Source organism: Oncorhynchus masou, chromosome 14, assembly GCF_036934945.1.
Source record: "Oncorhynchus masou masou isolate Uvic2021 chromosome 14, UVic_Omas_1.1, whole genome shotgun sequence".
Taxonomy (NCBI): Eukaryota; Metazoa; Chordata; class Actinopteri; order Salmoniformes; family Salmonidae; genus Oncorhynchus; species Oncorhynchus masou.
Window position 1 is genome coordinate 12,672,120 of NC_088225.1, and position 121,896 is coordinate 12,794,015.

At 42.2% G+C, this 121,896-nt stretch overlaps 4 protein-coding genes across 17 annotated transcripts in view; 1 reads left to right on the forward strand and 3 right to left on the reverse strand.

Moving 5' to 3' along the window:
* The window catches only part of LOC135554256 (nuclear factor 1 X-type-like), a 184,267-nt gene extending 137,948 nt beyond the window's left edge, over positions 1 to 46,319 (reverse strand). For 2 of the 9 annotated variants that reach the window (XM_064986435.1, XM_064986432.1), the window contains exons 1-2: positions 45,361 to 46,319; positions 38,426 to 38,509 (exon numbers count right to left, since the gene is read on the reverse strand). In XM_064986435.1, the coding sequence (XP_064842507.1) occupies positions 38,426 to 38,509; positions 45,361 to 45,363 (87 nt within the window). In that variant the 5' untranslated portion in view covers positions 45,364 to 46,319. Of the gene's footprint in view, positions 1 to 31,291; positions 31,851 to 32,194; positions 33,238 to 35,300; positions 35,469 to 38,425; positions 38,510 to 45,360 lie in introns of those variants that run through there. The other 7 variants (XM_064986443.1, XM_064986441.1, XM_064986442.1 and 4 more) reach the window with 6 other exon arrangements.
* Positions 46,320 to 71,254: 24,935 nt separating this feature from the next.
* Positions 71,255 to 72,473, forward strand: LOC135553724 (large ribosomal subunit protein mL64-like). The gene is made up of 2 exons (XM_064985671.1): positions 71,255 to 71,664; positions 72,072 to 72,473. Exons 1-2 carry the CDS (start codon positions 71,264 to 71,266, stop codon positions 72,364 to 72,366), a joined length of 696 nt encoding a protein of 231 aa, XP_064841743.1. The 5' UTR covers positions 71,255 to 71,263; the 3' UTR covers positions 72,367 to 72,473.
* Positions 72,474 to 74,379: 1,906 nt separating this feature from the next.
* Positions 74,380 to 96,908, reverse strand: LOC135554257 (tetratricopeptide repeat protein 39A-like). 5 transcript variants are annotated; one of them, XM_064986444.1, is made up of 21 exons: positions 96,818 to 96,908; positions 96,466 to 96,573; positions 96,190 to 96,331; positions 90,111 to 92,501; positions 88,977 to 89,096; positions 88,332 to 88,463; positions 87,246 to 87,304; positions 87,082 to 87,158; positions 86,319 to 86,383; positions 85,936 to 86,035; positions 85,752 to 85,817; positions 85,389 to 85,497; positions 85,162 to 85,229; positions 84,816 to 84,875; positions 84,496 to 84,657; positions 82,634 to 82,725; positions 82,399 to 82,519; positions 82,166 to 82,277; positions 81,834 to 81,948; positions 81,248 to 81,364; positions 74,381 to 78,201 (listed from the first exon to the last, which is right to left on the reverse strand). In XM_064986444.1, the coding sequence occupies exons 4-21, from the start codon at positions 90,143 to 90,145 to the stop codon at positions 78,090 to 78,092; spliced, it is 1,722 nt and encodes a 573-aa protein (XP_064842516.1). In that variant the 5' UTR covers positions 90,146 to 92,501; positions 96,190 to 96,331; positions 96,466 to 96,573; positions 96,818 to 96,908; the 3' UTR covers positions 74,381 to 78,089. The 5 variants fall into 5 exon arrangements, with proteins under 5 accessions (XP_064842519.1, XP_064842516.1, XP_064842518.1 ...); XM_064986446.1 differs by having other exon boundaries at positions 88,977 to 89,081; positions 96,466 to 96,903; XM_064986447.1 differs by lacking the exon at positions 82,166 to 82,277 and having other exon boundaries at positions 74,380 to 78,201; positions 81,834 to 81,901; positions 96,466 to 96,903.
* Positions 96,909 to 102,819: 5,911 nt separating this feature from the next.
* Positions 102,820 to 119,767, reverse strand: LOC135553726 (tetraspanin-1-like). Of its 2 annotated transcripts, none has more exons than XM_064985672.1 (8): positions 119,652 to 119,767; positions 110,653 to 110,728; positions 106,698 to 106,913; positions 104,811 to 104,885; positions 104,363 to 104,470; positions 104,065 to 104,190; positions 103,614 to 103,706; positions 102,820 to 103,413 (listed from the first exon to the last, which is right to left on the reverse strand). In XM_064985672.1, the coding sequence occupies exons 2-8, from the start codon at positions 110,707 to 110,709 to the stop codon at positions 103,354 to 103,356; spliced, it is 735 nt and encodes a 244-aa protein (XP_064841744.1). In that variant the 5' UTR covers positions 110,710 to 110,728; positions 119,652 to 119,767; the 3' UTR covers positions 102,820 to 103,353. The 2 variants fall into 2 exon arrangements, with proteins under 2 accessions (XP_064841744.1, XP_064841745.1); XM_064985673.1 differs by having other exon boundaries at positions 119,691 to 119,766.
* Positions 119,768 to 121,896: the final 2,129 nt, after the last annotated feature.

Consider the following 121,896-nt stretch of genomic DNA (forward strand, 5'->3'; position numbering starts at 1 on the left):
CAACCAGCAGCTGGTCTTGGATTTACCACAGGAACAAAGAGGGGGAAACAAACCCACCCTTTTTCCCACCCTGAGAGAAGATGCATCAATGTATCGCCGAGTGCTTTAAAACCAAAGACACTGCATGTCTATTACGGAGGGTAAAAGAGGAACACCAAATGGTTACTGCTTCGGTACAACTGTGGCTATGGCGCATTCAGCCCAATCTCATCAACACCAATCCAAAATCAGGAGAGTCTGCAGATAAATCATTGAGTTTGATTTCTCAAAAGCCTCCAATGGCTGTGTCGTCCATGTTGGTGACTAATAATGAGTGCCTTGCCTCCATGATGCATCTCTTTCTTCTACAACTGCTGGACAGTTTGCAGAGGCATCTGTAACGGTCTGAATAAGTGGATGTCTTATTGTTCTTTGGGTTGGGTTTGCAGGGTTCGTAATTGCCGTAAAATGGAAGAACGTCTCTATTTCTGGTCCACCATTTGCAACAAAGATGATGTAAAACACATTTGTATTAGTGCACGCTCACTCTGTCCTGCCGATATAATCTAATATCTAGTTAATATGGTGCAGTATCATGCACTATTTCTGCTTAATCTTAGAATGATGAAGAGAGCATCACACCAGCATTTAGTAGTTGGCTTCAAGATGGTCTGGCTCACACCCATCAACATTCACAATGCACAATAAAGGACAATATATCCCTGGGTTTGGGTTCAATTTCTGTTGCTTTCTCTAATACCCATTGTTGCAGGACACGATGAGCATCTAACAAAAGACAGACAAAATTGACATTAAAATAAGAGGAACATCTCAATTGAAGATACACATACTTCATAGGGTGAGTGTGTGTGAGTGTATGCGAGTCTGCGTGCGAGTCTGCGTGCGAGTCTGCGTGCGAGTCTGCGTGCGAGTCTGCGTGCGAGTCTGCGTGCGAGCCTGCGTGCGAGTCTGCGTGGTGCGAGTCTGCGTGGTGCGAGTCTGCGTGGTGCGAGTCTGCGTGCGAGAGAGAGAAAGCGAGAGAGAGAGGGACAGAGAGAGAGTGCTGAGCAAATATACCTGTACACATGCATAAAATACAAAATACAAAGACACACACACACAAAAATAACAGGATATTGATACAGGGAGAACAAAAGATGAGACACTATCTGGAAATCAAGACAATAACGGTTTAGGCCTTCATGAAGGAAAGGAGTGGTTTCCAATACAGGGACCGAAGCAAAGTAGACTACCTGTGTGGTGGTTAACAATTTATAGATGCTACCACTGCGCTTTGCGGTTCAAAGTTCTTGCAAGTGCAATTTTTTTGTTAAAACCATAATCATCTTATGAAGCACTACAGCAGATTCAGTTTAATCATGCAAATATCCCACATTCAAAACTGTGATGTGGTTTTCAAGGTCCAATGAAGCCATTTTTATCTCAATATTATATTAAGTACATTACTGTGATTGTTTCAATTAAAATGGTACAAAAATAACAATAAATTGCTTCTTAGCAAAGAGCAAGGGGAAGGAGGGGAAAACTGAAAACTAGCTGTTATTGGCAGAGAGGTTTGGAAACGTCTTCACACTGGGCACACACTGATTGAATCAACATTGTTGCCATTCCATTTGAATGAAATTATGTTGAACCAACGTGGAATAGATGTTGAATTGACATCTGTGCCTAGTGGGTTTGTTATTGGTCTATTAACTAATTTACCGCCAGGTGATGTCACATTGCAGGCCAGAACTCCATTCCCACCAAAACAGGCTGGAATTTCAGACGGGCTTTTCAAACAGCTCTTACACTTAAAAGGGCAATATCATTATTTTCACAATTTCACAGTATTATTCCACATAGTGTGTAAATATATTTAAAACTGCACTTGTCCTTTAAGGTGTAGAACCTTCATTGTCAGCAGTGCTCTGTTTCAATGATGATCTCCTACCTACCCACACACAACAACAAATACACCCTCAGTAATTAGCTATATTTCTTTACACATATCTTCAGTATCTCCATCTCTTGTTTTGTTATTCAATAATCAATGACGTCAGCCAGCCACTGCTCCCAATGCATTTCTCTCTTTAGTAGCTCAATTTTGAAAACTGCAGCCTACCTCACCGCTCTATAAAAAAATAAGCAAGTCCTATTTTCAGCCTCTTAATAAAGTAGGCAGCGCAAATCTGTGTTGGTGATTTATGGTATATCATCAAAATAAATCAATCACAGCACGTAGGGGGACCACGTAGGTAACTGGGGGGCCCTGACTTGATTGGGTAACTGATGAATAAAACAATTACAAATCAAATGTATAATAAATAAATGTGACCTGTCAAGTGTGTGAGTCAGGGGCTGGGTCCACTCTCAATATTCAAAATACACCAGAGAGCATAATTTAGCCACAGAGGATGAATAGTTTTTAAAAAATAACAGTGGATTAAGTGTTATCACAAGCGTATACAGGTATACAGCGACTAGCCTATGGATTCATTTTCATCATTAGGTGAATCAGTGTGCCACTGGAAATGTTATTTAGTAGCTTACTGTGTCCTATAACACACACACACATATATATATACATATATATATATACACACACATACACACACACTACCATTCAAAAGTTTGGGGTCACTTAGAAATGTCCTTGTTTTTTAAGAAAAGCACATTTTTTTGTCCATTACAATAACATCAAATTGATCAGAAATACAGTGTAGACATTGTTCATGTTGTAAATGGCTATTGTATATGGTTTCTTGGCAATCTCTCGCATGGAATAGCCTTCACTTCTTAGAACAAGAATAGACTGACGAGTTTCAGAAGAAAGTTCTTTGTTTCTGGCCATTTTGAGCCTGTAATCGAAGCCACAAATGCTGATGCTGCAGATACTCAACCAGTCTAAAGAAGGCCAGTAATTATTGCTTCTTTAATCAGCATAACAGGATTCAGCTGTGCTAAAATAATTGCAAAAGGGTTTTCTAATGATCAATTAGCCTTTTAAAATGATAAACTTGGATTAGCTAACACAACGTGCTATTGGAGCACAGGAGGGATGGAGCACAGGAGTGATGGTTGCTGATAATGGGCCTCTGTATGCCTATGTAGATATTCCATTAAAAATCTGCTGTTTCCAGCTACAATAGTCATTTACAACATCTACACTGTATTCTGATCAATTTTATGTTATTTTAATGGACAAAAAATGTGCTTTTCTTTCAAAAACAATAACATTTCTAAGTGACCCCAAACTTTTGAACGGTAGTGTATATATATATATATATATACCCTCCTAATATTGTACAATGTGTTGTTGAAACTACCACAACACAAAAACCACATCACTGGTTAGAGGACAACCTGCAGGACACAGTCAGCTACAGTTTGGAATGTTTATTTTGATTTGGGGGTCCCCAAACATAAAGAGAAATGCAACACTGTTTTATCAATCACTCATTGATTATCACATTGAAATCAATTGTGTGAGAGGGGGGATATGAGGTTGCACACAGCGGTTGGAACCGATTCAGGGACAAGAACCTCAAACCGGAAAATAATTAAAAGTTTTGAGGAACAGAATCAGAACTGTGAACGAAAGTGATATATACTGATACAAAACAGTACCGTTATTGCATGGGAACCGGTTAATAACGTTATTTTATGTTCCGGGCATTTTGCAACAAATTGCATATGCTAAGCACCTGTCACTCAGAAAAGTATTGTGCCTGTCTGCCTGCCGGCTGAAAATCTATGCCAGTGTGTGTGTGTGTGTGTGTGTGTGTGTGTGTGTGTGTGTGTGTGTGTGTGTGTGTGTGTGTGTGTGTGTGTGTGTGTGTGTGTGTGTGTGTGCAGGAACCTCCCCCTCCGAAGAAGCAAAGTCTAGTAGCCTACTGACACTGCAAACGTGACTCAGAAATTAAGGAGAGAGATGTTTAATTAGAGAAGAATGGATTAACCTTTTCAATGCTAGTTAAGGATACTATAGATATCACATTTCATATTGGATTTATTAACTAGAAAAAGGTAAGACATTTTTATTCTGGTGCCGCTCTGCACACACAAGCTTGTTAGTTTGCTAGCGAGCTGTTCCAATGTTAAGCCAACGTTCTGAAGTTCAAAGACATTCAATGTTCCTCCATATAATTATGTGAGCCGAATCCAGATAATCCTCGTCATAACAACAAGATGCCCAATGCTTCAAGTCAAGCCTCCCCATCCACCCACTCTCGTTCTCTCCTCACCCGCAAAATTTCAGTTGCATCTCGCGCCCTACACATCTCGTGTCTGTCCAATGCATGTAAATAGTTTGCCCGCTCCATAGCAATCTGCTCTATCCGCACAGATTGGTGAAGTACTTTAATGTTGAGGTAAACGTTTTTTTTTAAACGACAATTTCAGAGGTTTAAAAAGGGACAGAAAGGAACAATATAAACTATTAACTATTAAGCTTGTATAATGTAGTAACACATACTGTCCACATCATAGAACGTAGCATCATATACAGTTGAAGTCGGAAGTTTACATACACTTTACATACATACACTACACTACATTACATACATACACTAGTTTTTCAACCACTCCACACATTTCTTGTTAACAAACTATAGTTTTGGCAAGTCGGTTAGGGCATCTACTTTGTGCATGACACAAGTCATTTTTCCAACAATTGTTTAAAGACAGATTATTTCACTATATCACAATTCCAGTGGGTAAGAAGTTAACATACACTAAGTTGACTGTGCCTTTAAACAGCTTGGAAAATTCCAGAAAATTATGTCATGGCTTTAGAAGCTTCTGACATAATTTGAGTCAAATAGAGGTGTACCTGTGGATGTATTTCAAGGACTACCTTCAAACTCAGTGCCTCTGTGCTTGACATCATGGGAAAATCAAAAGAAAATCAGCCAAGACCTCCAAAAGTCTGGTTTATCCTTGGGAGCAATTTCCAAACGCCTGAAGGTACCACGTTCATCTGTACAAACAATAGCACCATGGGACTATGCAGCTGTCACACCGCTCAGGAAGGAGACGCGTTCTGTCTCCTAGAGATGAACGTACTTTGGTGCGAAAAGTGCAAATCAATCCAAGAACAACAGCAAAGGATCTTGTGAAGATGCTGGAGGAAACCGGTACAAAAATATCTATATCCTCAGTAAAACGAGTCCTATATCAACATAACCTGAAAGGCCACTCAGCAAGGAAGAAGCCACAGCTCCAAAACTGCGATAAAAAAGCCAGACAACGGTTTGCAACTATAAAGAAAGATTGTACTTTTTGGAGAAATGTCCTCTGGTCTGATGAAACAAAGATAAAACTGTTTGGCCATAATGACCATTGTTATGTTTGGAGGAAAAAGTGGGAGGCTTGCAAGCCAAAGAGCACCATCCCAACCATGAAGCACTGGGGTGGCAGCATCATGTTGTGGGGTTGCTTTGTTGCAGGAGGGACTGGTGCACTTCACAAAATAGACTAGAGCATCCGTAAAGTCTGTGCAGCAGGCTGACCGTTTGACATCCCTAATATAGAGACAGTCAAATTGCAGCACAAGGCTTGCAAGTAGCTAGCATTTCTTTATGAATACAATTCATTCAAATGGTGCCAGAACACTTTACTGTATGTAAAACATTATATTAGCTCTCTGTTGCAAATCATGTTAATAACTTCATCAGATGTTTCAACTGACAAATCAATCCATGCATTGTGAGAGTAAAAACATAAAAACCTATAGACCTTTAACATGAATAAAACACTAATAGTTATGTGGTTCACAGCTATATTTCTTAAACCATTTGAAACCTTAGGGCATAGGCCTATGCCTTCACATTGGCAAAACATGCTAGCCTATATTGGCACCTTGTTACATTCTCCAATGAGCCAAGGTACAGTCTATGGATATCAATAATTGTATTTGTTTTAAAGCTAAATGTGTTCTCATACAGACATGTTCGTTCATTTACATGATTGGCCTACATTTATTTACTCACTCAAATAACGTCTAAATGGCTCCTCTCAGGCTACATGATGAATTGTTTGAGCGAGCCCTGCCATTTTTAGCACTATTTTCAACCAGTGTCTCAAATGGTTACCTTTGTGTCCTCTCATTTCATTTATTTGTCATAATTTTCATTAACATGTCTGGACTGACAGGGAGCAGAAACATGCTGTGCGCACGCTCTCATCCAACGAAGACTTGACCCCACCTAGACCTGCTGCTCGTGACTGTTCCTAAAAGACTGCGGAAAACATCAGGCCTACAGACCAGTGTGAACACTTAACCTGTTTGGGATAGGGGGCAGCATTTTCACGTTTGGATGAAAAGCGCGCCCAGAGTAAACTGCCTGCTACTCAGTCCCAGTTCCTACTATATGCATATTATTAGTAGATTTGGATAGAAAACACTCTGAAGTTTATTAAACTGTTTGAATGATGTCTGTGAGTATAACAGAACTCGTATGGCAGGCTACAGACAACCTGAGAAAAATCCAACCAGGAAGTGGGAAATCTTTATTTAACTAGGCAAGTCAGTTAAGAACAAATTCTTATTTTCAATGACGGCCTAGGAACAGTGGGTTAACTGCCTGTTCACGGGCAGAAGGACAGGTTTGTACCTTGTCAGCTCGGGGGTTTGAACTTGCAACCTTCCAGTTACTAGACCAACGCTCTAACCCCTAGGCTACCCTGCCGCCCCACAGTGTCTATGGGTCAAATTGCACTTCCTAAGGCTTCCACTAGATGTCAACAGTCTTTAGAACCTTGTTTGATGCTTCTACTGTGAAGGAGGGGGGAATGAGAGGGGATTGAGTCAGTGGTCTGTCAGAGTGCCACAAGCTGGTCACGCGTGTTCATGTGAGAGTTAGCTTGAGTTCCATTGCATTTCTGAAGACAAAGGAATTCTCTGGTTGGAACATTATTGAAGATTTATGATAAAAACATCCTAAAGATTGATTCTATAGTTCTTTTGACATGTTTCTACAAACTGTAATATAACTTTTTGGACTTTTCGTCTGAACTAAGTGATCACGCATTGAGCATTTGGATTACTGGGCTAAATGCGAGAACAAAAAGGAGGTATTTGGACATAAAGATGAACTTTATCCAAACAAATCAAACATTTATTGTGGAACTGGGATTCCTGGGAGTGCATTCTGATGAAGATCGTCAAAGGTAAGTGAATATTTATAATGCTATTTCTGACTTCTGTTGACTCCAACATGGCTGATATCTGTATGGCTTGATTTGTTGTCTGAGCGCCGTACTCAGATTATTGCATGGTTTGCTTTATCCGTAAAGTTTTTTTGAAATCTGGCACAGCAGTTGCATTAAGGAGAAGTATATCTCTAATTCTGTGAATAACACTTGTATCTTATATTGAAGTTTATGATGACTATTTCTGTAAATTGATGTGGCTCTCTGCAAAATCACCGGATGTTTTGGAAGCAAAACATTACTGAACGTAACGCGTCAATGTAAACTAAGATTTTTGGATATAAATATGCACTTTATCGAACAAAACATACATGTATTGTGTAACATGAAGTCCTATGAGTGTCATCTGATGAAGATCATCAAAGGTTAGTGATTCATTTTATCTCTATTTCTGCTTTTTGTGACTCCTCTCTTTGGCTGGAAAATGGCTGTGTGTGTTTTTGTGACTTGGCTCTGACCTAACATAATCATATGTTGTGCTTTCGCTGTAAAGCCTTTTTGAAATCGGACACTATGGGTAGATTAACAGGAAGGTTATCTTTAATTTGTTGTATTGCACTTGTTAATGCATGAAAGTTTGAAATATTTTTGAATGTCGAGCGCTGCCTTTTCAGCATAATGTTGTCGAGGGGTTCAGCTAGTGGAACCCCTAGCCAGAAGAATTAACTAACCACACCACGATGCCTTGTGTTACAACAAGCAGACAGGCCATGGTATGATATAGGCCAAATGCCCCTATAGTGATTTCACATATTCACAGTAGACTACATTTCAAAATATGATGATCTAGCCTATTGAAAAACATTTCCAACTCATTCAAAATAGTGAAATTGAGACTTTGGCCAACACAATTAAACATGCTGCCACTGTTTTCTTCCCTCACTTACAATATTAATGCTTAAAGAGTGAAGACATCATCATCGGAGTCTGCCAAGAGGACGATGGAAATGAAGGAGCTGGAAAGACTGGTTGGCACTCCCGCCAGCGAGCCATTTGTGCCACTTTGTCACCGTCAGTAAAATCCAGTTTCAATTAATAATAGCAGAATAAACCCAAGCATCTACAAATAAATGCAGCTAAACATTCAGGCTGGCAGGCTAAAATCTACACATTTTTACAATACAATTCGTTGCATAAATATGTGTAAGCCTTGCCTAGGCTGATTAGAAAGTGATTCATTCACAAAAGGAAAATCTATTGAATGGCAAAACGCATTAGTAAACTATCTTTATCCCTGTAAGTGTTGGGAACAGTGCTTGCAAATACGTCAGTGTGCTTATAGGCCAGTTGAAATGTGTTGATTTGTTAATTCAAGAGAATATTGATTGGGATATGTGCCCTTTCATGGGAGAGCAATTGCCTATATATTTAGGCCTATTCAAAAACATGACATAAAACATGTTAATCAATAGCATAGACACCAAATGTAGCCCATTAACCTACTCAAAAACTGCAGTTCCAAGTTCTATAATATTTTAGCATAGAAGCGAATAGTCTGCACTCACATGGCACGTGTTATAGGCAACTCTACCTGTTGCCCCATACAAGTTAAACATGCAATTTATACATAAATAAAGTGTTTCAATTAAACAAATAAAACAATGTGTATTATATTAACAGAGCAGAAAATGTTCAACGTGACTATATCCATGGAGAAACACATTTGGCCTGGTTAATCTGCCAAGTGCAGATGAACTCTTTTACTGGCATTTTAAAAGGTCTACACAAGTCAATATGGAAAATCAGGAAACATTGAACGCAGGATTGGATCAATTAGACTGCTGTATAAATTAGGGTTAAAAAAAAATCATTTAAAAAAACATATTCCTGGTTTTATTTCAGACAGAATATAGGATTTCTACATGGCTTGGCTGTTTATATTATGTTTTAGTTAGGTCAGGACTATGTGTCAGTTTTTCCAATTTCTTGTCTATTTTCTTCACACACCAGTAGGCCTACTTTGGATAAGTATTCCGAAGTTTAATCCAGAAAGTTGTTTCAAAGTGTGTTGCTTGTACATTTCACTTATTTAGAGGAACGCCAGAACCTGTATGCTACTGGTCACTTTAATAATGTTTACATACTGGTTTACTCATTTTATATGTATATACTGTATTCTCGTCAATGCCACTCCGACATTGCTCATCCTAATATTTATATATTTCGTAATTCCATTATTTTACTTTTCGACTTGTGTGTATTGTGAATTGTTAGATACTACTACACTGTTGGAGCTAGGAACACAAGCATTTCGCTACACTTGCAATACATCTGCTAAATATGTCTATGTGATCAATACCATTTCATTTGATTTTGATACGGAAATTCATAAGTATAAATGCTTAGGAAATGTATAGCCCTATGTCTAGGCTAAGTGTGCGACTTTCGTTGATATGAACATATTCAGAAGATTCACTGGCAGATAAAAATCTTTAGGTTTAGGGAGATATGGAGGTAAGGAAATAATTTGTTGTAAAATATTTAAGAGTCCTTAGGTTTTCGATTTTGAATGCTTCATTCAGCGAGAAATTGAAAACATAAAGGCTAATAATCGAAAAACCAACTAACACCTTTAAAATCCCTGAATATGCTCCTAACTAAAATGTATCATTTATACTCATACCACTTTTAAAAATCTAAACCTTTTTTTTCGTTTTTCTTCAAATCCGATTTTTTTAAAGAGTTAAGCATAATCTATGGTGCCAAAATATTAACAATAACATAACTTCAATAAAAATGTAAATGGCGTTTACACCCAATTTCCACCCAATTTTGAACGAACCTGAAGAGAAACTTCATTAGTATAAACATTTAAAGAATTTGTTCAGCGACATAATGTGAAATTTGCTTTTGTATAATCATTATCTGCAGTGAACTTCTTGTAAATGTTATTAAAACAATATATCCAAGACTAGAGGGGAAAGGGAGTGAAACACATCTCGTCTAAGCACTCCTTTCCAACTAACTCCGACAAAAACTGTCAATTGAAAACGTTTCAAATAGTCCTTTATAAAGCCGTTAAGACGTTTTTTTTTAATTGTCTGATTTAGTGCCAACCTACACCAAGACAGCAATGAAACGTTCTTTGAAAAATAATAGGCAATGAGCGCAGGCAGCACAACCTTGAGTAAAACTACAGTCAATTAAACCTTTGCTAATTTACGCGTTTGACAACCAAGCATTTAGTAGGCCTACTTGGATGCCATTTGTGTGCATCGGATACAGAAGGGGTTTTATTCGTTGGCTTTAGGGAAACATGGACAGCGATGTCAGCGTGTGATTTGTTCCACAGAGCGTGCGAGTCCCTGTACGCAGAGCAGAGGTGAGCACAAGAAGTTTGCAGCAGCCGGGTAGTGTCATTGTCATTACTTGCTGGATACCTATATGGTGAATCATCCACCTGAAACATAACGTTTGTTTTTCTCTCACAACGTGAGAGTGGTATGGAGAGGTCTCCAATCAACACCTCTGCTACTTTAGAGATAGATGTCCATTGGCAGAGTAGACGACGGGGAAGGACTCTACGTTAAAAGCATTTACAGAAGGGGCAGGTAGCCTATCAGTGATCCTGCATTAGCGACATGTGAATCATACAAATTCATACAGGTAATCAAACAATGAAATTATACAGTGTATCTGTGTTTCCAAAAGCAATATTGGGCTCATTATCCGACATTTTAAATGGACACCACTAAGGTCAGGGCCAGATAAGATATGCGGTTGTCTCATACTACAGGCAGGCCCATCCCACTGGGCACAGATATCAGTTCAACGTTTAATTTTAAATAAAATTTGGTTGAGTAAGTGAATTCACTATTAATTAAATCAACAAAAAAATATAGGGTAAATATAGGGTGAAAAAAAAATATGAAATTCCCTTACGTTAATTACTTTTTGCAAATCCAATCAGTTTTCCACGTTGATTCAACGTCATCACATTGAATTAATTATTTTATTGAAATGACGTGGAAACAACGTTGATTCAAACAGATTTTGCCCAGTGGGATAGGTCTATTTAGCAGAGTAAAGGAAATCGACTGCAATCTCTATAAAACATTGTGGTAAAAAGGCAATCATCAACTTTCCGTTACTGTGTTCTATGTAATAATTTCACAATAGCCTTGCTTAAAATGAATAGGCTCTCCAAGGAGAATTGCGTCTGACGAAGGAGTGGCGGACCTTAAAATACCGCCCAAAATGCATTTTTTATATGACATTTCTAAATAATTTTCAAAAATGTCAAATTCAACTGAATACATTAACAACATTGGGCTATAGGTCTATATTTTGATAATAGATGCATTGCAGTATTACACATGTTTTACAACAGAATACAATTTTCCAAAATACAATACAAAGGATGATGCATGAAAATGTATCAAATGTTTTTGCCAAATAGAACAATCTGAAATGTTTCTGACCATACACACAACAACTTAGTCTTCTGTCAGACAACCCATTAACCACGGTAGAAAGATACCTGAGCAGCACAGGCCTCATTCTCATCTCATTAGACCAATTATGCCATGGTCTGTCTGGATAACCTGAGAGCCTGTCTCTTCATTAGAGAGGTGTGGGCCTGGTGTGGCTCACTGCTGTCCTCCACTGACCAGCTGAGTGTCCCTGACCCTGGATGCTGGCAGACCCTGACCCTGGCAGACCCTGACCCTGGATGCTGGCAGACCCTGACCCTGGCAGACCCTGACCCTGGATGCTGGCAGACCCTGACCCTGGCAGACCCTGACACTGGAAGCTGGCAGACCCTGACCCTGGATGCTGGCAGACCCTGACCCTGGATGCTGGCAGACCCTGACCCTGGATGCTGGCAGACCCTGACCCTGGATGCTGGCAGACCCTGACCCTGGAAGCTGGCAGACCCTGACCCTGGATGCTGGCAGACCCTGACCCTGGAAGCTGGCAGACCCTGACCCTGAATGCTGGCAGACCCTGACCCTGGATGCTGGCAGACCCTGACCCTGGAAGCTGGCAGACCCTGACCCTGGAAGCTGGCAGACCCTGACCCTGGATGCTGGCAGACCCTGACCCTGGATGCTGGCAGACCCTGACCCTGGATGCTGGCAGACCCTGACCCTGGATGCTGGCAGACCCTGACCCTGGATGCTGGCAGACCCTGACCCTGGATGCTGGCAGACCCTGACCCTGGATGCTGGCAGACCCTGACCCTGGATAATGGCAGACCCTGACACTGGATGCTGGCAGACCCTGACCCTGGATGCTGGCAGAACCTGAACCTGGATGCTGGCAGACCCTGACCCTGGAAGCTGGCAGACCCTGACACTGGATGCTGGCAGACCCTGAGCCTGGATGCTGGCAGACCCTGAGCCTGGAAGCTGGCAGACCCTGACCCTGCCGGGCCACACAGAGGAGAGGAGGTAGGGCGGGCGGCAGTGGAGGCTTAGTCAGCCAGGTCAGACAGACACATGCAGACACATGCAGCTACTGGGTGAGTGAGAGACACATGGCTGTAGGGGGGTGCCATGCCAGCCCAGGCACGTAGGCATGCCAGTGTACTAACACACCATCACTTCACGGACATCCAAATGATATGCACAGACTTATGTGCAAATATGTACATGTAACCTAAGTAGTAAGTAAGTAAGCCTTGTCAGTGCCAGAACGGCCCATTAGAGCCGTTACGTACATGTAACATATAGACCCTAAACGACCAACACATCTACAGACATGAACGTCATATACACAAAGTGGCATATACACTCAGTTGCCATTCATACAGGCCTTGCCATTCACAGAGGGTAGTAGGTGTGTGTCCTTGCCTGGCATCTGCCACAGGTAAGCGTGTCAGTCTGGTCTGGTCTGCCCCTTCCCCCGTTGGCATGCCCTCCTTGGGTTTGGTCTCTACAAGGCTCTGAGGGTGCAGGTGAGTCAGGGACAAAGGCTGCAAATGCCAACACTGACACTGGCCCACTGACGTCAGTCAGCACGTTCTCCCACACACCAACACCCATCATTTCCTATTGATCTCTTCCGAAATCCTGTCAATCCTCTGTTTTAACACATTCATGTCTGTAAGTACCAGTGCCATCCATTCACCTCCCAATACCTCACTATCAGCTGCCGCATCTGGGTTAAAATGAATTTCTGTCGGGATTGAGGACATAGGCTAAAGCTCTACTGAGCCCCCCATTTACCTCCAGTGTTTTCCATTGTTATTAGTGTAGGCTACAGTAAGAGTACAGTGCCAGCCTCGTAACTCTCCATTGTGATTAGTGTAGGCGACAAGGAGAGTGCAGTGCCAGCCTCGTAACTCTCCATTGTTATTAGTGTAGGCTACAGTGAGAGTGCAGTGCCAGCCTCGTAACTCTCCATTGTGATTAGTGTAGGCTACAGTGAGAGTGCAGTGCCAGCCTCGTAACTCTCCATTGTGATTAGTGTAGGCTACAGTGAGAGTGCAGTGCCAGCCTCGTAACTCTCCATTGTGATTAGTGTAGGCTACAGTGAGAGTGCAGTGCCAGCCTCGTAACTCTCCATTGTTATTAGAGTAGACTACAGTGAGAGTGCAGTGCCAGCCTCGTAACTCTCCATTGTGATTAGTGTAGGCTACAGTGAGAGTGCAGTGCCAGCCACGTAACTCTCCATTGTGATTAGTGTAGGCTACAGTGAGAGTGCAGTGCCAGCCTCGTAACTCTCCATTGTAATCAGCGTATTTCATTTCTGTTAATGATGAAACCAGAAAAATAAGGAGAGAGTGAAAATTCGACCTAAAGGGAAAAAAAGCAAAACCCTCCCCACAATCGTACTCTCTCTGTGGGCCAAGTGATGAGTAAAGGCTTCTGAAGCGCAGCGCTAGCGTTCGTTGTAATTATCTCAGTTTACAAACCAGCGCGTTACTATGTGTGAAAAATCTGCAGGCAATTTGTGGTGGATGCGTGTGTTATGCTCACAGGCCCAGGGTTGTCCGGGGAGCCATCAGAGGGAGGCACGCACGGCACATTCCAGCCCCCCGCAGGGTCGTCACCTCACAGCCACGCCATGCTGCTGCAGGGGCTAGTACTACCACCACCTCTCCTCAGCCCACTCTACAGAACCACTGACATCTATGTGGTAGTGCAGTGTGATATAGTTGACTGGAGTACTCATGAAGCGGTGTTAGATATCGAGGTATGGTTCCAATAGACTCCCCAGAAGATTTATCTTGAGCTTTAAAGAACAAATCAAGCCAAGGATCATTAAGCAAACAGCACCGGCCTGAATTAACATTAAAACATTTTGGTGTGACTTGAAGACTTGAAACCTTTCTGAAAACATTGAGATCCAGGTGAACCCACTGATCTAAACCATTTTGTTTTTGTAATCGTGTACAGAGATATCAAATTAATATTCTGCCTTTAGTTATAACACAGGCTGAAACTTGTTTCGTGTTCCAGAGAAACAATGGGATATTATTGACAGGGTGTGCAGGAAAATATACTAAACAAATTTAGCAGTACATGAGTATGTTTACATAGAGAACAATACTGATGATGGCTAATGATGTCATACTAGTGAGTAGGCCCTTTAAAACAGGTGAGGCGCCTACTGTACAGAGGACAAGGCATATCACCACAAGGTCTGACTTCATAGCGGGACTGTAGTAGCACTTGAGGTTTCCACTTGAACCTCACCCTCCCCCCTCCTCTCCCCCCCCCTCTTCCCCTAGCCCCACGCCGCTGTCTAGAAAGAATGTTTAGTTGAATAGGGAAACCACCGCCCTGCTTTCAGTGACGGTGCTGGCGGCACGCCGTGCTGTGACAGGCTGGTTGACTCTGCACCAGACAACATGTTTATCTCCTCAGAGAGCCGTCGACGGGCCGCAGCTACCCAGCCGCTGTCAGCCTCCATTAAGAAACACTGAACCTCTGATTACACTAAAGGAAGGACTGTTTAGCAATCAGTTCTGGCGTTGTGAATTGAAATTGAAATATATTCATCACAGAAAATAACGTCCACAGTTCCATTCACCAATTAAATCTCAATTCATCTCCTTAAACCCTGGTAACAATCCATCAAACGATGGTCTGTGAGGCTAAAATACAAGGCTAATGACAATTTACTTGGCAGCTCACTGAATATGTCCGTCACAAGAAGCAATGTTGTTTTCAGAGATCTAAAGTATTTTTTTACTTGATAGGGCCTGATTTAATTCATAGCACATTGCCTAGTCTGTTATCTCTATAGCCCAATTCACGTAGTTGGGAGAACTTTCATTTGTATGAGCATTGTGACTCATTCCAGAGCTCAGAGATCTGAACAACGTTCCACAGTCGAAATAGAACCCACTACATGTCCTTTTGAATCAGAATCTCAACACTACATGAAAAGAGGGATCTCACGTTCATGTGTTAACTTGCTGCTTAACTAAGCTAAAGGGCTTTATTCCACTTTCAAACAGTGCAGGGTAAGAAATCAAAGGGATGTCTAGTAATTAAAAAACACATATGCCCTGAGAGTACAGTATGACGCATCATTACAGTCTCCGTCGTAACTACAGGCTTTATGGGTAACAAGCTAGTCATACCCCGGAACAGAAATAACAAACCCATGCTAGACAATTGTCCCTTTCACTCTCTACTACTATGACATCATCAGTAGTGTAGCCAGTGCGGCTGCAGCAGTGTGACTCTGGGGTCCTCTCTGATTGAGCCAGACCTGTGAAATGATGTCTGTGGGGGCGGAGCCCACTTTGGACTGGGCGTATTTTGATTGGAGGGCAGAGAGAGGCCACCAGCAAATGGCTCGGTCTCCTTGTCTGTTTTGTGGTCCATTTGTCTTGAGGATATATTTTTGCCTATGCAGTAAATTAGAATTTAGTATTGCATTGGCTAGGTTACTAATGTGCTTTAGGGTTGGGAACAGTTAGCATTTTACAAGCCACTCTAAATTTGCAAGCTGTACTGATTACATATAAATATAGACTGAGAAACATGTGAGGAGACAATCATGGCTTGCACAAAAAACTCACATGCACAAACAGAGAAGCACACTACTCTTGCAGAGTGTTGAACGCTTTGCAATCAAAGAAATAAAGGGGCAATCTAGCACACAATCAAACTAGAGATTTATCCAGCTCTCCTGCCAACAGCCAGGGCCCTCCTCTTTCTGAACAAGGGATGCACTATTGACTAAATTTACCCCCCCCCCCCCACACCCCCCCTCTGTCTTTCTCCATCTCTCATTTTTTTTTCTCTCTCTTCAGTCTTCCCTCTGCCAGTCGGTGAGGCGTGATGCCAACCCTTTCCATAGCCGGGCACACTGCCCTGTCCTTTATGCAAATGCTTTGCCACCATCCCAAACTCACAACCCCCACTGTCTCACCCTCCATGTCTGTGCCCTTCTCTCCCCCCTGGGGTATGTTTAATAGAGGTGCGGCTCATGGACACTCCTGTAGGTGTGTCTGCAATTGGTCTGATAAAGGACTGCCTCTGCTAAGACAGAGAAAGTGTGTGTGTGAGAGAGGTTAAAAGAGGGGGGAGAGAGAGAGAGAGAGAGAGAGGTTAAAAGAGGGGGGAGAGAGAGAGAGAGAGAGAGGTTAAAAGGGAGGAGAGAGAGGGAGGGAAGAGTTGAAAATGATTCATGTGATGATATTAAATAGAGCCGCTTCACATAACCCACAGGTACCATTATCTAGCAGTCATTGACGTGATAATTACTCAATTCTCTTTCATCATCCAGGGGAAAGTATGGAAGGTATTTTAATAGACAACACAGGTACTTGTTTGTTTCTTGTTTCATAGATGTAAAACAAGAAATAAAATAATGTTCTCTTTGAGATTCGAGAAAGTGCATTAATGCGATTTACATTCAAGCATAATGTCTATATATCTGAAATAAAATCATAACTGTGTAATAATGGTACTATCGTCATCATTGTCGTTGTTGCAGTGAACCAAACATGAGATTAGAAACCCAGACGTGCTTCATGGTTAGTCCCAGTGGTTAGTCCCAGTGCCAGACAGGTAGACAGAGAGGGTTAATCAACCAGTAGAGAGACTGAAGGAAGAACCTCCTTTATGTCAGCAAAGTTAAGCTTCCTCTGCTGCCGCCCCCTCTAGGGCAGAAGAACGTTGAGGATGGCGACAATGAGGGCCGGGGTCCACACACGCCGGACACAGCCCCACACACGCCGGACACAGCCCCACACACGCCGGACACAGCCCCACACACGCCGGACACAGCCCCACACACGCCGGACACAGCCCCACACACGCCGGACACAGCCCCACACACGCCGGACACACGCCAGACACACGCCGGACACAGCCCCAAACACGCCGGACACAGCCCCACACACGCCGGACACAGCCCCACACACGCCGGACACACGCCGGACACACGCCGGACACAGCCCCACGCATGCCGGACACAGCCACACGCACGCCGGACACAGCCACACGCACGCCGGACACAGCCACACACACGCCGGACACACGCCGGACACAGCCACACGCACGCCGGACACACGCCGGACACAGCCACACGCACGCCGGACACAGCCACACGCACGCCGGACACAGCCACACGCACGCCGGACACAGCCCCACGCACGCCGGACACAGCCCCACGCACGCCGGACACAGCCCCACGCACGCCGGACACAGCCCCACGCCCGCCGGACACAGCCCCACGCACGCCGGACACAGCCCCACGCACGCGGACACAGCCCCACGCACGCCGGACACAGCCCCACGCACGCCGGACACAGCCCCACCCACGCCGGACACAGCCCCACCCACGACGGACACAGCCCCACACACGCCGGACACAGCCCCACACACGCCGGACACAGCCCCACACACGCCGGACACAGCCACACACACGCAGGACACAGCCACACACACGCCGGACACAGCAACACACACGCCGGACACAGCCCCACACACGCAGGACACAGCCACACACACGCCGGACACAGCCACACACACGCCGGACACAGCCACACACACGCCGGACACAGCCCCACACACGCCGGACACAGCCCCACACACGCCGGACACAGCCCCACACACGCCGGACACAGCTCCACACACGCCGGACACAGCCACACACACGCCGGACACAGCAACACACACGCCGGACACAGCCCCACACACGCAGGACACAACCACACACACGCAGGACACAGCCACACACACGCCGGACACAGCCACACACACGCCGGACACAGCAACACACACGCCGGACACAGCCCCACACACGCAGGACACAGCCACACACATGCCGGACACAGCCACACACACGCAGGACACAGCCCCACACACGCCGGACACAGCCCCACACATGCCGGACACAGCCCCACACACGCCGGACACAGCTCCACACATGCCGGACACAGCCCCACACACGCCGGACACAGCTCCACACATGCCGGACACAGCCACACACAGCACAGGAAAGCAACTCAGGCTAAACACAAACACTCACAGAGACACACCACTGTCTGATCTCCTTGTTTGGCCTGTTCATAGAGTAGGCCTACATGGACATACTGTATAGGCGCTAACTGTATCAGAGCATACCCCTTATATTTACATGAACCAACTGACAACAAAGAAAACTTACACTTAAAAGCTAATGTTACCAAACTGAATTTCTGAGGGGCTGAACTAATACACAGATGAATTGTATTCATGCCAAAGTCAACCAAAGAAATGCTCATAAAGTCTTCTGGTCAATGAATGTGAAGATCATGACTCATTTATTCTGTGTTTATAAGCCTGTGCCACGTAATAGAAGGAAAACTGCCAGATAACCAAATGCAGATACTTCTTGAAGCAGACTGAGTTAGCAATAAACATTGAGAAAAAAGGCTATCCAATAGTAAACTTGCCTTGTTTCATACAATTGCAGCTCTGATTTTCTGAGTCCGCATAAACAAATAAATAAAACCAATGAAATAGGAGGTGGGTGATGTTCTGGGGAGTGAGAGACATGAACACTGTTTTCCTATTGGTAAACGCTACAGCCCACGTCCCTTTCCCTTCTTCCTGTAGCAACTTCCTTGTGTTCAATTACTGTAATAACATTTCAGCAACCTTCCAGTGCTAGTACATGATAGAGGTGATGAAAAACAAAGATGTTTTATTTTTTCCCAAGCCTGCTGTACAGAAAAGTTGCACCTGAAAGACATGTTAGTTCTGTGTGCCTTTACAGTATCTGTCTGTCTGTATCAACAAGAGCATGACAACAGTGATATCCGGATTAATCTCCAGCTCCAACACATCATGGGCATAGGACAAGAGGTCAGATATGTTCAAATGACCTCAATCAAAACCCCAACTAGTTTTACTAGGCGTAATACAGAAAGTGCTCCTCATTCTCATAAGAGATCACAGAGCAGACTCCAAATAAAACAAAGCTTTTATACTCCAATATCATGATAGTTTGTAATTAAACTATTCAACTCAACCCAATCCTAGACCAATGAAAAACAGACCGTCTGTGTGGTGGAGGGAAATGAATGAGGCCTTTTCTTTCAGAGTGGAGATCAGAACCCCTAACTCTGGGATTTTGTGCTGTTGCCTTTCTCCCCCTGGAGGGAGTAATTAGGTTATGGAAGACAACTGCGGCATTGTTTTAACAGTGGGGGGATTGTACCGGCCAAAGTCCCACCAGCGACATGCTTCTCTCTCTCACAAAAAAAAAAATGTCAAATGGTTCAGAGGAGGCAAACTTCTTTCTGGGGGCTGTTTTTGGTTGGAGTTGGGTTGTTTGTGCAGAGCCACTGTTAGGGAGGGTATCCCATGTATCCACTGACTTGGCAACAGAAACAGTTCCTAACAAGAGTAATATGGTTATGATGCATTCACATTCCTTCCAGTCCCCTAGGAAATACAATACGCTTATATTGTCTGTTTTAATCACACTCCGCTTCCAAGGAGAGAACACAACCAGCCATGGCTATAAAGAGTCTTTCTCAAATATACATAGAGCTCAGTTACAGTAAATATGCACCGTGTTGATTGATGGGGGAAGAAAATCGAACAAATCACATTAGAATTAGAATTGCTTGGAGCGCTAACCAAACTACTGTATTGCCCAAACAGACTCTCTTCTCCTTGATTGTTTTCACTTTGAGCAGTTGCTGCTGCAAATGTTTTAGATTTTAAAGATGGATGCACATTGCCCTTGAATGCTCACTGAAACATCTACTTTAAATCCCTCAGGCTCAAACATGTCCTATGCAATTGTAACGGCTTTAAGGACGTGCCGTAAGCTCACTCTACGGCTAGCTTGAAATGTCGCGGAAGGAGCCATTAAATTGGAAACTTTTGAGTGGCTCAACCCTTTGGAGCATTGTCAATGGCGGGCACGTGTGTTGTGAAGCAGAGGATCACTGATTCGAACCCAGTATGGGGCAGCGGAGGAAGCTAGGCTGTTAGCAGCACATTGACCCTGGTTACACAGTCAAACACACGCACAGCTAACTCAAGCACATCCTACAGAGCAGATCAACTACAGACATGTCTTTTGGTCAGGAGCTCTTCCATCTAGTCTGAAGATGATGAACATACAGTGGGGCAAAAAGGTATTTGGTCAGCCACCAATTGTGCAAGTTCTCCCACTTAAAAAGATGAGGGAGGCCTGTAATTTTCATCATAGGTACACTTCAACTATGACAGACAAAATGAGAGAAAATAAATCCAGAAAATCACATTGTAGGATTTTTAATTAATTTATTTGCAAATTATGGTGGAAAATAAGTATTTGGTCACCTACAAACAAGCAAGATTTCTGGCTCTCACAGACCTGTAACTTCCTCTTTTAGAGGCTCCTCTGTCCTCCACTCGTTACCTGTATTAATGGAACCTGTTTGAACTTGTTATCAGTATAAAAGACACCTGTCCACAATCTCAAACAGTCACACTCCAAACTATACTATGGCCAAGACCAAAGAGCTGTCAAAGGACAGCAGAAACAAAATTGTAGACCTGGACCAGGCTGGGAAGACTGAATCTGCAATAGGTAAGCAGCTTGGTTTGAAGAAATCAACTGTGGGAGCAATTATTAGGAAATGGAAGACATACAAGACCACTGATTATCTCCCTCGATCTGGGGCTCCACGCAAGATCTCACCCCGTGGGGTCAAAATGATCACAAGAACAGTGAGCAAAAATACCAGAACCACACGGGGGGGGGGGACCACACTACGCCGCCAGAGACTCAAATCCTGCAGTGCCAGACGTGTCCCCCTGCTTAAGCCAGTACATGTCCAGGCCCGTCTGAAGTTTGCTAGAGAGCATTTGCATGATCCAGAAGAAGATTGGGAGAATGTCATATGGTCAGATGAAAACTCAACTCATTGTGTTTGGAGGACAAAGAATGCTGAGTTGCATCCAAAGATCACCATACCTACTGTGAAGCATGGGGGTGGAAACATCATGCTTTGTGGCTGTTTTTCTGCAAAGGGACCAGGACGACTGATCCATGTAAAAGAAAGAATGAATGGGGCCATGTATCGTGAGATTTTGAGTGAAAACCTCCTTCCATCAGCAAGGGCATTGAAGATTAAACGTGGCTGGGTCTTTCAGCATGACAATGATCCCAAACACACCGCCCGGGCAACGAAGGAGTGGCTTCGTAAGAAGCATTTCAAAGGTCCTGGAGTGGCCTAGCCAGTCTCCAGATCTCAACCCCATAGAAAATATTTGGAGGGAGTTGAAAGTCTGTGTTGCCCAGCAACAGCCCCAAAACATCACTGCTCTAGAGGAGATCTGCATGGAGGAAGGGGCCAAAATACCAGCAACAGTGTGCCAACAAAGGGTATATAACAAAGTATTGAGATAAACTTTTGTTATTGACCAAATACTTATTTTCCACCATAATTTGCAAATAAATTTATTAAAAATCCTACAATGTGATTTTCTGGATTTATTTTTTTCATTTTGTCTGTCACAGTTGATGATGAAAATTACAGGCCTCTCATCTTTTTAAGTGGAAGAACTTGCACAATTGGTGGCTGACTAAATACTTTTTTGCCCCACTGTACTCTTTTTTTTACCCCTTTTTCTCCCCAATTTCATGGTACCCAATTGTTTTAGTAGCTACTATCTTGTCTCATCGCTACAACTCCCGTACGGGCTCGGGAGAGACGAAGGTTGAAAGTCATGCATCCTCCGATACACAACCCAACCAAGCCACAATGCTTCTTAACACAGCCCGCATCCAACCCGATAGCCAGCCGCACCAATGTGTCGGAGGAAACACTGTGCACCTGGCAACCTTGGTTAGCGCGCACTGTGCCCGACCCACCACAGGAGCCGCTGGTGCGTGATGAGACAAGGATTTCCCTACCGGACAAACCCTCCCTAACCAGGACGACGCTGGGCCAATTGTGCGTTGCCCCACGGACCTCCCGGTCGCGCCCGGTTACGACAGAGCCTGGGCGCGAACCCAGAGTCTCTGGTGGCGCAGCTGGCACTGCAGTACAGCGCCCTTAACCACTGCGCCACCCAGGAGGCCCCTGAACATAAATCTTTAACTTAAAACCCCACTATAATGTGAAAACAAACGTGTAGGGATTTGATGTAGATATTCAACACCATTTGATGGTCCATCATGTCTAGACTTGGCAGTCCCCATAATATGCTGCAGATGGCAAAAGGTAACCTAACTGATGACGATAATGATATGCGTTTGGGTTTTACAAGGTTATTTTCAAGACATCCTGTGCCGAAAAGACTGACATAAACTTGACACCTTTGACAGGAGTTGTAGTTTTTTCCTCATTCTCTTTTCAACAAAGCACTAAAAACTGAGACCATGAAAAACACACATTGTTTCTCCATTCAGATCGTGAGTTGTCACATGAGAAAGTGCTTTAAAATAAATGATACCTCAAACAAGCAGACGTCTTGTTAAGTCTGGGAAAGGGCTGATCAAGGAGCAAAGCAACGCTGGTGTTCTAAACTCCTGCATATGTTTGAAGGAGAAGCTTTTTCCCACTTTGTGAAAACATTGTTTGAGTTGGGACACAGTTCCTTGAGCTACAACAGTGATGTCATGAAGTCCCCCATTGAACCTGGTGAGTGGTGACATATGTCGGCTTGACCTTGTTTTTCTTCATGCATTGTTGTTACATACAATCTGTATTTTTAACAAAAATAAACTTTATGTGATGTGATTGTCTGGCTGTAGCCCACTTAACGTAAACCTTAAAGTATTGCATTTTTTATTTTATTTTTTCACTGAAGGGGGATAACATTTTTCCACTCACATTGAAAAGTTTCCATGTCAAAAGCAAAGTCCTTTTCAAAGCCCCAAAAGTGAAGTTCAATTCAGACTACAGCGGATACCTTTTCCACATAGAGGAGTAGCAGCAGTTATTTGTGTTCGACTACTACCAAGGGCCCTGACCTGCTCTCCACACTACTCTCAGTATGTCCTACAGCCACACCAAGCAGAACCTCACAAGAATCTCAGGACACACACACACGCTTTCTGTGCTTGCTCATAGCTGCTCGTCCTCCTCAGAGTTCATGTAAGGTAGGGATATGTTATATTATGCGTATAGATTTTCCACCACTGGCCAGGGCCCAACTTCCTGCTCTGAGGAGAGAGCTGCAATGTTTTGTTCCCAGGGTGACAGCAATTCCTCGCTGGACCAGGTGGCCAAACAGCACAGACAGAGTGACAGAGAGAGCTAGAAAGAAAGAAAGAAAGCTAGAAAGAAAGAAAGAGAGCTAGAAAGAAAGAAAGAGAGCTAGAAAGAAAGAAACAAAGAAAGAAACAAAGAAAGAAAGAAAGAAAGAAAGAAAGAAAGAAAGAAAGAAAGAAGAGCTAGAAAGAAAGAAAGAAAGAAAGAAAGAAAGAAAGAAAGAAAGAAAGAAAGAAAGAAAGAAAGAAAGAAAGAAAGAAAGAAAGAAAGAAAGAAAGAAGAGCTAGAAAGAGGGCTAGAAAGAAAGAAAGCTAGAAAGAAAGAAAGAGAGCTAGAAAGAAAGAAAGAGAGCTAGAAAGAAAGAAAGAAAGAAAGAAAGAAAGAAAGAAGAGCTAGAAAGAAAGAAAGAAAGAAAGAAAGAAAGAAAGAAAGAAAGAAAGAAGAGCTAGAAAGAGGGCTAGAAAGAAAGAAGAGCTAGAAAGAGGGCTAGAAAGAAAGAAAGAAAGAGCTAGAAAGAAAGAAAGAAAGAAAGAAAGAGAGCTAGAAAGAGAGCAAGAAAGAGCTAGAAAAAGAAAGAAAGAAAGCTAGAAAGAGAGCAAGAAAGCTAGAAAGAGAGCAAGAAAGAAAGAAAGAGAGCTAGAAAGAAAGAAGAGCTAGAAAAAAGAAAGAAAGAAGGAGAGCTAGAAAAAGAAAGAAAGAAAGAAGGAGAGCTAGAAAAAGAAAGAAAGAAAGAAAGAAAGAGAGCTAGAAAAAGAAAGAAAGAAAGAAAGAAAGAAAGAAAGAAAGAGAGCTAGAAAGAAAGAAAGAAAGCTAGAAAGAAAGAAAAAGAAAGCTAGAAAGAAAGAAAGAAAGAAAGCTAGAAAGAAAGAAAGAGCTAGAAAGAAAGAGAGCTAGAAAGAAAGACAGACAGACAGACAGACAGACAGACAGACAGACAGACAGACAGACAGACAGACAGACAGACAGACAGACAGAGACCTACAGATGTGTAGCCATGCCAGCCTAAGATACTGATATTGTTGTTTATGATCCCCGTCTCCCTAACTTTTTTTCCTTTTAACTTGAAATAAGGTTACAAGCCCTTTTGTTACATCTTTACTTGAGGGGTTGTTAGCATCCAAACGTCAATGTTCCTCCACCCGTCCCGAAGACAGGAAAACTACTTCCCTCCAAGTTTAACCCATTAAATGCTCCATTTAACCCGATGAAGATCATTCTCATTCCTGATGAAAATATGAAAGCAAAACATATTGTTTACTCCGATGTAACATCTTAATCTTTAAGTGATCATTTTCAGATTGGTAATCTTATCGAGGATCGGAGTAATCAGGTTCCAACTCACGGCTGCATTCATCACACCCTAGGCTAGAAAAACAAAACCGATTCTATTTCAACACACAAACTCAATGAGGTTTTACAAACAAGATTAAAGTAGTGTCATTAATTGAGCCAAAACCCACAAATCAACTTTCACCTTGATTCACCTGCTCATCAGAAAGAGTTGCAAAATGACAACATTACATGAGAACAATGTGACGTCATTGGGTGACGTCTTCACTTTACAACTACCCTAACCTAAACTACCCCCCCCCCCCAACCACCACCACTCCCCCCATTGGTTGTTGTGAGATGAGGTATTTTGCAGTTGTCCGCTAATGTACATAATTGTCTCTTCAGCCACAGCCAGGTGCAGGGAGAAGTGCTAATGCAGTATGTTTCCACAGTCAGATTTGGGGGAGGTTAGGGAGTGAAGTGCCATATGGGTTAGGAGTCAGTCGAGGAGCTGGCACACATGGTACGCTGGCAACACAACAGCCCCCCTCCACCCCACCAACACCACCTCCCCAATCATCACTCTGGTCTAGTGGTGCTGGCTGTGATTTTGACGGTCGGCACCAGACTGACAAGGGAGAGTCGAGAATGCACACCTGCGCCTCGTGGTTAAGTGTGTGCAGGTGTGGGAAGTGTTTGCGCGTGTGTGTTTGCCGGTGTATGTGTCCATTAATGCATAATGCATAAAGCCTGAGAGGGTTTGAATGTGCATGTACGTGTGTCTGTTTTCACTCACATACTGGGTGTGTTTTGGATGGGTGTGTTAAAATAGATGTGGAGATATTACCGATTTATAGGTAAGTTTGCGACATATTTGTGTGAGCTTGTGCATGCTTGGTTATGAGTGTGTTTGTGTCTGGTAGGGAGAGAGAGAGAGAGAGAGAGCGAGAGGGAAGCAGAGGGGTAGATAGATCTCAGATTTCATACAGATGAATCCAGCAGCAATGTAATGAGGGGTCTATATATTTAGATCAGTGGGAGTTGAGGTCAGAGACCAGACTGCTGTCCCCACCTCCATAACAAACAGGCCCCTACTGTAGTGACCTTCAGTGGGGTGTCAATGAGCAGCAGCAGCTCTCTGCTGCTGACCTGTGACATGCCAAAACAATGGGTCTTCATGCTTTTTCTCATATTACCAATCACGCACTTTATGTGAAGTTTATGCTCCGTGTGAGAGAAACAAATCCAAAACATTTTGAGGTATTTGATATTAAAAGCACATCCACCTGCTTTATAAATCACTTATAAATCAAATACAACACCACTACTGATAGACTTGGGACACAGGAGTCTACATTTTTGTCTAGAACAGACTCCCTCCGTGTTGTTAAGCTTCATACAATCCACTCAATTCTGAATTGTGTGGCACTTGGCAATTCAAACTGCCATTACACCCCACTACAAACCTAGTAGTGTAACAGAGTGCTAGTGGGTGAGGTCTGCATATCTCACCGATGCCCTCTGAGATAGGGCCCATCAGGCAAAAACACTAGGACTTATCATCTCCCCCACACTAACACTCCACAGGGTATGGGTAGAGAACAGAGAGAATGTTGCATGGTGAGAAATAAATGGCAAAGGAAATAAGAACAACATACTGTAGACCTTTTCAACTGTCAAAATAACAACGCGTTCTAGCCACCACACCAAGGCGTGCTTATCTCTGCAAACCCAAGCTGCCACGCCCTCTCTTACACAAATACCACCAACCTCACCATATCCTCTCACTCCCAGATAAACTAGTTGTCAGACAGTCAGTGGTCTAAATATTAGATAATAGGTGATAATAGGTGCTCCACTCTTTAGATTCATGACTAATCATGGAAAGCACATACTGTACCAACGTGTCAGTCCATCCCATGCAGCTGCCTTATTGCCCACAGCTCCGACAGAGCTGGGATCCTTCCCTCTGTTGATTTGTAGGGGAGACACATTTTCACTTGAGCCCCTTCTCTCTCCCATATTGTACAGAAGTATTTGTGTGTGCCTATGTATATTCTAGCTCAATTATGTGATTTGCGCTTGTGTGTGTGTGTGTGTGTTCTGTAGCCATGGCAACAGCACAACATATCAGCGACCACAGAACCGCACTGGGGCTGAAGGCATTGCCAGGGTTCTGCCAAAGCATAATCCATTCCAGGGTTGACATGAGCGAAGGGAAAGGCAGGAGGGTGGAGACGGCAGTGCGGCGCATGCATGCGCACACACACACACACACACACACCACTCTCTCTGCACACACACACACACACACACACACACACCACTCTCTCTGCACACACACACACACACACACACACACACACACACACACACACACACCACTCTCTCTGCACACACACACACACACACACTCTCTCTGCACACACACACACACACACCACTCTCTCTGCACACACACACACACCACTCTCTCTGCACACACACACACACACACACACACACACCACTCTCTCTGCACACACACTGGATATCCTCCTATTCTTCTTGGCTGGTGACTCCCATGGCAATAGCAATAGGAATCCATTCTCCACGGATGCTAGGACAGCTGTGCAGATACTGAATGAGACTCAGTTGGTTTGGGCTTTTCTGCATGCAGCTTGAGATAAAAACTACATGGTACTTAATTCAAATCTATATTCCCTCTTGCCAAAATACATCCAATTCATCCAGTCTTTGTCTTCCCCATCACACAGTGTACTGAATTCTACATAAAATAGACAGACATTTTTTGGAGATACAACAGTGCCCCCATCATGGACTTACAAAGTCTGATGGAAAATGTTCAAAAACATTTATCAACAAAACCTTGATATGTCCTTTAAATATTCTTGATATGTTCACTAAATGTTAACAAGTCGGGCATCTCTAGGTCCAGGACACAGTACCTCCTCCCTGAGGAATAGATAACAGCACCAGCCACCAGCCAGCCCATATCTGTGAATAAAGAGACCAGGGCTATGCTACCTCATTGTTTATGGCTGTTTGAATTTGCCAACTCCACCACCTACCAACCAACCACCAAAGGAGACTTGAGGCCGCCGGTGGTGGTGGAGGTGGTGGTGGCCTTGTAGGAATGAATAAGTAAAGGGAACACAATGTCCCTGTGGCCTTCTGGCATTCTGGCCTGCCGGTGTCCCCATTACATGATGGGGAAAAGAGCCACCCGCTGCCACGAGACACCTACAGGGCCAATAGGGGACTCCGGTTTCACCGTAACTCCAACCTTCAACTAGGGATAGAGGAGGAGAACATAATAAAGTTCACATGTCCATTAAATTCATTACTGACTTGGGCTGTCTGGAACACAGGGGTTATTTTTCTACTGGCTCACGCCAATGGCTATATTCCACACCAATCAGAAAAGCACTATCAGACTACATACATTCATTGCATCCTTCTGATTGGCTTTACTGCAGGGCAGGGGGCTTGCTCTCCGTACAACTGAACTCAAGCACAGTAATATTATAATTCAATATGTCCGCCATAGAAATTCTATAAAAGGCATGAAGGCCTAATGTTCTTCCCACTGCAATTCTGTGTTTTGGAGCACTACACTTTGGGTATTTGTTTTTGCCCCATAGATTAACCAGTCAGTGCTGTCCGAATGCCTCTTAAAAATCTGTATAAAACATAATTGCCATTCAGCCTAAAAACTGTGGATCCTGTAACATAGGCTAATCCAGTGATGACCACACAGCTGCCTAATCACATTCAGACATAGGACGGAAGGTTCTGGAGTGTGTGTGTGTGTGTGTGTGTGTGTGTGTGTGTGTGTGTGTGTGTGTGTGTGTGTGTGTGTGTGTGTGTGTGTGTGTGTGTGTGTGTGTGTGTGTGTGTGTGTGTGTGTGTGTGTGTGTGTGTGTGTGTGTGTGTGTGTGTGTGTGTGTGTGTGTGTGTGTGTGTGTGTGTGTGTGTGTGTGTGTGTGTGTGTGTGTGTGTGTGTGTGTGTGTGTGTGCGTGCGTGTGTGTGTGTGTGTGTGTGTGTGTGTGTGCGTGTGTATCTTTAATTCAAAAAATCCAACATTTCTGATTATTCAGACTGTGGTTCCATCAGATTTTAATCCCCTGAACAGCTGTTCCAATTCATTTTCCAGGCCTGGAGAGAGAGAGGGGAGAGGACAGGAGGAGGGGGGAGAGAAGGAGGTGGAGGAGAGGTTAGAGTAGAGGAGGGGTGAGGAGAGTTTGGAAGGAGAGGGGTGAGGAGAGGTGGAGGGAGTGGAGGAGGGGAGAGGAGGGGTGTATGGGTGAGGAGAGGTTGTAATGAGAGGGGTGAGGAGAGGTGAAGGGAGTGGAGGAGGGGAGAGGAGGGGTATGGGTGAGGAGAGGTTGTAAGAAGAGGGGTGAGAAGAGAACGAGGAGGGTGTGGAGGAGGGGAGAGGAGAAGAGGGGGTATGGGTGAGGAGAGATTGGAAGGAGAGGGGTGAGGAGAGGACGAGGAGGGTGTGGAGGAGGGGAGAGGAGAAGAGGGGGGTATGGGTGAGGAGAGATTGGAAGGAGAGGGGTGAGGAGAGGACGAGGAGGGTGTGGAGGAGGGGAGAGGAGAAGAGGGGGGTATGGGTGAGGAGAGGTTGTAAGGAGAGGGGTGAGGAGAGGACGAGGAGGGTGTGGAGGAGGGGAGAGGAGAAGAGGGGGGGTATGGGTGAGGAGAGGTTGTAAGGAGAGGGGTGATGAGAGGACGAGGAGGGTGTGGAGGAGGGGAGAGGAGAAGAGGGGGGGTATGGGTGAGGAGAGATTGGAAGGCCGCCTCACAAAATGTCTACAAGGAGGTTTCAGTGGAATATGTTTTTATTCAAAACACCATGCCTGTTAACAACTGATAAAAACATAGACAAATATAATCTATCTTCATGCAGCAACACAGTAATACATACTCACTTAGGCCTAAAATAATTTTGGATAATTTAGGCACGTGATTAAGCCACAAATGTATCCATGGAGGTAATTAAGACAAAGATGAATTATTTAATTATCTGCAATACAAAGATGACTTGCAACAAGAAATATGTTCCTTAGGACTAAATCATTTCTAAAATCTACAAATATATGTTTAGTCTTTCTGTCTCAAATATGCATGCAAATAATGGGTTAATGGTAAAACATTTTGAGTTTGCCACTCAAGGGTTAATTGCATGAAAATGGGAAAAGCAAGATACATTTCCAAGGCAACAAGTTAGTAAATTTTAGATGACATCATCTGAAACTGGAAACACTTATCTCCCTCACTATCTTTAAGCACCAACTGTCAGAGCAGCTCACAGATTACTGCACCTGTACATAACCCACCTATATTTTAGCCCAAACAACTACCTCTTTCCCTACTGTATTTAATTTTATTTATTTATTTTGCTCCTTTGCACCCCATTATTTTTATTTCTACTTTGCACATTCTTCCATTGCAAATCTACCATTCCAGTGTTTTACTTGCTATATTGTATTTACTTTGCCACCATGGCCTTTTTTTGCCTTTACCTCCCTTATCTCACCTCATTTGCTCACATCGTATATAGACTTGTTGATACTGTATTATTGACTGTATGTTTGTTTTACTCCATGTGTAACTCTGTGTCGTTGTATGTGTCGAACTGCTTTGCTTTATCTTGGCCAGGTCGCAATTGTAAATGAGACCTTGTTCTCAACTTGCCTACCTGGTTAAATAAAGGTGAAATAAATAAATAAATAAAAATCATGAAATTGTGTGACTTACTTTTGCTAAACATTAGGCCTATCTGCTTGAATAGACGGCTCGTAGGCTACTTTCGGGCCAATCGGTGCTGCTTGGCTACAAACTGCAGAAATTAGGCCCATAACAAAACTGTATTAAATAGCCATCTTGCTCTTTCTCCGCAGTTAACTTTTGGTTTATGTATGTTAAGCTTTTTAAATAACTTAGTAGGACTTCAGGCCGAGAGCAAAAGTGATTGACTAGCAGTGAGTTGTCTAGAAAAAACGGGCCTTGACTGCTTTTCAAGAAAGTACGTAAGTGTGGGAAATGCATTTTGCAAATGATGCTTCCTTTCAATAAGATTAAGGTTTTTAAAATGTTGAGTTAAAATATGGGCTTCAACAAACTATGATAACAATGCCAATAAAATGTTTATAACACACGTTAAAATATATATGCCTTCAAAAAAATAATAGGGAAACACTTACCACTAATGGATTGTTTAGAAGGTGAGTAGCGCAATACTTTAGTGTCGCGAGGGTGTTAAGAGGTGTGAAAAGCATTCCCGCGCAGGGGTCACCGTCCCGCGAGCAGAAGAGCAAAGAGAAGAGGATGTTAAACTGTAGTACGAGTAAGAATAGTATAGGGTGATCACATTTTATTTATTGTATAAACTTTTGAGCATAAACAAAGTCATTAGCATAAAGTGGCTTAGGACAAATGCGAAAAGAAAATGGTTATGACCTGGTGCGCTTTATGGGAACAAGCCAAGCATGCCATGCTTCCGTGTTATAGCCTAACAATAGTCTATGCCTAATAATGACTATAACAACAATAACAATGTCATTTTTATTTTTCAATATCACGGATACTCCACTGTGTAGAGAAGAAAAGTGTTGAATTCAGCTTTACTGATGTAATCTGGCTTGATTATACGTCCCTATGACATACATGAAAAAGGCCTACACTCTTACAAAAAAAAAGGGTTTTCGGGTGTCCCCATAGGATAATATTTTTTGTTCCAGGTAAAACTATTTTGGGTTCCATGTAGAATCCTCTGTGGAAAGGGTTCTAAATGCAACTCAAAAGGTACCTGGAACCAGAAGGGTTCTTCAAAGGGTTCTCGACAGCCGAATAACCCTTTTAGGTTCTAGATAGCACCTTTTCTTCTATGAGTGTAGTGCTGCAAGACTGGAAAAGGCAACGCTATTCTGATAATGGTGTCTAATAGCTCAGTCAATAGCCTATATCAGCCAGCCACACAACACGGTGAATTTGGTATAGTCTATTTCCATACCTGCTGTGGATACGTTTGGTATGGGCTTACATTGTAATGTTTATAACATCATAAAACATGTATAAAGTAACACACGAATAAAGTATATCCGAACCTCTGAATGCTTTCCATAATTTGCCTCCATTCCACCCCATCCATCTCGCCAGTCTCCAGAAGGGCTCTTGTTAATCATTTATTCGATTGTTTATATTGTGTTGTCATATCCGAGGTCCACACTCGTTTTTTTAAATGATTAACCTTCATTAAATAAACAAAAATGTGAGTCTACATCTGCAGACAAAAGGCACATCAGAAGTGACGGGAATGCAGGACTCTTGGGCTGTGCTGAGAGGCGCAAGCTCCACGCACGCTGGACGAGTGCAATGCACAAAGCTGTTCTCTTGTTGAATATCTCCCTAAAATGCATGACCATACCAAACTCTATGTAGTCAATGTATAACTTTAAATAATATATTTATATAGTTTATCCAGTCCAAATGATTTAGCCTATGGGCTTTATTCTGTATATGTGCAGCACGTGCGGAATGTGCAGTCAGTTCTGCATTTTTCTTTTCATAATGCCGTATATAGCCGCTTTAGTAAAATAATTACAACATTTATCAATTCCAGAAACACTGTAAATAAATATGCATTAACAAATTAAGCTATATGTGTAAACTGCTTAACTGTTGGAGAGAAAAGTTCGAGTCTATATAGAGATTCCTCTCTGTGCATCTGATAAAGTCCCATTCCATAATTTCTAAATATCTGGGCCTATTTTCTTTCTCAGTTGCATTTAATTTAGACCCGTGTGGCCTACAAAGTACAAGACCCTCTCTTCCAATATATATCCACTTCTAAAAAAAGTATTCAAATCAGCTTTGTCTTTTTCTGTCAATCTGGGAGTAGAATAGAGAACAACATATGATCATTCTACAGTTTTAAATGGAAACAGACTACTGGCCGTGCCCGCAACTGAGAAAAACACCCTCTCTGCCTCTGTAACAGGAGTCAGAGGCATGGAAGTAAAATTGTTTTAATACAACACTGTAAAATCAGGAATAAACTACGCATCACGCAGGCCTTGGCTGTCTACTGTCCAGTGAAACCAAGGGATAAACAAGTTTGCTTTATAGGAATAGATTTCCAACAGTTATGCCACCGGGTAGGAGAGTCATAGAATTGCAGATAATATCAACAACCATTATATTTTGGACGCAGAAAAAGGCATGGCTTTTTAAAGAATCCATAAAGAACAAAAAATCTACACAGAAATGCATAGAAAGAAGAGAAGCAGACCACTACAATGTTTTTGCAGAACCAGGAATATATTGATGCAGAGAGTTAAATGATGCCTCGCGATTCAGTTTAGGCCAAGGAACTTTGTAGGTTTATATTATGAGGGTTTGTATTGCTAAAATATACAATATTTTCAGTCAGTGGGCTCAAAAACCCCTGTTGTATGTCACATTTATCTGTGAACATATACTGTTGACAGTACAACTTCAAGCAGAGCTTTCTCTGGTGCTTCCCTCCAAGTGACTTTGCCAAGCTAAGGAAAATTCCAGTCCCAAGAGTAATGATATTGCACATAAGTCATAAATGAATAGTTACTGAACCTCATATATTTAGGGTTCTCGGTGAGTCCAAAAAAGTTAAGCAATGATGTGTGATTTTTGGCCATTTTAGAATCGAGCCTGACCTTAAATCACTGTTCATATAGGACGATTACTAATACACATGATGCTTTCAAAGTAAACACATCCATAAACTAAATAACTAACTGTTTAAGTTCTTATGACTGTGCAATGCACCTTTTTGTTACAATCCATTGACCACATCTCTGCAAAAGTTACAACAGGCACTATAATACATGTTAACACTCTCTTTCCTCCAGGACAAAAAGACTATCATTTCATAAAATAGAAAAAGAGAAGCTTTATATACATTTTCCCCAAAAACATGTCTTGAATTCTTGATTTAAAAAAAGATCATGTAGATTCTGAAACTGTTACCTGACCAACTCTCCAGTTTTAACACAATATATCAAAACAGATTTGACCATTAATGAGCATATTGAACAATAACTGATTCAGTTATATTATATAGCAAGAGATTCTATATTGCTTAACAAAATAACATTTTATTTGGGTAGAACCTTATCAATTACCAATTAGAGCCAATAAGCTGTTCAACTCATAAGCTATTCTTAGCTACCGACTGGGGAAATGTGGAATATTGCACTTGGAAGTACCAGAGTAATTCCCCATTGAATATGAGTGAACTTTACAATGCATGGTGTTTGTATACCAAATATACCAGGTTGTGGGGTCTGGACATCCACTGTATAGTTGAAAGTAGGTTATACATTTAGGGAAAAGCAGCACAGAGTAAAACATCAGAGGTAGGTTTCTTATTCAAAGTTATTGAATATTTCTTTGCTGTAAATTTTGGGATGGTTGTTTTACTATGAACAGAAATGGTCAAGAGTTTATAATAGCAGATTAAATACAGTATTTGTGCTAGGTACAATGGACCAGAGTCACTAAAATAAGATAACATCAACTGGGCATGACCAGAACATTGAAAATAATCCTTATGGCGCATATATGTAGTGAGATACTCGTGCGTAAAATAGTCTATACATTATATTCCCGAACATTTACTTGAACTAAATACGTACGTTTTGTTAATCAGAATCGAGCAGTGGGCTACTGTAGAACTGGCGGCAGCACACACCGACCTAAAGCCCTCGACTGTCACAGATTCAACCGTTAGCGGATACAGATTTTTGACGGCCACGCTTCCACGTGTAGCCTCTCTCACTGCCAAGCGTTTGCGAGATCAACATTTTGGAAAATGTCAATGTAAGACCATCACATGTAACACTAAACTTCAGTCCGGTTTCTACACTCACTCCTTTCTCCTCCTCCACTTCTCCCCTCCTCCACTTCTCCCCTCCTTTTATATTAAATAGATTCGGGAGGAGCGCCATTTTCTCTACAAAACCATGTGTAATGAAACGCATAAAAAAGCCATGCGAAGAAATGCCATCGAAGAAGAAAAAGTGACAGCGATACAAGGTACATACTATCAGAAAGGAACAAAGACGAAGAAATAAACTCAAATTCAACTATTACATAGTTGCAAATGGTAGGAGCACTAATCTAACCCGCAACCCCGACTGTATACTAAGCAATAACAATTAAATTAACATTTACCTGTGTCAAGCAGTACGGGGAGTACATGGTTATTTTTAGAAATGAAAATTGGAGAGCTTATTTAAATTGGATGGAAGTTCGCTGTAGTGCTGCATTTCAATCGCTCGCCGTCCTGTTTCGCTCACTCCATGCTGTACTGTAACCCCGCCTAGGAGGCTGAAAGTGAAAGCTTACACAAACTTTTTGGGAAAAAAAGTTGTCTCCCACCCTCTTCCATGGATTCTCCTGTCGTGCGCACGGATATTTTTTTGGGGGGGGGGGGTTGATCAAGGGCGACGGTGTTTGCTATACAACATAATATCATTAACATGAATCTCCCAATTTCGTAAATCATGCTTGGGCAAACTAATGCTTAACCGGTCGTTTCAGCTCATACTCAGTAAACATGCACAATGACTATACACCGTTCTCTTTCTTTAGGGTAACAAGTATGTTATTACAAGGTTTAAATGAATAGGAAGGTCCGCCAGTCTGAGCATTGCATTTTGCAATGAGCTAAACATTTGCTATAGCTACGATGTGATTTTGTTTTGATGTGTTTTCTATGAAATATGTTTATATATCAATTAGTAAAGTCCATACAAACATAAGAATGTGATTGCTGTAAGGTCAAAGGTGATGCTTCATATGGGGCCTATGGCCGAAAATAAAGATATAATGTTGATAAATAAAGGCTTGATATTAAGAGATTGACTTAAAATATTGGAAATGTCATTTGTTTTCCATCTGAGAAACGAGAAGATACAATATTTAATGAGATTGGAATAGAACACAGGGATCTTGGTTTGGATTAATTTAATTTTTTATCTAGACCCATGTAAATTTTACTCTAGCTATGTAAATGAATGGGTATACCTAAAATAGTATTACATTGTTATTACACTACAGTTACACTGCCTCTGCATAAATTAGTTTGTGAAACAAATGTAAAAAATATTTGTCAGTGTTCTGCACATTTTGTGTTACTTCTATTGGTTTCTGCCCGCTGATATAAAGGCACTTTCTGCATGTTGACTGAATTTCAGTGCACACTTCCAGCCCAGGCAGATGTACAAGTAAGACATTTCATTGCAGAGTGAATAGAACACTATCAGACATCAGATCCAGACTGAAACCTGTAATGGTGACTGCAGTTGAAACTGTTGGTCTGGCTTGGGGACATTTGCTCAATGAAGTTGACTTGAAAATTAAAAACAGCCCAACCTAAGGACTGCTTGATGAGAACATACTGTATGCTACCAAAACAAGATAGTGTCCCAAGGAAGGAGGACAGAATATTGGTCATACTGAGAACAATTTACAGAGGCATGTACCCTCTCACAGACAAAATCTCTCTCTCTCAATTCAATGGGCTTTATTGGCATGGGAAACATATATTTACATTATACACACACACACACACACTTTTTACAAAGGAATAAAACAATTTCTGGACCAGGTCCTAAGTGTGGTATAGGGTTTGTTGGGGGTAAAGTCACTGTGGAGCTGAAATTTTGATCTGACAACTACTGCTTGTGCATTTACACCACAAGCCTCTGCAGGAGAAACAAAGAGATCTGAGCTCTGTGTGGCCAATTATACTGCACACAACCAGGGGAGCCAGAGACAGAGGGAGGTCCGAGATAGAGAGAGACAGAGAGGGAGGGAGGGATGGAGGGAGGGAGGGGAAAGTGTGTGGTCAGGGGGTTGTGCAGACCACATAACTGTAACCTCACCTTCTCACCACACAAGGTCATGCTCACAGCATTCCATACCGGTTAATTCCATCCGTGAATATGAAATGACTGAAATGACAAACGTTACCTTGATATTTTGAAAATTATATACCAAAATAAATTCTGATAAGCACTAACTTTCAGAGTGACAAACATACACATAATTTGGGCAGGTGGAATGAATCCTGTTCCCAAGTTGTAGTCTCTGTCTAACTCAGTGTATTCATGGAAGTTCTCTCTCTCAAGTCATAAAAAGCACACAGGACCACAAAAGTGAAAAGTTACAGAGAGTGGGTTCGAAGGGGATCAAAAACTGTTTTCCTCCTTTATAGAGCTGAGTTGACTGCAACACACGCAAACACTCATCCAGCATCGCTCCTTAAAATGAGCCCCACATTTAGTGGTCTATGAGAGTAAATCGCTCATTAAGTAACACATGGTAGAGCCATATGCTATGGTTGTTGAGTCTCTCCTTTTCACACGCTGGAATATACATATTTGCTGTGCTACAACACTCATTGTGGTAAAGTCAATCATGGATTTGCTGTTATAATGAAGTACTGTAGCAGCATCTGCAAGGGTTGTTTTGTATACCACAAACACACAGAATCTATGGAACAACTCAAATGCAAGTTAAGCACAGAAGTCACAGGGTTCAAGGTTTGTGTTCTAAGATTAGGATTCGCAAGCAACTCCTCGCTCATATATGAAGACAAAATGGACAGACAGAGGATTCTGAGGTAGCTGGAGTGGTGATGTGTGGGGCCTAACCTCCCTATGAGGAGGTGAGTACAGATACCCTTCTCTGGATGGCCTTGAACTCACTGGCCTCGATATCTAATATGGTCATATTAATGCTTCTCCCCTCTCCAACTTCTCCACCAACCATGATACTCAATTACCTCCCATTATGCCTCATTTCTGTACCCCGGGACACACAATACACTGTAGCAACCCAGATTCTCTATAACTTGGCGAAAGGCTTTAGCTGGAAACAAAGAGTAGAAAACTGTCTCCCACCTCATTAACAATCACATTTTCAGTCATCCAAAGACTCCCACTCCCCCATCCCGCAATTCTCTTTTTATTACCATTTCATTTCAGGCCGATCGCTGTAAATCCAATGCGCTCGCTTTTCATTTTATACAACCTCTGCATGCTGCACATTATCGTTATATTTTTCTTTCCCACGAGGGAAGGGCGCTTCGGCGGAGTTGCAAGGCCCTTTTCTCAAAGTGTGTGTGGAAATAATGATTGTAATGGTTTGCAGCTGAGGAGAGGGAGCTGTGAGTGACATTATGATTGTGGTGCAATTACCAAGAGCATGAAAGCAGACCATCAGTCAGAATAATGACTAATGACTCAAATAACACATTAAATAATCATAATAATAACAATAATAATGCATACCCTGTAGGAATCTGATACTACAAAGCATTCAGGCATCCCAGGACCTCTGGAGGGGTCTTCATTCACCAGAAAGGTTTCGGTGGCCTGAAACGTAACACAACAGTCATTCATGGTATCAATGCCTTTACCATCCTTTAAACAACTCCTTAACCTATACAACACATAACACAACATCATTTTAAATTGAATAATAATAACACAATTATAATATTATTGCTATTATGTATTTATGATGTATTAATTATTAATATTATTATTGTTCTTATAATTATAACTATTGTTATTAATATTGGTAAAAAATTATGTGCCAATTACAGTTCAGTCAAGCAACATCAGCATCCTGTACAGAACCTCGAATGGAAAATCCCTACCCCTCTTCTACTCACACACAAAGCACGATTCATAATGTGCACTAGCCAACTCATATATGATGCAGGCCTGAACTCCGGTGCTAGAACCAGAATGGAGACCAGACCGTTTCAGCTGCTTTTGGATCACACCACACAATACACACTGACACAATGGCATTTCCTGTCCCTGGTTGTCACCTGGTGACTTCTCCCACAGCGGTGACTGATTCAGCACAAAACATTCACACGGGGCATACATTCACTGATCGATGCAGCAAAGGTATTTTTCTAAGTGTTGTTTCCTTTCAGCACAGTTCATTTGTATGCTGTGGAACACACCAGCTGGGCCTTGAGCGCTGAATGAGCATCCATTCCAATTCTGCCGTCAATTGAGGCAGGCCAGCCCAGACAACATAGCTGGGAGGAAACCTTGGTATGGAGAGCTGGGGGAAAATCCTATTTTCACAACCTTAAATCCTGATTTCTCAAGTTTCACAAAACAGGAACAAACACTGTTCGAAGCCAACTCTGAATGCATGCTACTCTTACCTTGTACCTGGTAAACATACACTATATACACTAAAAACAGACATTAACACACACACACACACACACACACACACACAGAGAGAGAAAACACAGGAACAATACTTGAAGGAATACTTACACACACAGACACATGCATAAACAAACAACACTATAATAACTCCCAGACTTTGGCTAACCAAGATGTGGCTAGAAACACAGGCTATTCATATCCCACCCAATGAGAGGTTAGCACTCTTGTCTTTTCCCTTTCTCTTTTAACACTGAAGGGGCATCTGTGCCTGTGTGTGTGTTGGTGTGTTTGTGTACGCTGTATAAACTAATCATTTAATGCAAATCCATTGCTTACTTTTGTATGTTTACTCTTCAAGTTAGATTTCCGAATAAGAAATGTGAGTGCAAGTCATCCAAAAGAACCGAAAACTCAAACTAGACGATTCATGACGTTCGGCTTCAACAACCATGTTCGTACCGGCCATCATTGATATATATGGAGGAGAACAGAGTGAAACCATAAAAGAGTTCCATTACAAGAAATGGTGTTTCTCAGCTCTTCAAATGTTGTTAAAGACCAAGGTTCATCTGTAGTATGGCCTTTACTCTTCTAATAGACATGGGCATATCGTCCCAACAAAGGCATTAACAGTAGTAGTTCTGCTTGCCACATATTGGCTATTGCTGTGATTATGATACCGGTCTCTTCATCAGAGAAAGAGGCTTATTCTCAGGCCTGAGGGTGTTACAGAACTAAAAGCAGTTGGATTGACCAGTGGTTTGCTGAAAGGAGGGAGGAATGAAGGGGTGGAAGGATGAAGGGACAGCAGAGTAAAACCTCTCCCTCTCTGCTGCATGGATTGCCTTCACACTTGAAAAGGGGCATCATTTGTTTGAGGCGGCACTGATTGTTTGATGTAGCTCCCTGTAGCACTGGCCCCCTTTTCCCTTTTCTCTGTGTTTTTATGGAGCATGTTGTCAATTATATATGCCACCCTTTTTCTATATATATATGCAACATATGAGCAAAAATAGTATCAAGGACTCAATTAACACCTAAAAAGCTTCAAAAAGTGTTTTGATGTCTGTGATTAATTGACCTAGATGTGCTGTTTTACAGAATTCAAATGTTCATCAAAAGCAATTGATTGTGATTTGATTTCCTAACATTCCCATGTTTGGTGAACACTGAATGCTCAATGTGGGTTTGACCAGCAACTGAAACAAAGGCAGAAATGCTTTATTTCCATGCCGCAGACACACAGTCTCTCTCATCACAATGATATAAAGTCAAGTCCATAATCATCGGCACCCTGATTTGTATTGCATTTTGGGTAAATTAAATTAAAATATTTATTTTTTAATTTTACCCCCTTTTTAATGGTATCCAATTGTTAGTAGTTCCTATCTTGTCTCATTGCTATAACTCCCGTACGGGCTCGGGAGAGACAAAGGTCGAAAGCCATGTGTCCTCCCAACCAAGCCGCACTCCTTCTTAACACAGCTTGCATCCAAACCGGAAGCCAGTCGCACCAATGTGTCGGAGGAAACACCGTGCACCTGGCAACCTGGCGACCTGGTCAGGATGCACTGCGCCTGGCCCGCCACAGGAGTCGCTAGTGCGCGTTGAGACAAGGATATCCATACCGGCCAAACCCTCCCTAACCCGGACGACGCTGGGCCAATTGTGCGTCGCCCCAGAGCCTGGGCTCAAACCCAGAGTCTCTGGTGGCACAGCTAACACTGTGATGCAGTACCTTAGACCACTGCGCCACCCAGAAATTAAATTATTTTATACTAACTCTACTTGAACCCCATTGAAAACCTGTGGTTTGAATTGAAGAGGGCAGTACATTGGAGCAGATGAAAGATATCAAGGATCTGGAAAGATTCTGTATGGAGGAATGGTCTAAGATCCCTCCCAACATGTTCTGCGTCTCATAAAACTTTTTAGAAAAAGGCTCAGTGTGGCTATCCTCACAGGGGAAGGGTGCTAGAGTATTGAAAACAGGGGAAGGGTTCTAGAGTATTGAAAACATGGGAAAGGTTCTACAGTACTGAAAACATGGAAAGGGTTCTAGAGTATTGAAAACATGGGAAAGGTTCTACAGTACTGAAAACATGGAAAGGGTTCTAGAGTATTGAAAACATGGGAAAGGTTCTAGAGTATTGAAAACATGGGAAAGGTTTTACAGTATTGAAAACATGGGAAGGGTTCTAGAGTATTGAAAACATGGGAAGGGTTCTACAGTATTGAAAACATGGGAAGGGTTCTACAGTATTGAAAACATGGGATCCAATCATTTTGATCCCTATCTTTTTCAGAATGGTTTTTAATTACTTTGTTTAAAAAAATATCTTTCTCTGAGCAATTATATTAGTATTTAATAACATATTTTCCTTTTTTGAGCATACAATATTGCTCAGTATTTGTATTATAGTCATTTTTGCTCACCTCGATCAAGGGTGCAAATAATTATGGACTTTATGTATGGGGGTTGCCCCACTTGGCATATTTTCATGGCACAGGATAAGTTAAAACATCTCTCTCTGTGCGTTGTGTGAGTCCACGCCAGAGTCACCTCAGGGAACAATGCTGGAAAAATGGGATATTTTACACCTGCATCTCAGGAGGTGAGGGGTAAGAGGGGGGGTGGGGGGGATAATAATTAGAAGGGTGTGTGTAGGATTGGATATTGCTTATTGTTGTAGGGCTGTTTGAGGTTTGCCTTTGATACTTTCTCTTGCATTCCATTTTAAGTCTGAGGTGTGGATAATGTATTTGATGCAAGTGTATTATGTTTGCTCAACCTGGTTCTAAATACAGAAGACATTTTGAAAAATTAAATAGGCAAATACAACTCAACTGATAAATAGCCTGTGAGCTCAATTGAATGAATAATGGTGTTGACTCTAATTCTTCATTAGAGACCCTCAACTGGAGAGCAGGCAAAAAGACATCAACTGTTAGGAAATTATTTCAAATTAAACTTGGAGGGCAGAAGAGACTGTAAAACAGTTCCAAACTAAATGGAATAAAATGACTCATTAAGCGTTGGTGTGCAGTCTGCATTGGTCATAGCACTATTGTTGAGTCTGGACTATATCAAACATTTGAGGCATTATTTTGAATACCATTTACATGACCTGCTCACCGTCATCTCAATTTGGTCTGACGCTAAAAATACACTATAATGCACATTTAATGTGTCCCCAAGAATGCGGGACAACAGGTTAGTGAGGGGTGGCAGGTAGCCTAGCAGGTTGACTAGCAGTTAAGAGTGTTGGGCCAGTAACCGAAAGGTCGCTGGTTTGAATCCCTAAGATGACTAGGTGAAAAATAGGTGAATAATCTGTTGATGTGCCCTTTAGCAAGGCACTTAACCCTAATTGATCCTGTAAATTGCTCTGGATAAGAATATCTACTAAATGACAAAAATGTAAAAATGGGTGTGATGTGGACATCTTCTTCTCTCTGCAGTGGGCACTGCAAGATGCCTTTAAAGGGCTGAGGCTGACATTCTAAAACAGGGGGCCTCATTCTGAAGAATCAGGATGGCTCAAAATGCAACAACTTCTGCAGCATATGGACAGCTAGTCTATGTACATAGTCCTCATAGGTTATGGCTCCACTAGCACATACACCTGCAATAACATCTGCTAAACATGTGTACAGTATGCGACCAATAAAATTTGATTTGAGTCTACCCTAACTGCTAATCTAAGATGACCTTACATGACACCAAACCTACAAAAATGAAATGAGAAACTGACCTCGGATCAGAACTGAGAGACAACTCTCTGCACCCTTTATAGGATCACAACCAAGGGTTAATATGACACATATGCATGCCATCACCACCTCCAAGTGTTTATTTAACAAAGACAAACCCTAGCATTCATCTGGATTGCATGCCAATAAGGATATGGTAGCCTCTACACCACAGATCACAAAAGGGCAAAGGAGGACCCATATACACCGTGAGAGATGACATCACTGGTAGCGACAGCCAATAAGGATATGGTAGCCTCTACACCACAGATCACAAAAGGGCAAATGAGGACCCATATTACACAGTGAGAGATGACATCACTGGCAGCGACAGACAAGAGCTGTTGAAAACATATGGCCTGGAAACCGCCTGTTTGATCATCGCGGGGTGAGCTGCTCCCTCTGTACATACACATCAACATCTACAGAGTGGGATATACAATTACCTAACAATTTACACAGCTTCTTGAGATTATGATACAGTACTCCTTCTCATACAAATCACACACATCCTGGCCCTGGACCATGGAGCACTCTAAAAAAGACAACTTTTAGGTCCTGAAGTCAATAGAGGGAACGGCATTATAGAATACTTACAGAAGAGAGCATACATTCCTTTGTGAAGCATATAAAGCATATGTTATTCTTTAATATATGCATATATTTATGCACTCCTAAACTACAATATATTCGATAAGTGACGGGACTCAATAAACCGGGTGAGTTTGAAGGATTGCCTTAGCATCCTTAAATACTGATTGTTGACATGTCTAGAATATGTTGGGCAGCAATTCTGTCTAGCTTTTCCATTAAAAAGAGGTGACTTGCTAAGTAGCTGAAAAACAAATAAACACAACCCCATGTGAGGCCTGTCCTGAATATTGTTTTTATATTAAGTTACTGTTGAGCTACTTGGACTAGTGCCATTCCAGTTTGCAAGTAAACACATAATTATTCAGACAAATACTTTTCCATATTCATGTGCAAATAGAATTGTAGGAATCGACATGTCAGTGGTTCCTCAATAGGCAATGTACACAAAATGGCCAACTCAACTGATCCTATGCCAAGAGATCAAGCTGAAGGTCAAGGACCTTCATTAAGTAACACTTTCCATGACTAATGTAGAGCCTAATAGCAGTCCACTTCTACCCAATATCCCGCAACTGGACTACTTTGGGAAAACACACAAAACAAATAAAGGACCAGAATAGATGTCCTTTGTGCTTACATTTAATCAGGAGTCGGGTAGTTTTACTTGACAGTCTTAGAGACATGATTCACCCCACTGTTTTACTGTGTAAAGCTTGTATCAAACTTTGTTTTGGTCTAGGCCTACTTATAGTGCAGCAATATTATCTGTTTTCAAGAAACTCATGTTAAATGTTTCAAGTCATAGAGGAAATTAACCTCTACTGAACTAAACTCTCCATTACAATATCATAACATGCCATCCATCACAAGGGCCAGTGCTGTGGACTTGGTGGGTCTAGTGGTTATTAGAATGGTATTGTGCTCTCCTTGCTGCCCTAAATTCAGTGAATAGCCTTTACAGCTATGCGTAAATACGCAGCCGTCGGTAAGACGTTATACCGGTAGATAATATTTAACAACAGAGCACGAGTGGAAAGCAGTCTCGCCAATAATCTTCCACAACTAACATTGATTTCAGCAAAAAAATTCAACTCTTAGGGTAACGTCCCCTATAAACTGTAGCCAAAATGCGCTTATAAACCAAAAAGTAAATGCGCTCGTTGACTATTCACATTAGGTGAATTCGGCTTTTATCTTACTGCTTATTCAATTTCTTGACGCGTTTGGATTGTGCAACGCTGCCTTGACTTTGTGTATAATATAGATACATCAAAGTAGATGCTTTATTGGTGGAGAGCCGTGCTCTGCTTTTCAATAAGGGGGAGACAGCATGACCAAGAGCTGCAATAACTGGAAGCAGCTCAACTGCCCCGGGAATGTAGTTGAGTGGAGGATAGGGGAAGATAAATTATCCGCGTTATCCTTGTTCAAATATAACCCACTTATATATATGATTTAACATAAAATTCTATACAGTATCAATATGAGTTTGGGTAGTGCAAAGTTAACTTTAATGTACGGTATTACTCCTTACACCACTCACAAGATAACTTTGGGGGTAATCATTAATCGCTTTTGATGCACTAGCGTGATGTTTTTCCTGTTTAAACAAAACATTAAGATATTTACAAGCTTTCAGATACATAAAAGAGCAAATGATTGATTTACACAGCACGTACCATTGTGGAGCAGCGAAATGTGCCAACAGTCTCAAATACCCATTTTCAACTCTAAAAAAGTTCAGCTTCCAAAAAAAGTGTGGGAGATAGAAAATTACTCGTTTCTTCTGATACCGGAAGCAAAATAACCCTAATACGGGACGGCCTGTGGCCCGGTGAACATTTTTTTCAATTGTAGTTTTACTGTTCTCCTCCAACAGGGAAAGGGAAGGGAGACGGCTTATCCAAGTCAACCACTTCCCGGCTTCATTCGGGGTGTTTATGTCCGCTATTCACGCGTGGGACTTCCATGAAAACACGGGCGGCGGTTGTCGGAGCTGTGAGGACTTGCTCTGGTCGCCTGTCAGTGCGCCATCCCTTCCGTCCGCTCTGTTCACCGAATACCCAGTGAGGCAAATCCGTGCCCGATGCTAGCGTATCGTCAGCTACCAAGTAACAGAGCAGAGGTCTCTCTTTGCAAGGGGCCGACAGTAAGTAGACTCTACTTACGCGCTCACAAATCAGCTGTTGCTTCTGTGTGCCTCAAAGGAACTCTGTGTTATCCTCATCCTCTGGTCCTCCTATTAAAAAAACAATACAAAAATGGAATTCCCTTTGGTTCTTCTTCACTTGTTCTTCAATGCCCATATTTACTCGAGATAAAAAAAGGAGACCACAACTAGTACCAGATCTGGCACCATAGATGTTGCAAGTTTTGGAGAGAGGTGATACTTGATCATATCACTATGCCAGGCGACTTCACGAGAACGCGCATATGTATACGCTAATCCCGGTACATATGACGAGTGAATGAAATAGTTGGAGTTAACAGCTGTTAAAGTGTAATAAACCCATAAAAAAGTGATGTGGCGGCCCAAAGCGCGCGGAGGCGCAGCAGTGGATCGCGGCCGGAGAAGCGGAGGGCTGGTGAATTATTAATAAACGGAGTGGTTCACAGTCTGTCGTGCCCAGTGAGTAACCAGGACGGCAGCTGGGGGTTAGATGAATTAAATACGGACTCAGAGTAAACCGTGGACGGCAGGGGATTACCACTCACCGGCTACAGTGTAGAGGCAGAGCGGGAACGCAGGGAGGGAGGGAGAGCAGAGAGGGAGGTGGTATGAGAAAATCCAAATCATTTTAACATTGGTCAATGATATAAGATATAAATTACTAACCTCTCTTATCGGTATTAGGCCTAGATAACATTTATTAATCATTATCCAAAACAAAGATGTAATCAGTGCACACTGCAAGCAGGGATATGTTTCTTAGATTTTTACATGTTTATTTAGGCTAGTCATGCCAGATATTTGACAACGATGACAATTTGACAGTAAATGCCTAGCAGTTATGAGGCCACAGTAAGCTATAGGAAAATATTTTGTAGTCTAGATTAATATAAAAGGACATTTTTTTCAACATAATAATATACCCCATGTGTGACGGTCATGGTCCTGTTTGTGCGTTTTAGTAAGAACAGAGCAGGTTTGGAATAACTTTCTCAGACTTGCAGTGAATGACGAGATTAAACGGGGATTTACCACCAGTGTTGTAGGCTGCAGAATTATTTCCACTACATTTTCTACAGAATTCATCCACATTTAGCCAACTATTGTAAGCAAACTAGTATTTCATAATGTAGCCTTAGCCTAGAGCAGGAACGGGGCAGGTGCACGGATTGATGAGGCTGATCATTTGTTGCACCCTGTTCAAATCACTGTGGTGTTATTCATATCAAACAATACTGGGCAATGAAATTCATCTGACATTTAATAGGACTTGACTTTAATAGAATATTCCTTTATTCCAACACATTTCTGCGTTGACCTTTAAAGGTAAGAATATGCAAGTGTCGTGATGCCACAAAGTATGAGCGTGCCCAAGGGATTCCAATACGCTAACGGGTTGTTCATCTCCTCTTCCGCAATATATGACCTTATATTTAGAAAGACCCATGAGAAACACACGCTGTTATTTAGTGTTAGAGCGTATTATGGCTTCTGCAGGTTTAGAACTTCAGGAGAATCTAATAGCTGGAGAAGAGCAGATGTTGATGATGATGATTATACAGATACAGCAATATCAGAAAGAAACAACTAATACCAATATTATTGCAATTGCTGTAATATTATTTCTAGGCTATTATTAGACACTGATTAATATAAATATATACATGAATTTATTGTTATTATCACCATTAATCACGTGTATTTTTACTAATCATCCTTGGAAGTACCTATTTATTGCCTCCCCAGTCGAAATTCCTGCTTTGTAATTTCACAGACTCAATGATGCTCTGCCATATAATGTCAGAAGCCTGTAATTCTTCGAATACAGTAACTTTTAAAGAAAAAAACAAATACGATTTCATTCTAACGAGACTGGATATGGCAAGATCAGAATGACACTTGTTTAATTTCTACGAGAAAATAATTTTACCACAATACAATTCTGCTTTAGAAGGAAATGGATTACATTAATAAATGCAGCGTATTCCCAATGACACCGTTTGGATATTTTAAAAGTGTATTCATAGATTTAAAAAGTGGTTGATTTGCATGACATTTTAGATACTTAAATAGACAGTTTGCATGTCCAATAGTAGGCTGCATCCAATTCAAATTATAATCTAAAATCCTCCAGAATGCAGTTGAGAGACCCGCAGGTTAGATTTAGTAATATTAATTCCGGAATGTATGTTGCCCTCGTCTATTTAAAGTCATTTAGGCATTGAGGAAAAAAACACAAAAATACAACAACAAAAAATATTCTTTGAATGTTTTATGTCATAGGTCTACATCTACATATTAGTGTGGTTTGCAACCGAATACGTGTTAAAACATGTCTGTCACATTTAACTAAGCTGTATTGATATTAGGCCTAAATATTTTTTTCCCCATTATCTGCTTTAAAATTATAATTTTTAGTAACTTTTTTTTGTAAAAAGAAAAACGTTTCTTTAAATTGATGGGTGCTATAATTTGTTTCAAAACTTGTGCCAAGTATCAGTTTAGGCAATTAACTTTCAGACTAATAATAATTTTGTTCTAGGCCTAAAGAATATGAAAAGTTGTAGTAGGCAGAAGATATGATACAACTAGACCTATATCTATACAATCAAATGTGTAAAGAAAAACTAGGCCTGTTTGTGACAATGGCCATTCTCAGCCTTTTGTAATTTGTACCTTTATTTAACTAGGCAAGTCAGTTAAGAACAAATTCTTATTTTCAATGACGGCCTAGGAACAATGTTCAGGGGCAGAACGATTTGTACCTTGTCAGCTCGCGGATATGAACTTGCAACCTTTCGGTTACTAGTCCAACGCTCTCACCAAGTGGCTACCCTGCCTATGATCATCATCCTAACCTTGGTATTCGCTTGGACAAGAAGGCTCAATACAGTTCAGAGAAAAACACGGGAGTAGGATACATATTAGTGCCTGACCATGCATTTCTCTGTCCGACGATGCTGTCGGAAAACACACAGCATGATACCAGGCAGACACTACTTCATCCGGAAGTGTAGGATATAACAGCAAATTACACTTCTCTATTATTTTACCAATTGTATATACTTTATTTCAGCACTTTATTCGTTCATGATATAGCCTATAGGCTAAGCAACTTAGTAAAGCTAAGCATTGTATCATATCCTGGTTTCCCACATCTTCCTCATCTATAGTTGTGGTTGTCTGTCACATGTAGGCTCTCAATGCCTCTGCAATCTGAATTCGCGATAAGCCTACTTATCTAAACGATTAGATATAGGCAACAATGTAATAGCACAAAGTTATTTATTTTATTTCAAACCATTGTGGTCTGATTTCTCATATAGCTTAATGCCAATCTTCCCTTCCCTGCATGTGAAATTATTCAAAATGTAAAAACAGCATTTTTGCACACTGATATAGAATAATACAAATAAGATGTATATATTACAAACAACAAATTGACTGTGTTCGCTATATGAGGTGCAGAGCAGATAGACTCATGCACCGGCCGGCACACGTATGAGTGCATAACACAAACTCATCCAGAAGTTCAGTTAATAGAATGATTGAGTCAAAGAGGGCCATTCGATAAAATAAATACATAGGTAGCCTTCTACTTCTTGTGAAATAAATAAACCTACATCAACTCAAATACGTGTTTAACAAATCCGGAAAAATACGAAGTAGGGTCTGGGCCTGATGCATCTGCTTCGTTTTATTACTCAACCGTTGGAGTGATAAAACCTGCACTTTCACCTGCCCCGCGAACCCAAATGTCTGTGTTTAGAAATGAAGAGTTGTGAATTAAGAGTTTTTAAGCATGTTCTAAAGTAGTTTATCATTTCTAACAATAATTACAAAATATTTAGGCCCAAACAAAGGTCACAACGTGCGTGATGTGTCGTAGTACTGTAGGCATATAGTGAGCATAGGCCAAAAACTAAAGGGCCACTGTTCTCGTTGCACAGCCACGGCCGATAAATAAAATTGTGCTTCTGATGGAGCCCAAATGCTTCAAACTGTTATTCACAATCCATTCCCGGCCTAAAGTAAAACGAAACAGTGTTGCTCTTGAGGTAGCATGAGCTACAACTATAGGCTATCTGGTTCTCATTAAAATTTAAATGGATTTTCAGGCAGCGTTGTAAAGTGTAAGCCCTTATTTCCCAATTCCATTATTCAATTCCTTCTCGCGCTCTCCTGCACTATCCAGGGACTTTACTTGGATTCCCTTGCGTTTCTCTACAGTTTGCCCAGTATTCTCGGCTTGAGCTTTACAAAAAAACTGGGAAACAAAAGTTCCACTAGACAACGGCGTGTCTAGGAATGCTGACATTGGCATTGCGAACAGGCACTGGCTGAAAGAGCCGCAGACCGGCAGCCTAATTCACCGCCTGTTTCTCCCCCACAGGTACTGTAGGCCCGTAACTTCCCATACGGAAGGACAAAAAAGGTCTGTTTACGCACACTCGCTTCACCTATTCCCACACAGTTCTTTAAAACAGTAACGCAACCGTTCTCTCTCATGCATACCTTATCCCCAGTCTGTCTGTCATAGCTCATGGCAAAGCAAGCGTAGGCAACCTGACCTATAACCTGTGGGCAATACTGTTTGAAGAGCCTGCTGTTTGCAGACCGTATATCCTCATGTGGGTATAGTTCCTTCATGATCTAAATGTCAGAACATAAATTGGTTATAGCTTCAAAGACAGTGATTAAGTTGCATCTTGAACATCTAGGTAGGCCTACCATCAATCTCCTGAACAAAATTGCTTTTCAAAGGATCTTTCATCTTAAATGTGTACATTTCTGTCCCCGCAGATTGTACATTTCATCTAGGAAAGGACTTTGAAATTAAAAAAGGTGCTTTGAAAGTATGTCAGTTTTAAAGTTTTACTGCTTAATTAACACTGCACCCCTAATGAGTTTCTGTTGGAGTGGGACTATCACGCCTCTGGGACCACAGAGGAGATAGAGGGAGTTAAAACATCTGTATACGGGAACACATATCCACACACGATGCATTAGGCCTATTACCACAGCCCTGTATGTAACAAAGGCAGACAGCTAACCAGTCCAGGTATAGAGTCCACCTCCAGGCACCCAGCGGTGAGATGAATAGCATGTGACAGAGGGCTGTGATTGGCTGGCCCTGGAGCCAGGGTGGCTGCTGCAGGTTGCTGGAGTGGAGCTGTCCCTGGTCCCTGGCTATCCCACACTCCCCAGTCTTATCAGGCTCCTACACGGCATCGCTGGAGGAAGGCATGTCTCAGGAGGGCAGGGCTACTAGCATACTGCTTATCATCCACCAGCAAGGAGGGTTTAGAGGTCCTTATTAACTCTGCCTGTGTGTGTTGTGTGTATGTGCTCATTTATAAGAAAGGTAAATGTTTGTATGAGTGTATGGATTTTGGATGTGTGTGTATTGTTTGCACAGGTGTGCATGAGTGAAGTGCTTGGTGAGATGCTGTTAATCATGACAAAAACAAAGTAAACGATGATACACACTTCTCTCTGTGCCAGCTCCCACTCTTTCAGTTAAAGCTACAGCCACAGTTCTTCAAAGCCACTGAATGGGAACACAAAGGCTTTTTCTTAAACAAGGTCAAGTGTTCTGTGTGTATACGTTTAGATCCGCTAGGTTATCTCTCCACACAAAGCGGGAAACAATGCAGTGTTTTCTCAGGCTGATGAACTGCAATCAAAACCAAACCACCAACATTTCGTTCCTGTGTGGAAAGACAGAAAATGATAATTTTTTTGTCATTTGAGTACATGTGTGGCTCCACATCTCAGAGCCCCATTGGAAATACACTTCATCATCTCTGTGATTTACTCAGGTCTGGCTCCAGCCAGTACCATGGAGAGGGGTATCTGCAAGGGAGTTTAAAGGAAGGGGGTTCTGGGAGAGTCGGGTTGTCCTCCCCCAGGAGAGACCAGCACTGATATAATCTGTTTTCCTGGCTCTCCATGAAAGAGAGAGTGAGTCCCACTAGAGACTGGCCCTCTCAGATCGGCTGCCCTCCACCCTTACTGTCTATCTTCATCTGCTATCTCTCCATACCTCTCTCCAGCCCTCATTTTCTCGCTATATTCTCCAAAGCTTATTTTTGTTCCCTCTCTCTATTCATCCACTTCATCTGCTATTCTGTCCATCCCTTGGTTTGCAATTGATTTATTGATTTAACTCTCCATTCCAGTCCACCCTCTGCTTGCACAAGCATCCATTTGCTTTTCCTAACGGATATCTTTGTGTCAATGTTTCCTTATTCTTATCTAAACGCATCTCTTGGTATCTACGTTTGTATTAAACATGATTTCAAATATGGATTCATATTATTAAGAAAATATGAAGAAATAATTGTCATTATGTACATCCATTCACTTGAGAACAGCAGCTGCCAATATTCTAGTCTTTTTAGATCAGGGTGGGATTTAGCTACTACATGAAAACAATGATGTAGCTACAATTCTATCCTAGAACTGTACAGTAAGGATGACTTGGAAGCACAATTCATATTTGACCACAATTGAACAACAAAAGTAATATTTCATATTATTAATAAAATCTCTAACCTTTTTCTTTCTCCATATTGTGATTTTTTTTAAAATGCATTAGCAGATGGATCAGCTATAATACTGCAAATAGATTATGGCTTCTACCAATGTAATTGTCTGCATCCTTCTCCATATTGTGATTCCCATTCCCCCCTCTCTTCTTACCCCCATCCCTCGCTCCATCTCTCTGCTTCCTGTGTTCACTCTTTCACACCTCTGAGAGGAAAGCGTTGTTTTATGGAACCGGGCCATACAGTCTGGTCTGGTCCGGTACCCTCTCCATCTCAATTCCTCCTTCTTTCCTCACTGCAGTTTCCCCCATCTTCCTCCCTCTTTTCCCCCCCATCGATGGGTAGAGCCTCCTTTGCAGTGGCAGACTCTGTTTGGTAGAGTGGATCCAAGAGAATATGAATATTCATGACTCACCCCCCACCCCCACTGTCGGCGGCAACACTTGGTAGCAGCACATGGCGAGACAGCTGTTGCAGGCCAAGCCAGGCATCTGTGCAGTGGGAGAGGGAGACACAGAGAACGCCAGGCAGTGGCCGGGGCATCTGGGTAGAGAGCCAGACAGACAGACAGAAGGAAAGGGGCAGAGGCAGGGTCATCTGGGTGAAAAGAAAGTGGAAGAGACAGACAGAGGGATAAGGGCACCGGCGGGGGAGTTGTCTGGAGAGGAAGAGGACAGACAGCTTGAGGAACAGGGGAGAAAGTGAGACAGCCAAACAGACAAGTTGAGGAACAGGGAAGAAAGTGAGACAGGCAACCAGACAGGTTGAGGAACAGGGGAGAAAGTGAGACAGCCAACCAGACAGGTTGAGGAACAGGGGAGAAAGTGAGACAGACAGACAGACAGGTTGAGGAGCAGGGGAGAAAGTGAGACAGACAGACAGGTTGAGGAGCAGGGGAGAAAGTGAGTCAGACAGACAGGTTGAGGAACAGCGGAGAAAGTGAGTCAGACAGACAGGTTGAGGAACAGGGGAGAAAGTGAGACAGCCAAACAGACAGGTTGAGGACCAGCGGAGAAAGTGAGACAGAAAGGTAGGCATAATGGCAGGAGGGTCTGCAGACAGACAGATAGACGTTCAGTTTTGGTAGGAGAGGTCTCCTGGACAGGAGGGACATAGGATAAAGAGACATTGAAATGTGTTTAAGCACATTTGAGTGTGACGTTTCAATGGAATGATACAGTAAGGAACAGTCTATTACAGACTTACATACATATGTATGAGCAGTCATAAAACACAACCAATGAAGACACAGAATCAGGCCCTAGCAATGACAGTAAGAGTGCTAGAACAATACTAGAGGTGCTGACACGTACGTTCCGGTTAGCAGGGCCTGCTGATTCTCCACAGAGTGAGAGAACGTTCCTTTGCCAGCCATAATAACCCAACCTTGCCAACCCCTGTGCCCCAGCACCCTGCAGTCTCCTCATCCCCTGCCACCCCCTACGTGGGGCCCCAGTTCTGGCCGGCCTCCCTATCCTTCTCTCCTCCTCCCTCTCAGCAAGGCAGCAGGCCCTGTGGTGCCCTACATAACAGTGAGCGCAGCAGGCAGGCACTGCAGGGAAGCCTGGGGTTTTCTAACTGTGTCAGGCCTCAGGACATCTCTGCGCTGTGTACCAACACACAAAGGACAATCAATGCAATGCAAACAAGAGTGGTACAGAATGATCAATGCTATAAATATGTACTATTTAATATAAAGGGGTCAAATGATTGGTGGCTGGCACCTGGTTCTGAACCAGGGGGCGCAAAAATTGTTCTAGTTGTTTTGCATGTGTATAAAGCAGGATATATGATATATATGGGTGAAACATGTAGGCTGTGTGGATGCAAAAATAAGACCTAAAATCATTACTTTATGCTTTTTGATAATTATACCTCCAATCAATCCTTATAAGAAACAGTCCTCTGTCCATTTGTATTTAAAGACTTGTGGGAAAAACACTGAATATTAAGTACAAGCTGAAGTACAGTTTGAAACTACATCCATTGGCATTATCTTTAATCTCAAATATGAGATCATTTATTATTCAGTAGGTGACATGATAAATGTGTGCAAGCCAAAAGTAACAAGCATTTTCAAAACATTTGAAGTCCCAATATTCTGAGAGTAATAGGATAGCAACAGAGATAAGATTGTATTTAATAACAGCCAGAGTCTTTATTCCACGGCAATTGAAATATTTAATCTTGCACTGAATTATGTTAAATCATTGTGTGAGTGGCGTTACGCATCTACCAACTTTCACTTTAAAAAAAACTAGCAATGAAAGTAGAGTTCAGGGGCAGCAGCCTCATTTTGTACACACACACACACACACACACACACACACACACACACACAGAGCTTTTTACCATTTAAAGTAACCCAAAGAAAAAGCATTATTGAAAACACAAAATTATCACAATTGTCATCAGGATTTTGATGACTACACCACCATTCCAATATCAATTGATGCAGGCGACTCAAACTTCTCTACAGGAATACTTTCACCCAAGTCAACTAGACCCTCGCACAACAATACATCCTCTCACCAGAAATCAATCCATCAAATATTCAATCAATTGATTCCTGACAATCAACTTGCCATTTTAAAAGTAGATACCCACAGGAACAAAACATTTTCTATGCCCTATACCTGAGCAACAACCTCCATCCAAATGTCATTTTAATGAAACACATTTTTTTAATTTAATGAAGAGATGGTCAATGGAGAGAGAAGAAAGCGAAAGTGATGGAGAAAGCGAGTGATGGAGAAAGCGATAGAGATAGACAGGGAGTATCCCTACCATCCACCATGACCTGGCAGAGAAGTCGTAGCACAGCTGCCACCTGAGCCCTGGGTCACACTGTCTGTCCGACGCCATTCCTGCGCTCACTCCGCCAGCCAAAATCCTCTTCCCGTGATGCCTAATAAATATATAAATAAGTCAATAAGGGAAAACACGGATGGAGCACCAATCAGGAGCTGTGTGTTACCAGGATGCACCCAGTGTGAGTGTGTGTGTCTGTGTGTGTGAGGGAGAGGACACGGACACAGAAACACCAAGAAGCCCTCTCCAAGCAGCTGTGCCCGGGCTTTGCCAGTCCTAGTACCCTGCCATATGTAGACTTAGAGAAGCAGCATTTCTGAACCAATTCAAAGCTGTGTGTGTGTGTGTGGGGGGGGGGGGGGTTGGTTCAATGTGTACTTAAATAATTTACAACTTGTTTTGTATGTTGTGCTGCCTATTGTTCTGGAAGTCCATGGTGGATACATGCTACAAGGTGCTGTGAGCCAAAGTCACATGTCAGTGCCCCGTCATTGAAGTGCCTCCATGTTACAGGCCTTGTACATTTATCTTCAGTCTCTGTGAATAAAATATAGGAACTTCACAAAAATGGTTGCTACTGATAGTGAATTTAATTAAATGGACCATTGACAATAGCTGTGTCCAGTGTGTCCTGTCCTCCTCAAAACACCTTTATCTTGTGGTTCATTCACCCTGCGACATGACGTCTTCTTGACGTTCCATAATGCACATTCCAACTGGATGGACGTCTGTTGTTGATGAGCATAATGAAAACAAAACAAAGTCACTTTCCTCAGTGGTATAAACATTTAGTCACTGCCCATGAGGAAAACATTACAGTGAATTCCATTTATTCAAGCTTATTACGGAAAACAAAAAATACATGTCTAAGATAAAAATGCACTTTCATTGACTTTGTGCTTATTCCAAAGACACCAGAACTATTATCCATAACACTGTTTGCCAGTGTAAGTCATTATTTCCATCTTACACAGATACCATATAGTCAGTCTGTCTGCCTCACTGTCTTTCTGTCCAGTATAGTCCTAGCTGGATCCTGATACAGATATGTGTTTATCCAGGGTCTCATTTGTAGTCATTGACAGACTGTGAAGAAGAGAGCCACCACAACGCCATGTATTCCCAGGTGATTTTGCGTAAGTGCTGCTGTCATCTGTGAATGTTACATGCGTGTGAACGAGTACGCAAGCGAGCAGAAGATAGAGGAAAGAGGCTGTGTACAGAGAGAGAAAGAGAGACAAAGCCTGGATGGGAACCCGAGGTGTAGGATGAGTGGTAATTATAGGGCCTGTTATGGTGTGCTAGCTGTTACAGAGAAGCTGGGCTTGGCACGTCGCCCCAATTGAATTAAAAAGTGCTAGACGGGACCCTTTTGTGTGACCCCACACGCCTCCTCCCTTCCCCCAGCGCTGTCTTCAATCTCGCCAGCCCTCAGCGGGGCCAACAAGCAGAGGGAGTGGGCGCAATGCCTAGATGACCCCGGGTAATATGGAAATGGCTGGAGAAACTCCTAACAATATCCCATCAACACACATACAGAACATACATCCCTCATCTCTTGACTTGATCAAAACCATTCCGGCTCCAAACGTTGCTGCCAACATAAAATCACCCCTGCCCTCTTTAGGAACCTTGACTTACCTCTACAGTTCCCGTGCTGCTATAATGTTATATAAGTGTTCCAGACACATTTACATGCAGCTCAAGATCTTTCAGATACTGATGGTGTATACTGTAGGTGGATTTGATCACCAAAAATAGTTTTATTGGCTAAAACCATACCACTAAAGTAATCTGTAGAGTGGTCCAGCCATATCATCTGTACTGTACCTAATAGTGGATGAAGCCCTCTCTGGCCTTCCCTGCCTGGCCCTCTACAGTTTCTGATCAGTAATCACGTTAGCAATTTTCCACTCAAGGCTAAATGTATGCCTCAGAGACAGGACACACAGACTAAAATGTCCAGTTTACTCTCTCTCCTGCTCTCCCTCACACTCCCGGCATAATGTGCCGATCCACTAGTTTCACTTATTACATTTCAAAGGTTTCTGGGCAAAGAAAAAAAAAGTAACCATGGCATTTGTTTTGGCACACCACTCCACCCGTCTTGCCCAGGATGAGGGGGTTACCATGGCGTCGGTGGGCACATTATAAAGAAGACCATTGTTGGGGTTTGTGTGTGTGTGCCACATCAGGTTGCATGCCAGCGTCCTCTGAGCACCCAGACTCATACGAAACCCAGATCTAGAATACAGGCAATGCCAGGTTGTGATACAACTACATCCACACCAAGCCTTTAGCCCTGTCCATTACTCCATCATCGCATTCCTACAAGATTTCACATAGTCAACTGCAATACAGTTTCTGGAGGTGAAGCAACTTCAAACCATGTAAAATGTTTCTGTACATTGTGTACTCATTGAGCATGCATTGCCCAAGCAGTTTCATCATGTACATACTCAGAAACATTTCATCTTAAAACATGGGGGAATGAAGACATAAACACAACCTAAAATAACCTGAAGCGGAAACTGAATGTTTTATTTTTCTTTCTTTCCTACTCAAATCCATTAACAAAGAAGTGGTGTAATACAGGTTTGTTTGTAATTGTTTCTGTTCCAAATAGCTCTAAACACTAAGTTACTATGTGTTAAAACCTGGAATCAATTTGTGGTTCCCCTTAAAACATATATGTGAGTGGAGGGGAAGGAAAGCTATTTCAGTTGATAAAAGTTTGGCAAGGGTTGAAACACCCTGGCGACAATAACCTTTGACAGGTGTCTGTTCTTTGGTCCAAATAGATGGTGTGTGAGTTGAGTTGGGGCTGGATGTGGTTGTGGTGTAACAGAAAGACCGGTGGCATGCAGGAGGAACAACCAACCTTCAGGGACTAAATGAGTACTCTGGCACTCTCTGCTGATGGCTTTGGAACATTGCATTGTGCACCTCTCATTGGCTGTGATTATAGGTGTGGTATTCAAGAAGATGCCTGCAGAACAATGCAATACATACTGAAATGTATGTATATGATTATTTGAATATCTGTCCAAAAAAAAGTTGTGTATAGTGTTCACAGATTATCATTTGCAAGAACATTGGATTCATTTGTTCCAGAAAAACAAAAAGACCAGTTTGTCCCTCATTCTGCCATACAATGAGACACTATACCTAGCCCTTTGCTTAGTCAGCTAACCTTATGTACAAACACCTAATACCCTAACATGTGTGGAACTATAGGTCAACTTAATGTTTCCATAGCTTCTTAAAAGGCCCAGTGCAGTCAAAAACGTGAAATGACTGTATTTTTTAATGTATAAATGTTTCCACACTATGAGGTTGAAATAAACTGTGAAATTGTGAAATTATCACAATTCCCTTGGTGTATGTTTTGGCGTGCCTTGTTGTCATCAATAAGAACGAGAGTTCCAAACCTCTTTGCCAATAACAGTCCTAGCAAAATTGTTGCTTGAGAAATTGGTCTTTGCAAAGAAGCTATTTTTCACAGTAAGGTACTTAATCGTTACCCAAAAATGATTCAATATTGAGATAAAAACGGCTGCATTGGACCTTTAAGGAGAAGCTTCATTGACCACTGATGTCCTGGGAAAGATGGAAGGCAAATGGATTGTCAAAACTAATAAATGTAACCACCTGGAAGAGACTCTTAGTCAGCCTGGCCAAATAAATACATTCAACACTGTGTCTGACAGGGCCGTTTGGTGCTTGGCGTTGTACAGCATGTGGCCTACAGATTAAAGCTTCAAATTAGGCTCTCTCCTGTTCATACCATGAATGCACCCTCTGTTTGACTACAAGGCCTGGGCGTGAGAGAGTGGAGGGAATAAGAGGTTTATATCTCCTCCTGTACTGAGGGGGCATCCCATTATGATAGAGGACCAGGGGAGGGCTTGGTCACAAAGGGTTAAACCGGAGTTCTCTTTTCACCACAATAAACAGGATTGGCTTCTTTACATGTGGAAAACAGCTCCAAACAGATTTCAGCACAAGACAGGTGCCAGCATTACCATCTGCTTTGAATTTTACCCCCCCTTCTCTCTCTCCTCTATCCTCATATACCACCCAATCCCACTTTGTCCAGCTCTCGCTCTCTCCTGTTCTCTTCCTACCCATCATCAAGCAAGGCTCATTCTCTCCCTGCCTTTGCGGACACTTTTTAAGTACCTGGCTGAAAAGTGAAGAGAAAGCAAATAAAAAGGAATGAATTTAGATCACACACACACACACACACACACACACACACACACACACACACACACACACACACACACACACACACACACACACACACACACACACACACACACACACACACACACACACACACACACACACACACTTTCCCTTCAACCGATGTACAAATCAGTAAACATTGGAGGCCTATCATACTAAAGTTATCACTGTAGGCCACTACAGGTTTCAGGGTGAGGAGTTAGGCCTGGAACTATTAAGTGTCACAATTTGAGATGAAATATTGAACTCCCATCGCTAAGTTGTAATTAATTATACATAATAGCTTTAGAGGACTTCTACCGAACAAGACAATGACTGCAGTCTACATCCCATAGCTCCCTAAATGTTTCTTAAAGTCGGTTCATGTTATCCTTAGTTGAACTCTTGGCTTAAGGTTCTCACTCACTGGTTTAGTGGAGGCCCGTCAATAAATCACCTGTAAATCTGTTGTTTTTGCCTCAAGTAGAGAATATAAAGCATTCCAACATGGTGAGATTCCCTTGTTGAATATAATATACTGTATTTCTGTGAAAAAAATGTTTTGTCTCCTATAGTCGAATTAAGAAAATAGCATAGTTAAAATGAAACCATAGTGTATTTTGTGAGCTTACCCAACGTTGAGGGCCAAGCCTAATTTACCGTGCGGTGCCTGTAAATTGGAGTATTATTACTCTAACCTGTGATTTGCGCCTTGCCGGCACAAAGCTCCCGCTAATGAGCCCATTAGGACAAAGGAGAGTCCTAAACAACCAGAAGAAAATAAACAAACCAGGTGACAATTTGCTACACGGTAGAGTTGAGACTTTGTCGTCATAAATCCACAGCCATTTTCAGCTTGTGCTTTGGTTTCTTCTATAGGTCTACGTCATTTGAGTTAAACAGAGAGCCCCAATATTTTTGGGGAGGCTAAGAGAGACTTTTTGTCTATCTTGCAGGTGCAGTTTTCAAAAGCAGCCCAATTGCCAGGCACTTTTTGGCCGATCTTGAGCTGCTTGCGGTTGAGCTGCTTGCGGTTGAGCTGCTTGCGGTTGAGCTGCTTGCGGTTGAGCTGCTTGCGTTTGAGCTGCTTGCGGTTGAGCTGCTTGCGGTTGAGCTGCTTGCGGTTGAGCTGCTTGCGGGGCCATTTGTTTGTGTACTGGGTAGCCTATTTTATTTACAGAACGCAGTCTTCAACACCTTCACAAGAGGCACGTTTCAAGATTGTCTCTTGCCTACTATAAACCTGTACCAGTCAGGATAATGAGTGTGTTCAAGTTTCTAAAAGTACAGTCAGGGGCGTCATGTACACCAACAATCTGAGGGGGCACAAAGCTGTAGCGGTGTGTGGGTAAAATCACTAGGGAAGACATTTTACAACCTGTGTGTTGTGATAAGTGTGCTGTTTGCAGTATAACATGTTAGTTCATATGCCTTACCACTGGTATATGACAACTATCACAACACACAGGTGAAGTCCACAAAGCATATTGCATGTAACAAACAGTTACATGACCTACAGAATGGTCAAGCAAGTTAATGTTTCCTGATATTTTTGGACTACTGAACAACTATTGATTTAGAACCACGTATAGTTACCGCAAGTCACAAAGAAAACAGGAGCTGCCTCCACTAGTCCAGCACCATTTCAACTTCATCAAATCATCTCTGCTTTGTCTAATACAGTAACAACTAAAAGATACACAAAACTATTTAGTCCAATCAATGTAAGCTGTCCATGATGTGGCTGACTTCTCTGTGTGTGTGTTCGTGCAAGTAGAAAAACATGTTGACTCACCCTACTTGTAGAGAAACGTCAATGCCCTCCTCCTCTCTTTCATACATACAGCAGCCTACACGCTTGTATTTTTTGTTGTCCTGGGCTACCTGGCTAAAATGCATGCTCGCTAGCCTAACTTCCTTTCATGGGCAACGTTAGCTAGTTAATATTAGCCTACTACATCTAACTACATATTGAACTTCCATCCTCTCAGGCCAAGGGCACAATGTATGAATATATGGTTGGATCAGAATCGTCATTATAATCATTGGTCAGTACAGAGAATTAAGTAAAACCACAAGTCCAAATCCCTATCTCCATCCATAGCCAATTTAGGAAAGGGCCAATTTTAGCTAGCTAGCTAACCACTGGAGGACAATGAGATGCAACAATTTAAGTTGTTTCTGTCATTGACATATTGCTTTCGATGTGATGTGATTGGTGTGAAGCCAAATCCAAACTGGCTTCCCTTGACACTTTGTTTTGGTGCACCAGGACCATTCACAGTTGGGCTCACTCAGTTTACCTCAACACTGATTGGCTGTAATTGTATACTTTTTTTATCAAGGGAGGCCAAATGCTCACTGGCTTCGATTGCATTCAATGCTACAGGCGGCAACAATGTCATCATCTTTTTGACCAGATAGCATGAGATAGAAGACCAACACATACAGAGGGGCGCTGTTTCGCTTGCTCGGATGCTTTCTCCGGTGAGATTCATTCAGCCTATTGCGAATTGAAGGAAAATTACAAAACACAGAAAGACTAAATATGAAAGAATAATACACACAACTGGCACAAAGTACGTGAGGATGGCTGTGCGGTGGAAGTAAAATCATTTTTCATTTTTCAAACACCTGAAACAGCTTTTTCCTGCAATCTAGAGCTATAATCATTTTTGCTTAATTTTATGTCAAAAATATGTTTATTTTTCTGCACATCTAAGCATACCTCTTGTGTTGTCTGTATCTTCCTGACTGGTGGCTATTTAACAAAACAAAAAGTAAATATGTTTCTATGCATCTCTGCTAAAATCTGGGTAAAATACTGAAAGGAATGTTAGTCTTCTTCAGTACATTTAGCAATTGCTTGGTTTCCTAAAGTCTCCCAACCTTGCCAGCAGGTATGCCAGCTAAGATAGTTAGACAAGCTACTCTAACTTCATTGATACCCTGAAATGTCTTCTTGATAGGTTCCCAACCTCATAACTAGCTATCTGGGCTAAAGCCAACTTCATAAAATTGCTAAGTGGCTTGTAGTATTACAGAGAAACAACAACAAAACATCTGAGGTGGCATGTGCCCCTGTGCCTCCAATGGGCATGACACCTCTGAGTGCAGACTGACCATATCCCAACCTGCCCATGCATAAGTTGGCCTGCTGTTGATGGAGAGGTCATTTTGCAATAGATTCATTTTTTTCTGATAATCACAACAGCTGAAAAGCAATATACTTACGCCTACTTGCAACACAGTTATAGGCCTTTTAAATGACATGACATGCCAGTGGCCCTGAAGAATGTATAATCTTTCAATATAGAGATGGTGTGTTGTTCCCCAATGACAATTATGAATTATTGCCCACTACTTTCATTCTCTTCTTTGTAGGGTGTGTGAGAGCGTGACACCCATAATCTTGATGTGCATGCATGCATAGTTAGCATATTTGTTAGTGTACTGAGCAGCAGTGCTACTCTGTGTGGCTACTCTGTGTGGCCAGTTTGCATCCTCAGCTGCTGCCTCTAATTCGCAATTAACTGGACAGAGTCGTCCTCACTCTCTCAGCAGATGGTTTGGGAGCTCCACATTTGTGAGCAAGTCCATGTCTATTGGTTTAGAGGCAGCGGTGGGAGGTAAGCATTGCCCAATGTTCTGAGTCTCGCAGCTTCATGTGCAAGCACAGATAATAACAAAAAAAAACTTGAAACCTCAAAGATCAGGAAATCTCAAAAAGAGCTTCTCTGCCAAGCCTTCCGTAAAATCCTCATATCATTCTCTGTATCATCGTTAGAGGCGGCCGTTGGTTTCATTCCAGAGTAATCCTTGAGATTATATCCGTGCATGGTGGACAATGGACATATTGTTTTGATCTTGTTGCTGTAATCCAGATCAGTGCTTCAGCACCATATGCAGTAGGCTAGAGGAGGCCTCAGTCAGCAGAACTACGGCATAGACATGGTCTGTGTTGATATTGCAGCACTGTGCACCACATGTGGTTCAATTATATATATATATATATATATGAATGTAAAATACATGATTATAATATTTATTTAGGGAGGTACTATCAACCAAGTCATATTTACCATTCAAGTAGATGGTAAAGACAGATATTTCTGACAGTCATAAACACTGCAACATCATGCATTCACATTTCCCAAAAATACAACATGCACACTGAGACTAAGTGTTACCCCACAATTTTACAGAAGGAGAGTGAAAACAAGGAGGTGATGAGGCCATCTGTTTTACTGTATAATCTGGAGGAGTCACGGCTCATAAAGAAAGAGAAGACTAAGGCCAAATTGACAGTCGGTGGATGGGATGTCATGTGAGCCAGATGGATTTGCCTTGAGGAGAATTTACCCAGTGTGCACAAGTCCAATCCAGCTGAATCACTGCACTCAAATTTAATGTTTGGTTCTGGTGCTGCACTGTGGTTCCGCTAATGGAAACACCAAACATGCTGCTGTAACATTGGTTGACAAGGGCACCTTGGGTTTGCAGATGTTCACGCTGATGACAGATGGTACCTGTGCGGCTAAGGGAGCGATGGGGAGATGTCTGAACCAGCCTCGTGCCACCTGCACTCCTCTTAAACTCCCTCCCTGCACCACATTCCCATAACCCAAAACAGTGTGTGTGAGTGTGTGTGACATTACTCAGCGCTGTGGGATCACAGGGTACCAGGGATTGGCACGCTGCTACAGACAGTGGGTGTGTCTGAATCTCTGGTTGGGTCAGGTAATACAGGCAGGACAAGCTGGTGGCTGGAAGTCCTTCAGCATTTCCACTTCCCTAGAGATGGAACATACAACATCATATGAGGTCAAATCTATCTGCCACATCAAGCTTCAGATCTCAGGGTTTGCTGGGCTCTAGATGTAGGCATATATATTTTCTTTTGTAGTGATAAAATGTCATAACCTGCCAAAAATGTCTTACTGAAGTGGAAGTATAAAATGTGTTTTCCCCATACCGGTATAAAGGGATATGGAAAATCAAGAGTTCTTAGTTATCAAAAGTATACTGTAACTTGAGCTGATGCACAGGCAGTAGTGATCACATTTGTTGTCAACATTTACTCTAAAACAGAATTAAATGCAATTCTGAAAACAGGCATGGCTTTTTCATCATGACCACACAGTGAAGTGATGGGTTGATACATAAAGGGGTGCCATCATGACCACACAGTGAAGTGATGGGTTGATACATAAAGGGGTGCCATCATGACCACACAGTGAAGTGACGGGTTGAAACATAAAGGGGTGCCATCATGACCACACAGTGAAGTGATGGGTTGATACATAAAGGGGTGCCATCATGACCACACAGTGAAGTGATGGGTTGAAACATAAAGGGGTGCCATCATGACCACACAGTGAAGTGATGGGTTGATACATAAAGGGGTGCCATCATGACCACACAGTGAAGTGATGGGTTGAAACATAAAGGGGTGCCATCATGACCACACAGTGAAGTGATGGGTTGATACATAAAGGGGTGCCATCATGACCACACAGTGAAGTGATGGGTTGATACATAAAGGGGTGCCATCATGACCACACAGTGAAGTGATGGGTTGATACATAAAGGGGTGCCATCATGACCACACAGTGAAGTGATGGGTTGAAACATAAAGAGGTGCCATCATGACCACACAGTGAAGTGATGGGTTGATACATAAAGGGGTGCCATCATGACCACACAGTGAAGTGATGGGTTGATACATAAAGGGGTGCCATCATGACCACACAGTGAAGTGATGGGTTGAAACATGAAGGGGTGCCATTAAAATGCACGGTGTGCCATGTGTAAAGAGACAAATGACCAGCTCTTGAACCACAGGAAACAGAGAAGGGGAAGAAGGGCTGTGAACAGAGAAGAGACAGTAATTACCCCCATTCATCTTCATGGGACCCCAGCACCCTGTTATGGAGACACGTCCCTAGCGGAGTGCATCCCCACGTTTGATAAATCTCTCCTTAAATTATCCACCACCGGTAGATAGGGCCTCCATCACTCCTTACACTACCATTCATCATCTCATTAAGAGTATGGGCCAGGGGTGGGTTGAAGACTCCCAACATTGTGGGAGACTTTGAGCTCTACCAAAGACAAGCGGTATGGGGTAGTTACGGGTAGGTTATGGTTGTTTATGGTAGGGCTACGTCCAGTCACATTGGATAATGATTTAAAAACAAAAAAAACACAAATTGGTTAAATGCAGATGCCATTTTGGGGGGAAAATATTTTGATCACTGGCCACTATCCCTTTACCATTTGAGAGATACCTATGTTTCTGCTACTGTTGCATTAGGTCAACATGTAAATGTAATAGGAAGCCAAATATTTTGTTGTTTGAAATTAAATCTATCATGAGTCTGTATTTATGTATCCATGTATGTATCTCTGTATTTGTTTACATATGCGAAGAGGATCCATTGGTGTGAGTTAATTTGGTTAAAATGCAACAGTGATTATGTGACGGCACACAGGAAATGCAGTGACATTAAAACTGAACTCTTTGCTGCAAAGTGAGCAGAAATAAAGGCTCTCTCTGGATTACCCCCCCCCGACCCCCACCTCCCACCCCCCACGGCCCAGGTGGATTAATCTTTTTAAAAGCCACAAGCATCTCTCTTTTTCCGCAGACACAGAGGAGCAGGGCACTGAGCCCACGAGTCCCGTAGCGCTCCAAACACATCACTAACCGGATCTCCATGTGGTACATTCATTACCGTAAAATACGCCGCCACTCCCCGCTGAACGCTCTACACTCACCGCATTTTCGCCAGCCCCCCTCCCTCCATAAAACCGCTTACGCCGACAGTTCTGAATTGGGCTGTGTCCAAGTTTAACATTAGTGGGTGGGAGCTGTAAGAGTGATCACAGCCACAAATTATGCTCCAGTGATAGAATCTGCACATGGATTATTCCGTACTCTACAGTCAGTAAACTCTCTACCATGAAGACGCACGCTGGTTACACCATTGACTTACAATACAGTAAAAACCACAGTCAAATATCCCTCCTCTTTCATTTGGATGTGATATCTCATTGTCCTTTGAACTTTACAGTGATCACTCAAGTGATTTATCAAGGTCAATTGACAAATGTTAACTCAAAGCAAGATCTGAATTGATATAACAAATGTGTCATAGTTCCTCCAAAAATGTTGCAGCACAGCCTTCTCATCCAATCAGTTTTGTTGTTGCCTTTTTATTTTACAGTATAAACAGTAGGACATCACTGCTGGTAAATTGTATATTTTTAGATTCACTGCGCTTTTTATTTGGAATTCGTCTTCATAGCTCGTTTTAAAGAGGAGATGCTGACAAATCTGATTCTTGGTGACAAATTCTGGACGAAGTACTTTTCATTGTTTATTTCCATCAAGAGAGGTCTATATTTGGGCCCATATGATTGTTATTTCTTCTTTGTCAACAAATATTAATGCTGACTATGCAAATGTTATATCAAAGCCAAACATGGTGTGTGTGTGTCAGTGAAGGCTCCTCAGCAGAGGAAGGGGAGGACCCTCAGTGAATTTCATAAAAAAAACAATTGTAAAACATTTAAAAATGTATCCTTTTTTGATAAAACATACTAAATATAATCACGTCACCAAATAATTGATTAAAACACACTATTTTGCAAAGAAGGTCTACAGTAGCCTCAACAGCACTCTGTAGGGTAGCACCATGATGTAGCCGGAGGACAGCTAGCTTCTGTCCTCCTCTAGGTATATTGACATCAATATAAAACCTAGGAGGCTGATGGTTTCCACCTCCTTCCATAGACTTATGGAAGGAGGTGAAAAATAAATTGATGTGGGTCTAGGATGTCAGGTAATGTAGAGGTGATATGACACTTGACTAGTCTCTCAAAGCACTTCATGATGACAGAAGTGAGTGCTACGGGGTGATGGTAACTGAACTAAATTACTTTTGGGAGAGGGAGAGATTGAATATGTCCGTATTCAGCCATATTCCCAGTCACCTTGCCATGGTTAAATGCAATGGTTCGCGCTTTCAGTTTTGCGCGAATGCTGCCATCTATCCACGGTTTCTAGTTAGGGTAGGTTTTTATAGTCACAGTGGGTACAACAATTCCTATACACTTCCTGTCAACTCAGTCAACGTATCAATGTTATTCTCAAAGGAAACTCGGGAACATATCCCAGTTTGTGTGATCAAAACAATCTTGAAGCATGGATTCCGATTGGTCAGCCCAGCATTGAATAATCCTTAGCACGGATACTTCCTGTTTGAGTTTCTGCCCATAGGAAGGGAGGAGCAAAATGGAGTGATCAGATTTGCCGAAGTGAGAGCACGGGAGGGCCTTGTAGGCATCCCAGAAGTTGGAGTAGCAGTGGTCGAGTGTTTTAGCAGTGCAAGTACCACAGTCAATGTATTGATAGAAATTTGGGAGAGTTTTTCTTAAATGTGCCTTGTTAAAATCCCCAGCTACAAAAAAAATGCAGTCTCAGGATATGTGGTTTCCAGTTTGCATAAAGTCCAGTGAAGTTCTTTGAGGGCAGTCGTGGTATCGGCTTGAGGTGGAATATATATATGGTTGTGACTATAACTGAAGAGAATTCTCTCAGGAGGTAATACGGTCTGCATTTTATTGTGAGGTATTCTAGGTCGGGTGAACAAAGGGACTTGAATTCCTGTATGTTATCACAATCAAACCATTAGTAGTTAATTATAAAACATACTTCTTTCCAGAGAGATATTTATTCCTGTCTGCGCGATGAACTGAGAACCAAACTGGCAGTACGGACTCAGATAGTATATCCTGAGGGAGCCATGTTTCCGTGAAACAGAGTGTTACAATACCTGATGTCTCTCTGGAAGGAAATCCTCGCCCTGAGCTCGTCAACTTTATTATCCAGAGACTGAACATCAGCGAGTAATATACTCGGAAGTGGTGGGTGGTGTGCGTGTCTCCGAAATCGGACTATAAGTCCACTACCTCTCCTCCGCCAGCTGTGTTTTGGATCAGTCTCTTGAATCAGTTCAATTACGAACAAAGGATCCGATTCAGGAAAGTCGTATTCCTGGTTGTAATGCTGGTAATGCTGGTGAGTTACCATCGCTCTGATATCCAAAAGTTCTTCCCGGCTGTATGTAATAACAAAAATCTGGGCAAAAAATTTAAGAAATAACACAAAAACAAACAAAATATTGCAAAGTTTCCTAAGAGCTAGAAGCACAGCAGCTCTATCCATTTTGTAACGCTCGTCTGATGAAGAATGAGGAGTGGACCAAAGCGCAGCGTGGTACATGTTCATGATTTTTATTAACTCAGAACACTTTGAACAAAAATAACAAAGCGAGAAACGACCAGTTCTGTAAGGTAACTAAACAGAAAACAACTACCCACAAAACACAGGTGTGAAAAAGCTACCTAAGTATGATTCTCAATCAGAGACAACAATAGACACCTGCCTCTGATTGAGAACCACACCCGGCCAAACACAAAGCAACAGAAAACATAGAAATAAAGAAACTAGACTGCCCACCCTAGTCACACCCAGGCCTAACCAAAAGAGAGAATAAAAACCTCTCTATGGCCAGGGATTGACACATTTTGATGTAATCATTAGTTCCAATGGTAGGACATTGCAATATATAAGCTATACACAGGCAAGAGTGTGTAAGGCGGCATTGAACGTGTCTCAGTCTGTGCAAGTGTCACTGTCTGTCACCTAAAAAAAATGTTGACCTGTGCTCACCTACATTGTAAACTTTCATTCATAGGCTAGGTTGTAGCAACCACATGATGGTTAAAGGGAAATTAGAGTATCATGTAGTAGCCTAAACCTATCACATTGAACTGGGTGAATAGAATATGACAGTCATCCAATATGCTGTAATAGAAATAAGTCCATGCTCAAGAAAAAAAGTGTCCTCCCTCCTCTTAAACGGCACTGACTGCCACTGTGTGTGTGTGTGCGTGTGTGTGTGTGTGTGTGTGTGTGTGTGTACTAGTAGGTGGAGGTAAATGTTTATCCTGGCATCCTGCTGAAGTGACCAAACTTAATGTACATCTGTACACCATGTGAAAACTCACAAGACATAATTATAAGATTAAATGAGCACAATGTAGAAGGGGTCACAGGAATGAGGAAGGGTATAGTGACACTCATGCAATTTAAACATTCATTTTACATGTGTTTATAAGAGAGTGGAGACATTTTAATATTTAATCAAAAGGAAATATGAATGTCCTCTATAGCTGCACTCACTGGGGTTGGCAAACACTGAATCAAACCTTATGCATCTCCATCTCTAATCTCCATGGGAAGTCATGTTTGGTGCCAGGGCCTCCTGTTTTTCCCATCCTCTGCCAACACTCCCCAGTAGATACCATGTACATTATCCTCATGCACACCATCACTTACCTCGATGTCTTTCCACCAGCAGGCAGGAGGTGCTTGTCCACTAATGTGGTTCAGTTATTTTCTCTCCTTTCCAACTCAACTCATCTTGTCCACACAGTAACTCTAGAAGTGAAGGTCCCTGCATAGAAAATGAGTTTGGGTTCATGTTAGTCAGTTCATATTTTGTTATCTATTTACAGATCCTCAGATCATTTTGATATATTTTGTGATAACTAGATTGGTTCATCTTATGATGTCCTACTTAATTGTAATCTTTATCTTTATCTATAATCTTTATCTATCAGAAATAGACCAAGGCAATGTGCTTGCCATGCCATCCCTTATATTCTAACTGCTAACAAGCCTATTTGCCAGTGACTGACATTGATTTGATCCCTAAAGCCCTGAGCTTGGCACTGAATTGTTCCTAAGCAAATTAAGCCTCTATCATACCCACCCCCACCCCCACCTTCACCCCTCTCCTCCTCCTGCCATGGGAACCCTACATCTTTAATGATGATGTTTTGAGCAGATCCCCGCAACACAAAAGCGGTGACATCTGTCTCAGTAAGTGCTGCACTCAAGATCCCCCCATTTGTTCTATCTAAAATAAAAGAGTTGTGGGAGGGAGCTGCTAAAAGAGGAAAGCAGGGAGAAGTTGAAACAAAGAACCTTTCTTTCAAAGTGTGTTTTCTGGATAATTCCCCATACAGCATTCCTAATGTTAAAAAAAGGTGTTAAGAGTTTATACTTCTCTCCTGGTTCTGGTTTTGGCTCTGTTGCCCACCAGCCCACTGCTGGTTCCAGGCCCCCTTGGATCTTGAAAGGACATTTTCCCCAGATTAATTTATACATTTGAAACTCAAACCTATTGAAAAATAGTTTAAGCTAAAAGTGGCTTGCAAGAGCGTATGATGGTGGACTCATGAGCGATGTTGAGATGATCATCATAATTTAGGTCTGTGGCAGAATTTAACTTCATAAGAAAACAAATAAGTCAGTTATTGAGCATAGCTCTATTTCAAATGCATATGAGCTCTTAAACTAGTGTTACCTTTTCCAGCATGACGTCCACTGATAAGACTGATTGGATACATTACATTTACATTACATTTAAGTCATTTAGCAGACGCTCTTATCCAGAGCGACTTACAAATTGGTGATACAACCGACATTCTGTCGCATACGGTACAACTTTTCAAAATGAAGGCAATTTTGACCTAAACTTCATTATATGCTATGGATAAAAATTTGGCAACACAATAATATTTGTTTTAATTATAACACTGACTGGGCCTATAGCCTAAGAGTTGATAACCTCTATGATCATCTTGCTTATGACGATGGCAACAATAAAGGACAGGCGATGTTGTAGTCAGCTATGAGCAATCAAATGTGACGCAACGAGGGTCCTCCGAACTTTGCCACAAAAAATGGCAACCTCCATGTTGTGTAGGAGGACAGCAATATTTAGCTGGGCTATTCGAAGGGTTTCACCCTTAAAATCGTATGATCCTGCCAGCTCACACTGCGGGCTTCTACATCAGATAGCAAATTATAACCCCAAACCACTGAAATTAAATTTGAAAGATCCATACATACCAGATAAGGAAAGCGAGAAAACTCCGGAATGGCAGAAGACAGCGAAGTATGACCGCAAGCTATTCGGGCGGTATGGCTCTTCGTCTGGAATCGACCCTGCAAAGCTGTGGCCCAGCCATGCCCAGCTCGAGGAGATGATAGCAGAGGAGAGGGAATGGAACCCTCCGCTCCAGGTGATGCTGAAGAACGTCGAGGCGAAAACGAAGGAAGCCAATGCGAAACGTCTCGCGAGGTAAACAGCCATGCTAATACTAGCTATCTTTTTAGGACCTGTCAAATGACATGTTTGTTTCTACGCAACGTGCTATACTAGATAACATTGAGAGATTGAGAATGGTCGTTACTGCATGACATTTGCCTATATGACAAGGCAACTAGTTACATGGGCATGACATCTCTCAATGAGAGGCCTCATGTATGTATGTATGTATGTAATGTAATGTAATGTAATGTATAACATAAAAATGCTCAACAGTCTGATAGGCTTTGGTTCCAATTCATATTGTTCTTTGGTAGTGTTGTGGAAGTACAGCATTTCCTTGACAGGTGGATAAAGCTCTGTCTAACAATACCTTTTTTATAGTAGCTTTTATAATGACCTGGTACATGGCGAACACCCCCTCCAATCTTCTTTTGCAGAGAGAAACTGGTTGCAGCCAATATGGCCAAGATGCCTAAGATGGTGGCTGACTGGAGGAAGGAAAAACGGGAGGCGAAACAGAAGTTGAAAGATGAGAAGGCCCGTCGTGAAAGGCTGCTAGCCGAGGCCAGAGAACGCTTTGGCTATGCTATGGACCCCCGAAGCCCCAAGTTCCTGGAGATGGTCAGTGAAATTGAAAAGGAGGAGAAGAAGAAAAGGAAGCTGATGAAACGTAGACTAAAAGAAGAACAGAGCCACACCCCTCCTGCTTCTTTGGCTGATTCCTCGTCATAAGGCACTGACTTTGTAAATATGACTATTTAGTCAACTTTGTAAATGTATTGTTGTCAACTGTGTTTTGAGTTTGGCTGCTATATTGAATAAAACGCACTAGAACTAGGTCTAATGTCTCATCATACTTTACTGACTGATTATACTTTACTGACTTTTTTTTTTTACTGAGTTGGACTAGTAGCTAGTATAGGAAGAATGATTGTGTGATATTAACATGTTTATTGGAAAACAACTAAACAATATTAAAAACCTGCAAAATCCCACCACATTTAGCAATTTGGCAAACTTTTCTTATCCGGAGGCACAGCAGGAAAAACAAAATCACAATCTTGACTAACAGTCTGTCCTCACAGATTAAGGGAAGCTGTATGTCACATTTGACCAGCAGTCCTCTGTGGATCGCTTATAGATGCAGGGGTGGCGGGCCACATCGTTCTGTGTGTACCAGTTGTAGAAGTATACTACATGGTTGATCCCTGGCGGTAGAATGACAGGAGTAGGGGTGGTGTTGTGCCTTTCTTGTTAACTGCTGCAAAAAGCTATACTCTGTGGGGTTCCGTGCAGAGGCCAGGGTTCCTTGCAGGTTGTTGCAATGAAACTGCATGGTGCCACTCCGAGTTCAGAGGATACAGTTTCTGATGGCTGAACTAGCCATCAGGGCAGTTCACAGACGTGGTCTACGGTTGTGAGACCAGTTGGACAAACTGACAATTCTCTAAAACGACATTGTAGGCAACTTATGGTAGAGAAATTAACATTCAATTATCTGACAACAGCTCTGGTGAACATTCCTGCAGTCAGAATGCCAATTGCATTCTCACTCAAAACTTGAAACAGTGGCATTGCGGGACAAAACTGCAAGTGGCCTTTTATTGTCCCCAGCAAAAGGTGCACCTGTGTAATGATCATGCTGTCAGATGGATTATCTTGGCAAAGGAGAAAGGCTCGCTTACCGGTATGTAAAAGCAAAATGCACAAAAATAAGCTTTTTGTGTGTATGGAAAAGGTGTATCTTTGATTTTGTCTCATGAAACACGGGACCAACACTTTACATGATGCATTTATATTTTTGTTCAGTGTATGAGATATGATAAACATAACAGTCAGATCCAAAAACACAGATTGAAATTGGTTAAAGTTAGGTTGTGGTTACAGAAGGATGGCATTGGGTTAGCAAACCACCATCCAGAACCATATGAAATCAGCAGGCTGTATATAGTATACACCAGAAAATGAGTCTTGATCTTGAGGATTGGTCTGAGACTACTTGAGACCAAGTAAATGCAGTCTCGGTCTGGTCATGGTCTCAAGACCCTGGGTGAGACTCTGTTAAAAATACCTGACTATCATCGCAACCCTAAGGTGTCGGTTTCCCGGACACAAATGAAGCCTTGTCCTGGACTAAGCATGTTCAATAGAGAATCTCAATTAGAAAATAGCTTTTTAGTCCAGGACTAGGGTTCATCTGTGTCTGGGATACCAGCCCAATAGTTTAGGTAAACACCCTACAATTAGATCCTGTATGTATTATAGGTTTTGTGCATTTGTATGCTGACTTAACAAAATTAATGTCCATGTAAATGGACAATAAAGTATAAGGATGAAGAACATTTATCCCCTGGCCTTACATAGTGCAAACTGTTGTGCAGACCGTGTATGTAACCTTTATTTGTGTGGGGGCTGTGCTCTGGCAAAGTGGGTGGGGTTATATCCTTCCTGTTTGGCCCTGTCCGGGGGTGTCCTCGGATGGGGCCACAGTGTCTCCTGACCCCTCCTGTCTCAGCCTCCAGTATTTATGCTGCGGTAGTTTATGTGTCGGGGGGCTGGGGTCGGTTTGTTATATCTGGAGTACTTCTCCTGTCCAATTCGGTGTCCTGTGTGAATCTAAGTGTGCGTTCTCTAATTCTCTCCTTCTCTCTCTCGGAGGACCTGAGCCCTAGGACCATGCCCCAGGACTACCTGACATGATGACTCCTTACTGTCCCCAGTCCACCTGGCCGTGCTACTGCTCCAGTTTCAACTGTTCTGCCTTATTATTATTCGACCATGCTGGTCATTTATGAACATTTGAACATCTTGGCCATGTTCTGTTATAATCTCCACCCGACACAGCCGGAAGAGGACTGGCCACCCCACATATGCTCTCTCTAATTCTCTTTCTTTCTCTCTATCGGAGGACCTGAGCCCTAGGACCATGCCCCAGGACTACCTGACATGTTGACTCCTTGCTGTCCCCAGTCCACCTGGCCGTGCTGCTGCTCCAGTTTCAACTGTTCTGCCTTATTATTATTCGACCATGCTGGTCATTTATGAACATTTGAACATCTTGGCCATGTTCTGTTATAATCTCTACCCGGCACAGCCAGAAAAGGACTGGCCACCCCACATAGCCTGGCTCCTCTCTAGGTTTCTTCCTAGGTTTTGGCCTTTCTAGGGAGTTTTTCCTAACCACCGTACTTCTACACCTGCATTGCTTGCTGTTTGGGGTTTTAGGCTGGATTTCTGTACAGCACTTTGAGATATCAGCTGATGTACGAAGGGCTATATAAATAAATTTGATTTGATATTTAACTAGGCAAGTCAGTGAAGAACAAATTCTCATTTATAATGACGGCCTACCGCGGAACAGTGCATTGTTCAGGGGCAGAACAACAGATTTTTAACTCGTCAGCTGGGGATTCAATCCAGCAACCATTGAGTTACTGGCCCAACGCTCTAACCACTTGGCTACCTGCCGCCCCATGATTGACACTGAGTGTGATGTCATGATCCACTGATTAAGTTCATCAAGGAAGTAGCAGGTAAGTTTATACACATTATACAAAAGATTAAGAACACCTTCCTAATATTTGAGTTACACCTCCTCCTTTAGCCCTCAGAACAGCCTCAATTTGTCAGGGCATTGACTCTACAAGGTGTCGAGCATGTTCCACAGGGATCATGGCCCATGTTAACTCCAATGCTACCCACACCTGTGTCAATTTGGCTGGATGTCTTTTGGGTGGTGAACCATTCTTGATACACACACAGGAAACTGTTAAAATGTGAAAAATCCAGCAGCGTTGCAGTTCTTGACACAAACCCAGTACCAGTACCAGTACCATACCCTGTTCAAAGGCACTTGAATTGTCCATTCACCCTCTGAATGGTACACATACAAAATCTGTCTCAATTGTCAAGGTGTAAAAATCCTTTAACCCGTCTCCTCCCATTCATCAATAAGGGATCACAGCGCAGTCAGTGTCAGGCAAAGAGCAGGTGTTCATAATATTTTGTACACTCCGCTTAGGCACTAGTCATAAATCTTTCTGTAACGTCACAATGTCACCTCTTAATCAGTTTGTTATTTATAAGCCAATATGGACAAGAACAGGTTACACTCAACTGAGATATGCTCCAGTAAAATATAATAAAAGGGCTTGTAGCAAATGGACATATTTAATTATGTTTTTCAAATCTTTTAACCACACCTTTCTTTGTACAAGGTCTTGAGTGACAGTCTAAACTTTATTTGAAGTAATGAATATCAGAGGTTAGTGAGGTTAAACTTATTTCAACTGACTACTTTCCTCTGTACATTGCAGCAGGGACAACATACAGTTGAAGTCTGAAGTGTACATAAACTAGTTTTAATGACTCCAACCTAAGTGTTTCAACCACTCCACATTTCTTGTAACAAACTATCGTTTTGGCAAGTTGGTTAGGACATCTACTTTGTGCACAAGTAATTTTTCCAACAATTGTTTAAAGACAGATTATTTCAATTATAATTCACTGTATCACAATTCCAGTTTGTCAGAAGTCTACATACAAAGCTGACTGTGCCTTTAAACAGCTTGGAAAATTCCAGAAAATGTCATGGCTTTAGAAGCTTCTGACAGGCTAATTGACATAATTTGAGTCAATTGGAGGTGTACCTGTGGATCTATTTCAAGGACTACCTTCAAACTCAGTGCCTCTTTGCTTGACATCATGGGAAAATCAAAAATCAGAAATTGTAGACCTCCACAAGTCTGCTTCATCCTTGGGAGCAATTTCCAAACACCTGAAGGTACCACCTGAAGGTACGCAAGTATAAACACCATGGGACCACACAGCCGTCATACCGCTCAGGAAGGAGACGCGTTCTGTCTCCTAGAGATGTACGTACTTTGATGCGAAAAGTGCAAATCAATCCCAGAACAGCAAAGGACCTTATGAAGATGCTGGAGGAAACAGGTAAAGGTTTCTATAGCCACAGTAAAACGAGTCCTATATCGACATAACATGAAAGGCCACTCAGCCACTGCTCTAAAACCGCCATAAAAAAAGCCAGACTACGGTTTGCAAATGCACATGGGGACAAAGATCGTACTTTTTGGAGAAATGTCCTCTGGTCTGATGAAACAAAAATACAACCGTTTGGCCATAATGACAGTCGTTATGTTTGGAGGAAAAAGGGGGAGGCTTGCAAGCAGAAAAACACCATCCCAACTGTGAAGCACGGGGGTGGCAAAATGGATGGCATCATGAGGAAGAAAAATGATGCGGATACATTGATGCAACAGCAAGACATCAGTCAGGAAGTTAAAAGCTTGGTCGCAAATGGGTCTTCCAAATGGACAATGACCCCAATCATACTTCCAATGTTGTGGCAAAATGGCTTAAGGACAACAAAGTCAAGGTATTGGAGTGGCCATCAAAGTCCTGACCTCAATTCTATAGACAGTTTGTGGGCAGAACTGAAAAAGCATGTGCGAGCAAGGAGGCCAACAAACCTGACTCAGTTACACCAACTCTGTCAGGAGGAATGGGCCAATATTCACACAACTTATTGTGGGAAGCTTGTGAAAGGCTGTCCAAAACATTTGACCCAAGTTAAAAAATTTAAAGGCAATGCTACCAAATACTAATTGAGTATATGTAAACTTCTGACCCTCTGGGAATGTGATGAAAGAAATAAAAGCTGAAATCATTCTATACCATTATTCTGACATTCACATTCGTAAAATAAAGTGGTGATCCTGACTGACCTAAGACAGGGAATTTTTACTCGGATTAAATGTCCGGAATTGTGAAAAACTGAGTTTAAATATATTTGACTAAGGTGTATGTAAACTTATGACTTCAAATGTAGCATTACCTATTGATTATTAAGCTTCTTCTAAATCTACTAATACATAAATGTTAATACATTTGTTAAAATAACTTGGATCAAAGCAATGTCATACGTTATGTAGTCGTCTGTCTGTCTAACTCAATTATCACTAAATGGGTGCTTTTGTCAAAATGCTTACAGTAATCACTTTTGGAGAAGTTAAAAGCAAAACTCTACCTCAACTTACATTGTTAATAAGTTCATTTCAACATGTTTTTCCCCACAAAAAATGTGGATATACCATATTCAAATTGTTTTGAGCAACTGCCTCCCCATCTACTGTTCTGGGTAACCAGTACAGATGTAGGATCAGGGTGTTCACGCAGTAGGTGGATAAAATGCCTCTGATCTAGAACCAGCAGGTAGAGGCAACTTCTACCAACTCCCATTCAAAACTCAAGTGTTTTAAAATCAGGGAAAGATCACCATCCATGAAGGACGGAGACTTTCACCACAAAGCAAGTAACATTTGGAGGCAGTGATCAAAGTGGCTGAGTATGTAAACGAGAGCAAGTCTTCCCGGAACGTCTACACATGGCAGGGGATGCAAGTCCAGTGCTTGCTCAGCACAATGACACCTGTTATACTACAGTGGTGTGATTTCATCTTGGTCACTAGTGTCAGCCTTGAGTTTGGAGAGAGCAGCATGGATCCTGAACTGGGTGCGTGACTCCATGGAGTACTCCTTGTAGTTAGTTCTGAGGGAACAGAACAAAGTGGATAGGAATCATGAGTAAGACTTAATAACATTGTATGTGTACACCCAAAGCTCCAAAGGTATTGGGACTGACATGTTTTGGCTCAGTACTCCAGCACTTTGGATTTGAAATGATATGGGTCAGCTGACAGTCTGCACTTTAACCTCATTGTAGAATTTAAAATCCAAAGTGCTGGAGTACAGAGCCAAAACAAAAAGTCACTCCCAATACTTTGAGCTCACTATCTTGCAGCAGTCACCAATCCTGGTCCTGTAGAGCAAAATAGTGTGCAGGATTTTGTTCCAGTCTAGCCGCAATACAACCAATTCAAATACAATTTTATTTGTCACAAGCACTTACCAAAAATAAGAGTTAACTTCATTGTTGGTTAAGAAAATATTTACAAAATAAACTAAAGTAAAAAAATAAGAGCAACAATAAAATAATGCTATGCAATGTGAGGGGTACAGGTTAGTTGAGGTAATATGTACATGTAGGTAGGGCTAAAGTGACTATGCATCAATAAACAGGGAGTAGCAAATAGTCAATGCAAATAGTCTGGGTAGCCATTTTATTAGCAGATCAGCAGTCTTATGGCTTGGGGGTAGAAGCTGTTCAGAAGCCTTTTTCACCTAGACTTGGCACTCCGGTACCACTTGCCGTGCAGTAGCAGAGAGAACAGGTTGACTAGGGTGCCTGAATTATTTGGCTATTTTTAGGGCCTTCTGACACTGCCTAGTATAGAGGTCCTGGATGGCAGGAAGCTTGGCCCCAGTGATGTATTGGGCCGTACGCACTACCCTCTAGTCTAGTGCCTTGCGGTTCGGAAGCAGAGTAGTTGCCATACCAGTCGGGATGCTCTCAATGGTGCAGCTGTAGAACTTTGAGGACCTGAGGACCCATGCCAAATCTTTTCAGTCTCCTGAGGGGGAATAGGCATTGTCGTGCCCTCTCGCCACAACTGTCTTGGTGTGTTTGGACCATGATAGTTTGTTGGATGTGGACACCAAGGCACTTGAAGCTCAACCTGCTCCACTACAGCCCCGTTGATGAGAATGGGGGCGTGCTTGGCCCTTTTCCTGTAGTCCACGATCATCTCCTTTGTCTTGATCACGTTGAGGTTTTCCTGGCACCACACTTCCAGGTCTCTGACCTCCTTTCTATAGGCTGTCTCATCGTTGTTGGTGATCAGGCCTACCACCGTTGTGTGCAAACTTAATGGTGTTGGACTTGTGCTTGGCCATGCAGTTGTGGGTGAACAGGGAGTACAGGAGGGGACTGAGCATGCACCCCTGAGGGGCCCCCCGTGTTGAGGATCAGCATGGCAGATGTGTTGTTGCCAACCCTTACGACCTGAGGGAGGCCCGTCATGACGTCCAGGATCCAGTTGCAGAGGGAGGTGTTTAGTCCCAGGGTCCTTAGCTTAGTGATGAGCTTTGAGGGCACTATGGTGTGGAACACTGAGCTGTAGTCAATGAACAGCATTGTCAAGTAGGTGTTCCTTTTGTCCAATCTCTATTGCACTCTATTGAGTGCAATAGAGATTGCGTCATCTGTGGATCTGTTGGGGCGGTATGCAAATTGGAGTCAGTCTAGGGTTTCTGGGATGATGGTGTTGATGTGAGCCATGACCAGCCTTTCAAAGCTCTTTTTATGGCTACAGACGTGAGCGCTACGGGATTCAATCTTAGTCCTGTATTTACGTTTTGCCTGTTTGATGGTTCAGAGGGCATAGCAGTATTTCTTATAAGCGTCCGGGTTAGAGTCCCGCTCCTTGAAAGCGGGAGCTCTACCCTTTAGCTCAGTGCAGATGTTGCCTGTAATCCATGGCTTCTGGTTGCGGTCACTATGGGGACAGCTTCGATGCACTTATTGATGAAGCCAATGACTGATGTGGTGTACTCAACGCCATCGGAAGAAACCCAAAACATATTCCAGTCTGTGCTAGCAAAACAGTCCTGTAGCTTAGCATCGGTGTCATCTGACCACTTCCGTATTGAGTGAGACACTGGTACTTCCTGCTTTAGTTCTTGCTTGTAAGCAGGAATCAGGAGGATATAATTATGGTTATATTTGCCAAATGGAGGGCGGGGGAGAGCTTTGTACACGTCTCTGTCTGTGGAGTAAAGATGGCCTAGAGTCCCCCCCTCCCCTCGTGGCACATGTAACATGCTGGTAGAAATGAGGTAAAACAGAGTCCCAGGCCGCTAGAAGCACTGCCTCTGGATGAGCATTTTCTTGTTTGCTTATGGTTTTATACAGCTCATTGAGTGAGATCTTAGTACCAGCATCGGTTTGTGGTGGTAAATAGACAGCTATGAAAAATATAGATAAACTCTTGGTAAATAGTGTGGTCAACAGCCTATAATGAGATGCTCTACCTCAGGCGAGCAAAACGTAGAGACTTCCTTTATTTGATTTTGTGCACCAGCGGTTATTGACAAATAGACAGACTGGCACACCTTGCCTTACCGGAGGCAGCTGTTCCGTCTTGCCAGTAATGGAAAAACCAGCCAACTCTATATTATCCATGTCGTCGTTCAGCCACGACTCAGTGAAACATAAAGAGTTTTTTTCCCCCCTTTGGTAGGATAATCTTGAACGGAGCTCCTCCAGTTTATTCTCCAATGATTGCACATTGGCAAATAGGACAGATGGTAGAGGCGTCCCCTGTATCTGCAATACTCGTTAAAGAAAATACATTTTTGTCCAGTTCGAGGTGAGTAATCTCTGTTCTGATATCCAGAAGCTCTTTTTGGGTCATAAGATTTGTAAGTCGCTCTGGATAAGAGCGTCTGCTAAATGACTTAAATGTAAATGTAAATAAGAGACGTGGGAAACACATTATGTACAAAATAAGTTAAATAATTGGTTAGTAGCCCATAAAAACAGCAGCCATCTCCTCCGGTGCCATTATTTTCAACTAACCAATCAACAATCTTCATTAGTTTAATAAGGTGTTTTCATGTCGAGCTGGAATGTAAGCCTGCTACATCCTACTACAGCTTGCAGGCTGTATTGGAACAACCAGTAAGAGATGACTCACTTGGCTTTCACCAGTAGTTTGATGGCCTCCTCCTTGCGGCCCGTGTCTATGTAGACCACACTGAGCTCCAGCAGAGCGTTGGGCACTAGGTAATGGTCAAACTTGATCTTCTTCTCACTGGAGGTTATAGAACAGATGGCCATATCATCAACCTCTTAGTTGTTTACACTGAACATGTTCATATAACACTGACTGTTCTAAAAACACATCTCTAGACATAATTCAGAGTGCATTTCACTGCTATGGAAGTCCTACCCTCCTTCATAACACTGCATTGTTCAACTTGCTATGGATAAAACATTGGTGTGGTTTAATCAAACAAAGAACACATTGTTTGATTAAATAACATGAAAATATTTCCTTTTGGCATGGATGAGCTTGTTAAAAAAAGTGACACTCTGGACCTAAGGAAGAAAAGCTGCTGTTTTGGCAACGGCTAATAGGGATCTGAAAAAAACAATAAACTAATTTTATAACCTCTCAGCAAACATGCAGCGGCATGTATTTACCATTATGTTATACAACACACAGATTCCAGGTGTGTAATAAATGAAAGATACCCGGACTAAAAGATTCCCTACATCACCTGTTGTACACCTTGTTGAAGCATTCCTCTGCAGCCTGAATGTGCCGCTGGTTCTTCAGACACAGCCCCTTCAGTAGGTAGATCACACAGCGGTCATCCATTGAATACTCATTCACTTCCAAAACAAAACACAGATGATAAAACCATGCATTCAAAATTACTCATCAACACAGGCTCAAGCAGAATGTGTGTAGAATCAGTCTTTATCAATTCTCTTTTGGTGATATTATAAGAGTGGTTATTGCTTCATGACCAGCTTAGGCAAGCAGGCTGGTTTGGCCCAGTTCAGTCTGACTGCCTGAAACTGGTTAGCCCCAGACATGTTGCAATACCGGGAGATTCCAGCAGGGTGCGCTCTGCCTCCACCAGTGTTTGCAGCATGCCTTCGGTCAGCTCTGGCCGCTTGCTGATCATGGAGAATCCGTTCCACATGTACATCATCTCCTACAGCACAGTGTAGCAAGAGATAATACTGTCAGAACCACAAATACAAGTGACCCATTTTAGCAACAGATTTGTGCATGTCTTTATGCAGCTTTGCGTATGTGTGTTTGTGGGGTCTCACCAGCACAGGTACTGGGAGCCTCACTGGGCAGCTAGCTTTGTAACGTCGAGCCTTGCGAATGGCAAACTTCTCTGTGGGTGGAGACTTCCCTGCTATCTTTTGCTTGAAGGTGGACACTCGTCTAAGAGAGTAGGCAAAGACAGAAAAAGAGAAGGGGCCAGGAAAGAGGGGTGATCACAATGAAATGGGACTGGGGAATTTCAAGTTATGTTTTTGTTGTGATGAACATGTTTACCTGAAGAGCTCCACCTCATCTTCCCCAAAAGGCCTAGCCTCCCCCGGGGCAAGCATGCTCAGGTAAGCAGCCTTCATGTACACATACATAGCCTGAAGGAAAGACCAGCCTTATTCAGTCATGGCTCAGCCATACAGTAAGTACATTTGTGGCAAAAAGTTGAGAATGACACCAATATTACATTTTCAAAGTCTGCTGCCTCAGTTTGTATGACGGCAATTTGCATATACTCCAGAATGTTATGAAGAGTGATCAGATGAATTGCAATTAATTGCAAAGTCCCTCTTCCCAAGCAAATGAACTGAATCCCCCAAAAAACATTTCCACTGCATTTCAGCCCTGCCACAAAAGGACCAGCTGACATCATGTCAATGATTCTCTCATTAACACAGGTGTGAGTGTTGACGAGGACAAGGCTGGAGATCTCATGCTGCTTGAGTTTGAATAACAGACTGGAAGCTTCAAAAGGAGGGTGGTGCTTAGAATCATTGTTCTTCCTCTGTCAATCATGGTTACCTGCAAGGAAACACGTGCCGTCATCATTGCTTTGCACAAAAAGGGCTTCACAGGCAAGGATATTGCTGCCAATAAGATTTCACCTAAATCAACCATTTATCGAATCATCAAGAACTTCAAGGAGAGCAGTTCAATTGTTGTGAAACGGCTTCAGGGCACCCAAGAAAGTCCAGCAAGCGCCAGGACCGTCTCCTAAAGTTGATTCAGCTTCAGGATCGGGGCACCACCAGTAGAGTTTGCTCAGGAATGGCAGCAGGCAGGTGTGAGTGCATCTGCACGCACAGTGAGGCGAAGACTTTGAGGATGGCCTGGTGTCAAGAAGGGCAGCAAAGTAGCCACTTCTCTCCAGGAAAAACAGGAAGAAAAAAAACAGGAAAAACATCAGGGACAGACTGATATTCTGCAAAAGGTACAGGGATTGGACTGCTGAGAACTGGGGTAAAGTCATTTTCTCTGATAAATCCCCTTTCCGATTGTTTAGGGCATCCGGTAAAAAGTTTGTCCGGAGAAGACAAGGTGAGCGCTACCATCAGTCCTGTGTCATGCCAACAGTAAAGCATCATGAGACCATTCATGTGTGGGGTTGCTTCTCAGCCAAGGGAATGGGCTCTCACAATTTTGCCTAAGATGGCCAACACATCCTCCGAGAGCAACTTCTCCCAACCATCCAGGAACAGTTTGGTGACGAACAATGCCTTTTCCAGCATGATGGAGCACCTTGCCATAAGGCAAAAGTGATAACTAAGTGGCTCGGTGAACAAAACATTGATATTTTTGGTCAATGGCCAGGAATCTCCTCAAACCTTAATCCCATTGTGAACTTGGTCAATCCTCAAGAGGCGGGTGGAACAAACAAAAACCCACAAATTCTGACAAACTCCAAGCATTGATTATGCAAGAATGGGCTGCCATCAGTCAGGATGTGACCCAGATGTTAATTGACAGCATGGGCGGACTGCAGAGGTCTTGAAAAAGGGTCAACACTGCAAATATGGACTCTTTGCATTAACTTCATGTAATTGTCAATAAAAGCCTTTGACACTTATGAAATGCTTGTAATTATACTTCAGTATTCCATAGTAACACCTGACAAAAATATCTAAAGACACTGAAGCAGCAAACTTTGGAAAATAATATTTGTAATTCTCAACTTATGGCCACGACTGTAGAGTTTAATAATGTTAAGTCTGTTGTGGGGATAAAAATACTGCATTGGCTTTAAAAGCCATACACTTTGCGGGTAGGTCAAATTGACTGAATTCAATTAAGAGTGTCTGCTCAAGTGGTTTTGTGTCATCTTAAATTGGGTCCTAGGCTGTACTCAACACTACAGCACACTCTCTTGCCTTGGACCAGCGGCTCTCATTGCTCAGTAGGTCAGCGTAAAAGTAGGCCATCCGCCACGCGCACTTGTAGGTGAAGCACCACATCAGCTCCCAGTAGCACATGTGGTGAAACTGCTTCCACTGCTGCTGAGCTTTGCAGCCATCCTCAAACAGCACCACCGCCTGGTGACATATCATCATTACAGTACACCCCACCAGCAAACCACAGGCACACACTGATCTCATTCTAGGCCTATCAATACAAACACCACTGCTAAATATGACTGGAAAAACAGAGAGATAACAAATAGTATAACATAGATATGTAGTTTGAGGCTCACCTCATCGATGTTCCCCTTGATTGCCTCAGCCCTGCCTGCAAAGAAGAGAAATATGGCCCCCTGAAGGGAAGTGGAGAGAAATGTAAACATTCTCTGATAACACCATATATAATACTTTGGCGGTGGCTAGCACTTGTAAAATGACACACTTACACAATGGTAGCTCAAGCATCTCCTCTGACTAAATGACCTCTCTCTTGGTCAGTGCATTACTTACCCACATTACAAAACTATTCCTTTAGATTGTGTTTGCCCAGGGGTCTGCTGGTATCGGTACACATTGTGTTCCATACAGAGTTGAGTTTGCTTTGGGCTGGGTGAGAGCCTGGGGAGGAGTGTCACTCACCTGTGGGTAGCGGAGCCGGAAAGGCTTCAGCAGCTTCTCAGCATCAGCCACGTCCCCCTCACCGGTCCCTGTAGAGTGATAAAGAGCTGAATACGATGTATGGACAAAACCAGACACTAGTCTACTCTTTCGTTCTTTATCTCTCGCTCTTTCACACATGTGTGTATGTAATTGTGTCAAGTCAGCTGTGATCTCCATTCACTTCCTGGTTGTGAAGAGTAGAGTACCGAGTATGAAGGTGAGGAAGGTGTAGTAACAGAGCAACAGCAAGGCACACAGCATGGAGCGCAGGTTGTTTGTAGTGGCACCATCATTCAGCTGGGACAGACCATACTCCTGCACACAAAAACATACAATATATACTGAGAGGGGGGAGACAGAGACAACCTGTAAAGCAGGGCTGTCCAACGCGGTTCCTTTAGAGCTCCTGTCATGTAGAGCATCTAGCAAACCAGATCATAATAATGACCTGCTTGTTTAGGTGAATCATGTTAATTAACTACTGCAGGATGGCTCTCCAGAAACAGGGTTTGGCAGCCCTGCTGTAAACCAATCACTTTCTAGACATGAGTTAGAATGAGCAACTATACCTTGTCTCCAGAGAAGCCAGCAAACTCTAAAACTTTGAGTAACCGAGGTGGAAACATGGAAAGAGTCTGGAAGACAGTACAGAATCCTGTGATACAGCATAAGGTCTGACTGACACGTGCTAAAACACACAATTATCTAACAAATGGACCATTAATGGAATACGGGGATGCTTGTGGGACATACCAAGTTGAATGCTCCGATCCCAAAAGACACTCCTCCCTCTAAGTGAATGTGGTTGGGTCCTTGGAGAGAGCTGTTGGACTGTAGGAAGGTGTGCAGCTCCCTGTGTCATAAAAGGCAATTATGTCATTCATAGTCTAACATGATTATATTATAGGCTGTAATAATGCCTGATTATTATACAATAAAAACATCTAAATGACTGATAACGACAGACACTTACCAGAGAAAATTGCCATTACTGTTATAACATCTGAGCATAGTTTTATTGTAATAGCAGTTCATAATTTGGTCAACAGAATTGATTCCACCTGTTGATTCACAATCACACTGTGTGAGCCTGTTTAATGTGAGAACCATTTCTGCCCTTTCTCCTGCAAACTTACTTGTAAATCAGATAACTGTTGCGTACTTTGATTCCTCCTTTGATAAAACTCACCATGTTCTCATCCTTGAGGAAGAGGGAAAATAAATGAGGACAGGGGAATCCTGTTGGATCGCTCTTTAAAAACTATGCACACAGACGCAAAACACCAAGAAGCGGGAAGGCAAACAACCACAATGTGTTTCATCGACCGATATCTAATCAGTTGGATACAGTTATCATACATACAGGTAACTGTCAAAATCAAGGAAACACAATAGGGCCACCAGAACAGCTTCAATGCGCCTTGGCATAGATTCTACAAGTGTCTGGAACTCCATTGGAGGGATGAAACACCATTCTTCCACTAGAAATCACATAATTTGGTGTTTTGTTGATGGTGGTGGAAAAAGCTGTCTCAAGCACCGCTCCAGAATCTCCAATAAGTGTTACATGGGGTTGAGATCTGATGATCGAGACACAGACATACACATGCATTCACTTTAAAGCCCTTATGCTCCCTTGAGACCCCTCTTCAAAGTAACTGATCTCTTCTAATGGGCAACTAGGCCTTTTTATACTATCCTAAGCATGATGGGATGTTAATTACTTAACTTACTCAGAAAAACACACCTGTGTGGAAGCACCGGCTTTCAATATACATTGTATCCCTCATTTACTCAAGTGTTTCCTTTATTTTGGCATTTACCTAATGCTAAACATCAGCAGTGTCATTAACCAGGATCAGTAAGATTTATCGTTGAGGACAGGAGAATCCGTCTTACCTGTAGGAAGGTGAGAGCAGCCCTTTGGAGCAAGCATTCAGCATAACACGCATCAGCATGGAGAGCATGGAGCTGCTCTGCAAACCCACACACACCCGGTCAGTGGCTATTTGAAATCTGCCTTAACAATGGGCTGAGATGCCCAATTATAAAAACCCTCTTACCTTCAGTTAAACGCTCTCCAGGTGATTTACTGATATTACTAGAGGACTTTCGTCGAAACCTTAGAAGAAATGAGACCAACTATGAGCGTAAGACTAAAACAATTACATCTCATTGAGCAATGCATGTTTCTCATGTTAATCACATGGGCATTAATGTGGAACATTATAATAACACATGACAGCCCTTCGGCCACCTCCAGTAATCTCTTGTCCTTGCTTGCTGTGGGCCAGAGGTGTCATTCATTCCATGGAGGGCGTAGTGTCTGTAGGTTTTTGCTTTCAATTAAGCCCTAGACAACCAGGTGTGGGGAGTTCCTTACTATTTAGTGACCTTAATTCATCAATTTTTTATTATTTTTATTTTACCTTTATTTTACTAGGCAAGTCAGTTAAGAACAAATTCTTATTTTCAATGACGGCCTAGGAACAGTGGGTTAACTGCCTGTTCAGGGGCAGAACGACAGATTTGTACCTTGTCAGCTCGGGGATTCGAACTTGCAACCTTTCGGTTACTAACTCAACGCTCTAACCACTAGGCTACCCTGCCGCCCCAATTAAGTACAAGGGAGGCGTGAAAACCCGCAGCCACTCAGCTTAGTGGAATGAGTTTGACACCTGTGCTGTAGGCACCTCAAACTCACCTCTGGACTTTGAAGCCAATTCCAGTGCTTGTTTTTATTGTTCCCATCTAAATCAGGGACTGATTTATACCTGGCAATTCATTCTCAGGTAGAACAGAAAACCAGCAGGCTCCTGACCTCGTAGGGTAAGAGTTGAATACCACTGCTGTAGGCCATCAATAGAGCTGCTCTGGCCATGCAAACACAGGCAAATTCCAGCCGGGGCGCAAAGACACCTGGTTGCCATGTAAATGCTCTCATTTGCCTGCAGGTTATGGCTGATGGACAGGAGACTAATAGCTCTGGACATATTAGGCCTCACTTTTAGAGGCCAGACCAACTGTCAGAGTATTCCAGGATTTCCCTCTATTTACCTTTTCTGGACGTTGCTTGTGTCTATAATATGAACTAATGTGTTAAAGAGGACATGAAACAGATGAGTGTCCATGTATAGTGGCATCCTCACCTCTGGCAGACCTCCTGGGCACTCTTCATGGTGTTGCCTGCATTGACGATGTCATCCTGCTGGAAGGTCATCATAGCCTGCATCTCCAGCACAGTGGCGTAGATCAGAGCATGGTACATGCTCTCTTTCACCCTTCAACGCAACACACAACATCATCATACACACCTCACTGACAATCAGAAAACAGCAAGTATTTATTGTCCAGCGAACATTTTAATTTCCTTTCAAAAAGGAAATGTGCCTTTCTTCCAATATATGGCTTCACCTATTGATAATGAGAAAAGACAGTAGCCAACAGACACCTAATTATTTTCTTATTTCACTCTAGCAGTATGGTGTTTATTTTCCAGGGCCTCTGTTCTGCCCGTTGAGCCCTGGGCGTCAGCTTCAGTAAACACTCCATATCCTGGAGAAGTGACGAGGCCTAATGCTTTGGGTAGCAGGAAGTGTGACACTTCACTGTACTACACCACAAATACCACTGTACATCACACTTCAACGGTGATGATGCTGCACTAAGTTACACACCACTCAACGACAAAAGGCTAAAGGCTGCACAAATATACCCCAAGACACCCTGTACATGCTAATTGGCCAATGGAGAGTTTGAAGCCCACTTTAGTCCAGAGAGAGTGGCACTGTTACCGTGGTCGCAGTTTGTCCAGGCTCTCACTGAAGTGGTTGTTGAGGAAGAGGTCCAGGGCCTCCATACACTCCTCAAGGCACACCTGCAGGGTCATCTGTGAGGAGCTGTGTACACACACACTACAATGGTTACATGACTGTAAGTATCAGCTTTAGTATTGTCTCTCTTCCTGAGAGAGAAAGAAAATAGGTAATGGAAGGACTCTGAGGCCCATAGGTAAGGTAAGTTGCCTGCAACGTGTCAATACACATGCACCCATTTGTTCACAGCAGTCTTCACACACTGCTCAGTGTCTCTTACCTTCATTACTGCATTGTTGGGTTTAGAGCTTGCATGAAATGCATTTCCTTGTACTTGTGCACATAACATTACAACTTGGCACGGATGGATCTGAAGCTCTCTGATGTACAGTAAAAAGAAAATGTAAAAATATCCTTTTGGCCAAGCTAGTCCTGTCAAAATTCTCAAATGTATGCATTTATTTAGAGTCAGAACTCTTAGAAATAAGCTGCAAGATGATCTAAGGAAACCTGCCTTCTTGTACGACTTCAAGATAACAACACTACAGTGGATTTCGCCCTCCACAAAGAGCTTGTCAACATATGTGAGGAGTAATATGTGGAAACATGAAATAAACAAGCACTAAACTGAAACTACACTTCCCTTGACAGGAATAAGTTAAAGGAGGAGAGAGTCATTCTAAAATAAATAAGATCTATTCAGCTATTAATGCATTGGTTGGTCTTTTGTTGAATAATCATGAATCAGATGTACTCCATCCAAAATAGATTTATCAAATAAACCCTCACAAAAAAATGTTAAACTACCATCTTGACCCTTTCCATCTCAATGTCAACACAACAACGTCGAGGAAAATAACTTTTTAAATATCTTAACTTCTGAATAAAGTAATGTAACAAAGTCACTTGATCAGTAAGTACTTGTACTGACAATATATAAAACAAACCTGCGTATTTACATGAATTAAATAACTAACATATAAACCGAACCACCAATTTTTTTTATATATATATATATATATATATATATATATATATATATATATATATATATATATATAAAGAAAGAAAGTTCAGGGCAGTAGGCCAAGCTGTCCCGACGTTGAAACTTACTTCGCCGCAGCAGGTGCATCTTTCCCATTGGACATTTTTTTCTTCCGGGCACTCTGCCCAAAACACCTGTCGAAAAGTAGACTACTCAGAAGGGTTTGAGGAAAAACATTAACTAGCAAATTGTCTTAATAACAAGCTGAGTGGAGGGTTGATTGATTCTGCTTTAAGAACAGAAGTTGCATTGAGCTGTGGAATCTGTAATTTGAGAAGAGTTGCAGGGAAGCGTCAAGTGCTCGAAAGCTGTGTGGGAAAACGAACGAGGACTGGATCGACTCCTCCTTCAACATCCGCAAACTCAATGGGTCATATCTAGAAGGGATATTGCTTTTGTCAAATTGACGTAAAAAGTATATATTTTTTGTTGTCGCATTTTAGCTAACCCTAAACATTTTTGTAACGTTAACCTCGTTATCCTAACCTGCTGCGTAAGTTCTCCTAAAACGGCTACGAAAATGTTTTGACAAAAGCTGTATCCCTTCCAGACAAAACCGTCTCAATGCCACGAACACTTTGCAAACCTGCCATAACATTTAATCAAAGAACATCAACGTCAACATGGCTATTTCTTCGTTTATTAGTTTATAATATGGCCATGGCCCATTTTATGCATATCTTGGCAAAATAATAGGATAAGAAACTGCAGTTTTATAACAGCCTACATTTTATATTAAATCATTAATTCGGGATTATATGTGTGTTGTTTGACTCAAATGGCACACGCCAAGCCTCTTATGTGACCCGTTACATATTAACAATGTTCTGTAAACTGTATAACTCACTGGAGATGGAAAACTCTAAAAGTTAACACCAGTTCAAATGAATTCCAGTCTCACTGAAATTATATAGAGCCCCACAGTGGAGGTGTCAATATACCATAAAACCTAGCGATCAAACAGGGAAATGGTTCCAGACGTTTTTCCACCATTCATTTTTCCAATAGGGGATTTTTAGAAACACTTAAAACTTAAGACTGCTTTTCATGTAGGCTTACCTTGGCATGATGTTTTGATAGCCATGTAAATCTCTATTGGACAAGATGTATTTTATCAATATATTCAGCTCTATTTGCACCGATTCAAAAATCCTAATTAAAGTAGACACCATGGAAAACTACAAATCCCTGCAATCTGTAGCTGTCACCTTTACTAACAGTTATTTTGTCAATTTAAAGCGTGCACAACAGTTCACAGAATTGTCTATTTAATGAAATGTAGCAAATTTATTAAACTACTACATTTAACTAACATTAGATAGTTAATCCAGAGATTCTTACCTTCTCATCCAGATCATGGCATTTGTAGTTCTTTATGACAGCCACATTAGCAGCTTATTAGCGTTTCATTTTTGGGAGGTAAATACATGCGAGGTTATTGATAAAAGTTACCTTGTCCTAGAGAGATTTACAGTTATCAAAATGTCACGCCAGGGTAGGCCTTCACGAAACACAGCCCTTATTTGAAGTGTTTCTAAAATCCCCGATGGAAAAAAATTCAATGTGGAAAAACTATTGTAACCATTTGCCCGTTTTATGGGTATTATAACTCACACGGTGGTACTCTATAACCAGCTGTTATAAACACCCCCATTTCTTTCCATTTGATCACTGAAGAATTATTATACACTATGTGGACTGAACACCCTTTTAATTCAGTTAGGAATTAATCTAAAGCTCAACCGGAAAGGTTACACTATTATTCAACTTTATGGTGAACACTAACTGTAATGTCTAACTCTGATGTTTGCCTGTTTAGTACATGATGTTTAGTACAGTACATGTTGTTGGTCTCCTTCCATTAAAGATTGATCAAGCCAAAGTCATACACAAAATCCACTGTGATGTGGACACGGTCCTGGATTTTAGATGTTGCCTTCAAGTGTCACTTTTTGAATAAGACATATTCTACACATTAAGAAACAATAGTGGCAGATGAATACATGTGAAAATAATAATAATAATTCTAAAAGCAAAAAATAGATCTACATCAATCAGCTATTTTGTTTAAATAGAAGCAGCTATTGCATATCAAGTCACCTTAAAAATGTCTTCCCTCTACACTTCACTAATTAATCATTTCACATGAGGGTGCTGTTGTCATATTTGTGAGCACTAAAATTAAAATTCAGTTGTACAACTGACTAGGTTTCCCCTTCCCAGTGAAAACAAAGTACATAGCTTTAAAAAATAACATATTCAACTTTTAATTTAACTAAAATAACAGATATGATTTCATCTAAGGAAAACACACTAATTTTTATTGTTTAGCAGAACTTTATTGTTGCCTGTGGGGGTTGTTGGTGTCCTCCAGGTGTGGATGGACCCTTTGGCTTCACTATGGATGCCTCATGAGCCCCAACTTCAAACAAAACCATGGCAAGGATCATGGAGAATAACTGCAAAGAGGAGAGGACAGGAAAACAATGACTTGAAGCCAAGCAACATTATCTATTCAGCAAACCAATTGCTATAGAATAGATAGCTATCAAACTAAGAATACTCTTTATGGCCTAATGGTGAGCTACTGTAGAAAAAGCAGTACTATGCTTTAAAAGGTGCATTCATTTTCAGCAATAGTCCTTGGGTCTGAGAGAGGTTAAAGTTCTCCAGAAGACCTTGAGGGAGCAGTGTAACTCATAGGGAGATTCTCAATTGGGCAAAAGTCTTCCTCCGTGACCCAGAAACCGATAAGTGGTTAAGGACAGTTGAAATTCGTTAGTAAGCGAACAGAGGAGTTTGCTCCCATCGTCAATTACTTTGTTCGGCAAAGGATACTGAAGTGCATCCTCTGCAAAGTGTTTTGAAATCTGCCATTCCCCCTTTGAATCAGCTGTATACTCAGAAGAGAAAAGCATGCACAGATTTTAAAATTATACATTACTAATCTTTTTACCTAAATGTATTTTTATGATGTAGACACCAAGGAACATGAAACTCTTGACCCGCTCCACTACAGCCCCGTCGATGTTAATGGGGGCCTGTTCGGCCCCCCTTTTCCTGTAGTCCATGATCAGCTCCTTTGTCTTGCTCACATTGAGGGAGAGGTTGTTGTCCTGGCACCACACTGCCAGTTCTCTGACCTCCTCCCTAAAGGCCGTCTCATCGTTGTCGATGATCAGGCCTACCACTGCTGTGTCCTCAGCAAACTTAATGATGGTGTTGGAGTCGTGTTTGGCCACGCAGTCGTGGATGAACAGGGAGTACAGGAGGGGACTGAGCATGCACCCCTGAGGGGCCCCAGTGTTAAGGATCAGCGTGGCAGATGTGTTGTTGCCTACTCTTACCACCTGGGGGTGGCCAGTCAGGAAGTCCAGGATCCAGTTGCAGAGGGAGGCGTTTAGTCCCAGAGTCTTAAGCTTAGTGATGAGCTTCATGGGCACTATGGTGTTGAACACTGAGCTGTAGTTAATGAACAGCATTCTCAAATAGATGTTCCTTTAGTCCAGGTGGGAAAGGGCAGTGTGGAGTGCGATTGAGATTGCATCATCTGTGGATCTGTTGGGGCAGTATGCGAATTGGAGTGGGTATAGGGTGTCGGGGAAGAAGCGGTTGATGTGAGTCATGACCAGCCACTCAAAGCACTTCATGGCTACCGACGTGAGTGCCACGGGGCGGAAATCATTTAGGCAGGTTACCTTCGCTTCCTTGGGCACAGGGACTATGGTGGTCTGCTTGAAACATGTAGGTATTACAGACTCGGTCAGGGAGAGGTTGAAAATGTCAGTGAAGACACGTGATAGTTGGTCCATGCATGCTTTGAGTACAGTTGTGGACAGAAGTTTTGAGAATGACAAATATTAATTTCCACAAAGTTTGCTGCTTCAGTGTCTTTAGATATTTTTGTCAGATGTTACTATGGAATACTGAAGTATAATTACAAGCATTTCATAAGTGTCAAAGTCTTTTATTGACAATTACATGAAGTTGAGGCAAAGAGTCAATATTTGCAGTGTTGACCCTTCTGATGGTAGGCTTTGTTACTTTGGTCCCAGTTCTCTGCAGGTCATTCACTAGGTCCCCCCGTGTGGTTCTGGTATTTTTGCTCACCGTTCTTGTGATCATTTTGACCCCACGGGGTGAGATCTTGCGTGGAGCCCCAGATCGAGGGAGATTATCAGTGGTCTTGTATGTCTTCCATTTCCTAATAATTGCTCCCACAGTTGATTTCTTCAAACCAAGCTGCTTACCTATTGCAGATTCCTTCTTCCCAGCCTGGTGCAGGTCTACAATTTTGTTTCTGGTGTCCTTTGACAGCTCTTTGGTCTTGGCCATAGTGGAGTTTGGAGTGTGACTGTTTGAGGTTGTGGACAGGTGTCTTTTATACTGATAACAAGTTCAAACAGGTGTCATTACTACAGGTAACGGGTGGAGGACAGAGGAGCCTCTTAAAGAAGAAGTTACATGTCTGTGAAAGCCAGAAATCTTGCTTGTTTGTAGGTGACCAAATACTTATTTTCCACCATAATTTGCAAATAAATTCATTAAGAATCCTACAATGTGATTTTCTGGATTTTTTTCTTCTCATTTTGCCTGTCATAGTTGAAATGTACCTATGATGAAAATTACAGGCCTCATCATTTTAAGTGGGAGAACTTGCACAATTGTTGGCTGACTAAATACTTTTTTGCCCCACTGTACGTACAGTCACTGTGGGGACGACGTCGTCGATGTACTTATTGAAGAAGCAGATGACTGAGGTGGTGTACTCATCAATGCCATTGGATGAATCTAAGAACATATTCCAGTCTGTGCTAGCAAAACAGTCCTGTATTGTAGCACCCGCGTCATCAGACCACTTCCGTATTGAGGGAGTCACTGGTACTTCCTGCTTTAGTTTTTGCTTGTAAGCAGGTATCAGGAGGATAGAATTAAGGTCAGATTTGTCAAATGGAGGGCGGAGGAGAGCTTTGTATGCATCTCTGTGTGTAGAGTAAAGGTGGTCTAGGATTTTTTTTCTCTGGTTGCACATGTGACATGCTGGTAAAAAAATGGTAAAACTGATTTAAGTTTGCCTGCATTAAAGTCCCAGCCACTAGGAGCACCACTTCTGGGTGAGCATTTCCTCTTTGCTTATGGCCTTATAGAGTTGGTTGAGTGCGTTCTTAGTGCCAGCTTCGTTCTGTGGTGGTAAATAGACGGCTGCGAATAATATAGATAAGAACTCTCTTGGTAGATAGAGTACCTTATGATAAGCTGTAGACCACACTAACTCAGGTGAGCAATACCTCGAAACATCTTTAATATTAGACATCGCGCACCAGCTGTTATTGACAAAGACACACACCCCCACCCCTCGTCTTACCAGACATAGCGTCTCTGTTCTGCCGGTGCTTGGAAAATTCCACTTGCTCTATATTCATTATCATCGTTCAGCCACATCTCGGTGAAACATAAGATGTTACCATTTTTTAATGTCCCGTTGGTAGGATCTTAAATCGTAGGTCATCAGTTTTATTTTCCAATGATTGCATGTTAGCAAGAAGAACGGATGGCAGTGGGAGTTTACTTGCTTGCCTACGGATTCTCAGAAGGCTGCCCGATCTGCGGCCCCTTTTCCTTCATCTTTTCTTCACGCAAAAGGCGGGGATCTGGGCCAGTTCCAGTGAAAACAGGATATCCTTCTCATCCGACTCATTAAAGGAAGAAGTTTCTTCCAGTCCACAATGAGTAATTGCTGTTCTGATGTCCAGAAGTTATTTTCGGTATAAGAGACAGTAGAAGCAACATTATGCACAATAAGTTACACAAAACTTTTCAAAAACTAACAAAATAGCACAATTGGTTGGGAGAATGTAAAACGTCAGCTATGTTCTTTGGCGCCATCTTTTCATCAGGTGAGGAGAGGACGGAAGAGACGACGCGAGGAGTCAAGCAAAACCAATTGAGATTCTCCCATAGTATACCTCCATCATACATATGCAGCCAGCTGCTGATCCCAGTATGACACTCTGCTCTCGGATCACTGTAATGACCTTACCAAAGCAGCTCTGGGGGAAACACACAGGGGGCATTTGGCTTAAGGCTTTACAGCTTTAGAGCACAGACTGATACAACATAGTGAAGTGAGGCACTGGGTTATGTAACCTGTGGTTGGATCAGACTTGGAGTGATGGTGATACCGTCACAGTCTGCAAGGGTCTTGTTCACGCAGCAAGTCTTAGGGTAGTTCAAACCAATGGTTGTCCTTGAAATCTACAGTCGAGTTCTCAAAACCACAGCATTTGAACTAAGAGATGAAAAAACAATAAAGACATCAAAGACATTAGCTGTGATAACTACTGTCTGGGATGCTCTGGTGGTCAAAGGAACCAAATAGTAAAGCCAAGCCTATTTGGACCTATCCCAATTAGAGCTTCTCACCTTGACCATGACTGTGTTCCATGCTGTTGAGATTGGGTCTTTTGCTGCTGGGCCCATATTGGCAGTCATCAGGGAATTCTTGCTTGCATCACGTACCACTAATCTAACCTGTCACATTTAGACATCACAGCTTATTGAAAGGCATAGCCTGACTAGGCTATATCATACATATGTGACGTAGAAGTCCGGGCAGCATTTGTTACTTTAACGCATGCACACATTCATCACTCCTCCCTGCTCCGTTATCAGATAAGTTAACAATGTGGGTCGACACATGTTAACTTCTCTGTCTTAGTACATACATTTCACACTTGTCAGTGTTCATATTTAATATAAGCATTATTTATTGTACTTATCGATGTTGTGGATGAGCTCGTTTGTTTGTTTGTTCCTCTCTCTCAATCTCTGTAGCTTCCAGGTTTGCTGGATAAGGACCCGAGCTTAGGGAATGGGCTGACTTTGTAGTGCCTGTCCCAAATGGCTCATTAATGTAAATGGACTTATTGAAAGAAACTGTCAGTAGTGATGTAATTTTGTAAATGTTATATTGTGATATTGTTTCATTAAAAAAATGTGCTATGTAAATACATTAGTATTTTTACTTAAATGTAAAATGTAGGTTTGTTTAGGTAATTGCCTAATTAATTTGTGTTAATTGTTCTGAGGGGAGGGGCTAGCCCTACAAAAGGAGCCTCTCAATCAGTTCATAGAGAGGCATTTTTTTTTTTTTTGGATTGAGCTGTGGATAGGGTAGTATTGTTTTTAGCGGGCACAAAAGGTATATGTTTGATGGCAGTACTGTTGTTTTTGTTCCGGAATCACTTTGTAAATAAACACACTTGCACAGAATAACTTTTGTGGCTCTGCCATCTTTTTATTTTGATAGAGGTTAGGTTTTCAAGTTTAGCCTTCTGGCCTACTTTATGTGACAACATATAAATCAATAATTTACAGTGCTCTAAATGATGATATAGGTTTGCCTACTTGATGATACAGATGCCAGCATGTTAATTTATTCTTACCAGATTCCGGTACGTCAAGACAAAAACAGTCCCAATGATTTTGGCAACAAACAGCATTGTCACGATGAAGAAAAAGTGTACAGGATACAAAAAATGCAGAGAGAGGTAAAATATTGCCTCTTATTGTAGCTTGCAGGGGGAAAAGAGTGGGACATTCACAACTCTGCAGTAGTATAACACAGTAAAACAATTATTGTTTGGTGCCTTGAAATTGACTGCACAACTGTTGTCTCTCACCAGCATGATAAAGAAGTGGTTCTCTTTCCAAACCCCACAGCAGCCGATGAGACCCGTGAAAGACAGCACTGAGCCCATACCAATACAGATGTAGCTGAGCTGAGACGAGTAGGGGCCCAGGACATCCACAAACGTAGCTGCTCCATATCTAATCCATGCGCCAAGCCCCAGCAGCACAAAACCACTTATCTGGAGGAGAGAGAAGGATGGTGGTCTAATTTCATTTAAAAAACATTGTTTTTATCATCAGCTAATAAATTACATATGAGTTGTTATGGACCTGTTTTTTTCTTCTATGTTTTGCCAGATGGATTTCTTAGGCTAGGTAATATTACAGTGACAACAACAGCAGTTGCTGTCTTCTGTGTGTTTGACTTTTGCAGTTCAACTGGGCTTTGTTTGCTAGCTAGGCAACATTTAGCTACTTACAACAAGTATCACACAAAGCAGCAACATCAACATCATACAGCATCCATGTGTACAGTTTGTCATGTCGAGACATTTTGCAAATTCGACCTTCTATAATCAAAGGAGAAAAGATATGACAAAATGATACAAAACAGAATAGGCTTATAATAATACTGGCAAATGAGACACATTTTTGGTAAACAGTTGAGAGATGGGGCTGAAGAAATGTAACTACTCTCAAATTCATAGATGGAGCTATGGATGCCAGGACTGACCATCCATTAGATCCGAATGTTAACCCATTTTTGAAGCTATACAGAGTTTGTTTAAAAGTACATTGTTTACAAACAATGGAATAGATATGCGAATACAGTTTTGGGTTTAAATGTGGTAAAGCAGTTTAACTAACGTTAAGCTCATGATACATGTATGAGTTATATTCGTCAAGAGTAAATAGCTAGCTAGTAGTATCAATAATTAAAAATATAAATACAAAAATGGATGTACCAATCCCAGATTCTCCCTTTAATAACTAACATTAACAATCAGTTCGAGCTGGCTAGTGTTAGCTAACTAACGTGGCTAGCTAACTATTAGCCTAGCTAGATTAGCTATTGTAGCTAGCTAACGTTAGTGACCTGACTATGGATCGCTTGCTACTGGTAGTTAGCTAACTTAGCTAGTCAACCCTATAGGTTTAGACGTTATAGTTAAATTAGCTATCGAGCTTGCGACATTTTAGCTAGATAGCTAACGTTAGCATTAGCTAGCGTAGTCACATGAAAAAATAAGGACCGCCTGTCCTTACTTTTAACAGGTCCAGACAATTTTGGCCTACTGCTATTAAGGCCTACTTACTGCCAACTGTCTGTGTCTGCCTGGCCATCAGGTGTCAGTTCCAAATATATTTTATTAATAACAAATCAATACATAAAGCACATGAGGGAACACAAGTATACATAGATTATAAACAATTACACAAGGACCTTAAGGGACATGCATATACTTACAATTCTAACAGCTTTTTTGTTAGTAGAGCATTTAACTGTCTTAAAATACAGTTCAATTTATTTTTGTAGGGTACGAAAATTTGGTTTTCTGTTTGTAAATTTACATTTGTGTATACGAAATTTGGCCAAAAGAATAATTAAATTAATTACATAAAAATGATTCCGCTTATTTATATTGTATGTAAAGAATCCAAACAGTACATCTCTCCACAATAGTGTAAAATCTTTAAAATGTGTTCAATTATAAACACCCACCCGAGCCACTGCCTGTTCACCCCGCTATCATCCAGAAGGCGAGGTCAGTACAGGTGCATCAAAGCTGGGACCGAGAGACTGAAAAACAGCTTCTATCTCAAGGCCATCAGACTGTTAAACAGCAACCACTAACATTGAGTGGCTGCTGCCAACACACTGACTCAACTCCAGCCACTTCAATACTGGGAATTGATGGGAAAGGATGTAAAATATATCACTAGCCACTTTAAACAATGCTACCTAATATAATGTTTACATACCCTACATTATTCATCTCATATGTATACGTATATACTGTACTCTATCATCTACTGCATTCTTATGTAATGCATGTATCACTAGCCACTTTAACTATGCCACTTTGTTTTACATACTCATCTCATATGTATATACTGTACTCGATACCATCTACTGTATCTTGCCTATGCTGCTCTGCACCATCACTCATTCATATCTTTATGTACATATTCTTTATCCCCTTACACTGTGTATAAGATATTAGTTTTGGAATTGTTAGTTAGATTACTTGTTGGTTATTACTGCATTGTCGGAACTGGAAGCACAAGCATTTTGCTACACTCGCATTAACATCTGCCAACCATGTGTATGTGACAAATAAAATTTGATTTGATTTGATTTGACTGATGTCTTGCCATAGTTTTCTTACATGAATACAATGCCAAAAAATATGCAAAACTGTTTCTGGGTGGTCATTACAAAAGGAGCAATTTGAGTTGATGTTTTCCTTAAACTTCTTCATATAGTGGTTGGCAGGATAATATTTATGAATAATTTTAAAGGAAACTTCCTTAATTTTGTTAATACGTAGGTATGTGTGTGGCAACATCCAAACTTTTTTCCAACAGATATTATCAATAAATCCATTCCAATAAGGCATGACATAAGGTATAGATACAACATCCTGCTGAAACAAGGATCGTATCGCTCTGTTGTTGAATGGACCAAAAGAGAAACAAATCTTTTCTACTGATGAGTCAACAGGGTCAACAGAAGGTAGGTTCTGAGGGTCAGGTCTTGACATGTTCCTGAATAACATAGCAACACCTGAGGGAATGGCATCTAAAACAATTGCAAAATCTTTAGGTGTTACAGGGACCTTGTAAAGTGATAAGAATTCTTGATAACTGAGTAAAAGACCCTCTGCATTTACCAGTTGGCTCACCAATAGGATATTATTTCGGAACCAATTTTCTAAAAACAGAGAGGTATTTTATATAATATCTTGTTGGAGAAAAATTGTGTTTATAAATTAAGGACCATGACAAGAAAACCTGCCGATGAAAAGCAGAAAGTTTCACTGGAACTTTGTCAATATTATAATTGCAAAACAACATGAAGTTAAGGCCACCAAAAGTGGAGAAGACATGATGAGGAATAAAAATCCAGATAGAAGTGGGTCTTCTTAGGAATTGTTTTATCCAATTGATCTTAAAAGTATTATTTAAAGTAGTAAAGTCCAGAAAATTCAGTCCACTATTCTCATAAGTGTTCATTACAACAGTTTTCCTAATGTAATGGGTACGGTTTCTCCAAAGAAAGTTGAAAAGCATCTGGTCTATCTCCTTGCTTATTTTACGGTCAAGATATAAAGATAGAGCACCATATGTTAGTCTAGAGATACCTTCAGCCTTGGTTATTAGGACTCTACCTTTTAAAGATAAGTCCCTCTGTAGCCATTGATTTAGTTTCTTCTGGGGTTTTTTAATACGAGGGTTAAAATTTAGTAAGCCTCTAGACTTCTGATCCTTTGTAATGGTTATGCCTAAATATGTAAGTTCTTCTTTTACTGGAACACCATAATATGAAGGTGTCACACAATCTGACAGCCATGAGTTCACATTTATTAATGTTAAGATAGACCAGACACATTGGAAAAGTATTGTATCACATTGATCGATATGGGAATTTGGTTAGCGTCTTTCAGAAAAAGTGTAGTATCGTCAGCCAGCTGGCTTATAATAATTTCTTTACCAGCCATGGAAATACCTTGTACAGGACTATTATTTAAAGAATTTGCAAGAAGTTGGGTGATTAATAAAAACAGGTACGGAGAGATAGGACAACCTTGCCTAATTCCTCTCTTTAACTCAAATCTAGGTGAGGTTCCATATTTCAATTTGATAGAGCTGTTACCATTTGCATAGAGAGTCCTAATAGCCTTACAGAAAAAATCCCCAAAGCCAAGTCTCTCAAGGGAGTGGAAGAGAAACTGATGCTCTACTGTGTCAAATGCTTTATAAAAATCTAAAAATAATATGAAGCTATCCTCAGTTATTAGGTCTGAGTAGTCAAGTACGTCTAATACTAGTCTGGCATTGTTAGAAATATGTCTGTTCCTCATGAAGCCAGACTGTGTTTCATCAATGATTGCATCCAGGACTTCTTTAATTATTTTTGCAAGTAGTGAGGCTAATATCTTATAGTCATTATTAAGAAGACAAATTGGACGCCAGTTATCGATGAGCAGCACTTCTTTTTGAGGTTTAGGTATCAGTGTTATTAACCCCTGACTCATTGTAGGAGGGAGAACATTGTTTTTAATACTCTCTAAAAATACTTCAAATAGGAAGGGAGCTACTTGTTCAGAAAATAATTTGTAAAATTCTGATGTAATTCCATCAACACCTAGTTATTTATTGTTTGTTTGATAGATTTGATAGACTCTATAATCTCTTCAACTTTGATGGGTTCATCACACTGTTTAGATTCTATATCACTGATAGAGTGAACATTATTCAGTGAGTTAAAAAAAACATATCTGTGGATTCCTGACAGTACATAGAGCTATACAATTTTCTGTAAAAATTGCTACAGTATTTAGCGATTAATTTTTGGTCATCTGTAATAACACCATCAATGTTTAACTTATGGATAGTGTTATTTTTAGAGTGAAATTTCTCAAGTGTAAAGAAATGTCATGGTGACCTTGCGAGCTAAACTCATGCATAGAAAACGTCATCGGCTCTAACGGTCGTCTCGCACCGAAATGCGCATGTGCAGGCCGTCAAAATCAAATGCACTCCTTAGTTTTTTGACGAAAATGAAAACGTGTCAGTTTGTCACTTTCACGAGGTTGGAGTAATAACATGTTCAACTACTTAAGACATTGCCTCGAATCTACGTTGTGCCTTTATATTTCATTTATCTCATTAACTTTTTAAACAACAAACCCCGGCCTGGTCGGTTGTCTGTTTCGCAAGCATTCCCGGAAGTCGAGCGATGTTGCGCCTCTGGGTTTAGTAACTATTCTGTGGTGAATCTCCGTTTTGCATCCTTTCTGAAGACACTAAAGACAGAATTTCCAACAGCAGATAGACACCACACAGATTTAACTATTTTAGAGAGAACTTGGACTAGAAAAGATGTGTGCCTTTGATACCAAAACGTGAGTTAAACGTATTTTATAAACATTGCCATTATACAATAGTTACAATACAATAAATCAGTTCAACTTCTTTTCAGAGCGTTGCGAGTTGCAACCTTTTTAGTCATTCTCCAGAGCATGTAGCATCTGTAGAAAATCAATTAATAAAATTATAAAAAGTGGCACATATATATTTCCTGACAGTGAATTGATATTGTTATTTTAATAAAAACCTTGATGATACTGTGCAGAGTGGAATGGACATAGGACGCAATGTATTGCTGCAATCTAAATGTAAGACTGCATCATTTTCAGGTGAACTATGTATACAATACAATAAAAGATTTCAATACAAATAGACATTTCCCATATCCAATAATCTCGTACAGGATTTAATTTAAACGGGCTCAGTGGTGGGGCGCCTCTCCTTATCACAAAGCTTCCTTAGATTTCTCTTCAGCTTTGGTGATTTCAGAGATTCTTATGCATCCATCCCTGTAGTTGTCCTAAGGAGGGTCCAGAGATGCCATCCAGGCAGGTGTTTCTATGCCCTCCCTCCATTGGTTTTCAGTCAGTCACGCTTTGAGCCTATTATGCAGTACAAAGTCATGGAGACAACCATCGCCAATATCTAGAAAAACAGGAACAGTAAATAAATGCTGTGGTTATGCTAAACTTTTAAACAAAGCCCACTGTATGAAACTGAACACAACATCACATTATTTTTGTTGAATTTGCATCAAAACATCTACATTTACCTTTGTGGTATTTAAAAAAAAAGAGAGAATGTGACCTTGAAATAGACAGAGTGAGGGAAGGAGTCAACAGTACCTCAAGGGCAGCGATCCCCAATGCCACTGCCACAATGACAATAGTGTTTTTATCAATCAGTTGCATGAGCTTTGGGAAGCAGCCGATGATTGTCTGTGGGGACACACAAATGTAATACAGTTATTTAGACAGGTGAGGCCACTGGGTGTCCAACTGTAAAGTGTGTTACATTCTCAAACGGGCCTTCCATTGATGAGTTTGAGTATGGATGGAGTGTGATTAACTTGTTGAGGTGATGAGTTCAGAGCTCATACCAAGTTTGGACCCGCACTGACTACAGTGTTAACTCAAAATGATACAACGACTAGGTTCCAGTTTAACACCGTATATTGTCACCATTACACTCAGGCCAGTTCCATCAACAGTTATACTACTGCGCAGGCATACTAAACAGTGATATCACCATTATAACAGAAATATAGGGATACTTAAAACATGAACTTAAACATACAGCACTTGTATCATCACAAGAGCTGAAATCAGCACTGTGGCAGCACTGTTGAGGATAGAGATGGGTGTATTTTTCAAATGGAGAGTCAGTGAAGTCTGTATAGTTGTAGAATCCACAGCACTTTAGCTAGAGTGGACACAGAGACAGATCTCATTAGAACAGTTCTGTTGAAAAACTAAATAAGATGTCTAATACACAAGCAAATATAAATGACGTAATGTTATTTGAAACATTATTTGCAGGCCTAACATCTAATTTCCAAGGTATGAAAACAGGCCGGCAGGATATTGTAAAGTACCGTAACCATAGTAGCATTCCAGAGAGCGGTGACGTCTGAATTTTCTCCATAGTCCTTCTTAATGTTCTGAACCACTTTGTTTCCCAGTTTCTCAATCAACTGACCTGCCTGAAAGACATAACACAAATCACACTCTTAGAAAAAAGGGTTCCAAAAGGGTTCTTCGGCTGTCCCCATAGGAGAACTCTTTTTGTTCCAGGTAGAACCCAAAAGGGTTCTATGTTGAACCCTCTGTGGAAAAGGTTTTCATGAAATCCAAAAGAGTTCTAACTCGAACCAAAATGGGTTCTTCAAAGGGTTCTCCTACAGGGACAGCCAAAGAACCCTTTTAGATTCTAGATAGCACCTTCTTTTCTAAGAGTGTAGTCTTTTCATCAAATTCTCCACAGACAGTCTGTAACCCCCTTTAGCAATATGAGGAGTGCGAATTAACCTAATGTACGCTTACCAAGGGTTTAAACACCAGGATAACCACTGCTCCAGCCACCTCTGCAATGAACACCACCAACACAATCACAAAGAACTAGAAAAAGAGGAAAAGGAGAACTGAGAAAACGGATTACAGTGCATTTACACACATTTCATTTATACTGAACAAAAATATAAAACACAACATGTAAAGTTTTGGTCCCATGTTTCATGAGCTGAAATAAAAGATCCTAAATGTTTTCCATATGTACAAAAAGCTTATTTCTCTCAAATTTTGTGCAGAAATTTGTTTACATCCCTGTTAGTAAGCATTTCTCCTTTGCCAAGATAATCCATCCACCTGACAGGTGTGGCATATCAAGAAGCTGATTAAAAAGCATGATCATTACACAGGAGCACCTTGTGCTGTGGACAATAAAAAGCCACTCTAAAATGTGCAGTTGTCACACAACACAATGCCACAGATGTCTCAAGTTGAGGGAACATGCAATTGGCATGCTGACTGCAGGAATGACCACCAGAGCTGTTGCCAGAGAATGTAATGTTCATTTCTCTACCATAAGCCGCCTCCAACGTTGTTTTACAGGATTTGAGAGTAGGTCCAAACGGCCTCACAACCGCAGACCACGTGTAACCACACCGGCCCAGGACCTCCACATCTGGCTTCTTCACCTGCGGGATTGTCTAAGACCAGCCACCCAGACAGCTGATGAAACTGTGGGTTTGCACAACCAAAGAATTTCGGTTTGCTGATGTCAACGTTGTGAACAGAGTGCCCCATGGTGGCGGTGGGGTTATGGTATGGGCCGGCATAGCTACGGACAACAAACACAATTGCGTTTTATCGATGGAAATTTGAATGCACAGAGATACCGTGACGAGATCCTGAGGCCCATTGTTGTGCCATTCATCTGCCGCTATCACCTAATGTTTTAGCATGATAATGCACAGCCCCATGTCGCAAGGATCTGTACAAAATTCCTGGGAGCTGAAAATGTCCCAGTTCTTCAATGGTCTGCATACTCACCAGACATGTCAACCATTAAGCACATTTGGGATGCTCTGGATAGGCATATACCACAGCTTGATCCAGTTCTCACCACTATCCAGCAACTTTGCATGGCCATTTAAGAGGAGTGGGACATCATTCCACAGCCTGATCAACTCTGTGCAAAGGAAGGGCCTCCCGAGTGGCGCAGCAGTCTAAGGCACTGAATCGCAGTGCTAGAGGCGTCACTACAGATCCGGGTTCGTGTCCCGGGCTGTGTTCATATCCCGGGCTGTGTCGCAGCCAGCCGCGACTGGGAGACCCATGAAGCGGTGCACAATTGGTCCAACGTCGCCCGGGTTAGGGGAGGGTTTGGCCGGCAAGGATGTCCTTGTCCCATCGTGCTCTAGCAACTCCTTGTGGTGGCCGGGTGCATGCACACTGACTACAGTGTTTCCTCCGGACATTGGTGCGACTGGCCTCCGGGTTAAGCGAGACGGGTCGTGTTTTGGAGGACACGTGGCTCTCGACCTTTGCCTCTCCCGAATCCGTACACTAATTGGGGAGAAAAAAATGATATGCGAAGTAGTTGTCGCCCTGCATAAGGCAAATGGTGGACATACCAGATACTGACTGGTTTTCTGATCCATGCCTTTTTTTTAGGTATCCAACAGATGTATATCTGTATTCCCAGTCATGTGAAATCCATAGATTAGGGCCTAACGAATTGATTTCAATTGACTGATTTCCTTATATGAAATTGTTGCATTTATCAGTGTAGCTACCTACTCTACTGTAGAAAGTTCTGAAAGGAGAAATTAGTAGCTTGATAATCAAGCTTGTTGACTGAGTCATTGTCAATCACATTGGTGACAACATAGCACATATAACAAATAGTTCATGTTTTAGGTGACCTACCATGAGCAGCATACACCTGCTCTCCTTCATGGCGCCACAGCAGCCCAGGAAACCTACAATCAGCAGCACGGCCCCCACAGCAATCAACAGGTAGCACACATTTAGGATCTGGTTCATCTCCGCCGGAGCGTCTTTTATACCCTTGAGGAACCCCAGGATCGAGCCGCTGTCCACCTTCACCCAGATCCCCACGCCCAGGATGGCAGCGCCCGCCAACTGGGGGAAGAGAGCATAGCATTGTTGGGTGGTTTCTATTAATTCAATGAAGACCACATCAACTGCTGCCCTTTGTGTCTTACCTAACATGCACATATAGTGCCTTCTGAAAGTATTCATGCCCCTTGACTTATTCCACATTTGGTTTTGTTACAACCGGAATTCTAAATGGATTAAATTGATTTTTCCCCTCACCCATCTACATACAGAAATCCCATTTACTGTACGTAAGTATTCACAGACTTGAGTCAATGCTTTGGCTGGGCCACTTTAGGACTTTCATATATTCTATTCTTCATATTCAACGCAGCGTTGCTTTGGGTGTATGCTTGGAGTCATGGTCCTGTTGGAACGTAAATCATCACCCCAGTCTAAGGTCGTTTGCACATCTGAAGCAGGTTCTCATTAAGGATTTGCCTGTATTAGGCTCCATTCATTGTTCCATCTATCCTTACCAGTCTCCCAGTCCCTGCCACTGAAAAGCATCCTCATAGCATAATGCTTTCACCACCATGCTTCACGGTAGAGATGGTGTTAGATGGGTGATGAGCTGTGCCTGGCTTTCTCCAGACATAGCGCTTTGCATTCAGGGCAAATAAATACATTATTGTCTCATCAGACCACAGAATCTTTTAATGATCTCAGAGTTTTTCACTCCAGGTGTGCCTTTTTCTCAGGAGTGGCTTCTGTTTGGCCACCCTCCCATAAAGCCCAGATTGGTGAAGTGCTGTAGAGACTTATCCCTCTGGCAGGTTGTCAGCCAAGGAACACTGTAGTTCTGTCAGAGTGGTCATTGGGTTCTTGGTCACCTCCCTGACCAAGGTCCTTGCCCGGTTGTTCATTTTGGTTGGACGGCCAGCTCTAGGCAGAGTCTGAGTAGTCCCATACTGTGCACTTGGAAACTTTCACCAGTCTTGAAATTGTTTTATACCCTTTCCCAGATAGACTTGTGATGATGCATCTATCTCGGAGAGTTCCTTGGACTTCATGGTAAGGTTTATGCTCTTACATATACTGTTAACTGTGGGACCTTACATAGACAACTGTTTCTTCCTACAGTCATGGCCAAAAGTTTTGAGAATGACACAAATATTAAGTTTCACAAAGGTTGCTGCTTCAGTGTCTTAAGATAGTTTTTCTCAGATGTTACTATGGAATACTGAAGTATAATTACAAGCATTTCATAAGTGTCAAAGTCTTTTATTGACAATTACATGAAGTTAATGCAAAGAGTCAATATTTGCAGTGTTGACCCTTCTTTTTCAAGACCTCTGCAATCCACCCTGGCATGCTGTCAATTAACTTCTGGGCCACATCCTGACTGATGGCAGCCCATTCTTGCATAATCAATGCTTGGAGTTTGTCAGAATTTGTGGGTTTTTGTTTGTCCACCCGCCTCTTGAGGATTGACCACAAGTTCTCAATGGGATTAAGGTCTGGGGAGTTTCCTGGCCATGGACCCAAAATATTGATGTTTTGTTCACCGAGCCACTTAGTTATCACTTTTGCCTTATGTCAAGGTGCTCCATCATGCTGGAAAAGGCATTGTTCGTCACCAAACTGTTCCTGGATGGTTGGGAGAAGTTGCTCTCGGAGGACGTGTTGGTACCATTCTTTATTCATGGCTGGGTTCTTAGGCAAAATTGTGAGTGATCCCACTCCCTTGGCTGAGAAGCAACCCCACACATGAATGGTCTCAGGATGCTTTACTGTTGGCATGACACAGGACTGATGGTAGCACTCACCTTGTCTTCTCCGGGCAAGCTTTTTTTCCGGATGCCCCAAACAATCGGAAAGGGGATTCATCAGAGAAAATGACTTTACCCCAGTTTCCAGCAGTCCAATCCCTGTACCTTTTGCAGAATAGTCTGCAAACATCAGTCTGTCCCTGATGTTTTTCCTAGAGAGAAGTGGCTTCTTTGCTGCCCTTCTTGACACCAGGCCATCCTCCAAAAGTCTTCGCCTCACTGTGTGTTCAAATGCACTCACACCTGCCTGCTGCCATTCCTGAGCAAGCTCTATACTGGTGGTGCCCCGATCCCGCAGCTGAATCAACTTTAGGAGATGGTCCTGGCGTTTGCTGGACTTTCTTGGGCACCCTGAAGCCTTCTTCACAACAATTGAACCACTCTCCTTGAAGTTCTTGATGATCCGATAAATGGTTGATTTAGGTGCAATCTTACTGACAGCAATATCCTTGCCTGTGAAGCCCTTTTTGTGCAAAGCAATGATGACGGCACGTGTTTCCTTGCAGGTAACCATGATTGACAGAGGAAGAACAATGATTCCAAGCACCACCCTCCTTTTGAAGCTTCCAGTCTGTTATTCGAACTCAATCAGCATGACAGAGTGATCTCCAGCCTTGTCCTCGTCAACACTCACACCTGTGTTAACAAGAGAATCACTGACATGATGCCACATTGTGTTAGCTAATCCAAGTTTATCATTTTAAAAGGGTAATTGATCATTAGAAAACCCTTTGGCAATTATGTTAGCACAGCTGAAAACTGTTGTTCTGATTAAAGGAGAAATACAACTGGCCTTCTTTAGACTATCTGGAGCATCAGCATTTGTGGGTTAAAAAAAAATGGCCAGCAACAAAGCACTTTCGCCTGTAAAGGGAGTAGTACACATCTTTGTACAAGTTTCTTGGCAATTTCTCGCACGGAATAGCCTTCATTTCTCAGAAGAAGAATAAACTGACAACTTTCAGAAGAAAGTGCTTTGTTTCTGGCCATTTTGAGCCTGTAATCAAACCCACAAATACTGATGCTCCAGATACTCAACTAGTCTAAAGAAAGCCAGTTGATTGCTTCTTTAAATCAGAACAGTTTTCAGCTGTGCAAAAGGGTTTTCTAATGATCAATTAGCCTTTTAAAATGATAAACTTGGATTAGCTAACACAACGTGCCATTGGAACACAGGAAGGATGGTTGCTGATAATGGGCCTCTGTACGCCTATGGAGATATTCCATTAAAAATCTGCCGTTTCCAGCTACAATAGTCATTTACAACGTCTACACTGTATTTCTGATCAATTTGATGTTATTTTAATTGTCAAAGGTGTTTTTTTGTCAATAACATGGACATTTCTAAGTGATCCCAAACTTGTGAATGGTAGTGTACGTAAATTAAATATTTCTGTGTTTAATTTTCACTAAATTGTCAAATTTCTAAAAGCATGTTTTCAGTTTGTTATTATGGGGTATTGTGTGTCGATGGGTGAGATTTTTTTATTTATTTAATCCATTTGGAATTCGGGCTGTAACAACAAAATGTGGAAAAAGTCAAGAGGTATGAATACATTCTACATTTCTATTTTCATCATTTTTTATGTCTACATAGGTATTTTCCAGTAAAATGAAATATTTATTCATTTATTTAATAGCTCCGTCACATTCTCTGACATTCATGCTGCATTTACCTTGCAGCACATCACACTTTTCTACTCTGTGCCTAATCTTATTTATCTGGTCCAAAATGACATGTCTGTGTCGTAAAAAGTAGTAAAACCACAACAAATGTCTGTCCTTTTGTTCCATGTTCTCAGAACTTTTTCACATTGCAAATTAGATTAGATTTTTCTGGGACACAGAATAGGGATAAGGAGTGGTAAGTGATAAGGATCGATAAGGAGTGTTCCGATTGCCTTCAGATTCATTATTGTGAAGCATAACTGAACTCTGTTGCTATTATCATCTATAGTTTACTCAAAAAGATGAAAACATCTCCAACTTACAAAGATGATGCCATTAAAGACAAACATCATGACTTTGAGAAATCCGAAGCAACCCATTCTTGATGAATTATTCTGCCTGGAAGAAAAGAAGAGTAAAAGGGTGAGAAAGGGAACATTGTTATGAATAATCATCTATGGTAATGATTATACTGTTCAGTTATTCTACGAGACTTCTGAATCATGATCTCATCAAGATGAGATCAGAGGTCAAAAGTCTGAACTAAATCTACAGCCTATGTCTTTAGCCTACTGTCTAGAGGAGGAAGCATAATGACCAAAGGTTCTCTTTAATTCATTTGGGATGTACTATCTTAACATAATGGCTAAATGATGGACTTCGTATGTTATTTATCAATGACATTTTGGAAATTGTATGTTGAGGGTTTTGGTCAATCTTATTTTGCAAACTTGCACCAGGAACCTTTCTACACCTCCTGAAAAAACATTTGCGTCATATTGAATGATATTGGAAGGTGACAGTTATGGTTTTGTGGACACAATCAGTCACTAAGGAAGCAAATATATATTCTGTCAAACAACAAAGACAAAGCATTTCTCTACTACTTTAGCACAGATTTGTTCCGTGCCATTTGCAATGATTTGTTATGTCTGGCTAATTTAGGTGACAGATTATCAGTTCTACACAATCCCTGATGCTGTTTACTGTCTCTTGACTTGTTAGCAGGAAACCAGCCCTTTGTCATCTACAGTAAGAGTGGGGGAAAACACAGGCCACTTAACTTATCCTCCCTATCACCATTTCGTCCTTGAACAGTCAAGAGCGCCCTTGCTAATGTCATATGACATTTACTGTACAGCCCATTTTCCCAACACCAACAAGAGTTAAGTGAGCCTTTGCTTTAGAAATAAGGAAAGTCCAAAGGCAACGACTAGGCAGCATGTCCCACTGTATTTTCATTTAAATGGGCCCCTAAACAAATTAATTGGCCCTTAAACAGATTTTTTTTTTTACAAGAGGCAGGCCTGTCCCAAAGCCTAATTGTCAGAAAGAGTATACACAATAATTCACTTGATGTCTGAAAACCCTCTTCCACCTGGGGCCACTAAATGTTCAATGCAAAAGACATCTAATTACAAGAAAACTATCAAAATGTTCAACATGGTCTGCTATTCAGATGAGAACAGTGTCCATCACCTGTCCAGGCTGTACAAGGAAATTGTAAGGAACTTTATCCTCCTCGCCCTCCGTGTCAATCAGGGGCTTATTAAAACACAGGAGCCCATTACACACACACACACACACACACACACACACACACACACACACACACACACACACACACACACACACACACACACACACACACACACACACACACACACACACACACACACACACACACACACACACAGCAAGTTAATGTCCTGTCCCGTTTTGCTAGTTAAACCATCTGTGGATCATCTCATCCTGCTCTGTTTTATGACCCCATGTGGTGCCCTTTATCACTATGTGTGTTTAGGACTGTCTGTCCCTAGTGTGTCTGACTGCATATGACCCCATACGATGGGAACAGTGATTGAGTGACTAAACGACAGCTAGTTTGTACTGTACTCTTAATAACAGCAATAACAGAACAGTAGCACCAGTAGTGTGACAGTGAACTATGTGAAGGAGTTTCTGATTGACATGCATGTCATTTTCTTTCTGATTTTCTGATTAAAGTATCCATAATAGTGTGTTTATCTTATACGGTCCCAGATAGAGTACTAAGAAAGTGAAATGGCATTGGCATACAGCACAAGTACTGAGAGACGGATGCTAAACGTCACGATGTTTATCACGGTGTCAATGTTTAGCCATGAGCATCAGGTTAGTCATATGAAGGGGCCATAGTAACATATCCTGAATTGGTTTTCCCTCTTTCATTCATGGAGTTTTTCCTGCAAGTGGCCACTCATCTTCTGCCTTCACAAAGCCATAGGCAACAGCGGAGTCCATAGTTGGCCTAGTGATGTAAAACAACCAGTCACATGCAAATGACTAACAAAACATCCCAGCCAGGAGCCATCAACACACAGTACAAAGACACCAATAGAAATGTTGAGGACTGCCATTTTGAGCTCGACAGTGAATTACAACCTCAGGGCACTGTATTGTAATGAGTCGACACATAATATTGGTCCTTTCATGTTTTGAAAAATAAATTGACACTGTTATTTACCCTTATTTAAAGGCAAATGCAACACGAATGTGAGTATAATATACAGTAGCTATGGACCTTAAGACATTACATGCTTTGAAAATGAAAATGCAATAAACACAAAGCAGCTAAATAACCCACAATCCCAATGTAAAGAACATCATTTAGACAAGAGTAACCTAAAAATGAAATCAATAGATACAATGATCAGGTGAATTTCAGGAAAGTATTCTTTAATCTGCTGAATAATATGACACAGTGAGTGGCATAGCTTTGTTGATTTCATGTTCGGAGTAATGTGGTATTCAGTCATGAAGACCGGGATAATGAATTCATCCACAAGGAAGCCAGTGACCTGGTAACAAACATTTCCCGGAATGATGATCAAGATAGCAAATCCCTGTTGACAAACATGCCAATTCACGACTAGAGGAAAGACATATTTATCAAAGCTTTATCTCAGTCAGCTGTCATCCCTTGTAACAGTTTACCTAATATGGTAATGATATTGACAATTCCTAACATGTAGTCTACTCCAAAATGGGAAAGTTTGAAATGTATGAAGGATTACATTGTTGAAGGTGGGTTTCCTCATGAGCCCAAGGGTAGTGCTTTTTATTTTATTTTTTTATTTTTTTTCACCTTTATTTAACCAGGTAGGCTAGTTGAGAAGAAGTTCTCATTTGCAACTGCGACCTGGCCAAGAGAAAGCATAGCAGTGTGAACAGACAACACAGAGTTACACATTGAGTAAACAATAAACAAGTCAATAACACAGTAGAAAAAAAGGGTCTATATACATTGTGTGCAAAAGGCATGAGGAGGTAGGCAAATGATTACAATTTTGCAGATTAACACTGGAGTGATAAATGATCAGATGGTCGTGTACAGGTAAAGATATTGATGTGCAAAAGAGCAGAAAAGTAAATAAATAAAAACAGTATGGAGATGAGGTAGGTATAATTGGGTGGGCTATATACCGATAAGACTATGTACAGCTGCAGCAATCGGTTAGCTGCACAGATAGCAGATGTTTGAAGTTGGTGAGGGAGATAAAAGTCTCCAACTTCCGCGATTTCTGCAATTCGTTCCAGTCACAGGCTGCAGAAAACTGGAACAAAAGGCGGCCAAATGAGGTGTTGGCTTTAGGGATGATCAGTTAGATACACCTGCTGGAGTGCGTGCTACAGGTGGGTGTTGCCACCGTGACCAGTGAACTGAGATAAGGCGGAGCTTTACCTAGCATGGACTTGTAGATGACCTGGAACCAGTGGGTCTGGCGACGAATATGGAGCGAGGGCCAGCCGACTAGAGCATACAAGTCGCAGTGGTGGGTGGTATAAGGTGCTTTAGTGACAAATGGATGGCACTGTGATAAACTGCATCCAGTTTGCTGAGTAGAGTGTTGGAAGCTATTTTGTAGATGACGTCGCCGAAGTCGAGGATCGGTAGGATAGTCAGTTTTACTAGGGTAAGTTTGGCGGCATGAGTGAAGGAGGCTTTGTTGCGGAATAGAAAGCCGATTCTGGATTTGATTTTCGATTGGAGATGTTTGATATGAGTCTGGAAGGAGAGTTTACAGTCAAGGCAGACACCTAGGTACTTATAGATGTCCACATATTCAAGGTCGGAACCATCCAGGGTGGTGATACTAGTCAGGCGTGCAGGTGCAGGCAGCGAACGGTTGAAAAGCATACATTTGGTTTTACTAGCGTTTAAGAGCAGTTGGAGGCCACGGAAGGAGTGTTGTATGGCATTGAAGCTTGTTTGGAGGTTAGATAGCACAGTGTCCAAGGACGGGCCGGAAGTATATAGAATGGTGTCGTCTGCATAGAGGTGGATCAGGGAATCGCCTGCAGCAAGAGCAACATCATTGATATATACAGAGAAAAGATTCGGCCCGAGAATTGAGCCCTGTGGCACCCCCATAGAGACTGCCAGAGGACCGGACAGCATGCCTTCCGATTTGACACACTGCACTCTGTCTGCAAAGTAGTTGGTAAACCAGGCAAGGCAGTCATCAGAGAAACCAAGGCTGCTGAGTCTGCCGATAAGAATATTTATTTTTTATTTTACCTTTATTTAACTAGGCAAGTCAGTTAAGAACAAATTCTTATTTTCAATGACGGCCTAGGAACAGTGGGTTAACTGCCTGTTCAGGGGCAGAACGACAGATTTGTACCTTGTCAGCTCGGGGGTTTGAACTTGCAACCTTCCGGTTACTAGTCCAACGCTCTAACCACTAGGCTACCCTGCCGTGATTGACAGAGTCGAAAGCCTTGGCAAGGTCGATGAAGACGGCTGCACAGTACTGTCTTTTATCGATGGCCGTTATGATATCTTTTAGTACCTTGAGCGTGGCTGAGGTGCACCCGTGACCGGCTCGGAAACCCGATTGCACAGCGGAGAAGGTACGGTGTGATTCGAGATGGTCAGTGACCTGTTTGTTGACTTGGATTTCGAAGACCTTAGATAGGCAGGGCAGGATGAATATTGGTCTGTAACAGTTTGGGTCCAGGGTGTCTCCCCCTTTGAAGAGGGGGATGACTGCGGCAGCTTTCCAATCCTTGGGGATCAAAGACGATATGAAAGAGAGGTTGAACAGGCTGGTAATAGGGGTTGCGAAAATGGCGGCGGATAGTTTCAGAAATAGAGGGTCCAGATTGTCAAGCCCAGCTGATTTGTACAGGTCCAGGTTTTGCAGCTCTTTCAGAACATCTGCTATCTGGATTTGGGTAAAGGAGAACCTGGAGAGGCTTGGGCGAGTAGCTGCGGGGGGGCGGGGGGGGGGGGGATCTGTTGGCCGAGGTTGGAGTGGCCAGGCGGAAGGCATGGCCAGCCGTTGAGAAATGCTTGTTGAAGTTTTCGATAATCATGGATTTATCGGTGGCCACAGTGCAGTGGGCAGCTGGGAGGAGGTGCTCTTGTTCTCCATGGACTTCACAGTGTCCCAGAACTTTTTGGAGTTGGAGCTACAGGATGCAAATTTCTGCCTGAAGAAACTGGCCTTAGCTTTCCTGACTGACTGAGTGTATTGGTTCCTGACTTCCCTGAACAGTTGCATATCACGGGGACTATTCGATGCTATTGCACTCCGCCACAGGATGTTTTTGTGCTGGTCGAGGGCAGTCAGGTCTGGAGTGAACCAAGGGCTATATCTGTTCTTAGTTCTGCATTTTTTGAATGGAGCATGCTTATCTAAAATGGTGAGGAAGTTACTTTTAAAGAATAACCAGGCATCCTCAACTGACAGGATGAGGTCAATGTCCTTCCAGGATACACGGGCCAGGTCGATTAGAAAGGCCTGCTCACAGAAGTGTTTTAGGGAGCGTTTGACAGTGACGAGGGGTGGTCGCTTGACTGCGGCTCCGTAGCGGATACAGGCAATGAGGCAGTGATCGCTAAGATCCTGGTTGAAGACGGCGGAGGTGTATTTGGAGGGCCAGTTGGTCAGGATGACGTCTATGAGGGTGCCCTTGTTAAGAGAATTTTTAAGATTAGTAGTTCGAACTGTTTGGGTATGGACCTGGAAAGTATGACATTACTTTGCAGGCTCTCTCTGCAGTAGACTGCAACTCCTCCCCCTTTGGCAGTTCTATCATGACGAAAAATGTTATAGTTGGGTATGGAAATCTCAGAATTTTTGGTGGCCTTCCTGAGCCAGGATTCAGACACGGCAAGGACATCAGGGTTAGCAGAGTGTGCTAAAGCAGTGAGTAAAACAAACTTAGGGAGGAGGCTTCTGATGTTGACATGCATGAAACCAAAGCTTTTTCGATCACAGAAGTTAACAAATGAGGGTGCCTGGGGACATGCAGGGCCTGGGTTTACCTCCACATCACCCGCAGAACAGAGGAGGAGTAGTATGAGGGTGCGGCTAAAGGCTATCAAAACTGGTCGCCTAGAGCGGTGGGGACATAGAATAAAAGGGGCAGATTTCTGGGCATGGTAGAATATATTCAGGGCATAATGCGCAGACAGGGGTATGGTGGGGTGCGGGTACAGCGGAGGTAAGCCCAGGCACTGGGTGATGATGAGAGAGGTTGCATCTCTGAACATGCTGGTTGTAATGAGTGAGGTCACCGCATGTGTGGGAGGTGGGACAAAGGGGGTGCCAGGGGTATGAAGAGTGGAACTAGGGGCTCCATTGTAAACTAAAACAATGATAACTAACCTGAACAACAGTATACAAGGCATATTGACATTTGAGAGAGACATATAGGGAAGCATACAGTAATCACAGGTGTTGAATTGGGAGAGCTAGCTAAAACAGTAGGTGAGACAACAACCGCTAATCAGCTAGCACAACAACAGCAGGTAAAATGGCGTTGACTAGGCAGGGAGGGTCGGATTAATTACACACAGAGACTGAGTGCGGCTGGGGCCGACAGATAAAACATAAACAAGCAGAATGGAGTACCGTGATTAATGGACAGTCCAGCATGCATCAGCTATGTAGCCAGGTGATCAGTGTCCAGGGGGCAGCGGTGGATGGGGCAGGGAAGCAGAAGGTGCAGAAGGTAAAGCCGCTAGCAGTGGCTAACCATGGCTAAATAGCTTGTAGCTAGTTTGCTTCTGGAGGTTCTTGAATGTGTTCTAAAAATTAAAAATAACAGCAGATTCCGTATCACATTGGGTGAGGCAGGTTACCGGGAGGTATAATCGAATTAAAAATCGAAAAGGGATTGAAAGTAAATATGGGTCCAGTGAGTGGTTGGGCTGGCTGGGGACGCGGCGATTCAGACAGTTAGCAGGCCTGTGCTAACAAGCTAACAGTTAGTAGGCCGGGACTAAACAAGCTAGCAGTTAGCAGACAGGGGCTGAGCAAGCTAGCAGTTAGCAGGCCGAATTAGCAAACAAGCAGATAGCAAGGGGTTGAGTCTGTTTATGCCTCTTCATGCGGTGACATCGATAGACCGGTCGTGGGTCCTGATATTGTAGCCCAGGAGTATGCTTCGGTGATAGCGCAGGAGCTCTGGCCGGGCTAGCTTCAAGCTCAGTGGATGGAAACGCTAGCCAGGAGTAATCATCCGGGGTTGCGGTTAGCTAGTTAGCTAGTTGTGAAGATCCAGATGAGAATGTTCCGTTTGCGGTGGGAATCCGGAGATAAAAATACAAATACAAATAATAGGTCCATTATGCTCTGGTTAGAGTTGCGTTGTTCGAACTGGCGAGAGCTTTCCGAGCTAAAGGTTAGCTGAAGACCGCTAGCAATGGTTTGCTGACTGATAGCTGGTAGTTAGCTGGCTAGCTTCAGTTGAGGGGTTCCGGGTTCCGGATCCAAAGTAAATATATATACTTTAAAAAAAAGCAGATCCACGCTACATTGGGTGAGGCGGGTTGCAGGAGAGTATTTAGATGTTGAGGTTTCGCAAAATGTTTTAAAAGATATGCGAAGAAGAATATGTTTAAAAATAAAAATAAAAACGATAAAAAAAACTATATATACAAGGGACACGACACGACACGACAGGACATCCGACTGCTACGCCATCTTGGTTGATCAGCTTTGAGTAATGGGGTTTTGGGCTTAATGGTAATACATGAAAATATTCCATTCCACAAGGACAAATCTAAATAATTGTCCGAAAGAATATACACAGTAATTCACTCACAGAGACAACCCTTTGCCAGACTCTCTGTCTGAGCTGAGCGTGCTAAAACTCTAAACATTGGACAAATCTAAAAGGATGTCATGACCTATGTTTCCATCCAATTGGTGACAGATTTTCATTCAAATATCCTAAAATGTGTTTAAAAACTATGCTCATTTTCCCAGCAGAGATGTGAATCCATCAAATTGGCTTGCTGCAGATAAAAGGCTATGCGGTGCAACTTAGTGCACATGAACATATATGTTGCAGTTAAATCGGTTTCCATCTCATGTTCAACTCTACTGGTGGTTGTCTCACTAAAAAGTGCATTGGGCTACATAAAGTACCACAGCATGAAACAAGTGTTTCTAAAAATCCCCTATGGGGAAAAATGAATGGTGGAAAAATGATTGTAACCATTTTTCTGTTTGACCGCTAGCTTTTATGGGTTTTATGACGCCTCCATTGTGGAGCTCTATAGTAAATGTGTCCACTCTGGTATTTGCACGTGCTAAAGCGTACGCATGAGATTATTATGGACAAAAGAGCGAGATTTAAAAAAATATATTTAAAAAATTACGGCAACAAAGCATCGATTATCATGTCACCATAATAAGACAATCGATATTTGTTGGGAAGGCGCATCAAGCTCAACACCTTTCACTATCACCACCCTGTTAAATTCATAATTGATTTGATCTGTAACCTAATACAGTTCATGCTTTCCCGACAAATCGTAGTGGGGGACTACAAATCATCGCGTGACTCCCAAATTTCCTTCGATATGATGGTTATTATATCAATATTTGCGCATAAAAGCGTTTCCACCTACATTAATCGCATAATTTATTTTACTGACACAAAAAGGTCTCATCTTGTCTAGTGTATTTTGTTTTGTCGACATTTTAAAAGTTTACCGAAAAATGTTATGTTGCCATTAGGCCTGTGAATTTTTTTTTATCCGACATCTACTTTAGTCGCCTAAAACGGTTGGATGGAAACCTGGTTATAGAGAGGAATAATTACAGTCTTGAGTCAAGGTCTCCGGAGAGGAACAAATAATTATTTTTTGTCAGTGCACCTGACTACAGGAGAATATAATATAATAAAACGCAACATCAAATTACTACTCTACGGAGCATTTTCAACAACCAGATGAGTCAACCCTTGTTATTCTCATTTACAATAGTATACCCTACAGTGGAGTGGTACAGGTACAGGTTTCGTTGAGACTGGGCCTTACCTTCACTGGGGTGATGGAGAGCGAATGTGGCTAATTTACCTGTGTCCTCGGAGAGTGAACTGTACTGCGTTTTTCTCTCTTCTACACACAAACTCTCTCGTTCTCTTCCCGTGCTTCTCGGTGGCTGCAGGTTATAAACAGTGAGGGAGGGGGCGTGCTGAGGCAAACAGGTGGGAGTGAGGCAGGTTTCAGAGGCAAGGAGTTCACTTCCCTGTGGAGTAGAAGGCCCACCTGAGGGAGTGTCACAGCAATGTTACAGCTACATAAACACAGGCGTAAGCACATTCTTCTATCACCATTTTTACCTGTGGCATCACTGTATATTAAAGTGGGCTTTTGGAGACGTGACTGTTATGGAAGCAGAGAAAGAATATATCTATGGATTTTTAAGAAAATATTAGATTTAATTAACATACTTCAAGACCTGACTGTCAGTTCCATTGAAGTCATTGTTTTGCAGACAGAGGATAATTCATCAGTCGGAATGTTTCTCTTGCTTAGAAATTTGCTCAGACGTTGACCAAAGTCTTCCTATGACAGCCTCTAATGAAATGTAGACTTCCACAATCATGCAGGAATCTGGGTTGAGCTTTAAAAATACCCAAGAGTGACAGTGATGGAGGAATTTGGAGGAGGTAAATTGGAATAAACGTATAATAACAAGATTAACTTTGATTTTTCAATTCACCGCCTTCGATGATAATCCTACCAGTTGAAACAATGCCTGCTGAATTAAATCTAACATTTATTAGCAAGTGCATCGGTGATGTCGTACCCACAGCGTCTATTAAAACATTCCCAAAACAGAAACTGGATTGATGGCAGCATTCGCGCGAAACTGAAAGCGCGAACCACTGCTTTTAATCAGGGCAAGGTGACCAGAAACATGACCAAATACAAACAGTGTAGCTATTCCCTCCACAAGGCAAACAAAGAAGCTAAGCGTGAGTATATAGACAAAGTAGAGTCGCAATTCAACGGCTCAGACGCAGGAGGTATGTGGCAGGGTGTAACGCACTTCTATGAGTAGTGGGTGCGGAGTAAGGCGCAGGGAAGAGGGTAAAGGACAATTGTTTTTTATTCCAGCGGGGAAAACGGTCACGCCTAACAAAGACCGGCCCAAAAACAGGACCCAACCTTTGCCTCTGAGTCCGGAGAAAAACAAGAAAATAGCACAACCACAAACACAAACAGAGGAAATAAACCTGCACAAAAGCAGGCGGGCATCACCGGCTTAAATAGCCCAACTAAAACCTAAACAAGAAACAGGTGTAACCAATATGACAAAACCAACAGAAGAGGGAAAAGGGATTGTGGTAGCTGCCACTGTAATATTTGTGTTGTGGAGAAATGACCAGGCAGGAGACTGAAGTACAGTTAGTTTTCGTTTAGTCAAAACCCCTCCTGCTCTACCCCTCCTGCTCTACACCCCAGTGCGCATGTGCATAATTTCCTATTAGGTGTAGTAACGTAACACTGCCGTAATGCATTACTGCTTAGTAACAGCACAGTAACTAATATAAACAGATGTAGATCCCAGATACTACAGTAGCTAGTAGACGACGACTGCCGAGCGCCACCCGAACAGGAAGAGGAGCCACCTTTGGTGGGAGTCGTGACAGTACCCCCCCTGACGCGCGGCTCCTGCAGCTCGCCGACACCGGCCTCGAGGGTGACCCGGAGGGCGAGGTGCAGGGCGATCCGGATGGAGGCGATGGAAATCCCTTAACAGTGATGGATCCAAGTTATCCCCCACCGGTACTCAGCACCTCTCCTCCGGACCGTACCCCTCCCAGTCCACCAGGTACTGCAGGCCCCTCACCCGGCATCGAGAGTCCAGAACAGCACGTGCTGTGTACGCCGGTGACTCCTCGATGTCCAGAGGGGGCGGAGGGACCTCCGGCACCTCACCTTCCTGCAGGGGACCAGCTACCACTGGCCTGAGGAGAGACACATGAAACGAGGGGTTAATACGATAGTAAGAAGGGAGTTGTAATCTATAACACACCTCGTTTATCCTCCTCAGGACTTTAAATGGCCCCACACACTGCGGCCCCAGTTTCCAGCAGGGCAGGCGGAGGGGCAGGTTTCGGGTCGAGAGCCAGACCCCTTCCTCCGGTGCAAACAAGGGGGCCTCACTGCGGCGGCGGTCAGCGCTCCTCTTCTGCTGTCCACCAGCTTGCTTAAGGGATTCCTGGACAGCCCTCCAGGTCTCCTTAGAGCGCTGCACCCACTCCTCCACCGC

Excerpts from the sequence above, each read along its gene's own strand:
- LOC135553724 (XM_064985671.1), top strand. The coding sequence starts at position 71,264 with ATGGCAACCTCCATGTTGTGTAGGAGGACAGCAATATTTAGCTGGGCT. Across the intron at positions 71,665-72,071 it reads AATGCGAAACGTCTCGCGAG|AGAGAAACTGGTTGCAGCCA; the intron begins GTAAACAGCCAT and ends CTTCTTTTGCAG.
- LOC135554257 (XM_064986444.1), bottom strand. The coding sequence starts at position 90,145 with ATGTCCAATGGGAAAGATGCACCTGCTGCGGCGAA. Across the intron at positions 85,230-85,388 it reads CTTCCTCACCTTCATACTCG|GGACCGGTGAGGGGGACGTG; the intron begins GTACTCTACTCT and ends ATCACTCTACAG. Across the intron at positions 82,726-84,495 it reads ATGAGAGCCGCTGGTCCAAG|GCTATGTATGTGTACATGAA; the intron begins GCAAGAGAGTGT and ends TCTTTCCTTCAG.
- LOC135553726 (XM_064985672.1), bottom strand. The coding sequence starts at position 110,709 with ATGGGTTGCTTCGGATTTCTCAAAGTCATGATGTTTGTCTTTAATGGC. Across the intron at positions 106,914-110,652 it reads TCTTTAATGGCATCATCTTT|TTGGCGGGCGCTGCCATCCT; the intron begins GTAAGTTGGAGA and ends CTCTTCCCCCAG. Across the intron at positions 104,191-104,362 it reads GGAATGCTACTATGGTTACG|CTAAAGTGCTGTGGATTCTA; the intron begins GTACTTTACAAT and ends TGTCCACTCTAG.